At 54.9% G+C, this 115,501-nt stretch overlaps 29 protein-coding genes across 29 annotated transcripts; 18 read left to right on the top strand and 11 right to left on the bottom strand.

Moving 5' to 3' along the window:
* Positions 1-348: 348 nt before the first annotated feature.
* CGCA056_v011935 (Secondary metabolism regulator LAE1) lies at positions 349-1,851 on the top strand (the record flags this gene model as incomplete). Its single annotated transcript, XM_037327179.1, has 9 exons — positions 349-408; positions 462-491; positions 549-639; positions 698-739; positions 822-976; positions 1,032-1,066; positions 1,120-1,257; positions 1,316-1,735; positions 1,809-1,851. 9 exons carry the CDS (start codon positions 349-351, stop codon positions 1,849-1,851), a joined length of 1,014 nt encoding a protein of 337 aa, XP_037173881.1.
* Positions 1,852-2,805: 954 nt separating this feature from the next.
* CGCA056_v011934 (uncharacterized protein) lies at positions 2,806-4,150 on the top strand (the record flags this gene model as incomplete). The annotated part of the gene is made up of 2 exons (XM_037327178.1): positions 2,806-3,442; positions 3,519-4,150. 2 exons carry the CDS (start codon positions 2,806-2,808, stop codon positions 4,148-4,150), a joined length of 1,269 nt encoding a protein of 422 aa, XP_037173977.1.
* Positions 4,151-4,636: 486 nt separating this feature from the next.
* On the bottom strand, positions 4,637-6,754 carry CGCA056_v011933 (uncharacterized protein; the record flags this gene model as incomplete). Its single annotated transcript, XM_037327177.1, has 1 exon — positions 4,637-6,754. The coding sequence occupies one exon, from the start codon at positions 6,752-6,754 to the stop codon at positions 4,637-4,639; it is 2,118 nt and encodes a 705-aa protein (XP_037173879.1).
* A 5,133-nt stretch (positions 6,755-11,887) lies between these two features.
* IPI3 (Pre-rRNA-processing protein IPI3) lies at positions 11,888-13,296 on the top strand (the record flags this gene model as incomplete). Its single annotated transcript, XM_037327176.1, has 2 exons — positions 11,888-12,223; positions 12,304-13,296. 2 exons carry the CDS (start codon positions 11,888-11,890, stop codon positions 13,294-13,296), a joined length of 1,329 nt encoding a protein of 442 aa, XP_037173880.1.
* Positions 13,297-13,769: 473 nt separating this feature from the next.
* aorO (Aorsin) lies at positions 13,770-16,094 on the top strand (the record flags this gene model as incomplete). The annotated part of the gene is made up of 4 exons (XM_037327175.1): positions 13,770-13,873; positions 13,966-15,728; positions 15,782-15,983; positions 16,046-16,094. The coding sequence occupies 4 exons, from the start codon at positions 13,770-13,772 to the stop codon at positions 16,092-16,094; spliced, it is 2,118 nt and encodes a 705-aa protein (XP_037173877.1).
* Positions 16,095-16,803: 709 nt separating this feature from the next.
* Positions 16,804-17,474, top strand: LYRM4 (LYR motif-containing protein 4; the record flags this gene model as incomplete). Its single annotated transcript, XM_037327174.1, has 4 exons — positions 16,804-16,860; positions 16,989-17,153; positions 17,287-17,399; positions 17,465-17,474. 4 exons carry the CDS (start codon positions 16,804-16,806, stop codon positions 17,472-17,474), a joined length of 345 nt encoding a protein of 114 aa, XP_037173878.1.
* A 1,066-nt stretch (positions 17,475-18,540) lies between these two features.
* CGCA056_v011929 (uncharacterized protein) lies at positions 18,541-21,503 on the top strand (the record flags this gene model as incomplete). The annotated part of the gene is made up of 3 exons (XM_037327173.1): positions 18,541-18,552; positions 18,625-19,416; positions 19,467-21,503. 3 exons carry the CDS (start codon positions 18,541-18,543, stop codon positions 21,501-21,503), a joined length of 2,841 nt encoding a protein of 946 aa, XP_037174081.1.
* Positions 21,504-21,896: 393 nt separating this feature from the next.
* On the bottom strand, positions 21,897-23,705 carry rhiE-0 (Rhamnogalacturonate lyase; the record flags this gene model as incomplete). Its single annotated transcript, XM_037327172.1, has 2 exons — positions 21,897-23,416; positions 23,480-23,705. The coding sequence occupies 2 exons, from the start codon at positions 23,703-23,705 to the stop codon at positions 21,897-21,899; spliced, it is 1,746 nt and encodes a 581-aa protein (XP_037174548.1).
* A 4,154-nt stretch (positions 23,706-27,859) lies between these two features.
* Positions 27,860-30,907, top strand: CGCA056_v011927 (putative transcriptional regulatory protein; the record flags this gene model as incomplete). The annotated part of the gene is made up of 9 exons (XM_037327171.1): positions 27,860-28,023; positions 28,283-28,802; positions 28,855-28,977; positions 29,028-29,040; positions 29,093-29,487; positions 29,542-29,609; positions 29,662-29,873; positions 29,927-30,096; positions 30,152-30,907. The coding sequence occupies 9 exons, from the start codon at positions 27,860-27,862 to the stop codon at positions 30,905-30,907; spliced, it is 2,421 nt and encodes an 806-aa protein (XP_037174543.1).
* A 5,567-nt stretch (positions 30,908-36,474) lies between these two features.
* On the bottom strand, positions 36,475-37,414 carry CGCA056_v011926 (uncharacterized protein; the record flags this gene model as incomplete). Its single annotated transcript, XM_037327170.1, has 3 exons — positions 36,475-36,708; positions 36,766-37,184; positions 37,237-37,414. 3 exons carry the CDS (start codon positions 37,412-37,414, stop codon positions 36,475-36,477), a joined length of 831 nt encoding a protein of 276 aa, XP_037174542.1.
* Positions 37,415-39,293: 1,879 nt separating this feature from the next.
* Positions 39,294-46,193, top strand: CGCA056_v011925 (ABC transporter FUM19; the record flags this gene model as incomplete). The annotated part of the gene is made up of 7 exons (XM_037327169.1): positions 39,294-39,381; positions 39,470-39,595; positions 39,660-39,760; positions 41,736-44,707; positions 44,761-45,207; positions 45,269-45,400; positions 45,455-46,193. The coding sequence occupies 7 exons, from the start codon at positions 39,294-39,296 to the stop codon at positions 46,191-46,193; spliced, it is 4,605 nt and encodes a 1,534-aa protein (XP_037174078.1).
* A 617-nt stretch (positions 46,194-46,810) lies between these two features.
* On the bottom strand, positions 46,811-47,844 carry cctO-1 (Cyclochlorotine biosynthesis protein O; the record flags this gene model as incomplete). The annotated part of the gene is made up of 4 exons (XM_037327168.1): positions 46,811-47,080; positions 47,156-47,292; positions 47,352-47,474; positions 47,550-47,844. The coding sequence occupies 4 exons, from the start codon at positions 47,842-47,844 to the stop codon at positions 46,811-46,813; spliced, it is 825 nt and encodes a 274-aa protein (XP_037174544.1).
* Positions 47,845-49,151: 1,307 nt separating this feature from the next.
* Positions 49,152-49,424, top strand: CGCA056_v011923 (uncharacterized protein; the record flags this gene model as incomplete). The annotated part of the gene is made up of 1 exon (XM_037327167.1): positions 49,152-49,424. The coding sequence occupies one exon, from the start codon at positions 49,152-49,154 to the stop codon at positions 49,422-49,424; it is 273 nt and encodes a 90-aa protein (XP_037174079.1).
* Positions 49,425-50,288: 864 nt separating this feature from the next.
* ustT-2 (Efflux pump ustT) lies at positions 50,289-51,936 on the bottom strand (the record flags this gene model as incomplete). The annotated part of the gene is made up of 2 exons (XM_037327166.1): positions 50,289-51,183; positions 51,236-51,936. 2 exons carry the CDS (start codon positions 51,934-51,936, stop codon positions 50,289-50,291), a joined length of 1,596 nt encoding a protein of 531 aa, XP_037174545.1.
* Positions 51,937-52,606: 670 nt separating this feature from the next.
* Positions 52,607-54,967, top strand: CGCA056_v011921 (Subtilisin-like protease SBT1.7; the record flags this gene model as incomplete). The annotated part of the gene is made up of 1 exon (XM_037327165.1): positions 52,607-54,967. One exon carries the CDS (start codon positions 52,607-52,609, stop codon positions 54,965-54,967), a length of 2,361 nt encoding a protein of 786 aa, XP_037174547.1.
* A 3,151-nt stretch (positions 54,968-58,118) lies between these two features.
* On the top strand, positions 58,119-59,108 carry pol-0 (Gag-Pol polyprotein; the record flags this gene model as incomplete). The annotated part of the gene is made up of 2 exons (XM_037327164.1): positions 58,119-58,280; positions 58,833-59,108. 2 exons carry the CDS (start codon positions 58,119-58,121, stop codon positions 59,106-59,108), a joined length of 438 nt encoding a protein of 145 aa, XP_037174546.1.
* A 2,293-nt stretch (positions 59,109-61,401) lies between these two features.
* Positions 61,402-62,610, bottom strand: CGCA056_v011919 (uncharacterized protein; the record flags this gene model as incomplete). The annotated part of the gene is made up of 1 exon (XM_037327163.1): positions 61,402-62,610. The coding sequence occupies one exon, from the start codon at positions 62,608-62,610 to the stop codon at positions 61,402-61,404; it is 1,209 nt and encodes a 402-aa protein (XP_037173835.1).
* A 2,515-nt stretch (positions 62,611-65,125) lies between these two features.
* On the top strand, positions 65,126-67,774 carry nit-4-1 (Nitrogen assimilation transcription factor nit-4; the record flags this gene model as incomplete). Its single annotated transcript, XM_037327162.1, has 6 exons — positions 65,126-65,961; positions 66,027-66,235; positions 66,305-66,437; positions 66,496-66,714; positions 66,789-66,944; positions 67,018-67,774. 6 exons carry the CDS (start codon positions 65,126-65,128, stop codon positions 67,772-67,774), a joined length of 2,310 nt encoding a protein of 769 aa, XP_037173707.1.
* A 184-nt stretch (positions 67,775-67,958) lies between these two features.
* Positions 67,959-69,816, bottom strand: CGCA056_v011917 (uncharacterized protein; the record flags this gene model as incomplete). Its single annotated transcript, XM_037327161.1, has 2 exons — positions 67,959-69,300; positions 69,530-69,816. The coding sequence occupies 2 exons, from the start codon at positions 69,814-69,816 to the stop codon at positions 67,959-67,961; spliced, it is 1,629 nt and encodes a 542-aa protein (XP_037173836.1).
* A 1,920-nt stretch (positions 69,817-71,736) lies between these two features.
* CGCA056_v011916 (uncharacterized protein) lies at positions 71,737-72,612 on the bottom strand (the record flags this gene model as incomplete). Its single annotated transcript, XM_037327160.1, has 1 exon — positions 71,737-72,612. The coding sequence occupies one exon, from the start codon at positions 72,610-72,612 to the stop codon at positions 71,737-71,739; it is 876 nt and encodes a 291-aa protein (XP_037173708.1).
* Positions 72,613-73,174: 562 nt separating this feature from the next.
* Positions 73,175-75,300, bottom strand: ERF2 (Palmitoyltransferase ERF2; the record flags this gene model as incomplete). Its single annotated transcript, XM_037327159.1, has 2 exons — positions 73,175-73,951; positions 73,999-75,300. 2 exons carry the CDS (start codon positions 75,298-75,300, stop codon positions 73,175-73,177), a joined length of 2,079 nt encoding a protein of 692 aa, XP_037173837.1.
* A 2,751-nt stretch (positions 75,301-78,051) lies between these two features.
* On the top strand, positions 78,052-78,893 carry CGCA056_v011914 (Uncharacterized protein; the record flags this gene model as incomplete). The annotated part of the gene is made up of 4 exons (XM_037327158.1): positions 78,052-78,162; positions 78,408-78,459; positions 78,519-78,694; positions 78,849-78,893. The coding sequence occupies 4 exons, from the start codon at positions 78,052-78,054 to the stop codon at positions 78,891-78,893; spliced, it is 384 nt and encodes a 127-aa protein (XP_037173838.1).
* Positions 78,894-79,318: 425 nt separating this feature from the next.
* SER2 (Phosphoserine phosphatase) lies at positions 79,319-80,842 on the bottom strand (the record flags this gene model as incomplete). Its single annotated transcript, XM_037327157.1, has 1 exon — positions 79,319-80,842. One exon carries the CDS (start codon positions 80,840-80,842, stop codon positions 79,319-79,321), a length of 1,524 nt encoding a protein of 507 aa, XP_037173839.1.
* A 3,203-nt stretch (positions 80,843-84,045) lies between these two features.
* sA (Phosphoadenosine phosphosulfate reductase) lies at positions 84,046-85,092 on the top strand (the record flags this gene model as incomplete). Its single annotated transcript, XM_037327156.1, has 1 exon — positions 84,046-85,092. The coding sequence occupies one exon, from the start codon at positions 84,046-84,048 to the stop codon at positions 85,090-85,092; it is 1,047 nt and encodes a 348-aa protein (XP_037173840.1).
* Positions 85,093-87,347: 2,255 nt separating this feature from the next.
* tyw3 (tRNA wybutosine-synthesizing protein 3) lies at positions 87,348-88,516 on the top strand (the record flags this gene model as incomplete). The annotated part of the gene is made up of 2 exons (XM_037327155.1): positions 87,348-87,887; positions 87,980-88,516. 2 exons carry the CDS (start codon positions 87,348-87,350, stop codon positions 88,514-88,516), a joined length of 1,077 nt encoding a protein of 358 aa, XP_037173841.1.
* A 246-nt stretch (positions 88,517-88,762) lies between these two features.
* CGCA056_v011910 (MICOS complex subunit mic19) lies at positions 88,763-89,507 on the bottom strand (the record flags this gene model as incomplete). The annotated part of the gene is made up of 3 exons (XM_037327154.1): positions 88,763-89,143; positions 89,313-89,370; positions 89,452-89,507. 3 exons carry the CDS (start codon positions 89,505-89,507, stop codon positions 88,763-88,765), a joined length of 495 nt encoding a protein of 164 aa, XP_037173709.1.
* A 7,021-nt stretch (positions 89,508-96,528) lies between these two features.
* On the top strand, positions 96,529-98,412 carry FRE3-0 (Ferric reductase transmembrane component 3; the record flags this gene model as incomplete). The annotated part of the gene is made up of 1 exon (XM_037327153.1): positions 96,529-98,412. One exon carries the CDS (start codon positions 96,529-96,531, stop codon positions 98,410-98,412), a length of 1,884 nt encoding a protein of 627 aa, XP_037174460.1.
* A 2,975-nt stretch (positions 98,413-101,387) lies between these two features.
* LEU4-0 (2-isopropylmalate synthase) lies at positions 101,388-103,536 on the top strand (the record flags this gene model as incomplete). Its single annotated transcript, XM_037327152.1, has 4 exons — positions 101,388-101,395; positions 101,487-101,697; positions 101,750-103,327; positions 103,384-103,536. The coding sequence occupies 4 exons, from the start codon at positions 101,388-101,390 to the stop codon at positions 103,534-103,536; spliced, it is 1,950 nt and encodes a 649-aa protein (XP_037174459.1).
* Positions 103,537-106,548: 3,012 nt separating this feature from the next.
* On the top strand, positions 106,549-109,595 carry kap95 (Importin subunit beta-1; the record flags this gene model as incomplete). Its single annotated transcript, XM_037327151.1, has 5 exons — positions 106,549-106,597; positions 106,807-106,865; positions 106,965-107,771; positions 107,830-109,246; positions 109,297-109,595. The coding sequence occupies 5 exons, from the start codon at positions 106,549-106,551 to the stop codon at positions 109,593-109,595; spliced, it is 2,631 nt and encodes an 876-aa protein (XP_037174464.1).
* Positions 109,596-115,501: the final 5,906 nt, after the last annotated feature.

Raw genomic sequence — 115,501 nt, 5'->3', positions numbered from 1 at the left:
CTATGCACGAGGCGTTTACCTAAATCGTTACTACGCATTATCACCCATGCTGCCTTATCTGTTGAAGAAGGTGAGAGGGAACTGAAAACGCGACGCGAGATAGTGGAACCAATGGAGTGACGGGACAACCTTCTTCTGGATGGATCCAACAAACAACATGCATCTTTGCCACCAACGTGCATGGTTGTCTCCAGCCAAGGAGAGGGGTAAACAGGCTTGTCGGTGACCAGATACAAAAGCATGCTCTCCAGAGGTTCTCCTTTGTTTTTTCACACATAAAATTTTAGCATTGCATACCGCGTGCAATCCGGATTTCTGGCCTGCATACTTAGCCACAAGCAAACCGAAATGTGTACAACCAACAATGCAACCACCACGGAGGAAGAGCAAGTCGTAGCCGATGCGGAGGTTCGCAAACGATGTATGAAATTGGGAAATCAGCATTGCCTGACTTTTCATAGGTTGACGACTCAGCATCCGAGCTTGGGGGTGTGAGTTACAGCCTCACGGATGCTTAGCACACCGATTTCTCAACTGATCATTTGTAGAGCATTGCTTCCTCAAGTACCAGTTTGTCCGAGTCAATCTACCACTACCGACTCGAGAATGGACGCACCTATCACCGATACAAGGAAGGCAGTAAGACTTGTTCAGCGTCTCTGTATCGCCATAATCTTCACCCCGCTGATAGCGATAGAATACCAATTCCCCAATGACGAAAGAGAACTTGAGAGACTGGGTAAGAAATCCTGATTAGCGCATTTCGCAGTGAGTCTGTCCGTGCATCAATCTGACTGAGTGTTGCTTTGGTATCATTACAGACCTGCAGCATCACATGTTCGATCTCTGTCTTGACGGCAAGCTCGGTGTTGCACCACCCAACGACGAAGGCTCAGGTGTTCGTCGTGTCCTAGACGTCGGTACCGGAACCGGGTTGTGGGCTATTGAGTTTGGAGAAGCTCATCCTGAGTCTGAGGTTTGTCGGCAAATCAGCTGATGAACGCATTTGGACATGCTAACTTCTATCTTAGGTCCTTGGAGTGGACCTGTCGCCCCCTTTGGCAGAGTATGGCCCTTTTGTCAGAGTTCATTACTCAATCAATGCCTGACATTTGTTAGGGTCCCTCCCAACGTTACTTTTGAAGTGGACGACATTGAAGAGCCCTGGCTCTACAGCCGACCCTTTGACTACATCCACTCCCGAGTGATGAATTCTAGTATTAGAGACTGGAAGCAGTTTATCCAAAATTGCTATGAGTAAGTACTAGGTGGTAATGTTTTCACATGGATCCTGTTTTCTAAACTCGATGAACAGCCACCTCACGCCCGGCGGTTATCTCGAGTTAAAAGAGGTCGAACTCATGCCTGAATCCGATGATGGTACACTTCAACCGGACTCCGCCCTGGTTAAGACGTACACACTTCTTGGGGAGGCCCTCAGAATTTTCGGATGCGCATTCCAGGATGTACCCGCTATGGTCGACATGATGAAAGCGGTCGGGTTCGTCGACCTGTACGTCAAGAAATTCAAGTGGCCGACGAACACCTGGCCAAGGGATAGCCATTATAAAGAGATTGGGGAATGGGCAAATGTCAACTACTTAACGGGCATTGAGGCGTGGACCATGGCCCCATTCACGAGAGCCCTCGGCTGGAAGAAAGAAGAGGTCCAGATCTTGCTGATTGATGTTCGGAAAGAGTTCAATGATCGTAGCATTCACGCTTACTGCTCCTGGTAAGTCGCGCTCTTCGATTGGAGAACGATGTTTCCAGCGGCATCACGAGGAACTACTGACGTGATCATACAGGTACGCCATCTATGGAAGGAAGCCAGAAGAAGAGAAGGAGTAGTTGCAAAGCCGATTTTGACGTTCAAGTAGTCCTAATTCATGTTGGAGGAGTTTTAAATCATAGTAGGCGTCAGTAGAGAATATTTCAACTATTCTGATTAGATGATGCCCTTGCAATTTAAAAGTGCATTGATTCGTCATTTGAGAGACATCACCATCTACCATGTGCTACATGTGCAACCAGGCCGTCTATAACATCTATATGTCGGGCTATGCTTCTTCATCCCGACAAGTCGAATATCGGAACACAATGTCTCACCAACCCAATCACACACCCGGCGCCAGCCGCCAGTAACACAAACCTCCACCGGGAACTTCTCCAACGACGAAGTTTGGTGGTGGGCGTTTCTCCAACGCTCTTTAGCGCGAAATGCGCCAACCTCAATCTGTGTGGGGGGTAGCATCGGAACATTGCGACGGGACGCCGTTGGCGCCCCCCCTCCTCCCTCCATCTCCCCAAACCAGGCCAACCTTGGTTGCGACTTCACATGCACGTAATCGCGTGGGCAGAACGGCTTCTGCGGGTGGGCAAGATTGGTGTCAGCTTGCCAGCAGGATACACCCCTGTCGATAGGTCACCCGGACCGCCCCTGTCAAAGAAAAGATGCGAGACACGCGGGCGGCCATGTTCTAGCTGATCTAGATTTCGGGGACTTGTGTTTTTCCTTTTGTTTCTTCCTTCGTTTTTTACCTTCACACAGTTTTGGCGCATCTCGTGACGGTAGGTCTTAGAAAGCGAGGGCGGAAATCTAGAACACGTCATTGGAAGGGCGAGGTCCGTATTGCGCCGGTGTTCTTCTTCCACCACCCAGTTTGAAAGCGGTGGGTGTAGGAGGATGAGGCTAGTTGACCGCTTTATAGATAAGCTTGCCCCAAACGCCTCCCTCCAAGCTTCAAAGCTCCCAAGCTCTCGTCAACCTCGAAGCTGAGGCGAGATCCCTTTTTCTCAGCCGCCATGGTCTTCCCCATCCTCCCCAAAACACCGCTGCCCTCCCTCTCCCTCTCCGCCGCCGGTCTCGTCGCCCTCGCAGACCTCCAAACCATCGCCCACCGCACGGCGCTGACCGGTACCTCCTCCTGGTGGGACTCCCTCGTCCTCGCCCCGGGGCTGCATTACCAACAAGCCGCAGACGGCGTCGCGGGCTCTGACGGCAGCGGTATCAGCGCCGAAACCTCGCGCGCGTTCGACGGCGGGAACGCCAACAGCAGCAGCGGAAAGGGCGTGTTCGGGACGGAGGCGCTCCCCGGCGGCGGGTTCAAGAATGTGCGGGTGACGAATCCTGGGATGTTGCTGTTTCTGTCAAGGCTGGGTGTGCAGGACCAACGGGCGCGGGAGAAGGAGTTGAGGATGCGGAGGAAGGCGGCGGGCGCCGGAGGGGTGGAGGCCTTTGGGGCCGGGGCGGGGAAGGAGGATAAGATTATTGTGGTTGATATCGGCACGATGGGGACGGGGAGGAGGAGGAGGAGGAAGGGGAGTGCGTTTGAGGAGGGGGATGGGGAGTGGGAGTTTGAGAAGGGGAGTCATTTGCTTTACCTCGCGAGTCCACTGCTTACGGTTGGGGCGGTGACGGTGATGGTCTTGCTGGGAGATTGTGAGTTCCCCTTCTTCCAACATGCTCATATTCAGGTCTTGAAGACTTGAGACAGATACACTGACATCCTCACCAGGGTGGGGTCTCGCCGCCATCATAGCACTCATAACCTCCCGCCTCCTCAATATCTACATCATCAAGCAGCGCACACCGCCCTCCCCCTCCGCCCCCTCCTCCCCGTCCTCCTCCAAGCTCACAGAGTACCTCATCCCGCTCTCGCCCACGCTCTCCGTGCGCATGCGCGGCCGCGCCGCCGACCTCGCCGCGCTCACGACGGAAACCTACCTCCTCGCCAAGACGGCCGCGCAGGGCTACCTCGAGGCCACCGCCAAGCTGACCATCTACCTCGTCGCCGTCTTCAGCGGCAACGTCTCGCAGGCGGGCAACATGGCGCTGCTCGTGCTGCTGCTCGGCAGCGCGGGGCTGCTGGGGCTGAGCAACGGGTTCATGAAGGGGGTCAAGGGCAAGGGGCGCGTTGCGCGCGTGTGGAACGGCGATGGTGGTGAAGGTCCGAGGACTGCGACGGTGGGAAGTGGGGGAGGGACGGCGCTGCCGGGGAGGAGGCGGGACTTTGACGCGTTCGTGCAGGGGCAGAGGCCGCCGCGGAGGGAGACGGAGGATGCGGTTGAATGGGGGAGTCAGCAGAGCCAGGTTGGGACGGTGGTGCGGGATCCGTATCCTTTTGAGGGGAGTGTAGAGTACATCTGAGGAAGAGTGAATGGCATCATTATATAAGGCAGGAAGCATGGCACGAGGGGAGGCGTTGGGGGTTTTGAAGAAGGATATGGCCTCACTGCCATTTTCTGCTTGTTTTGGTTTTCTGTCTTTTCATAGACATTAAGTCAGGTAAACAAGCAAACACCGTCCACCCATCCCCCGTTTCCCAACCATCACCATGTTTTGTGTTTCCCTGCCTGACTGGCTCCCTCCCTTTGTCTACGATACTCCTACGCTCGAAACCAAAAACAAAAAAAACAGGGGAAAAGAAAACTCCCTGCCAACATCAAAGAGGGTATATATACCAAACAAAAAAACAATGCTTCCCCCCTTAAACATGAAACCTGTCTTTTTTCCCGCCATCTCACGGGAGATGATGATGTCTACATGGATGTGTGTGCGTGTAAATTGAACGCTTTAGAAGAGAGGTGATAGAAAACTTTTCCGACAAAGCAAAATGTGAAAGATGCTTGGTGTTTATAGAGTTCGGTCATTGGTCGACGACTCCTCGCAGCACTTGACAATCTCGCACAGCGACCGCATGATGAGCGGGTCGATCTCGTTGACCGACTCGCCCGCCAACGGCCCATCCGCACCCTCGGCGCGCAGCGTCGCCACGAGCCGCGCGATGCACCGCCGGATGCCGATCTGCAGGTCGCGCAGCGTCACATCCGCTGTCGGGACGGGGGTAACCGGCACCGGCGGCGCAGAGGACTGGCGCGACGAGCACGCCCGCAGGCCGAGGAACATGCTCGAGCGCTTGCGGAGGGGCCGCGGCGGCGGGGGTGTGGTCTCTTGCATGCCCTGGAGGCCGAGCAGGGTGGCGGCCTTCTTGGGGATGGACTCGTCTGTCGTGCCGGTGGTCTCGGGGGTTCCTGGCGTGGGCGGGCGGGCGGCGTGCTGGACGATGGGGGCGAGGTAGTTGTAGGCGACGATGTGGGCGTAGAGGGCGTCGCAGAGGTAGTCGGAGCCCGTGGGGAAGAGGTTGCGGATGCGGGACCACTGGGGCGCGGTGAGGGTTGCGGTGGAGGGGGCGAGGGAGGAGAGGTCGAGGTTGGAGGAGGACGCGGCGCCGCGGGAGGAGCAGCGGCGGACGGAGGAACTTGCGTTGTTGTTGCGGCGCGGCGCGAGCCATCGCCAGCGTTGCTTGGGGGAGGCGGGCGGCGTGTCTGGGCGGATTGGTTCGTGGACGGGGAGGCGCACTTTGCGGGAGTAGCTGCGGATGGTCTCGATGGACAGGCTGGAGCAGAGGAGCATGGTCTCGGGGAAGCAGGTTACGGAGATGCGGAGGGACTCGACGACGTTGGGCGGGAGGGGGATCCTGCGCGCTTCCTCGGAGGAGAGGGAGGGGATGTCGATTGGGTCGTCGAGCCATGTGTACGAGGCGCTCACTGAGGATGTCGGACGGGATCTGGTTTGGGCCTGGGATCTGGGCCGTGGCGTGACGACAGATCGCGAGGTTTCTGCTGAGCGGGACTTGGGACGAGGAGTGACAAGGAGAGGGGGCGCGAGGCCTTCCTCTTGCTCGTCCAGATAGCGGAACCACGGCTCGAGCTCCTCCTTGAGGTCGGCGATGATGGAGCTCCTGTTTGTCCCGGGCGCGGTGACGTGGTCGGAGCCGGTGCGGGTGGACGAGGCGTGCGAGCGAGCGCGCGACCGCGATGCAATGGTCTTGCGGGCGTCATCCGTGAAAGAGACGCGGTGCTTCAAAGACGAGCTGCGCGTAGGCACGGCGATCTCGATGGAGTGCAACGAGTGGACCGACAGGCGGTTCTGCTCCGTCTCCTTCTCCTTCAGCTTCTTCCTCTCCTTGCCGGCATTTGGGGTTGGCGTGGTCGGCATCGGCACCGGCGTCGGGTTGACGTGCAGGCTCCGCGCCCGGCTTGTGGGCCGTGTGTACCCTTCAAACGGGTTGGACAGCCGGCGGGTGGTAGTCGCGGCGTTGGCGCTCTTGATCCGCGGCGGCGACTGGGACTCGTTGATGGACTTATCCCCCAGCCGGGATAGCGGCCGAACTACTGGCTTGATGGGCGTCGTGACTGGTGATTGGTCCAGACTCTTGCCCAGCTCGGGGTGGTCGCCGGGCCCCTCCGGTTCTAGATCCATCCAGCTCACCGGCATGCCTTCTTCTTCTTCTTCTGACCCGTCGCAGAAGGAGACGAGTCGTTTGGAGGGTGCCGTTCCTGGTGCTGGTGCTGGTGGTTGACTGGAGGCGGAGATGGTGGTGTCTGTCGTGAGGACGGATTGCTGGCGGATCTGGGGCGACGCGGCAGCTTCGTCGTCGCCGTCTTCGGCCTCGCTGAATGACGCGCCGCTCGAGCTGGCGGCGTCAGAGTCGTTTTCGCTGGCGCCGCTGCTCTTCTCGTCGATGGCACCGAGGGGCTGGAACTGCGGAACGCCGTTGGGGTGGCACGGGGCGCCGAGAACGGTCGGGGGCTCTGCGGAGGGCCATTCGTCTTCGTCGGATGCAAGAGCGGGCGAGGGGGCGCCGGCAGTCATGTTCTTGGAGGCGAAGATCAGACTAGAGAACTCGAGGTCCTGGGCCAGGAGCTCCGGCAGATTGCAGTCCATGGTCGGTTCCGCGGCTTCGGCCATGGTGCCGGGATGGATGCATATATGGCCGGGAGGCTGGTACTCGTTGGAATGCTGCGGGTGGGCGTGTGTCTGGTGATGCTGCTGCTGCTGCTGGCGTTCCTGGTGGTGGTGTTGGTGGTGGTGAGGCCGGATTTGGATTTGGGACGACAACGGCTGGGTGGTCGGGGGCGGCGGTGACAGCGGCGTTGACGGCGGGATGCTTCGACTGCAGATCGATGTCGGCGGCTGCGGGTTGGAAGGCAGTGTCAGTGGCAGGAGATTTTTCATGCTCCGAACGGAGCGTCTTCGCTCCAGGGCCGGCGGACGGGATGTTTTAAAGGTTGTTGGAGAGATGTTCCTTGCAGGGAGGGCCTCGGTCGCGTGTGGGGCAGGGAAGGGAGCTGGAACGTCTAACGCGAACATGGGGTGCATGCCACATGGGTTGATGCTCATGCCATTGGGCGACGGAAGAGAAAAGGGGAGAACTGCTGCTGGCCAGGGGGGGAGGGATCATGAGGTCGAGGTGGCCACTGGGAGCTGCGAAGCCTTTAAGCTGTCCAGGGCTGACGACAGGGTCCTGGAGGCTTGCTGGACGAGGGAAGGGGTGTTCGTCTCTGCTGGGATTCATTTATTTCTCAGAGAGACAGAATCAATCTGCAGTCGCTTCTCCAGTCTGAGTGGATACGCCGGGCGGCTGCACATGTCCGTGGGTAGGATTGCTATGGAGGAGGACGGAGCAGTAGGGCAGAAGAAGACCTCGCTTGTAGGGATCGAGCTTCGATACGCTGGGCGAGAGGGTCCGAAAACAGGGACGCTGTGTTCGGATCCGGGAGAGAGACCCTTCCTCGTGCAGACTCGGGAGATGAGAAGGGCGGTTGGGACTGGATGAGACTTGGACTGGACGGCGAGAATGCAGGCAAGCTCTCGAGGCGAAGCTCCGAGGGGGCGAGGGAGGAGAGGAGAGGGGGGGCAAGACTAGATGGTGAGATTGAGAAAGATTGCTCAAGATTGCCCGAGGGGAAAGCTGCGTATGCCGTGCCACTCGAGGAGACGCACAACAAAAACACCACCAGAACAGCAGCAGTCCAGTCCGGTCCAGTCCAGTCGAGCATACATCTATGGATACATCCATCCCATACAACAACACCTTGCGTTGTGCGTGAAGAGGGGGGCCCGTTTTCTAGAGCTCTGGGCTCTGGGATTAGTTGCAAGACATTATTGACCGCGGTCCTTTGCCCTTGCATCGTCCCGTCCTCTGCTCTGCAGTAGCGCAATAGTCACAACCACTTTCATCCGTCCCCTGGGCTTGGACTGGCTTCATCGCGTCTTTTCTTCTGCAGGCCCTGGATCGTCCGCGGCCCTTTCATAGTTCGCAGATGAGCTCAGCGCCAGCATTTTGCCCAACGCAGCCAGCAGCACCTCACCTCACCAGCACCGAGGGAGCCAGTCGTGCGGGACTCCGGATCTTGCGGATGGGGAATGGCCCTGCTGGGGATAGGGCAGCCAGGTCAGGGGCGGCAGCAAGCAGCAGCTGGCGCAGTCAGTCGTCGTGGACTCGTGGCCGTGGTTCGACAGGTCTCCAACGACAAAAAAAGAGAAGAGCCCATTTCGAATCTCGACTCCGTTCTTCGGTCCACGCCAAAAAAGGGAAGACGATGAGGCCGAAAAAGCAATATGACGGGGGCGTGGGTAAGCCTTCAATAATACAACGTTGGCAGTGGGCTCAGAGTGCATATCTGCGCTGCATACGGCAGTTCGCTGCCATTCGCTTCCGAAAAGCAATGACTTATGACTGGTGTTCATTTGGCAATTAAGTCTGCTGGACGGTCGACTGTGCCATCGTCATCAAAACAAGCTCGGCGCTCATAAAAAATCTCTGAAGTTTCTTGGTTCGGTTCCGCTGCCATGACACAGGTCTGGTGCCCACTGCCCACTGCCCACTGTCTGTCCAGTTGGATATGTACGATGGAGGCTTAAACGGCGGTACGATGAGAGTCTAAAGGGTTCATTGCCCTCTCTGAGCAGCAAAGTCCGTTGACTCTATCCACCCACGTGCACTTGTGCCTGGAACAGCCCTCGATGTCAAAATGACAAGACGCCAGAGGAAGCAATCGATCATTCTCTCATCCAGCCTGGGGTCTCTCTGTTTTGGGGGTCCTTGAGAACAGACGCATCAAGATGCTGGACCCCCGGGTAAGCATGGAGCGTTCCATTGGCCCTTGGTGCAGGCTGAATGAACAGGCATTTGTCCCGCCTATTCCATATTAGTGCAACCACGTCTGTGTTGCTGCAGCACATCTGCATCCGCATCTTGCACCTTGCATCCATCCTCTTGCAAGCGCAGGCCAGCCTGATGCCTTCAGCCGTCTGTGTCTGTTCCAAGTGCAACTCATGAATGCTATGCATGCAGAGGGCAAGCAACAGCCGGTGACACAGGCCCGTGTAAATGGAAACCGGTTCATTGTCTCTCCTTCTCCAGCATCCACCCAGCCACGGCCTCCCGCCTCAGTTCCCAGAGCCGACCTGGGGAGATTGCCGGCGAGCACAAAGTTCCAAATGGCGAGCAAGATGCCGGGAGGTGGCAGCTGATCGTCTCGGCACTGGTCAAGTGGCGATTGGGGATCATCTTGATTGTCATTGTCTCTCGGCCCTCTGTCTGGCCTCTGGCCTGTTGTCCCCTTTGGGGTCTTGCTCCCCTGCCGAGATCAACAGGAGATTGAGGGGCGGCGCAGCAGAAAGCAGGTCGTGATAGGGTGATGAGAGGGTGATGGTCCCCTAGCAGCCACCAGTGCACCACCGCAGCCACCTGAGCCAACTGTCGATCCGGATCCCACGCCGCATATCTGCATTGGCATTGGGGAGGGGGGCATCTTGTTGTTTGCTCTGTGCGTGCGTTTCTGTGTCTTGTCTCGTCTCGAGTGCTGTAGGTTTCCTGTCCTGCGCAAAGCCTTTGTCGTGCAGCGGCATTGATGATGGCAGATGAGAGATGTCGCATCGCGTCGCAACCCAATTCATCTGCCGCTATTGCAGGTCGCATGCGTACGCGGACATGCACTATGCTGTAAGCGCGCAGCGGGAGTCTGCTGCTCCTCCGGCTCTCGCTCGAGCAGGCAAGGGCCCATCAGAGCATCATGGGATTAAAATGCGACGTCGATTCGTGGCCTCCACTGGCGGGCCAGGGCACTAGACATGGATTGCCTGCCTTAGACACGATGGATGAAAGCCAGGGGAGGGGGGGGTGTAAGCCAGCGGAGCTGTTCCTGGCAAAGCCGGGCGGGCAGCAAGATTTGATGAACCACAGAACCAACGACCGGGGGAGGGCGCTGGTTCTGCTCGAACCGTTGAGATCGCGACCACGCGTCTTGGAATGGAGCAATGGAGCCCATCGGGACTGGCGGCGCTTGGGTGGCTCGTTTGGGTTCATCGTCATCTGCCTGTCAACGGCGCAGAGTGACACTTTTGGCTTGCTGATATTATCTGACCCTGTCTCGGAGGCCACAGAAGGGGGCGTTGTCTCTGTATGGAGTAAGGTAAAGGCGGCAGGCATGTTGAATCAGTTATGCAGGACCGAGCACAGCGAAGGCGCTGGCTGCAGTGCAGACGAGACGGCAGCAGCTGAACTTCCGGCGAGATGAGGCACGAGAGAAGCTTCTCGCGTGAAGGGCTGCAGACGTGAGTGATGTCGGGGAGCTGCAGGCGAGATATGACCGTTGTTGTAGCTCGTCGCTTGTATGCAGCGCCGTCACGTCAGATGGAGGAAGCGAGCTTCACGTCTCCGCAGTCTGCTGTACGTGGGCAATCCGTGCAGACCGGATAAGATAGCGGTCGATCATTGAAGAAAAAGAAAGGTCTGGCCGGAGCGGTGAGCTGGTGCGGGAACCCGGAGCGCAGGACGGATGAGACATGGCGTCGACGGGCTGAGAGCGTTGCCGGACGTTCAAGTCCAACGACACTCCAAGGTTCCGAGGTTCGAGCCGGTGGTGGTGAGATGAACGGGAGAATGATTGACTCAGAATATTGGATATCAGAGGACGATGGATCGTTCTAGTGGCGTGGGCTACTGCCGGAGCAGAGGAAACATGTCTCGCTTCCAAGCACGGCGTGAACTTTGCGCCTTGTTTGTTGGAAAACCTGGCAGTGGAAGTTGGCGATGTAAGGAGTTGGTTGGTGGTGAGACTCTGAGAGATGACAGAGCTTCAACTGCACCACTCATAGAGCTTGCCGCTTGGCGTCCTTACCCGCACAGCTGCAGTGTTAGTGTTTCTAGGGCGGAAGAGCGGCGCATTTAGGGCCTTGGGCTGCGGTACTGAGTGAGTTAGTGGCTGATTTACAGGCACTCTACAGGCTGGACTCGCTGGAGTTCTTGTATGGCTGTCTCACTGCGATATTTCTTAGCGGTGCTCGTTTGTTAGCGGCCTTCTGAGGCAGCTTAGTTGAGCGTTGCAAGCCACCTCGCCTGGGAAGGAGGCACTTAGCGCTGCGGAGCGGGGCACCTTCCCTCTCCAGCTCTGGTTTCCACTTCGGGAGCGCTAAGGCGCCTTAGACGGGGCGACTTATCGATAACATTTTTCCAGAGTGGACTCGGAATTTTTTCACGATCTCGAACGTCAAGCAGCCTCACTCAACCTACCCGACGTTTCGACACATCAGCCTTTTCCAAGATTTTGCATCTGCTGTCTCAAAGCCACCAGCGCACCGGCGTGTCATCTAAGCCAAGAAGAAATTCTCCTGCTTTTCGTTACGAGATACCCGCGCACCGCTCTCGGCTCAACCGTCAGCCGGGCCCATCTGGATCAAAAGTCATCCAAAGCAAGCCATCCAACGTGGTCGCGAAGAAGACTCGACTCGGGACACTCGCCCTGATCACTCCCCACGGTTATCTCGCTTTCTTGTCTTTGCCTCTCGTGGCGCTGGATCATTCGTTCCCACGTTTTTGTCATCCTCGTGGCCGCTGCGATCCGATCCTCTCGCCTCGGACGCGGCTGAGGAGAAGCCGCGGGTTGCGCACTCTCTCACCCCTTACATCGGAGTCACGGCCGCTCTTGGACGAGCGTCGCAGCACAGAGATCCGTGGGAAACGCGCCTAGCCGGAATTCACCAATCCCCTACACCATCGGACTGCGCGCCTCGTTGCCACCACCAGACCATCCCACCATGTTGTCAGAGGAATTCTACTCCTGCATCTGCGGTCCGCCTATTGCGGCAAACACCGCCGTCTCCAAGGATGTTGGCATCTACGCCCACTCGCTCAGCCCCAGCTATTCTGTCAAGTCAATTCTGAAGAAAAGCAACACCCCGGCCAACTGCTTGGCTGTCAGTGACGCTCACGTCTTTGCCGCCCAGCATGAAAAGTCCCAGGTCCATGTCTACTCACGGGCCCGGGGCATCCAGGAGGCCGTCATCACCTTCCCGGAGAAAATCCGCAGCTTGGCGTTGATCGACGATATCTTGGCGTTAGGGACTGCTGAAGGCAGACTGATCTTGTGGGAAGTAAGTAAACAGATCCAGTCTTTGTTCCGAAGAGAAGAAACCAAACTCCGCTGTGTCGTGTGTGGCTAACGAAACAGTAGACTTGCACCGGTCGTCAGTTGACCACCCCACCCTGCCATGTTCAGGCTGTGTCGTGCCTCGCAGTCACGCCTCACCATCTGCTCACTGGCTCCGAAGATTCCAACATCCACGTCTGGACGTTGTCCCGTCTTCTCGAGCTAAACGCGTCTGTCGAAAACGAGCCGGACCGCACGCTGCCTAATCACCGCGCTGCAATTACGTCGCTCGCCATCAGCCGCAGTGTCAACCCGGAAACCAGCATCTGCGTGTCAGCCAGCAAGGACAAGACGTGCATCATCTGGAACTATCAAACGGGCGATGTTCTTCGCACCCTGCTCTTCCCCACGGCTCCGCTCTGCGTTTCCATGGATCCCTGTGCTCGTGCCGTCTTCGTTTCATCCGAGGACAGATCGCTGTACCTCGTCGAGCTGCTCGGAGACAAGCCGCTCATTGGTCCGCGCAGCCTTGAATCGTCCTCCACTGTCGTTCAGGTGAATTCGCCGATTGGAGTCGCGGATGAAGATGCTGGCCCGGCTTCGTGCTTGGCACCAAACCATGACGGCACGACGGTCCTGTCGGGTCACACCAGAGGCAAGATATTGCAATGGCAGTTGACCGAAAACGGACACCCGACAGAGCTGGCAGACCTCAATGCCTCTGTGACAAACCTCGCGTTCCCCCCGCTGCTGCAAGCTGCGCGGTCCACAAAACCTGCTGCAGTTATCAAGCCGAGCCAGGCCGAGCGTCAATACACATTCGCGTCTCAACTGAACACTGAGATGCAGCAAGAGACGAGGTTCCAAAATATGCTCAATGGCCACGGGTTGCCCAATGATGTTCTCGAAGCCGCCATTTTGTCGTTTCAAGAGCCTCCTGCGCAAGCTTCCGATGAGGCTGGCGATGCGGAAGTTCAGAGAGAAACGGACGAGTTATGGGAGATTATCAACGAGCAACGAGCGCTGCAGAGGCTGACAATGCAGCCGTACGTCAAGGCCAACTCGTCCCATTCCTGAGAGCGTTTCAGCTTCCTGGTCCGGATTCCAGATGGCGGCTCGAGCCTTCAATTGACCATATCCAAACTTTGCAAACTCTCCTGTCTCCTCCAGCGAGTCATTCTGGGATTCACATCGGAATCGCATCCATCTATAGCAGAAAAGTCGAAGGCCGGATCGTCCGTCTCGCATGACCAACACGAATCGGCCGCCATCCTCGTCCTCTTGGTTTTTTTTGGCAAGCGCCTAGAATTTTATTGTGGTCCAATTCCAACATGAGACGATTGTTTGAAGTACCTCGCCCTAAAGCTTAACCTTCGGCTATCGGCCTCTTGTTGATCAATCTGCCTCATGGCTTTCCGACATTTGTCCAGGCCGTAAGAACCGCGCTGTGGTTCTATCACGCAAGGGCTCGGAGCTGGAGAAACTGCTCATGTAAGAGGTGTTCCCTCCATGCCACAGGATCCTAGCGCACAGGCTGCCGTTCACCCAAAATGCTCGTTTTGGATGTCTACCACCAGACAAACAGCCCACAGGATCCCATTGAAACCGGTTTCGCATTCGTCGTGTCTGGAGCTGGTACCTTGCGTCAGTGGGGGTTCGTCATGACTGGACGACAGCTGCTAAATATCAACCAAAAGCCAACCTCGTCGCTCGACCTTTTCGCTAATCCTGTCCCCGTGTGTAAAGTGACGACGACGAAGACGAGCGGGAAGACACGATGAAGTTTAGTGCTGTTGCGACCCTTCTCACCGTCCTTGCGGCGGTGACCTCCGCCAACCCAGTGACACGGTCGCACAGGCACGTCGTGCACGAGGAGAGGCACCCTGCCCGACGGGAATGGGTCAAGAACCACCGGTTACACACCATGGCCAGGCTGCCAGTCCGGATTGGTCTAGCTCAGTCAAACCTTCATCGCGCAAACGAGTTCATGAATGATGTTGCGCATCCCGACTCCCCTAATTACGGCAAGCACTGGACTCATGACGAAATCGTCGAAATGTTCGCTCCGAGGCAGGAGTCGATAGCTTTGGTCATGCAATGGCTCGAAAGCGAAGGTATCCACCGGAGTCGCGTTGCGCTCTCCAAGGGGCGCAACTGGGTTCAGTTCAACGGCACCGCGGGCGAAGTCGAGAGACTCTTGAAAACGGAGTACCACGTCTACAAGCACGAGCAAGGCCACACCCACGTTGCTTGCGACAAGTACCGTCTGCCGGAGCACTTGGTCGATCACGTCGACATCATCACCCCCTCAGTCCACTTTGACCAGAAGCTGGGGCAGCAGCGCAAGAATACCAAGCACGAACTCACCGAGGAGCATGTTGAGGAGCTCAAGAGGCGACAGCTCAAGAAGCGTGAGCTCACCAAGCGGGGCATTAACGGCATCAAGAACCCCTCAATCGTGGGTAACCCGGACAGCGGAGCCGGGCCCAAGCAAGGTGCCGTCGTTCAGAACGCGCTCATGAGTCTCGAGCAATGCGACATGATGATCACCCCGGATTGCCTCAGAGCTCTCTACGCAACGCCGCCAGGATCGCTGAAGAACTCCAACAACACGCTCGGAATCGTGGAGTACACCCCGCAAGCCTTCCTCCAGAGTGACCTGGACATGTACTTCAAGGAGTTTGAGCCTCGTCTTGAGAAGACGCCCCCAATCGTCAACCTGGTTGGAAACGCCGTCGTCCAGACTCAGAATCAGAGCTTCCGCTTCAACGGAGAATCTGCTCTCGATCTCGAATTTGCCATGGCCATGATCTTCCCTCAAACGGCTACTCTTTACCAGGTTGGTGACATCAACCAAGGCGCAAGTTTCAACAACTTCCTGGACGCGATTGACGGCAGCTACTGCACCTTCCAAGGAGGCGGCTCCAAGGATCCGAACATTGACGGACAGTACAGCAACAAGGTCTGCGGCTCGGCGCCCATGGTGAACGTCATCTCCACAAGTTACGGCTTCAACGAGGCCGACCTCGGTCGCAAGTACGTTGAGCGCCAATGCGCCGAGTACATGAAGCTCGGCCTGCAGGGTGTCACGGTTTTGTACTCGTCTGGGGACTCAGGCGTCGCTGGAAACGGGAAGCAGTGTATCGACTCGCAGACTGGCGCCTACAACGAGGGTGCCAACGGCATCTTCAACCCCTCATTCCCCGGCGGATGCCCCTGGGTTACGTCCGTCGGCGCTACCCAGGTGTTGGAGGGCTCAACTGTTCACACCCCCGAGAGCGCTTGTCAGAAGGCCATCTTCTCCGGTGGCGGCTTCTCCAATTATTTCGCCATCCCCGATTACCAGAAGAAGATGGTCGGAGAGTACTATGCCAAGAACGCGCCGCCCTACGGCGGAGATCGCTACAACAACTCCAAGGTTGTGCGTGGCTTCCCGGACATTGCTGCCAACGGCGCCAACTACGTAACTGCTGTCAACGGCAAGTTTTCTCTGTCGTTTGGCACTTCGGGTAAGCATTTCAAAGCCACTTGTTCAGTCACTCCCGTACTAACATGCACACAGCATCCGCGCCAGTCGTCGGCTCCATCATCAACATGATTAATGAGAAGCGCATTGAGGCCAACAAGAAGCCCGTCGGTTTTATCAACCCTACCCTCTACGCTCATCCCGAGATCCTCAACGACGTGACCAACGGAGACAACCCGGGCTGCGGCACCAAGGGTTTCTCTGCCGTGCCAGGATGGGATCCTGTGACCGGCATGGGGTAAGCTTCGCGCCTGCATCGTTGACATCGTAGAAGACATCATCGCTGACCTATGATCTTAGCACACCTAATTACCCGGCGATGGAGAAGCTCTTCATGAGCCTGCCTTAATGGTGGGGGGGAGATACATTCGCATCACATAATCGCATCCATACACAGATGGGTTTGCAGAACATAAGGCATACAAATACATACACGGTGCCCCCTTTTGGCCGCGGACCGGTTAGCCGCAGGCCCTGTACAACAAAGGAATAGCATTGTAGATAATTAAGCATAATAGAGGTATTTACAGAGGCAATCGTTTCAGCATGAATGCGTCATCGACGTCTCGCAAAGCAGGATGATCATCGCGGCCCGGGTGAATGGAGAAGATCTAGTCACCCAAATGACTGGGTCGAAAGCGCCTTTTCGACTGCAAAGGAATCTTCCGAGTGAATGTGAGGCCCGGACATGAGCCCGGCGGCGTCAACTGCCAAATGCGGAACGCTGAATTTTCGGGCGCTCATCCGAATAGCCGTAGACATCTCGGTGACGAAAAACCAGAGGTTCCAGGTCCAGTTCCCGCGTTTCGCCGGCGGATTAGTAAAATGCCGGCGCCGAGAGACACCCCGACCCGACTGGGTAAGCTAAACGCCGAGAATTGGGGGGGAAGTTTACCACTGCGTTGCATCATAGGTGCAGCTCCCACCACCCACCCCCGGACCAGTGCCTCCCACCTGCGAAATATCATCAATCGTGCGCCGCGACGACGCTTTTTTTTGACAGCTCCCTCGTCTGTGTGATTTTCCCTCGACAACCCCCACAACGCGAAGCGCATACGATGGCGACGGCGATTCAAGCTTTGAAGGGCGATGCGCCGCAGCAGGTCCGGTCTTTGGTGCGTATTTTCTTTGTTTTTAGCTGGGGGGAAGAAATTTTGCTACCGGCTGCACGACTGCGATTTGTGATATTGGGGTTCAAATGGACAGAACAAGACGCTAACGAGTGATTTTTGGGGTCTTCTAGTACCGACAGATGCTGAGGACGGGCGACCAGTTTGCGGCGTACAATTTCCGCGAGTACGCGAAGCGCAGGACGAGGGATGCGTTCCGGGAGAACAAGAACGTGACGGACCAGCGGAGGGTGCAGGAGCTGATCCAGAAGGGGCTGAATGAGCTCACGGCTATGAAGGTGAGGCTTTTTTTTCTTTCTGCGGGAGATGGAGGATCTTTTCTCTGAGGGCGGTTTAGCCCCGGGGAGGGGTTCTCTGGTGGCGATGCTACGGCAGAGGGAGCATTTTTGAGCTAACGAGGTGACTGCGCAGAGGCAAACGGTCGTCAGCCAGTTCTTCCAGTTCGACCGTTTAGTGGTCGAGGGCGGTGCCGCGGGCAAGCAGAAGGGGGACAAGGGGGACATCGTCAGGCAAAAGGATCAGGGGTGAGTAATGTTTTGAGATGCGTCCGTTTTTGTCTGCTTGCAGTTGCTGATTTGTTGCATCACAGATGGGACTAAGAGTTTTCATATCACCGGGCCGCGACGGCAGATAATAATACTGAGGAAAAGAGATATCGGAGAGACTTGTACTATATCATGGACACCAGAGAGACAAACCGGGAGAGAGAGAAAGTGTGTACCACTACACGACATTTTTGCCGCAACGATTGAAAAGAGAGGGGTTCCGCTGGTTTCCATCATGACGAATACCTGACTTCTCGGGGAAATGTTACGAGCACGAGGGGAAAGGAGGAACGGCGGCGGCGGCGGATTCACCAGCAAAAAAAGCTCCACTCTTGGGAGTTTTGGTTTTCAAGGGCTTTTGGGCATAGACATGGCAATGGAGTTTCTATGAGTGCTGGGCCTTCAGCTTTTGCCCTTTTGCTTCTATACTCGAATGTTGGTGCTTCGTGATGAGACTCTTTTCTCCATAGGCGTTGGAGAGCTTGGTGATTGACAAGGATATAGCTTCATGATGGGCTTCAGTGAGTTCAGAGGATGGTGATGGAAGATTGTCCACCGGGATACTTATTGCACTGATGAATGAGGATAATCCTACAGTGTGGAGCATTGACAGTTAACAACATCAAAGGGCTGCGAGCCATTTCGACTCAGGAGAAGCGAAGAAGGTTGTACCTAGGTAGCTTTAGAAATCGATGATGCACGGTGCCTCTGCCGGTATCCCACTATGACACCGAGCCTCACCTCCCTTGACCGAAACCTGCACGTGACGTGCCCCGTGACTTCGGCGCGTTTTGGTTCGCGACGAGGCTGGGTCCCCCGGCGGAGCCAATCCCAGGCATGGCACGGCTGCAGTACAGCTTGTCTATCGACCATCCAAGCAACACCATTACGAGCGTCGCACTGCTTCGCTCAATTGAGGTCGCAGACCTGAGAGCATCTGTCGCGAGTATTCGCACTCAACGCATGCATCGCGAAGTCCCGGTGTCTCGACGCAGCTCGCCGGAAACCACGACCCGATCGGACGTCCTACGCGCATCGCGACAGTGTCAATTTGGGTAAACCGTGAAAAACGTCGCATAATCTTTGTTTTGTTATTTTGTTGTAAATTGTAGAGTTCAAAATGGCGCCTGGCGTAAGTTCCATCGTTTAGCCTACTTTCAAAGACTGCATGCACCCTTGCGTCTAACACAAGCATCTCCTGCAGACTCGACGCGCGAACCGCAGCGGCTACGCCGAACATGATGACTTCGAGGGCCTCCCCGTCCGCCAATGGCGCCAGGAGTGGGTAAACGTCCAGCCGCCCCAGCAGACCGAGACGACGCAAAAGAACGACATCTGGGACGTCGAGCTCCCGTGGGGCATGCCCAAGGACGCGGGTCTGCTGCCGCAACACAGCCAGGACCTGCTGCGCGCGGCGCGGTCTGGTGTTCTGTACAAGCGCCCTGCTCCGGCGGAGGAAGACGAGGAGAACGCGGACGCGGTGGCTGAGAAGCCCGAGAAGAAGGAGGACGAGACCGCGGACAAGGGTTTCCAGATCAAGGTGTGGAAGCAGATCAACCGTAACTCGGAGGGTACTACGGTCTCGCACCTCGCGAAGCGCAGGAAGGGCACCGTCACGATCTCGTCCAAGACGGTTGCCGCTACGCCTGTCGGCGCGACGGTAACTAGGGCTACCGTGCGAAAGATGGATGCGGCGGGCAACCCGTACACGCAGGAGATCACGCTGCAGGATGGGCAGCAGGTCGAGGGCGAGATCATTTCGACGACGGTGGTGCCTGTTGCGGCCCTCGATCCGGCGCAGCAGCAGCCCCAGCGCGTCAGACGGCCGCCCCCGCCCAAGAAGAAGAACAAGCCTGGTCCTGGGCGCGGGCGCAAGAAGAAGAATCTGCCTTTGCCTGCGCCGGTTCCTGGTGCACCTGCCGTTCCTAGCGCTGTGCCGCCTGTGGAGGGTGCTCCAGTCGTGCCCAAGGTGGAGGGAGCCGAAGGACCAGAGAACGTGCGTAGACAATCGCTCATATTTGCGAAATCGTTACTGACTGTGCCCAGGGTGTTATCAAGCAGGAGCGCGAAGATTCGAACAAACCAGACAGCGAGATGGCCGACAACGATGACGATGAGGAGGGTGACGATGATGGTGACGATGGAGATGACGGCGACGACAACGAGGAGGAGCATCGCGAGGGCGAAAACACAGACAGTCAAAGCCAAGACCACGAGATGACGGACGCATCACCATCCATTCCGACACCGACAGTGGTAGACGCATCGATTGTATCTACCGAACCCGAGTCGCCCTTGGCCAGCCGGTCTGGGCAACCTCCGAACCCCATCAACCTCGCACCACCTCTTCCCGCCATGCATTTGGCAAACTCCTCGCCAAGGGGAAGTCCTCTCAAGAACGTCGTCTTGCCCTCTCCCACCGAGGCGTCGCCACAAATCTCGCCCATTGCGGAGATCTTGGCCCCCTCTGCTGCTCCAGCACCCATCGCATCAGAGGCCCCTGCAGCTCCTGAGGCGCGCGCCGTCCCTGAAGCTGCTCCCGTCCCAGAGCCATCCCCAGTTCCAGTTCCTGCGCCAGTCGTCGAGTCTCAGCAGGAGGACGTGAACATGGCCGACCAGCCCGAGCCCGCTCCCGAGGCGCCAGCCGAACAGCCACCGGCTCCTGCGTCTGAGCAGCTCCCCCTGGATACGACTTCGGAGTCGGTCAACGAGACGTACATTCCGCCTGCTGAGAAGGTCGGTGACATCGTCTCTCCGATGGCAGAAACGAGATCCACCTTCTCTTTGGCAACCACGGCAGAGACAGAAGGCTCCGGGTCGAGGATAGAAAGCGCCGATCAGACCATTGCGTCGAATGATGCTCCTCAGGAGGATTCGATGGCTCTGGATATTCCTGAGATTCCTGAAGCCTCTCAAGGACCCGAGAATGCCTCTGTCCCCGAGGTCAATGAAGCTCAGCCGGTCGCCAAGTCACCATCAGCTCCGGCTGTCGAGGAGCAGCCGGCTCCCTTGGTCCAGGAGGACTCGGAGATGAAGGATGACAGCGCGCCAGCCCCGTCGGTTGCTACTGAGCAGCTTTCTTTCCCAGACCCTGTGGAAGAGAAGGGGACGAGCGAGCCTATGATTGAGGATGTCCCTGCTACTGTTGCGCCTACGGAACCTGAGCATCACCCTGAGCCCATCAAGTCGCCTATGAAGTCTCCTGTCAAGTCTCCGCTGAAGTCGCCTGAGCCTGTCGTTGCACCTATCGAGCCTTTACCGCCGATCGAGGCAGCGGCGGATGTCCCGAGCGATGCACTCACTCAAGCACTGGATCTGCCCCCCGTCGAGACACCTGCGGAGGTTCCAATTGAGGCGCCTGCACCAGCACCCATCGAACCCACGGTCGAGCCCGAAGCGCCTGCGGAAGAGCTCCCTGTTGACATCCCTGTTGATATCCCCGTCGACATTTCTGCCGATATTCCCATGGATACTTCAGTTGATGCTCCCATCGAGACAGCCGCAGAGCCCCAGGTGGACGCAGCCGTCAAAACCCCCAGCGAGGCTCCCGTCGAAGCTCCGACACAGCTGCCCGCTGATGCCCCACCAGCGCCCATTGAACCGCCAGTTCAGACAATCGTCGAACCCCCGACTGAGCTATCCGGCGAGAGTCCGACAGCGGAACCCGAGGCCAACCCGCCTGCCGCCGCGGAAGTGCCACTCGTCCCCGGTGTAGACGAAGGTCCCGATTTGTTGGCTGGTTTGGAGACGGAGCTGGACCGCCAGGCCGAGATGAGCAAGTCTCCTCTGCCCGAACCACCCGCAGCCCCGCACCCGGAGCCTGCCGAGCTGCCGCATGTAGAGAACCCGGTGCCTCTGCCTGAGGTCCCTCCCATCGAGCCGGAGAAGCCTGCTGAGGAACCACCGAAGGTGCCTACCCCTGAGCCCGCAGCTGCGCCTGTGCCTGAGCCTGCGCCGGAGACGGCTCCTGCTGCTGATCCGACACCGGCGGTTGACGCCCCTGCCTCCGGAGAGCCTGCTGCCACCGGCGACGACCCTGGGGAGAAGATGGAGACGAAGACGGATGAGCCTGCTGACCCTTAGTTGAAAAAGGCGGTCATTCCTTCTATCGTGAGCCGATGGGCGCCGAGGCGTTGGGTGTTTTGAGTGTGTTATTGTAAGCGCGGTATTGCCCCTGTATATGTATGTTCATGAGGAGAGGGTGTATAGACGTACAGTTTGAACACTGGTAAACAGCCGCCTTGGCATGGTGGTTTTCGCAATCCGAGTAAGAGTTCCAATTCGTGCCCCGCGATCAGCCCGCTAAGAAGCGGATACCTGCAATTTCGATGCTATTGACCTCACTTTTGAATTTTATTTTTCCGAAGGCCCTTAGCTCATGCGTTGAGGTACAAGTAATTCCGTATTTCATGTTCATGTAAAATATTTATATACAAAGCAATATCTACAGCTCAAATTTTAACGTCTAGACATCATTCACCACTCCAGGACGATGCTATCCCAGATGAAACCCCTCCACGTCGTGTTCCTCGTCAGATGGAACATAACCTCGTTATCCTCCCCCGTCTTCAACAGCGCCGCGGGCACGGGGAACTCGAAGAAGCGCCACTCGCCGCCCACCGTCGCGCTGCGGTACACGGAGGGGTCGTTCAGCAGGCCCGAGGTCGAGTCCGCGCCCACCGCGCCGCTCGTCAGGTTACCCACCTGCTGCCCGTTGACGAGCACCACGCTGCTGGCGCCGGTGGAGTAGCCGCCCAGCGAGACGATCAGGTTCGCCGTCTCGGACGCCTGTGCCTCGGAGACGGGGAAGCGGATCGTGTAGTTGCCCTGGTGCGTCTGCCCGTAGCACCAGTCACTCGGCGCGGACTTGCCGACTTCGTAGAGGATGTTGGCCGGGCAGGAGGCGATCACGGCGTGCGCGTAGGGCGGGTTGCCGCCGTGCGTGAAGCCGAGGGATGTGCGGTCGAAATCGCCGACTTGGAAGAGGCGCTGTCGGGCGGAGACGGCCCAGTGCAGCGTGCCGAGGTCGGTTGTCTTGGAGTCGGTGACGGAGACGTCGTTGAAGAGGATGTGCGTGGTTACGTCGGCGAGGGCGCCGCCGGCGGACCAGGCTTGCAGCGCGTAGCCGGCGTCGGCGACGCGCACGTGCGGGATCGAGAAGGAGCCGGAGGTGTCGGCGTGGGTCGTGTAGTAGTAGTCGCTGCCCATGTCGAGGGCGGTCTTGTTGGGGTGGTTGTCGCCGAGGAAGACGGCGGCGCCGGCGGCGGGGCGGCCGTCGGACAGGAGGAGCTTGCCGGTGACGGTGCCGCGGGCGTGGTAGGCCGCGTCGGCGAGCCAGGGGTACGGCCAGGCGGCGAACTCGGTCTTGGCGCGGGCCTCGGCGTCGGCGGGGGAGCCGTCGTTGAGGTACCATAACCAAGGCCCCCACATCTTGGCCGGAGGGAAGACGTCGACGGCGGAGACCTGGAAGTGCGTGCCGTGGACCATGTTGAGCTGGACAGCGTCGCCGGTGGCGCTCTCGCGGTGGACCATGAGCTCCTGCTTGAGGTGGTTGCCGTTGTAGTAGTCCTTGCCGGGGTTGATGTACCAGCTGCCGAACTCGGGCCCGTAGACGCCGTAGGCGGTCTGGTTGCGGATGAGGTCGGAGAAGTCGTACTTTGTGATGTAGCCGTCGCCCTGAGGGTTCAGCCAGGTCTCGTCCTGGACCTTGTTTTGGGGGAGGTAGTTGGCCAGGGCGGGCAGCGGCTTGTCGTGGAGGGCGGTCTTGCCGTTGGGGAAGGAGGCGTTGTCGAGGCGCCAGAGGGTGCGGAACTCGCCGAGGGTGGGCAGGGCGCGGTTGACGAAGTACTGGTAGGCGCCGGGCAGGCCTTGGAAGATGACCCAGTGGAAGTCGCCGTCGGTGGCGGTGAACTTGACGTCGATGAAGGGGGTGCCGTCGTGCGTGCCCTTGTTGGCGATGGAGGCGGAGGACCAGGCGATGTCGTTTGCCGCGCCGTCTGGGGGTGGTGTTAGTCGTTTTGTCGATATATGGGGTGGATTCAGGAGAGGGAGAAACGTACTGTAGCTCACGTAGTGCCCGACCGCGTCGCCGACGAGGTCGCGGTCCTTGTAGTACAGCTTCACGCCGTACTTGAGGCCCTGCGTCATGTTCCAGACGTCGTTGCCGATGATCCACGTCTGGTTGTTGACCTGCTTCAGGAAGGGCTCGGCCTTGGCGGCCGGCGCCGCGGACACGCCGGAGACGAGACCCGTCAGGGCCGTGGCGAGGAGTGCGGCGGTCCTCATCGTGTCGGTGAAGCGATCGTGAACGTGTTTGAGGTATGAGCTGGGCGACTAAAGACTTCTTCAGACGAAAGACACGCAGCCGTGGCGGGCGAGATCTCGGTATTTCAACCGCCCTCGCGACTCAAGACCCCGAGGTTCCAAGCTTTCATTACCCCGACTTTTCGACCCCGGATTGGCGTTCTTGCATGGCGAGCATGGTTCTGTTTCCCCAAACGAAGGGGTTGAGCCGCACAGCCGGCACGTTTGCTGCCGTTTACGGTTCGTGCTCCTCACCGGGACCCCTCACGATTGACTCGCTTGAGGGCAGGGCGACAGGAGAGCATGAGGGGGAGAAGCTAAAGCTTGGCCTAGCTCGTTGCCTCATTGCTCAATTGGGTGGTTGGACGACGTCAGCTGTCGACGAAGCAAGGTTGCTGGCCCCCCCGGTTCTCCGCATTGGAGAAGATGGGGTTTGAGCGGCGAGCCGTGATGGGTGGAAAATAGGATCTGTTTCCCTGAGTTATGCCCTTCGGGTGATTGGGAGATTGGAGAGGGCATCGAGGGTCCTGGGGTCAGCCAAGCCAACGGTGTGATGCGTCGATGTGGATTGTCCCGACTTCGGGGTACCAGCTGCCGAGATGGGTGCCTGAGCCGCGGACGCGATTTGGGGGCTTGGGAGGGGGGAGGTGTTGCCGGGCTTCCGGGGACGGATATACGAAATGACATCCGGAGAGATTGTTCTAAGAAGCTCTCGCGTCTTTCTAACCTGAAGCATTCTTAATCTTAGGAATGCAGAACAGAAGATGAAAGGATAGAGCGCCATGCTACCATGGTGATGGCAGACGTTCAATCAATTGACACTTGGGTTGTGTACGATTCTGCACAAAACGGCAACCTCGCACTTTTAGAGTTATCTTGACGCTGGGCCCCCAGCAGATATGCTGCATACGTTTGGCTTGGCACAGGCCCGGAGACAACTTACAAAAAGCGAAGTTCGACCCTCGTTCAATCCCTCGTTCGAATTGCCAATAGTGCAGAAAGCTTGTTTCCTCTACACGTACAACGGCGAGGTCGCATGCAGCAGGCTCGTACCGTACGTCCCGGAAGTCCCACTTTGAAACACTTGGTTTTCTGCCCAACGGCTTCTTGGTGGTAACGGGTCATGAGGTTGGGCAGAAGATACTACCGAGCGGAAGAGTTGTGTTAAATGAGCGTGTGTATCAAGCAGAAAGGTTGATTTGAGCAGGAGAGCCAAGGATAACCAGGTGAACACGCTCGGAGATTTGACGAAAAATGCACAGAGCTCCGGGGCAGGACTGGGATGGCCGATTACCTAAGGAGTGATTAGATCATCGTTGAAAGGCAAGCCTCAGGATGGGTGGCGCGTGGGGCACCAGCCACAGATACTGTTTTCGTTTAGCGGCTTTCGTTTTCGTATCTGCGATGGTTCAAAGGCTAGGTCCCGCCTTCTACGTTGACCATCTTTGTGCCTTCCGAGCTGGCAACGTTTTCAGATGGGAGGAGGTCTTTGAAGCCAACGATGTTGTCAAATCAACGCGCCGTTCTCCATGAGAATAGAAACGGAGCGATCCATTGTCCCAAGGCCACGGATAGTACCGCGCCGCGCCAACATCCAACGCCAGTGGCAACTTGATCAACACTTGGTCCCGTCCTATCGATCGCGCCGCGCACAGAGGGACCCCTTCCAGTCCCTCGGTCTAGCCCCTTCCCTACTCGAGTCTTGACCAAAAGCTCGCCAACTACAAGTCCTGATATCAGACGGAGGGGACAACCGCAGTGAAGGATTGAAATGCCAAGACGGCGACGGCGAACATTGGATCGTTCGCCCGTCCCCGTCTGATGGAATGCAAAGACGACACTCCGGCGCCCGGTCAGTGAAAGACACGGCCGATTCGACATCCGATGCAGCTCCCGTCCCCATTCATAAAAAGATCCCCATGTTTTCCTGGGAAACGTGGTGTGTGATGACAAGGGCCCCGCGGAGAAGCCATCAACGTATATTGTGGCTTACGCCCAATACGCCGTAGAGCAGGTAAATCGGTATCATCCGAAAGGAACCAGGATAATTAAAAAAAGAGTTGTGTTTTAGTGCAAAACAGCGTCGGTCCCTGCAGGGCAAGATCAACGCCGGCGTCCTCCGCACTCCTGGACTCGACTGGGCTGGGCAAGCCACCGCAACGGATCGCAACGCGAACGAACGCCCAAGCGTGTGGACCCAATTCGTATCCAGCATAATTCATCATCATCTCCCATTATCTATCTGGCCGTTGACCTGCATGTGTACATGTGTATATCTCATTGGAAGAAAGGGGTCAGGCGGGCACGCAGACCGGTGGACGAGGACCAGGGCAGCGGGCGTACTCCGTACATGTCCGGAATAAAGAAAACAGGGAGGAGAGGGGACGCAGAGAGATGAGATTGCGGGAAACAAAAAGGGCACATGGCTCAACTCAGTTCGGAGCGTTGAGAATGAAATCGTCGATCCGCCGATTTCTATACCCGTTTTGGCCCCCACCCAATAGTGCAGGTGCAAGCACGAATAGCAGCGTGCTGCTAAGTGTGTGCTCTCGGTGGATATCACCCTAATCCAATTTTTACGGCTCACGCAGTGGCCTACTTTCCTACAGACGGTCCCGCATGACGTTAATCATCCATCATCGCAACTAAACTGACTCGCCGACAGCTTGCAAGGGCAGCCTCCAACGATATCCAACGATGTCCGTACGAATACACACACACATGCAAGGTCCGTCGAGACAACACTATGCACCAGCCGCATCCCAGTCCATGCGCCCAGGAGAACGGCGGGCGGCCACGTCCACCACCACCGGGTCGCCGTCCCGTTGGAACTTCAGATGCTGTCCACAGTCCACCACCACCCCAGAAACCGTCATCCGCCAGTGTTCCACCGGGGCGGTCGAGACGCGGCTGTTGATTTTTTTTTATTTCTCCTCTGCCGTGGAATAGCGCCTCACTGCCGGTGCTGACGGAGGCACTTCCTAGTGCTCCAGAGTGGTAGCTACCAGAGAGACCCCTGCTCACGACCCCCAACTCTGAGGTCTGTGCCACACGCAGTTCCCTTGACCCAACGAAGGAGGCAGCTCGCATTGTCCACGTCTCCAAGCTTGGCATTTCTTCTCTCGGAGAGAGAGTGAGTCTCTCCTCAGTCTTGCAAGCACGTGTGGACCGTTCGCCGTCTTTTTTACCACCCGTCTCCGGTTCGTCGAGTCGCCCATCCCGGCTGGACAAACCCGCACCCCCTTACCTCCAGCTGGAGTTGGTTCGCTTCAGCTCGCTTCGTCCAATTCTTCAGTCAAAAGAGGACAAGTTCGTCCATCCAAGAGACGTAACGTTTCCTGCTGAGTGGCCCGCAGCCCGCTTGACGCCATCAAATTCGCGGCAGACTGCAGTGCCGATCTCTGACGCGCCTCCAACAGCGACCAGCCGGTAAACTCTAAAAACGCACGCTTGAACCCTTTCAGGCTCAGGGGGGGACAGGCACACCACGGCACATACATGCCTACTTAACTTACTAAGTTACTTATCTATTAGAGGGAGGGCTAGAGCCTAACAGTTTTGGGCTGCTCAAATCTCAGTCAAATCTTCGAAACCTGGCCGAGATCGACGTCCCGGTGGTGCTTTACTTCGCTCTGTCTGCTGCGGTGCTTTGCTTGATGGAGATACCCACTCTCGCGCCTCTCGCCCTCTTTGATTCTTCAACAATTGGAATGCCATCATCCAACACACCGCCACCATAACCACAACGCATCTCTCGCTCTCTTTCTCTCGCTTGCCACCCACCCCCTTCACCTATAATCCTGCCGTCTGCCCAACCAACCCCCACGCCCTGTCACACGTCAAGCCATCGTCCCGGGACGCGGAACAGCAGCAAGCTACTCTCTAGCTGCTGATTGCTCGCTCCTTACGCGACCGGCTCCGTTCTCCGCGAATCCTTCGTGCCAATCACTAGGAGATCCCGTTCCCACCGATCGAAAAGGCAGTTCCCACATCACATCCCCGCAGCTGGCTCTCCGTCCGTCCAACCTGCCTGCCTGCCTTGCCACCTGCCTCAGACACAGGCCACCTTCGCACGGCAGACGTCCATCGTCGTCCCAGGCCGCCAAAAACCTGAGCAACCGTCGGCCAGATGCGCAATGGACCTGGATGAAGACGCCAAGCCGAACCTGATGGCATTGGACATGAGCGCGAACGCGAGCGTCAGGAGCGACTCCCTCAACGCGTTCGACCACCCTGACATGCAGCAGCAGCAGGGGCCGAAAGCAGCCATCAAGCGCAGAGCCCCAATCGCCTGCCGAAGGTTTGTCACACTCGTTCCACGGGAGCAGCCTCGCCTCGCCTCGCTCCCCGAACCGCAGTTGGAATGAACGAGCTAAGAAACCCGTTCGCGCAGATGTCGACGAATGAGAAGCAAATGCATCCATGATAAAGCCCAACCCCCGTGCAAGTCCTGTGCCGAAGCAGGCTTGCAGGCGAGTGACTGGTACGGTACCGAGCAGCCGCCGCCGCCCTGAGAGCGACGATCCTGATGCGGCCACCCAGCTAACCCGCAACCACAGTGTCTTCCCGCAACGCGGCCAGCCAGACCTCGACCGCGAGTATCGGCACCCGCGTTTACGGGCCGAGAAGGCCGCCAAACGCGAAGCCGACAAGGCTCGTCGCAGCGCTGCCTCTGACGGCGTCCCCCGGGGCCCAGGCGCGCCGGCCGCCCGGAAGCCCGCGGACGAGTGGGCCCTGCTCCCGCCGCTCCCTGAGATCATCGACGCCGTCCACGTCTTCACGAGCAAGTACTTCCAGCTCGGCTTCATCCCGAAAGAGCTGCTGCCTCAGCAGCTGCACCGCGACCACCGCTCCGTCAGCGTGTTTCTCGTGCTCGGCATCCTCAGCGTCTCGGCGCGCTTCTCGCCCACGCTGACCGAGCGGTACGGAGGGGAGATGAAGGCCGTCGACTTCTTTATGGAACGGGCCAGCAGCCTGGCGTTGAATGAACTGTACCAGGAGCCGACGCTGGAGAGGTGCCAGGCATTCTATCTGCTCAGTCTGGCGCAGCAGGGCAGCGGATGGAGGAACCGGAGCTACGTACGTTTTGATGTCGCGGTTGATGGTGTGTTTCTGTGCTGATCTTCGGTAGATTAACATTGGGATTGCAACGAGAATGGCCGTTTTGATGCACTTGCATCGGGAAGAGTTCTACAAGATGAAGAATCCTACCAGGGAGATGATCATCAGGGCGGAGTCGGCAAGGAGAACTCTGGTGAGTTGAGACACCGTCTCAAGCGATGATAGATTGCTGACCGTGTGTAGTGGATGCTTCACAGTTCGTAGTCCAGCCATTTCAAACTCTGAACATCGACATTAACACTTCACAGGTCAGGATAACCTCCACTGCGGCGCCTTGTCGCCCGTCTCCCTCGCCGCCAACGACATCACCGCCCTCCTCCCCAGCAACGAGGACGACTTCGCCAACGGCCGCGAGCCGTACTCCCGCGCAGCTCTCGAGGACACGCCACCGGCGCGCGACAACCCGTCCCTGATCCACCAGCCCTCCCGATCTCTGTTTGCTAGCTTGATCCAGGCACACTATTACTGGGGCAAGGTTGCTAGGCGCGCAATGGCGACGATGAAGAGCGCCAACCCCTGGGACCCGACGAGCGAGTACGCGATCATGGCGAAGCAGCTAATGAACTGGGAACACCAGCTTCCTGCCGACCACCGATGGAGCATGGTGTTGCTGAAGGGACACAAGACTGTTGGCGAGGATTTGGTAGGTTTTGCGATTGACGACTACTGAAATGGAGGCTTTGGCTGACTTTAGTAGGCCTATTTGGGTGTCACGATGATTACGAAGCTGTGCAACATTGTTCTCAGGAGGGCGTACTTGGACAAGTAAGGGGTTCCTTCAGGGTTCTGATAGGAGAGCAAGCGCTGACTCGAGCAGTATCATCAAGACGGACGAAAAGGACACCCAACGCCGGAGCTTCTTCTCACAAATGTCTGACGACCTCTTCCGCAACGTCCGGGAGCTGTACGAGCAGGTTGACGCGCAGTTCAGCGTCAGGTCGTCGGAAGAGGGTGTCGGGGCCCAGATGGCTTCCTTCTGCGTTTACAGTTGCGGCTTGTTTTCGACGTACATGGTCAAGTACAAGAACAGTAGGTAGCGACAAGAAGGCGACCATGGGCATCATGCTAACTGACGTGTCTAGTCTGCTCCGACAAGTCCATCGTAGCACAAGCGCCGAACATGCTCCAGCGCTGCATGTCCATCCTGATCGAATCCAAGCAGACATGGCCGCTCGCGTCCCGCTGGCTGGAGTCCCTCGAGCGTTTCTCCCGCGATCCCAAGGCTGCCGCGTATAGTAGCATGGCAGACGGCGTACGTCACAACCCGCCACTCGTGATCCGCCAACTTGCACACTGACAGCTCACAGAATGACCGCACCCTCCGCCCATTACATCCCTCGCCCTCCACCTTCAACAAGCCCCGCGCAGAAACCCCGAAATACCAACTACCCGTCCCTCTCCCCGGTCCCCCGGCGACACCCCTCAACGAGAAGAAACCGCCGCCCCTCCGCCACAACAGCACCAGCAGCAACACCTCCAACATCCTCCCCCCGCCGAGCCCGTCGCCCAGCATCCAGCAACAACACCAGCCGCAGCAACAGAACGCCCCTTTCCCGCTGCCGCCCCTGAATACGCCTCAGTTGCTGCAGCAGCAGCCTCTCCAACACCAACAACACCTCTCTCCGCACCAACAACCACCACCGCAACAACACATGCACCAATTCCACCACCAACAACAACCGCCTCCTCCTCAAAGACACCACCAACCTCCACCTCCGCACCAGCACCAGATGCAACAGCAACAGCAACTACCCCCGGAGCTGCAGCAGCACTTCTCCCCGACAATGTACGCCCAGGCCCCGCCGCCATACAGCCCCAACAACGGCATGGGCATGCTCGTCCAGGCCGCCTTCGACACCACCAACCCCATCGGCTCACCGGGCTACGACCCGAATGTGGCGGTGTTCTACTCGTCCCCCGGCTCCGCGAGCATCACCCTCGGCCCCGGCACCGACGGCTTCGAGTGCGAGCTGCAGAGCTGGTTCGACGGCACCGCGCCCGTGCAGGCGACGAGCTGGATAGGGAATGGCGCCGCGGGGTTGGGGTGGTTTGGGTCGAACTAAACCGTCCCTTTACAAAAGGGGCTGGTAGATCACAACTTTCGACATTTTCCTTAACAGTTATAAGTAAGAGATAAGAGGGGGATGACATCAGGTCCCACGGGTTTACAAAAGATGAGGCAGGCGTCTTAGACTGGGTTCCGCAACGACATTGGATTTATCTAGAAGAGATACGGGTTGCGCTTTCTTCTTTCCTTTTTTTTTAATATGGTCCGGTTATATAAGGATTCGGGCGCGGCGCGAAAGAGAAAAGAAAATAAGGGTCCGCGATGGGGGAGGTTTATTATACCACACACCCCCCATTTGGTAGCGGCGGCGTTTTTCTTCTTCTTTTTGTTTAGGCAAGCGAAGCGAGGCAAGCGGCAAGCGGAACTGTCTTGTTTTGTCGGTTGCTTAGAGATGAGATACCAAAGTGAAATTCTACGCTTTTTTCCTTGACTTGGTCACGATGTGGTTCCTGGGAAGTAGTATGTGTGATGAGGTTGCTGTGTTATCTCACGGGGGTGTTCATGAGTCTGATCACCTGGGAGCCCTGCCGTTGTTATTGCCCCATAATGTATCTTCTTCGTGTTCACCTCAAGACACGTGGTGATCATGCCTTCAATGTTCGGCTCGTACAGCGATCAATATTCGCGGCCGTACTGCCAAAATATTCAAATTGCTCCAGGGATTGATGTTTGTGACAAAAATTGCGGGAAGGTAATGAGTTCTCGGTATTTTCTTTCATTCCGCCAAAGTCTGATGGACTATGGCCGTTCTTGGTCATCCCAGGTCGTACCGAGTTCTGATGTATATCCTGTATTCACAAGTCAGTAACAGATCATCTGGCGAGTATTCCCACCTGTACAAACCTATGTAGACGCCGATCGAGTATGTGTTGTATCAGAGTTATTGACAAAACAGGGCTTTCAGTTGGAAAGCAGGGTCAGTGTGGAATTTTGATGCGATACTGGCGTTCTGCTCGCTCCAGGAGAATCTTTCAATGTGCATTGCCGCCTGGTAATTAGAATAGAGAACTAACAAATCTTGAGATGGCTTTTTATACATGTACATGTACTGTGTGCTGTAGACACCATCAGGCCTGAACCTGTGATCTGCCGCAGCCCACCTCAGTATAAAAGCATACGTTAGAGTGGTGTAGTTCAGAAAGCAGGGAAATGGAAGCGAAATAGATATCAAGCTCGCCGTGTGTTCTTGGCACCATGTTTGTCTCTCGAGCCATACCCGCCAACCCGATCAACGATGCATGCGTTCAATCTTTGAGGTTTTTCGAGTCGGTACCCAGTGTCTGCCAGCGTCTTCGTTAAGTGGGTGTTGTGTACGAATAAAGGCCAAGAGGCGCACAGCTTTGAATGCAAATCTACTCCGATGTCTGTTCCTCAAGTTCCAAGCAGCGTTGTCGTCTGGATCACATCACTCAAGCCTTCATCGTGCTACAAGTGGCGACCATCACCAGTTCTATACCCGCATTGCGTCTTCGCTGCCTCCTAAGGATGTGGTTCACAAGTGTCTACTTATTCATAGTAGCTATCTCAGTAGCCGTATAACTCACTGCAGGTAGCAACGAATTCAGGGGCTGCTTCGGGCGTCACGAAAGTTTCGACAAGCTTTAGATTCGACCTGGAGACCTGATGTATAAAAGTTCCTCAAGCGACGCCTACTATCCTGCAACAAGAAAGCAAATAGCGAGTGACGAACAATGGCATCATCTGACATAGGAACAGAAAGACTTTTGAACAAACAAGATATCATATCGGGCATCAGGAGATGAGTCTTTCTTTTAACCATCATCCATCACCTGCAGTGTCTCGAGAGCATTCCACATTATCTCTTTGAATCGTCAGAGGGCAGAAGCTCAAACCACGCTTGTGGGACTGAATAACCGCTTCAGGGCCAAATTGGTGTTATTTATGCCTCGCCAGTGTTGTAGGAATGAGGAATGATGGCTTTGGCTACGCTCAATCACCCACCTTCGAGAGCTCAACACCTTTGCAGATGGAAATGGGATTCGGTGATGAGCTGTATTTAAAGATGAGCTGGCCGCTCTTCAAGCAAAATTTTCTTGGCACTGGGTAACGATTTCACACAAGGTGAACGAGTCGATAAGTTAAGAGTTCATTCACACCAGATGCATTACCTATAAGAGGCCCTCGGGTTACTGTACCTGTCCCGCAACAAGACGGCAAATGTCCTTGTCCACGGCGTTGGTTCTAAGCAAAAACCGACATAGCTGTTTCACTTGGGAAATTCTACTGTGACACGCATAAAAAGTTGCATATCTGATGGTACCGTTTTGATACATTAACGTCCCACACCCACTTCTGGGCACCCCCCACATTTGGGCACCCCATTTTTGATGCCCTCACCTTTATACACATCAACTTCAACCAATATTTATATGTATTATGATGCGACGACGATGCAACTTTCGCTATCACTAGGGTTTTCTGACTCGCTGGATTCATCTGTGCTACTTTCAAGTTCGCCCGCCTCGATTTGAGCCCTCCGAATAGCCTCAATATCGGCAAACTTCGAATTTGGGCTCATTTTGACCTTCTTCCGTTTCCTGGCCCTACTGGCATCAACCTCTGCCTGCAGTGCCTCAATCTTTCGCTGGGCTACTGCTAATTGGTATGCCTTCTCATCAAAGCCCTTCTGAACCTTCCGGAAAAGCAGGCGCTGCGTATGCTCATCGTTATCTAGCTTGCTGAACAGGCTGAACTGATCCTGAAGCTCATCCCTCTTCTTGGGGGTTGACCAAAGGACTGCTGATGTATCTGCCGCCCATTTTTCGCTTGCTTTGCCATCAGAGAGCCCTTTGCAGACCTGACCAGCTGGTTTGGCAGGGGTTGATGTGTTCTCAAGCAGCAGAGGGCTCATGAGGGGTCTAGCCATACTGACAGGCCACAAACCAGTCCATTTCCAGCCACTGATGATGTTCTTGCTTGTCAGGGCTGCCTTACGCGCCTTGCCATAGCATATAACGAAGTTTCTCTTGCCCACAACTGTACCAGCATCCCATTCAGCCAGTAATCCAAGCTCCTTCTTGTATGCTGCCTTGAGGGGCCCAAAAACCGACTGATCAAGTGGCTGAAGGACGTGTGACGTGTGTGCTGGCAAGAACAGCAAGTGTATCTTGTTCCTGAAGCATGTATACATAAAAGCAGTAGTCTCATGGCTTCCATGACCATCCAAAATCAATAATCTGACCTCTGAGGGGTCCCCTGGCTGGGTTGAAGGAATAAAGACCTCTGTTAACCACTTGACAGCTGTAGAGTCTGAAGTCCACCTATTTTCTGTAGCTGTGAACTTCCAGGATTCATATGGCGTCAGATCTAGAGGGAACCACTGCTGCTGGACACTCTTGCCCTTGTATATAACAAGTGAAGGCAGTGCCTTGCCAGTTGCAGAGATACACTCGATCAGAGATGTCCAAGCACGCGATCCAGGCTGTTTCTTGCGGATAGAACGAGTTTCTGATGATCCAAGGACAAGCCCATTTGATCCTCTGCCTTCTAGAATACCAGTCTCATCCATATTGTATCGATTGGAGGCCTTGATGGCCATGATCTCAGGTATGGCGAGGTGCTTGAACCATTGCCTGATTACATTAGTTGAAGCTCTATTGATACGCTGGGAATCGATTTCTCTGCTTCTTTGGACCCTTACAGATGGGTTTCTCTTAATAAAAGACTGCACCCAGTTCTTTCCAAGAGGCTGGGAGTCTCCATGGATCTGTAGGATGCGTTCAGCAAAATCCTTGAGTTGCTGATGGGTTGGAGGAAGGCCTAGGGCAGCCTGGATTCGAACCCATTCAGCCAGATGACTTTCCTGGGTTGGAGAAAGCCTTTGCAGATCAGAAAACGCTATATCTCGCGTCTGCACACCTCTGATCCGATTCTGTAGAGTTGAACGCGGCACACCATGCTCAAATGCAGCTTTTTTGACAGATGTACCGTTTGCGATAGCAGCAAGCGCCCGTAGGACGTCATCTTCGGAATATGAGGGCATCTGATGCTTATAAAGCTATATACCAAGAATGAAGTCAATTGGGTAAAGATTGATAAAGTTGTGTAGGTTTGAAGGTGGCGGGTATTCATGGCGGTGAGGCATTTTTGGGGTGCCCAAATGTGGGGGGGTGCCCAGAAGTGGGTGTGGGACGTTAGTGGACAACGTACGCTTTCATCATTTGTCGTCTGCCGCGGTTTGGAAGTATTCTGGATATATCCCTCATTATTATATTACAAAGGGACGAAAACACATCTCAACTCAACGTTACTTGCCTGAAGAGTATGATTGACACCACCACAGCGAAGTATTCCCAGCCCAACTTCATCAACGGATCTACGAACACAGCCGCCAGATCACACACGGGGATGAAAAGATTTCTCATGCTACTGCGGTTATCTCGCAACAGGATAGCCAACTTTTGGCTGAGATACAAACGCTTTTGACTTAGAGAAGACGGAGGATTGCAGCCTACGAGGAGCTACGTCTATTGTGATGGTCTGGAGGAGGTGAAACTTACCGCTATTGCTATTCGTCTTTGGCATCGTCGTGAAATTATTCGATATCACTCCTTGTAATAAACCGGAGCAAGATCCTAGGCCACAATGCCTAGGTTGGTTGGAAAAACCTCCGCGAGTCGATTTGGATGGATGATTGTGTCTCGCCAGCAAGACTCAAGGATGAGGCATGCTGTCTTTAGCAATGCTCAGTCACTTCCGACAGAGCGAACAAATTGTGCAGAACGAAATGGGACTCGCCGATGGGCTTTATTTGTAGCAGAGTCGGCCGATGCAGATTCTCACAGTCTGTTCAATCGCTGTTTTTTTTCTTTAAAACAACTGTTCAACAGTACCTGCTCACACTTACGTTCATCGCAGAAACGAGGCAGTGCTCTTGGTCACTTGCATCCAGTCTGAGTCATCTTTGGCACAATAGAGATCATTCAGTGCTTTATCTGTGTCACTCTCGACATTGCCCACGAGCCTAGATCTCTGAATACTTGACCAGGGGTCAAAAACACCAGCTCCAAAACAACTTATCGTCGTTTATCGTTTGCCGTGCGATGACTGCATTGTCTACGGAGGCTGCGGTATTTGAACACTTGAACACTGCACCACGAAACCCCTAGCAAACGAGTTTATCATTCTCTGCTTCGCTCATGGTCGCCCTGTGACACGAGGTATTCAGTTTAAATACCATTCATCATAACTGGAGTCAGACACTTTCTCGTCCGAATGACTGGATGTTGGCCAGGTCAGTGTCTGGACTTGTTGCACTTGTAGTTCCGATCATGAACGATTCATTCATTAATGCTCACTCGTTATGCGGTTGGACTGTGTCGGTGAGAAAGCGGTAGGATCCAACTGCTGCTTTGGCAGTCTTACTATTTACTATGCGAACCGAGGGCTCTATATGCCAGACTTATTTATAAGCTTGAGTTCTGTGGGCATTTCTTCTGACTTCAACCAGAGGTCCAGCCCTGGGGTTTTTGCTGTCAACCCGTGCGTGGAGGTAAAAGCTCGTTACAATGCGTTATTCGTATTCAATTCCTTGCAAGTCGTTCAATGCTGACGGTACCACTTCTCGCCAGATCCTTCGGGAATCTCCTCGCGGTCAAAGGTCCAGAAGTCGCTCGAAAACCTGCCCGCTCGCTCAAACCAAGCGTCCGGGAGGTCCTCAGGGCTCAGTTTCATGAGGCCGTTGTAATTATCGGCATCCTCGAAACCTTGAAAACGTTTCACGGCGAGGGAGTCAATGAGCCAGACAAATGAGCCAGCCCACAACTCATGTCGTGCCTTGTGGCGAATGTATCAGTATACAAGAGCAAACTTCCTACTAAAACAGAAACTTACGCGTCTCTCAGCACGAGACAAAATCTCCAACGACGGCGTCTCTTCAGGCAGCACGGCGAGGGTTCGAAGAGAGGCCTCATCAATGACTAAGAAGTCGCAAAATCTCGTGTTGTCGCGAGGATCGAAATTGATATCGCCAACCGCTTCTTTGCGCCAGCCCTCGAAAATTTGGGTCAGAGATTGAACGTCTTGTTGAGGAGTATCCACAGACAGATTGGGTAAGTTCAAGTCCTTGAGAGCTTTATTCTCAACAACTTCGAGAATAAACCGACGCGCAAGTTCCTTGTTAATTTCACCGTTGGGCTTATTTTTAATGAGTTGATTTAGGTGGATAATATACTGCGTTACCCATCGGTTGAACTTCTGTAAGGCGATAGGCCACAGTGTGTCAGACTCTTGGGTGTAGACGACGCGAAGCACTACAGGGCATGTGAGAAAAAACGGAAGAAGTCTGATATAGATGTGATGTACCAGTGTATCCCCATGATCCCTCCGCGTACGTGACGCCTGACTGCCTGCACCGGCCCATAGACCAGTAGAGCTCTTGAACCCATCTCATGGCCTGAGTGTCTTTGTCGCGGTTGCTTGCGTGACTGTGATATTTGTAAAACCTTGGGTCAGGCTCGGGGAATGTTCGTTGGATTGACATCGTGAGATTTGGGGGCTTATCGCGCTTGCAGTAGGACACGCATGAACACCGTCTTCCAGATTCACGCAAGATGTCGCGGTCCTTCCACAAAGGGCGCTGCCATTTGAGACGGTTGGTGAACTCGACCGGCATAACCAACCACTGTCCGAAGATGGTCCGGCGCTGCACCGGCGGGTCTCTCGGCCGCAAATGGCCCGGTTTGAAAAGAGGGGTCCCTCTTTCCCCTAGACTACGAGAAACTCGGTTTAGCTTCATGTGCGCTGTATGCACTAAACGAGTTCTCGTCGTACATCTGAAGCTTGTTAATAACTTGAACAGGTCATGAGACGGCATGAGAACATGCTTTCCCGTAAGCACAAGCTTTGCATTTTGGTAGGGCTGCACTTGGTTCCAAAGGCCGTCGGCACCAAGCCGACTCTTCAAGATTGACCTCGACTCCGAATCTCCGACTCCTGATCCAGCGCCCGCCGGGAGGCTACTCCAAATGGACCGCAAGTTAGACTTGCCCGGCCGGCATCGCGAACCCGACCGCTTAGACGACATAAGGCCACTTCAAAATACCCTGAACGGCGTCGTACTCGTCATTTAGCTCGCCCTCTGCATGCCATCAATGCATCATGCAGATCACCGGCAGTTGGTTCCAATCTGTTGTTACCAGGGCCAGAATCTTTGGCAAGAAAGTTTCGACAAAAGAGTCGAAGGGGAGTGCGAAGCGAAAATTCGCCGAACATCGCTTGCCTAGGTGTGAATAATGAATGGAGGTGAAACTGGGCGCTTTGCCTTTATGGGACGCGACCAACTCGCGCATATCCAACAGTTCACGGATGAAGCAACCGTCTTCCGCCTCGCCACTATGCCTCGGGAGAGTTTGGCCTTGCTTAGATCTCAGCTATAATCAAGGGCGAATTAAAGTTCCTCCCGGCGAAGCATTGAGTTCCTTCAACATGCCGGGAACTTGAATCGCTGACATGATGATCAGATGAGTTTGTAGTTACGACGCAGCCCCCCGGAAAAAGACTTCCGTAAATATACCCTATTCGCGGGCCCACTCTGGAAAGATTCTATGGGCACTTTGACCTGTGCTCTCTACCGGTTAAGGAAAAAGTACAGAAACCCCACACGTTCCTGCTGGCAAGCAAACTCTCTGAACATCAACATCACTTAGAAAGGTTCAACTGGGATCAGGCGAACATCTCCCAAGTTACCTTTTGTCCCGGAGGGACTTCTCCAAGACCAATTCTGTGGAAGACACAACCAACAAGCTTTCACTAGACTGCACGCCCATCTCCTTAAGCAATTAACCAAAGAAACTCTAGCGGAAGAGTTCTAGCTGACAGGGGGAAAAGTTCAAACTAATGGCAGGCCGCAGACCGTACTTGTACTCTTACTACTATCATTGGGCAACCGTGATAATACCACAATGGAACCGCAATGACTCAGTCGTATATGTATTGATAGCTAGGAGAGGCAGTCCTGGACTGCTGTTTTTCCTTTCAGCATTTGTTAGCGTTGAGTCTATCATAATGCTGCGTGCCCCCACAAGCCGAAGATGAACGAGGATCTCTTGTTGGGTTCGACAATTGGATATCCCGTTGTGAATCTCCTCGAACCCGGCCGTCATATCTATCTCTAGAATAGTGCAGCAACAAGAGAGAAGGATCCGAGCTGTCGATTTTCTCACATCGCCTCCTTATCGACGAAGCAGAATCCTCTCTATCTTTAAAACATGAAATGGCAGATGGGCTATTCTCGGCTGAACGCCGACAGCGAACTGGCATTGCCGCTTGAAGCTGAGAAGTCATCTGCTTCATTGAATCGTTGGATGTCAAGTTTTCGTTCGAACCCGGTTGAGTTTGTATGGCGCTTCACATGTTATTTCATGTTCTTCACCGGTGCTTTGATGATGGTGACAGCTCTGAGATCTGCCCCGTCAGACAAGTACTGTGCTGCGCAGCTCAGTATTTGGTGTAAGTGTGATGAGCTCCTTTTCTTTTCTTTTTCTTCCAAATTTCCCACTGCATTGCAAATATGGGCAGTCACTGATGAATCAACTAGCTCCTCTATTGGAAGCTGTCGAGTATGAGCAACGCGACTTTGAAAGTGGCCTCGGATTAGATAACTCAGGCTTCACCGGCCTTCCCACTGCAGAGATGGAGGCTAAGTGGGAAAGTCTTTCCCAAGGTATGAAGAGATATCTCACCAGACCAGTGAAGTACACGTATTGCTGACACTTGATCTTCTATAGTCCCTGGTATCATCATTCCACCTGATCGTGTTCCCTATCTCAACAGAAGCGTCGACCAAGGTTTTGTGACCGCGGTTCCCGACTCTCCTTCCTTAGGTTACGTGGGTGTAGTCGAGGTCTTTCATCATCTCCATTGCCTCAACATGCTACGGCAATACATATGGAAAGACTCATACCCTCAAGATATAACTCCCAGCCTCCTCAAGTCTAATTCGCCAGCCATTGCCCGGGATCACACAAGTCACTGTATTGATACGCTGCGTCAGGCACTCATGTGCACCGGCGACGTTACCCCATATTTGGTTTACAAGAAGAAAGATTCTGAGGCGTCAGACGCGCCTATCAGAGAAGACTTCCAGGCATCTCACAAATGCAGGAAGTTTCCCAAACTACTAGACTGGGTGAAAAGGAATGGTGTTACACTCTCGTTGAAGTCAGTAAGCCAGAACATGTAGTAAACTATTACTATCCTCTTGATGGTTATCTCAGTTTTGCCTACATTGCTTATCCTGTTTAAGAAGAGCTGCTAAGCTCGTTGGTTTTGCTTGGTCAGGATCGTGGTACTGCACGCGAAGCCCTTGCAGGAAAGCTCCAAGGGAACGTATGCTGTGGACAGCCATGTGCTCAGTCTCTCCGAGAAGAACCTCTCTCTGCACGTGGCGAACGAGGTCAATTAGGGATATTCTGCCGACTGATCGATTCTCCCGCAGTCAATCCGCTTCTCCTGACTTGATGTCAATATTTCTGCGGGGATCTTGCCTGTCAGCTCAGCCAAAGGCTTATTCTTGTATAATTATGTCCATGGCATGATGCAGTCAACAAACGGGGCGCCCCTTCAAGAGTTAATCTGTAAGATGCCGACGGATATGTGCCTTCATTGTAATTCGTCTCTGTCGTGACCGAGAGACTATCCCGCCCACCGGCTGCTCCGCCCGCCCGCTACTCCGCCCGCAGCTGCTTCTGGATTATGACACTACAGGCAGGGACAGAGGAGTGACATGTATGTCATGTACTGAGAGACGGTCCATGAGTTCGTCATCTAATGGATAGTGTGTGGGAGCAACTGGGTCAGTAACTTCGAAAAGGCCGAACCAACCGAAGTGTAAGTGATGTGGCGGTGGAGATGGTAGGGATGTCAGGAATCCTTTAGACCCTGAACAACTGCCCTGATGTATAAGGCCATCAGTCATCCCACGTTTCCACGTTTCCACTTCAGATCGGCCCGTTTATCATTGGACCTTATGTCCCTCGCACAAATAGGTATATCCCAGTAGCCTTTAGTCCCAATGGAGTGGATGAAATATGCCTTTTCTAGCTTTACTTAGTCTGAACCTTAGACTCCAAAGAATCACACGCAATAAAGGTAAAGCCATGAGAATGAACTGGATTGAACTGTACGATGGTTAAGCTGAAAAGATTCGAGTAAGGCACATGATGCCGACATAACTTTAGCTCAAGATGGCAGGGGAACACATTAAGTTCCAGCTGCTGAGAGGGCTAAGATGAGGTTGCGAGTCGGCATGTTGATGTCAGGTCAGTTTTTCCGGAAACGAGTTAAACAGCATTGGTTATCATGAGAACCGTGCGGAGCATCTGCAAGATTTGGGGGGTCAGTGGGTGTCACCTCCAAGAGAACGTAGGCGTGAAGTTATGGTGCAACGCCATCATTCAGCTGGACTGACGACTTTGGTACTGCGCCCACCCAAACAGTTTTGCTGGCCCAAACATCGCTGCTCGGTTCAATAATAGGGGAATAGGGAGTACAGCTCCAGTGCCGAACGAGACTCACCATACATGCCTTGACGCTAGCAGGATGAACTCCATGTCCTGTCCAAACGACGACTCAATTGGGCCGAGTGTCCAAGGCTGTCGTAATGACTTCGACTTCACGCTCAAGTTCGAGAGAATCTTCCTGTCAATCCTACCCGCTACCTTATTCGTCGCTCTGTCGATCCCAAGGATCATAATTTTGGTTCGCAGACCAAAGATAGTGGGCGGTGTAAGCTTTCAGTGCATCAAGCTCGTACGTGCCTCGTGAAATATGTGTCAACCACTCATGTTAACTCATCAGAATAGGCTGCAACTACAATCTACACAGTCTTACAACTGGTCAATCTCATTCTCATCAGTACAGTTACCGCCCGGGCAACGTTGATATCAACTGTTGCTGCTGCTATGAGCCTTATCGCAGCACTATGCATGCCGGTACTGAGCTTCTTCGAGCATTCTTGCTCACCGCGACCTTCCATCTTGCTCAACACATTCTTGATCTCAACTATTCTCTTGGATGCTGCACAAGTACGATCGCTATGGCTATCCGCCGTTACCTTCCGCGAAGTCACCATAGCGCGAATATTCACTGCTGCCGCCGTCTGGAAGATTGTCTTGGTTGTGTTGGAGTCTTGGCAAAAACTGCCGTGGATTCCCTGGAACCGCAAAGATCACAGCCCAGAGGAAACAAGCGGCGTATTTGGATTAGCGACCTTCTCATGGCTTAATCCGCTATTCATATGTGGTTATAAGAGAGTCTTGACTGTGCCAGATCTCTTTCCTCTCGACAAGAGTTTGTCAGTGAAGACTCTCCAGGACACTACCCGAAGACTAGAGCCTGAGCGCTTCCAGGGGCAGAGCCATGGCCTTGCCAGAGCGCTCGGGAAACGCCTGGTCGGTCCTTTATTACTGCCAGTTGCTCCCAGGATTATGCTCCTTGGCCTTGTTTTCTGTCAGCCATTTCTCTTGGAGGCTCTTCTGAACTTCCTAGAGGATCCGAAAACCAATCAATACGCCAATAGAGGTTACGGATTGATAGGCGCTACAATCATCGTCTACATGGGCATTCCGATCGCCAATGCTTTGTATTGGTATTTCCAGGAACGTCTCTTGTGTGCGATACGCGCCTATTTAGCTGCAGCAGTTTACAGGAAGACCCTTCAGGCCAAAATTTCAACTGCGGACAATTCGGCTGCCTTGACATTGATGAGCGCGGATATTGAGCGAGTCCGTATGGGGCTTATGGAATTCCACGAGTTTTGGGCCAATCCGATACAAGCCGGTCTGGCCTGTTGGCTGCTCGAAAAGAAACTCGGCGCCTCGTTCGCCGTACCCATCGTTCTTATTGTGCTGTGCATTGCCAGCTCTGCGATTCTTATGCGATATATCGGGCCACGGCAAATGGCTTGGATGGAGAGGATCCAAAAGCGCATCAGTCATACGGCGAACGTCTTTGGTAACATGAAGTCCCTGAAAATATCAGGATTGGAAGTTCCCTTTGAAGACACCATCAATTCGCTACGCCTGGACGAACTCAAGGTCGGAGGCAGATTCCGGTGGTTTCTGGTCATCTCGGTGGGCATCGGATTCACACCTGTTCTGTTGGCTCCTGTTTTCACCTTGGCTTTCACAGCCCGGGATCTCGACGTCACGACCATCTTCACCTCCATTTCGTATTTACTCCTGCTATCAGAACCGCTTTCGTCCCTCTTCCAGCTGGTTCCTCAGTTGATTGCCGCTTTTACATGCCTGCAAAGGGTGCAGTCTTTTCTGCAGGAAGAATCGCGGCACGACTTTCGAGACCACGAGGTTCTCATTGATCCTGAGGTTTCGGGTTCGCACAGCGCAGCATCACCAGTTGCCAAAATAATCAGCGGAAGTTTTGGCTGGACCGAGGATTCTTTCGTCCTGAAAAACATCAACGTTGTGATTCCTCCCGGTCTGACCATGGTGATCGGCCCAGTTGCTTCTGGCAAATCCATGTTCTGCAAAGCTTTACTCGGCGAAATCCCCTTTGCGGAAGGCCAAACTATCATGAACATCAACTGCCGTACTGTTGGGTACTGCGAACAAGTTCCATTTCTATGGAACGCGTCTATAAGGGACAACATAGTTGGTTTCTTCACGGCCGTGGATGAGTCGAGATACGCAGCCGCCATTGAGGCCACTATGCTTTCCCAAGACTTCCGTCTTCTTGCCCAGGGCGACCTAACCGTGGTCGGCAGCAATGGAATCAGTCTGAGTGGAGGACAGAAACAGAGAGTGTCTATTGCGAGAGCTCTGTATAGGCACTGCGACCTCCTCGTTTTCGATGACGTCTTAAGCTCTCTTGATGCAGATACACAGGAGCACGTCTTCCGCCGTGTATTCGGTCCCAGCGGGGTGCTAAAGAAAAGAACTGCGAACGCTGTTCTCTGTACCAACTTTTCGCAGCATCTCCAGGCAGCTGACTATGTCATCGCACTAGCCGCCAACGGCACTATTGCAGAAAAGGGTAGCTTTGATCATGTCATTGCCAGCGGACAAGAAGCCATTCATACTTTAGTAGGGTCAACTGGTGCGAACAATGGATTTGATACGGAGAAATCAACGACATCAGCATCAATCACAGATATTGATATTCCAACACCTCCCAACGGAGATACATCATCCGAGGACCAACGGGATACCAGAAATGGTGCACGCGTTATGGGCGATGCGTCGGTGTTTCGGTTTTACTGCCGGAAAATCGGAACAGTTCCGATGCTGGCATTCGCTGGTTTCGGCATTATGTTTGGCTTTACTTACAATTGCCCGACTATTTGGCTTAAGTTTTGGGGCGAGGATGCGGTCTCAACGAACCCGGCACATTTGACATCGTTCTACGTTGGCCTTTACGCCCTATTCCAGTGCTTAGCACTGGGTTCTCTCATTGCGGAGGCGATTCTTGGCCTACTCGTCATCATTAGGCTTTCCGGAGCAAACTTGCACAAAGACACCCTCCGAGCCGTCTTTGCCGCGCCCCTGCGTTACTTTACGACGACAGATACAGGGGTCCTGACGAACCTATTCTCTCAAGACATGACTCTCATAGACGGGGAGCTTCCGCAGGCCCTCACCAACACATCGCTCCAAGTATGGGTTGGACTGGGATCAGCTGCTGTGATTGCGACCTCGTCTCCCTTTGTGATGATCTCGTATCCCTTCATTGCGGCAATCATCTATGGTATTCAAAGGTTCTACCTGCGTACTTCTCGTCAGCTGCGCCTGTTGGATTTGGAGGCAAAAGCTCCTCTCTAGTAAGTCTCAACTCCATCTGTCATGGGTTCGACGCTTTACTTATCTGTCTCAGCACCAATTTCATTGACACCATCAGAGGTGTGGTCACCTTTCGTGCTTTTGGCTGGACGGATGAAGCCACTCGTCTCAACAGCTCGCTGGTGGACACCTCGCAGAGGCCTGAATATCTCTTAAGTATGGTACAGCGCTGGTTGTCATTTGTCCTGGGCATTGTGGTCGCCCTGATAGCTATGCTTGTGGTGACTCTTTCTACACAACTACGCTCTAACGCAGGCTTTGCCGGCGCTAGTATGGTGTCTATCATGTCATTTGGGAGAACACTGGCGAACCTGGTTGAGAAGTATACGTTATTGGAGACCTCTGTTGGTGCTGTGTTGAGGCTCAAATCGTTTTCCGAAAACACCCCTCGTGAAAAATTGGAAGGAGAGGTCGTTGTTCCGCCTACTTCGTGGCCGGAAAAGGCATTGGTCGAAATCAGAGGAGTATCTGCGTCTTACACGTAAGTATAGACCTGATCAAGACAACGTTGATTCTATGAAAAAATGCTGACCGACTTGAAGATACCATCACGATTTGACTTTGAATGAGAATAGATCGAACATAGCTTCAGACTACGCCAATCTTGCTCTTCAGAACCTCACGCTTACCATTGAGCCGGGGCAAAAGGTGGCAGTTTGCGGACGTACCGGCAGGTGAGTACTGCCCTCAAAACATGATTCGTGGTTATTCACTTACACCATGAATAGTGGTAAATCATCACTCGCCCTACTTCTTCTACGGCTCCTGGACCCTCTTGCATCCTGTTTCGGTGATATTTTCATTGATGGTCTCTCCCTCTACACCATCGACCGCGCCACATTACGCCGACGTGTGATTGCGGTTCCCCAAGACCCAGTGTTCTTTCCAGATGGCGTGTCTTTCAGAATAAACCTCGACCCCTTTACAATTGCGACCGATGAAGAGTGCCAAGCGGTGCTGGAGACTGTGCGGCTCTGGGGATTGGTCAGTGACCAAGGCGGGCTCGAGGCTTCGATGAACGCGGACGCTCTTAGTATTGGACAGAAACAGCTTTTCAGCCTGGCGAGGGCGGTCTTACGGAAACGCGTGCGTATGCGTGAATTCTTCGCAAGTGCTGGGAGTGAGTATGTGGACACTGCTCGATCCCTAGTTGGCAAAGATGACATAGAACTGAGGCCAACATCTGACGCTCTTCGAGAAAGCAACTTTGGCGGGCTACTTATCTTGGATGAGTTCAGTAGCAGCGTCGACGTGGAGACGGAAAAGCAAATGCAGCAGATTCTATGGAGCGAGTTCAAAAGCTATTCTATCTTGATGATAAGCCACCGACTCGACATGGTAATGAACTTCGACAGAATCGTGGTGCTCGACTCTGGAAAGGTGGTTGAGCAGGGCATTCCGCAAGAGCTGGTTCAGAAAGAGGGCAGCTGGTTCAAACATCTATGGACAATCGGTGGAGAGCGATGAGAAAAGATACGCAGGGCATCGACCAAGAGGCTCGTAGAAACCAGATTGTCACTGAGTTGAGAGGTATCTTCTGAGATTTATTTTAGTTCTTAGAGTGAAGTTCACAAAATGGAAAGGTTTTAGGTGTTCGGCAGATGTAATAAGATGCCAGAACGTAGTTGACAAATGATTGTAACACCCGACTGTGACCATTCCACGAATATCAACATTTTCAACTGTCAATACATGCGGATCTAAGAACTGCACTATAGCACTATCACTGCATGACCTATCCCAGTGCTGTCTCACGGAGAAGTTCAGCGCGAAGTCAGAAATCAAAATGCTCAAGACGGCATGTTCTATAGATGCGAACTTGGCGAAACGGAACGATACACACGAACAGCAAGCCCTCTTAAGCCACAGGCTTAAGTTGAAATATAGGTTGGAGCCTGCTCACTCAAGTGGCCAGATATATAGGTACAGACACATATTGTATTCAACTGTCTTAGATGTGCATCTCTCTAATTTTCATATCTCATCGTTCAATTCATCCTCAGCGCATTGTAACGAATGACAAGGGCACTGCATCCCTTGAGACTCGGGTTATGACAGCCTTAGACGCACCAAATGTGAAAGTCTTATCTAACGGTCCAGTTTTCATCAATCCAGTCTGAAATCTTATCAAAATTGCGACACTTGTGGTGCGTGTTGAAGTCCGCACGCGCACCCGCCGGTCCGCCTATGCGAACCATGAGGGGGGTGACGTCGGCGAAGCACATGAGTGAGATGCGTAGGGCTTCCAGGCAGTGATCAACATGTATGCGGTTCTTTAGGGGGTCGTTCGACAGCCCAACCGGGATCTTGTCATACTTGCCCACCTGCCACCAGGTATAAACCCGTATCATGTTCTATCCAGAAAGCGAGCGTATCAGCAAACCTATTTCGGCGGGATTTGGGGAGCGAAACTGGTCATGTGGGCTTACTAGGCAATGGAGTTGATGGAAGACCTCAAGCAGTGCGACATAACCGTCGCCTACATCTTCAGGCACATGCTTCAGGTGATCTTCTTCAGATCGGTTGAGACCTGCAAGCCTTTCAGGCGGGATTTCGACCGCATGCTCTGGTTTTTGGTCAGCTGGCGAAGGCTGGGGTATGGGTGAGACGTAGTAGCAAACTTACTATACGTGAGGTCAAACCAGGCTTGCTCTCTCTCTGGAGTTGGAAGCCCACGGTAAATGCTTGTTGAGTTAAAGGCGTCATTGAAATCCATTTGGACATATTCAACGGCCTCAAGTGCAGGAGCTGTATGAGTTAGAACGCGTCTGTGTTTTGGCTTACTGCCCAGCTTCGCCAGGAGAGTTGAGGGGCAAGACTTACACCACATAGACAGTTGACGAGCACAATCCTGATCAGTCGGAGCTCGCAAGAAAGAAAATACGAAACCGAAAGCCATGCTGAGAACCAGTATACTTAGAGGAATGAGGGAGCTCTCAAGTAAACCAGTAATCCGTGATGGAGCTCGTTGGTTCCATTCTATCCAGCGGAAGCGCTGCGCAATACTCTTCTCGCCGGCGTGGCAGTCGCCAAAGTCTTCAACAGACTCAGAGTCACGACTGTCGCCCGACATGAGAGGCTTGTAGGATGGGCTCTTCACTTCCGTTGTGGACAGCATTGTGGTTGGGCTGGGTGCGAGGGCGAATACAGAATGAAGAAGGGTTAGACAAGTAGGAGACAAGGTGCCTGACGCGTAGTCTGGCGATAGCGGAAAAAAGGAGTCTCTGAATGATATATGATCGTATTTCCGCTAATCGCTTGCTCGGGTGAATACGAATGCTTCCCTTACTCAAGTAAATAGAGTATAGCCGACGGAGTGGCGGAGGATGCGAGAGGTTTAATTTTCCAGATGTCAATTTCGGTGCGGCAAAATACTTTAACTTCCTCTTTACTGGGAGAGTTCCAAGAAGGTCAAGAAATCCCTTCTAGAATATACTGATTCCATCGTCAGAAGAACATCGTGCATATGGATCAGTCTAGCGAAGTCTTTTCGCTAGCTCGTTTCATCGTGTTAATGGACCATGTTGAAGGGTTAGTACTGTGAAGCAGAATTGGCGGAGTTTTTGCTTCCTCTGTTGTTTGCAAGGAAACGGCATTATTGAGGCTAGGTTGTGATGCTTGCCAACATTCCACATCAGGAAAAGGCCAAAACTAAGATCGATAAGGGTTGCAAGCAGTATTTAATGAAGATACAAAGAAGGTACAAGTCGTAGGGTTGCCTAGGATATGTTGCGAATGGAAGTTGAAGGCATACGGACGGAAACTATCGTGTAACTAGCGTGAGGGGGTTCCGCGGAGACAACGTCGGGGCCGGGCTTCCTTCTAAGAAGAGAAGTCAGCCAACGCGAACCAGTTCCCATCAACGAGCGGATACGCACCCAAGAGACGTTTGGGGCACTCCCTGATTTGGCTTTGATGATGCATCTATTGAATGAGTCGGACCAAGCGCGCACCCGAAGTTAACATGTTACTAAGTGCCCATCTATTGAATGAGTCAGTGGAACTGTTGGGGTAAGGTTAGCCGCTAGTGCATTTTGACAACGTATTCCTATAGACCCTTAGAACAAACGGATAGACTCATATTCGAGCCGAAGTGCTGAGTCGTGCGATGATGTTGAATGCAATGGAGGCATAGTGTGAGGCCTCGATGTCTAGAGCGAGAGGCCGACTGGAGAGAGGAGTTATGCGAGAGGCGCATCGCGTTCCCAAGGCGAAAAGTCCCGAAGGCTCAGACGTACGCAGACGAATTGCTTCCTTCCAGGTTGGCCTTATACGTTTCCATTTGAATATAAGTATAGAGACTTCCCGCCCTTCAATCACTTCTTTGTCTCTCATCATCAAAGCCTCAACGATCAACACAACACAACAACAACACATTCTTCTCAAGTCCTGACTTGGATACCATCCCCTTTTTTAAGAATCAAAATGAAGTCTGCCACTCTTGCCATCATTGTCACCCTCGCGGCTTCCGTTGCCGCCTCGCCCATCTCTGAGCGCGCCATTGGCAGTATCACCGTGAAGCGCTCTACCCTCATGAACACCCCCTCCAAGCGCGATAAGGCTGCTGATAAGGTCACCGAGGAGAACATTTCGGACAGCGTCAACTACATCCTGAAGTTGTTCGTTGACGGAGACAAGCACCCCGACGCCTACCAGGATGAGATCGACGCTGCTGATCCCAAGCAAGTCCTCGGATAGGGGGATTCCATAAGAACCAAAACCACAGTCTCTGCGGTAAGTTTCTGAACAAATCTGTTGCAGTTTCACAGCACCGATTACTAATGTATTCATTGCATCACTAGGCGAGATGTCTTATTTTCAGGTGGAATCTACACCGCAGACCAGAATGACTGCGTTGGACACTGGCGGCTCTGAGCGGCGGACTCGCGATATGGGTGTACTGTACTCTGCCCATTGTAAATGGTGGCAATCTCATGTTTGTTAGTCACATAGTCCTGGCGTGGGGATTAACCTAACCAAATGAGACCAACGGATTACACCGCACAAAGCTAGGGACAATACGCCTTGGTGGTCGAATGATGTTAACATGCTAACTAGTTAACTACCAAGTTAAGTCGTTGACATCTTGTAATGCTTATCTCCTTACATGTGTATCATGCAGTATCGTAGAAGTCGTGAGGTCTAGCCACCTGCAGCCTGTACCAGGCGTGTATTCAGGGATCATGCCTGCTGCCTGCAGCAGTTCGTCTTGTAGTTGCCAAAAAGGAAGACGAACCGTTCTGTTAAAGTCACGGACCAAGGACAGCCATTTGTATGGACCGTGTTCTTCAGTCTGGCGTTATCTGCAATGTCAGTAATACACAACAGCATTGTCTACTTTTAAATGTCTAATAGAGATATCGCATCTGGAAAGATGGCTCTGTGGACTAGATAGCTTGGGGTAAAATGCCTCTTGCTTAGGAATAATTATCCGCGTTGTGGGAAAGAGGCCAGCATAACGGCAGTGTTTGTATAAGATACCATGTGTGAAAGAGTTGTTATGTTCTAAAGAAAACGTCATCAGGGTCGAAGAAGAAAACAATTAAGTATCTAAGCATGATTTCATCCGCCTCGTAGCGCCGGAAGCCTCACCAAGAGCAACAGTCCCAACGCAGCAACGCAAAAGCAAGCGCAACCTAGATATGGCAATCCGATCCAGAAGCCGCCAAGTTCCATGCCCAAACTGAAGAGACCAGCAAGCACAGGCTGTGCAAATATCATCCCGGCTGTCTCGACGAGCGACATAATTGAATAGAGCTGCGTCCTGTGCGCGCTGTCCACGTATAACGCACAAAGACTGCGCGCATAGCTGCCCCAGCCTGAAGCAAGTGACAAGAGCGCGAGCCCGCCGGTAAAGGCGTTCAAAGTCGGCGAAACAGCCATACATAGGCTGCCAAGTAAGAACATGGCGCAAGATGCCCGGGCGAGAAAGAGATCGCGCTTGTTGCTGTCAGTAAAGCGCATGATTTTTGGTGCCCGGGGTGAGACGAGAAACTTTGAAAAGTTTGGTAAGACGGCGGTAATGACGATGAAGACACTGAAGCCGTAAAAGAATGAGAGAAAACCCGTTTGAGACGTTGGAATCTGGTAGCGCCTAGAGGCGAAGATGATCATAAACTGGAAGATAGACAGCGTAATGGGGAATAAGGCAAGCATTGCCAATATGAGGATGACCAGAGACGGCATCAAAAAAAGACTTGAGATTTTCCTCAAGTGGTGAGATAAGCGCTGAAAAACGTTGATGGTAGGCCAATCCATAGAAACATCTCTCGGAGCCCGGGCTGCCGGTCGTGTCTCCGGGATGAGGCGGATGGCATAGCCAACGGTTGCGAAACCAAACAGCGACAGCCACATGACTGGCCACGGTCCGGTCTTGTCCATCATCCACCCGGCGATCAAAGGAGAGCCGAGGTTTCCAATCATGGATGACAGATGGGCAGTCATAAACTTTTTAGCTCTGTGAGCATGGTGAGCAGAAGCCATCACGAAACGGGGCATATTATACTAACCTATTTTCAGGAGTGGTGATATCGGTGAGCATTGAGAATATCACAGCAGACACAACAGGATTGCCTCCGCCGATAACCAGTAGGGACGAGCCAACCCACATCGTGTTGAGTGGAATTGCCGGGGTAAACGCGCAAACCGCAAGGAACCATAGCTGATCGAGCATCGTACCCAGCACAGCTAACCGGAAAACTATCTTCCTCCCTACTCGGTCTGCAACAATGCCCCAGGGTAATGCAGCCACCGCAGCTATGGCGGCCTGGAGAGAGCCGTAGATGGCGAATACCATAGCGACCTTGCTTTGAATGGAATCCTCCTTGCACTGGTTCTCGCCGATAGGCTTCAGCACGCCGTAGTGCTGCCGGCATACGATATCCTCGACTTGGCGGGTGGTGGGAATGGTCCACAACCCGGCTGAGCTAGCGAAGAGGAGGATGACGGCGTATAAGACGGTATCAGTGCTGTCAACTCTATGATTCTTGGGCTCATGGACGGTGGCGGTGATATTGGTGGATATGTCGACATCACTGCGGTGAGCTGCGGCTTTCTGAGGCTGGACCAGTGGTTGGAAGTCATCGGAGAGTAATGGACTTGATTCTGAGATTGTGTATGAATTTTCCGATACTAGACACGGCTTCGTGTCATCGTCGCTAGGTGAAGGGTTTGCATGAGGAGACATCTGGCTGCGTGCAGTGTGCTGCATTGTCGTTCAATTCGCCGTGGTGTAATTGCGTACTTTGGTCCAAAGAATATGGAAACGCACCCGGGCCAGAAAAAGGATTGGGCGTGTGCAAGACTGTGCGGATTTCTAGAATACATGACTCAAAGGATACCTTTGAGGGGTAAATGGGAAAGCCGGCCGGTACTTTTTGGTCATAGCTTGGTTCCAACGAGAAGAATTACTTTTCTACGCCTTTTTTTTACTTTTCTATGGCAGGACCCAAGAGACACGACGGCCCAATTTGTCCGACTCCTTGGCAAGTAGTCTGAGCTTATTCTTACACTGCATGCGAATGGAATATTGATATAGAGTAGTTAAGAAGGAATCGGGAACCACGAAGGAGCTTATATGCCTGACTGGATAATACCCGAAAGTTCCCAGGAATATCATTGGGAGATGGTCGCAGACGCTCAGGTTCGTTACTTACAAGCGCCATCCCATCATCCTTGAGGGAGCCTTTCTGGATGGCGCTTCGGCACCCGAACAAAGTTCTGACAATCTCTCGCCGGCTCTTGAGGCTTCACATTATCTTAATCGGGGTAAAATCCATGCAAACTGCCTCTTGCTTAGCTTTTCAACACTTCTTATCCAGAGAATATACTGTTCTTGTATAGCTGTCTATAGTCGCACGTCCCGAGTTACTTCCAGTACCATGGCGAAATACATCTGGGGGCTCCTTTTGAGTGCACTTTTCATAGAAGCGGTTTTCGCGGCAGAAGAACAGAAGAAAACGTACATCGTTCACATGGAGCAGGCAGAGAGCGTGAGTGGCGCGCGTCGGAGGTCCTTGCAACAAGCCTCTCTCGACGCAATTGATGCGGATCCTGCCTCTGTTCTCTACACCTACTCCAGTGTCATGAATGGATACGCTGCTCAGCTTACCGATGCACAAGCCGAAGCGTTGCGCGCCTACGGAGGTGTGTTGTCGGTGAGGCCTGAAAGGATGTTTCAACTCCACACCACCAGGACCCCTCAGTTTCTCGGCCTCGCCAGCAACGAAGACCTATACGGGCAGTCCTCTTTAAGCCAGAGCGCTTATCTTGAGGAGAGAAATGAAACAGACGTCAAAGAAGCCGAGTCGAATGTTATCATCGGCCTGCTTGACACCGGAGCTTGGCCCGAGAACCCAGGTTACAGCGACGAGGGGATGGGCCCCATTCCGGGGAAATGGAGAGGACAATGTGAGGAAGGAGAACAGTGGACGGCTAAAACCTGCAATAAGAAGCTGATCGGAGCGCGATTCTATTATAAGGGATACACTGCCACGAGGTCAAATGCGACTAACCTATTCAACTGGACTGGAGAGTATAAATCCCCTAGGGATAGCATCGGCCACGGCACGCATACTTCCACTACCGCGGCCGGTTCCGAGGTTCGAAATGCAGGCTTTAATGGCCTCGCAAAAGGCACCGCCCGCGGTATCGCTAAATACGCCCGTATAGCTATGTATAAGGTCTGCTGGAAGGAAGACTGCGCAGAGTCCGACATCGCCGCTGCCATAGACCAAGCCATTTTGGACGGCGTCAATGTCTTGTCGTTGTCCCTGGGCCCTAACGAAACCGTATTTCACGATCACGACGCGATTGTCGTGGGAAGCTACGCCGCCATGGAAAAGGGCATCTTCGTCTCCTTATCCGCCGGCAACGACGGGCCCGAACCCGGCACGGTGAAGAATATTCCACCATGGGCGATGACTGTCGCCGCCAGCACGCTGGATCGCGACTTTCCTGCCGACCTCAATCTGGGAAGCAACAAAATTGCAACTGGCGCCAGTTTGTACAGAGATAGTACCGAAGGGGAAAAGAACCAATCAGCAGCGGATTCCCGGATGCTCCGTCTCGTTCTCGGCGCCGACGTCAGCAGGGGTAACGCTTCTACCGCATCTTTCTGCCTGAAAAACAGCCTTGACCCGAAGAAAGTGACCGGAAAGGCTGTCATTTGTCGCTTGGGAAGGGGTTCTCTGAGAGCAAAGGGACAGGTCGTCAAAGAAGCCGGCGGTCGTGGAATTATCATTGTCAGCCCGGCCATGCTGGGTGATGAGACGTACGCATCCTCTTACGTCCTGCCAGGGATACACTTGAGCTACAAGCAAAGCATTGAAGTGGAGGCTTATGCAAAAATGCCGAATGCCACAGTTACCTTTCAGTTTCGTGACGGCAGAGTCGGCATACCCGCACCGGTCATTGCCGGCTTCAGCGGTAAAGGCCCAAACATGGCGGCGCCTAACCTGCTCAAGCCCGACATCACCGGTCCGGGTGTAGACATTCTAGCCGGCTGGACAAACGACAACTCAAGCACTAATAAGGGTGATTTCGCCATCATCTCTGGAACTTCCATGTCCGCCCCCCATCTGGCTGGCATCGCGGCCTCCATCATGGCACGACGTCCAAAGTGGAGCGCCGCCGAGGTCCGGTCCGCGATCATGACTACCGCATATACCACACTCAAAGGCACCTCATCGCCGATATTAGAAAAGCCGAATAACACTATTGCGAACCCTCTCAATTACGGAAACGGCCACGTGGACCCGATAGCTGCCTTAGACCCGGGTCTCGTCTATGATATCTCCCCGGACGAGTACCGCGACTCTCTTTGCGCTTTTAACACTACGGTCGAGTTCACGAGAGGAATCACACGCAGCAACTTTACCTGCGCTCCTGGGGTGAAACGCAGCGTCTACGACCTCAACTATCCTTCCTTCGCCGCGTTCTACAACGTCTCAACGACGAACGGGACGTACACGGCTATGTTCTCGCGTACTGTTAAGAATGTAGGCGGTGCCGGAACTTACAACGTTCACGTCTTGGTAGATAACCCGGACATGGTCACTGTTAGCGTGAAGCCCGCTGCGCTTGAGTTTAAATCTGAGGGGGAAAAGCGAACTTATGTAGTAGCAGCGAAGATGCAACCATCTCGTGTTGCTAATGCCACGGCCTTTGGCAGACTGGAATGGTCGGATGGAAAGCACGTAGTGGGCAGTTCGATGGCTTTTGTATGGGGGTTTTCGCATTGAATTGTCGTACAACTCCTTCAGCCTCTCAAAATCATTAACAGGCGTAGGAATCTTGGAGTTTGTGAAAATGAAGTGTAGAGAAAAATGGGGAAACGAGTTGGAACTTAGTTACTTGTTCTTGTCAGAACAGCTTGAAAGTTTCTGATTACACGTGCCACAATAGCCACTCGCGCAGCTGGGTCTCGGTAATACGATGACATTTAGCCATTGATGGAGTTTTCACGCTGGAGAAGGTTCAGGGCCCTGAATAATGCTTGCTGTTCCTGGACACTGAAGCCATTGCGGGAGGGCCCGAGAAGAAAAGAGGCAAAAAGTGTCCTTGTTACTGGTAATGTGTCTTCACTTCGGCAAAATTTCGATTCATATTGTTCATGTACAGGAGCAGAATGAATACCGTGAAACCGCCCGTTGTTCCTAAACTAAAGCATTATCTCAAGGACAGAGAAGGGGAGAGAGCAAGCCACATTGATGTTGCGGGGCCTAACCCCTCAAGGACATCTATTTACTGGACAATTTGTTGCAAAAACCTATCAAGGCCCTATCCGTATCAAGGCAAGATAATTAGCGGCTTCAGTGTCTAAGATAGGTCAGTCTAGGCATGCACCTTGAAGTAGGAAGCGCACCTCTCCCCTCCAATTTTACAAGGTATAAATATAATGCTATTTCCTGGAAGGCTCCTATTCCAGTCTAATCACAACGCTTCTTTATCTCTGGTAAAGCTACTGAAGTCGCAGCCAGTCCTCGGGATTAGCAAATGCCACGCCACCTTACTCCTATTTATGACATTAATCTATAGGCCGAACGAGATGTATGGTATCGTGTCCCTTCCTTCACTACTTATTTGAACTATAATATCTGTAACGGGCTAGAGCCCGGCCGAGATCTCCGGCTTTGCCGGAGCAGCTACCGAGATCCGGCTCCGCTGGATCCACTATTCTGCTGTAGCACACCGCCTAGCCCCGGTCTGCATCACTGCTGCTAGGCGCCTATCCCTGTAAAGTCCTTTCCTCCTTCTTCAGCTTAGAATAGTTAATCGACGGCACCTCTATGTTGAACAAGCCTAGGGGCCAGCCCCTTACATATTCTAAGCTCAACAAAAGAAGACGCTATACGAAACCTCACGAGAGCGATACGACGATTTGCTGAGGGTAGCGTAACGAGAAGACGCTATATGAAACCTCACGAGAGCGACACGACGATTCGCTGAGGGTAGCGTAACGAGAAGACGCTATATAGAACCTCATGAGAGCGGCATGATGGATCCGCCAGAGGGTAGCGCAAACGACGTAATGAACGCTGAGATTGATCGCTGGATCAACGAAGCGGTTAACGCAACTATACGTCCTCTTCAGGACCAGATGATGCAGCTCTTGACAGCTCTGAACGGGCTTATGTTAACGGATAGAGCAACCCTTATGCTGATTGCGAGCAGCGTACCTACCCTGTCTACAGCTGATACGACTACATAGGCAATAAGCGACGGTATTGCAATAATAGTGGCTGAGCCCTATAAACCAACCTCAACTAGACGACTGAGGCTAACGCTTCCTGACCCCCTAAAGTTCGATAGCATAAGATGATGGTTTCCACAGTAGGCTCTAGAGATAAACTTGAAGCTACAGATCGACGCTGAAGCTATAGACGGAGAAGAGAGCGCGTTTGCATATATCTACGCCAGGCTGGAGGGAACCGCCTAAGCGACATCCTCCGCCTTCTTCGCTGATGGAGTAGCCTGAGGAGACACCTCCTCAGCTCGATTTATAGACTATCTCGAAAGAACGTATAGGGACCTAAACGCTGAAGCCTAAGCCTTGGATAAGTTACACACTATGCGGCAACGAGAGGAAGAGAGTTTTACTTCCTTCTTTCCTAAGTTTGAGAAGGAGCTTGCAGCAAGTGTGGGAGGATCTTAGCAAGATAAGATCAAGATCAACTACTTAGAGGGCGTACTGAATTCCTAGTTAAGCAACCTATTAATAGGGGTACCAGAAGCGCCAAAGGACTACCACTAGTTTATAAAACTGCTTCTCACTATAGGATCCTGCTTAGATAGCAGGAAGCTTAGGGAACGCTACCTCAGTTACACTTCTCAGAAAGTGCTGCAACCTAACCGCTAATAAGACGCAGATGGAGATATACTGATGTCTGGCGTCAGCCGCGCTAAGGGCAAGGAGAAGACAAAGTCATGTCGCTAACAAAGCAGCTCCTCATCTGAAGACCTGCTGCAGCTCGTGAGAGACACCTGTAAGTGCTTCAACTGCAACCAGATCGGCTATATTGCTATATGGTGTCCTAAGCCGAAGCGTTCCTATCCTGCGAAGGTTAAGAAAGCTAAGAAGCGAGAAGAGAGCAGCGATAAGAGTCTTATAGAGGAGTTGGGAAGCTCTGAGGCTGAAGAGAGCTTAGGAAAAGAGTAACTCCACCGCAAAGTTGGGCGTTAGAGGCTGAACTTAGTGATATCACAAAATGGAAGCAGTTTAAGCATCGCATGAGCAGCAAGTCAGCAGTGATTACTACCTGCATATATAAGGGCACTTAAGCAGACGCCGTGATAGATATAGGGTGCGACTTATACGCCCTTGTCGACCACGACCTGGCCTGCAAGCTCCGCCTGCCAGTAGTGGACCGCTCTGAGCGAGTACTAGGCAGCTTCAGCGACGCTACAGGCGCTACAAAAGCAACAGGTGTGGTTGTCTTTAACCTCAAGCTGTGCGGTTATGATGAGAAGATCTTCGCGTATACCATACGTAGCCTTAGCGACGATCTGTTCTTAGGGAAACCCTGGATGGAGAGGAACCGTATATTATATGATGCTGCTGCCTAGCGTATACAGCATAGGAGGGGTGGTGTAGACTTACGTCTGAAAGGCGAGGAAGAGCCAGAGCGAGTGCGCTGGATCAGGGCTGCCCGCCTCCTCCCAGGAGCCCCTTTTGCAACGCTCTATAAGAGGGCACGATAACGAACCAAAGGAACTGCAGGATATGAAGTTCAAGCGATCAGCTTAGCAGATATATAGAAGGCTCTTATGAGGAAGACTGAGAAGGCAGACCTAAAGGCCCTCCTTCCACCAGCTGTACTAGCTGAGTTCTAAGAGCTATTCCAACCTGACGAAGCTGCTAACCTTCCTCTGCATCGCCCTGGAGTCGACTATATGATCCCTATCAAACAGGAGAGCGACAGCAACGAGGCCGTACTACCATGGGGGCCGCTCTACAGCATGTCACGAGAAGAGCTTCTCGTCCTCCGTAAGACCCTGAGAGACCTACTAGATAAGGGCTTTATCTGCGCTAGTAGCTCAGAAGCATCAGCCCTGGTACTGTTTATATGCAAACCAGGTGGAGGGATATGTTTTTATGTTGACTACTGCGCCCTTAACGAACTTATAAGGCGCAACTGATACCCTCTCCCTCTGATTCGAGAGACGCTATAGACTGTCAGCGCTGCTAAGTGGTTCACTAAGCTAGACGTAGTAGCAGCGTTCCATAAGATCTGAATCACAGAGGGAGAGGAGTATAAGACAGCCTTCCAAACAAGATATAGGCTATTTGAGTGGCTTGTCGTCCCCTTTAGGCTCACGGGAGCCCCTGCTACGTTTTAACGATATATCAATAGAGTGCTTTGAGAGTACCTAGACGATTTCGCTACAGCATATATGGACGACGTACTGATCTACTCAAATAGCTCATAGCAAGACCACGAAGCAAAGGTTAAGCTAGTACTACGGAAGCTTGCTCTTATAGGGCTCCAGCTAGACCCTCATAAGTGTGCGTTCTCTGTGAAGACAGCTAAGTACCTAAGGTTTATTATCACTACAGGAGTAGGCATCTCCTGCGATCCTGAGAAGCTGAAGGCAATCAAGGAATAGGCTGCGCCAAAGACGGTTAAGGGAGTTAGAAGCTTCTTAGGGTTTGCAAACTACTATTGGATCTTCATCCCAGCATACTCAGAGATTGCTGGACCCCTTATATCTCTTATAAAGAAGGGCGTCCTATTCCACTGGGGTAAAGAGCAGGAAGTAGCATTCCAGGAGCTTAAGAGGATCTTTGCAGCTAAGCCTATCCTATATCAACTAGACCCTGAGCGTACAACCTATGTTGAGGCTGACTGCTCAGGCTTCGCCCTTAGAGGAGTACTGTCATAAGAAGATGAGCATAGGAGACGTCACGCAATAGCATACCACTTACAGCGGCTGAATGCCGCCCAGTTCAACTACCTAATCCACGATAAGGAGATGCTAGCTATTATTAGCTGCCTATAAGCATGGAGAGCGGAACTGCAGAGCGTCAATAAGTTTAAGGTTCTATCTGATCATAAGAACCTGAAGTACTTCATAACAAAGCAGAGGCTCACAGAACGATAAAGCTGATAGGCAGAGGAACTATCTCAGTATAACTTCGAGATATAGTACCAGCCAGGAAGTGAAGCAGTAGTGCCAGACGCACTCTCTAGATGCAAATAAGACGTACCTATGTCTCTAGAGGACGAGCGCGAATAAGGCTGGATTCTCCAGCTTCTTCCCGAAGTAGCCCTTACCTTAACGAGTACACAACGCGTAGATGCAGCCCCATCAGTGCTTATGTTCACTAACGATAAGGAACTATAGCGACTCTGGGACCAGACCTAAGGGTAAGACTAAGTCTACCAGCAGGCATATAATGCTGTGAAATAACGAGAAAGAAGCTTCCCTCCTAGCCTCAAGCTAAAGGTCCAGATTGCTGAGTGTGAGATCGATAATAGCAACCGACTACTATTCAGAGACTAGATCTAGGTACCAGGTAGTGAAGACCTAGATAGCGAGGCGAACACACTACGTACTTATATCGTTCAAAGCAGCCATAATTCAGTACTTAGTGGCCACCCTGGTAGAGATAATACCTTTGCGTTAGTCAGTAGGCGCTTCTACTGGCCTGGCCAGTCACAGCTAGTATGACGCTTCTGCTGCAATTGCGATAGCTGCAGGCGAAGCCACATCTGGAGAGAGCATCGAAAAGGACTTCTGAAACCTCTACTAATACCGCAGCGTATACGAAGCAACCTCGCTATGGATTTTATTACCAACCTTCCCCTTATGGATAAGGGTGAGGGATACCTTTGGGTAATTATCGACCGGCTAGGAAAAGGCGTAACCCTTGAAGCTATGGAAAGTATGGAAGCTGAAGCCTGCGCTGAACGATTCCTGAGTTGCCACTTCCGCTTCCACGGCGTCCCTACCTCAATTATGAGCGACAGAGGAAGCAACTGGACGAGCCGCTTCTGGCGGCAATTCTGCAAGCTTTTAGGAATAGAACAGCAGCTCAGTACTGCCTATCACCCACAGACTGATGGAGGCCCAGAAAGGATGAACCAAGAGATCCAGGCCTACCTATGCAATTATATTACCTACTTGCAGAAGGATTAGGCGAATAACCTCCCAGCAGCTCAACTAGCGCTCTGCAGCTGCGATAGCAGCGCTATAGGCATGAGCAGCTTCTTCTTAGAACACAGATACCACCCAGAGCCTGTCTGGGTTTAAGAGGCAGACCCAGAAGACCATGAGGGCCCTCGCGAGGACCTGGCACGCAAGTTGGTAACAAGGCTCCAGGATGTGATGGATATGGCATAGTCGACCCTTGCCTCAACGCAGCAACGCTATGAGGAGCTGGCTAACAGGAAGCGCCAGCCTACGGAGAGACTAGAAGCAGGCGACAAAGTCTGGCTTCACATAGGCCACTACAGGTCCCCTAGGCTATGCAAGAAACTGGATTGGTTGCACCATAAGTATACCGTTACGAAGGTTATCTCACTATATATAGTAGAGCTTAACGTGCTAACAGCTATATACCTACGCTTCCACGTGGATACCCTGAAGCGTGCAGGTAACAACCCTTTACCTGGGCAAACGCTGGACGACAAGCAGCCGCCCCCAATTATAGATGACGAAGGCGAGGAGACCTGGAATGTAGAGAGTATCGACGCCGCCGCCTGGAAGCGTCGAGGGCGTGGGAGACGCCGTGAAGTGCTGGTTAAGTGGGAAGGATATGCAGAGAGAACCTGGGAGCCTATCGAGACGCTCCAGGGGACGGAAGCGATAGAGGCTTACGAACAACGTTACGGCCCCGCGATGAAGCACGATGGAGACCTAGCTCTAGCGCCACGGACGCGCCGCCGGAGGGGAGCGGGGAGGTAATGTAACGGGCTAGAGCCCGGCCGAGATCTCCGGCTTTGCCGGAGCAGCTACCGAGATCCGGCTCCGCCGGATCCACTATTCTGCTGTAGCACACCGCCTAGCCCCGGTCTGCATCACTGCTGCTAGGCGCCTATCCCTGTAAAGTCCTTTCCTCCTTCTTCAGCTTAGAATAGTCAATCGACGGCACCTCTACGTTGAACAAGCCTAGGGGCCAGCCCCTTACAATATCGCTGTGTTTCATATGAGCAATCCAAGTCTTGGTTTCTATCTATGTCCTTGACCTAGTGACAAAGCTCCTCAACGCATCTACCGCCTCCTCCCCGCTCTTTTTGCCTACAAGACTGCTGGTGATATTGTCTTGCTCCGACTCTGGGGCCATGCCCTCATTTCTCGGCGGGTTGTTGTCAAGATTTGTTGGGAAAGGATATCCGTTGCCGACGGCAGCTATGAAAGACTTGACCTCCTCACTCATCCCTTGCTCCTCGTATAATTTCACCAAGTGGTCCCAAGTCTTCTCCACCAACGGAACAGCATCGACAAACTCCATGGGCTTGCCAAAGGCACTGCTGATCTGCAGCAAATTCGCCATCCGGTACACATCGGCTGACAGGTTCTCCCCCGCCGCGTGGAAGAGTGCAGGGTTGAAGAAAAGCCCGTCGCCCACCTCCAACGGCAACGCCACGTAGTTCTTCAAGAAGAACTCGTTGAACTCGGGCCGTCGGTACGCCACATACCCAGGCTCAAAGGTCTGGCTAAAAGGCAGCAACCTCGTCGGCCCGCTCTCGATGGGGACCTCGGAGTGAGCCACAGCACCCTGCAGCGTCAAAATCTGGCTGGCAACCTGCATCGCGCGGGGGAACTGCGCCGACGCCGCGGCGGTCTGGAAGCCGACGTGGTAGTCGCGGTGGCAGACCTGCGGCGCGGCGCCGGGCTTGGTGTTGTTCACCTGTGCGGTGATACGGTACCCGGGCCCCAGCCACGCGCTGGAGATGAGGCCGAGGTAGGGGTTCGCGTAGTACTTGACGAACGACGCCGGGTCCGCGAGGCCGTGCTTGCTGAAGGAGTTCCAGATGCGGTCGTTCTTGCCGGCGCTGGCGAAGTGGTCGCCCTTTGCGACGCCTGATTTCTTCTCCTCCTCGATTATGGACGCGAACGCGGCGTTGGCCGCTTCGATTAGGGACCTGTCGCGGTAGAGGCCTTTGGTGACGAAGACGCCTGGGCCGGAAATGAGGACGCGGTACCACTCGTCCTGGAGGGCCGCGCGCTGGTCTTGGTCGAGGCTGGCGTACGGCGGGAGGTCGTAGATGGGGATGTTCTTCTCGATCGAGGCGGCTAAGGGGTAGTCTTCCGGTGTTGCTGACTGGGAGCAGAGGGATGCGAATGAATCTATTGCGGAGGTTTCAGAAGGCGAGAAGAGACGTGTGGATGAGGTGCTGGAGGGTCGAGCCCCGTTCGTCTGGCCGTTGCGGATGGTCATGTTTCCTTTCGTGTGAGATGTCGTGACAACGAAAGTGGTGAGCAGAGTATTCTCTTAATGCTTTGAAGAAGTCAATTGTCGTAGATGTGGAGGGGAAGCGCGGGGTATTTAAGACCGTGACCTGGTGGGTTTTCTCTCCACAGTGTTTTCGCTTGGTTCATTCAAAGAGGTTTGATACGTCATGCGCCGTTAACTGGTGTATAACGCGTTCCTTTCTCTGAGAAGTTCTGGAAAGGGAATTATTCAACGATTCTGGGGAAATGCCCGGCTGCTTCTCCATCGGCCAGAATTGCCCGTTTCAGCCCCGGATGGGGCCGGTTCTCGGCGGGCCCACCCCCCGGATCGCTCCGTGAGGGTACTCTGCCAGCACCGGCGTCTGAGCCGAAGAAGCCACCTTAATCTATACGTTTAAACGCGGCGATTCTTGTAGCTTTTGGTCTAGATTGTTTGGAAATATCTTCATGCGTAGTTGAATCCCCAGGTCTCGTGAAGTGGAGATCTCGGGATATGGTTTCCGATCACCCTATGAGATCTCGCCGTGCCCTCAGATCTAACATTTCATCGGACCGTAGTTCCGGGAGGCTCATCGAGCGGCCCCATATGCTAGACTCATTAGTTAATGACGGCGTCGGCGGGGAGAACTGGCCGATGCCATCCGATCACGGGGCGTGCCAAAGGATGATGGTCTGGCGTCATTCAAGATCATTTCCCTGGGGAGGAAGAAGGCTGTTCGTCTACCCCTCAAACAACAAGGCTTGGAATATTCTCTTCCTGTTCAATACGCAGCTTGCGAAGCGCACTGATGTTGTTCGGAACTGGCCGAGCGGCCAAGGAGTAACCTTGCCACGTCTAGGTTGATTCTCTAGCAAAAGCATAAAGCTTACATCGAGAGGCCCTACTGAATAGGTCATGACCTATGTATGGCAATACTAGCTCTTCTAGCAACCCATAAAACTGAGCTTGTTACATGCCTTCCAAGCAGTCAAGGTTATGATGTATCCAGACTCGGTGTTGGCGACGAATAGTCTCCGAATCGTTACGAGCCATGATCGGGGTTCGGCGCCTACGAGCTCCGCGAAACACGCCGGATTGGTTGCAAGCTGATAAATTGCTGTAATCTTTATTGATTCATATTCCATCATCCCCGAAGTTGGTCGCTACGAGACTTTACAGCAGTATCTCAGTGTCTTTTATTACTGTATTTGTCTCGAAAAGCGAGGTCGTCAACATAGGACTCAATCGCAATTCGGACTCTGCAACGTGATTCGGACTCTTTACGAGTGCGGGGAGGCTTCCCGCTGTAGAAGTGTCTTTACTTTACGACTCATCAAATAGGACCGGCTTTACGCTTTATTTCTTGTAAACTCTGAACCTTCAGAGAGTTCAGCACGGCCCTATGTCCTTCGACATTCGGTACTGTTCGGCCGACTCGCGATGCCTCGGTATGACTACAGGTTCGTACGGATAAGCTTATTTTGGTTACGCGGGGAGTTACACGACAGACATTGTGTGAATAAATACGAGGCCATGGCGGCTTGGGATATTTATCATCATCCATCTCTTGACTTCAGGCTCAACCAATGTTGGCTGTGATCCGAGGTATGAGTTTCCGAGACCGATATGACTATGGCCTTCTTGACAGTCCCTTTCTAGGATCCCACCGCCAGAAACAGCAGAAAAAGCGAAACTGAGTCAACATTCGAGTCAAATTCCACTCGCCATGCACCATTCGGTCGGATGAACCGAGATACCGACTCATCGACCGGCGTGGTGGTTATGGGGAGCACGACTATGGCTGACCTTTGACCATTAGAAACTTCTACCAAGCCTTAGCAGCCTATCATAGCGGTGTAGTTTGCCGTAGCGCCCAGCAGGTTCCCTGCACGCAGCAGGCCCGGCGTCCACGCGCCCCGCGGTTCAAGGCTTAATTCCACCTAAGCCACCCCCGACATTGGGTACTCTCCGCCCGGAGTACTTGGATACACGTTGCGTTGCGACGAGGTGCGTGAGTGGGGCCTCCGGACCGGCCAAGAAGCTGCCACCGACCCGCACCACATCGTGCGCACGCATGAGACCCTGCCTGCCTTAATTAGCCAAGTTCAACCTCCACTCCTTCAACCACGATCCAAGGCTGATCCGGGGCCAAGGGGGCAGCATGCCTCAATCATCGAAGCCCGATTCCAAGAGGAGACATGTCACGACTGCATGCATCTCCTGCAGGGAGAGCAAGATCAAGGTTACCTCATCTCCGCAACATCGGTTGAATCGCACAGGCTAACGATCCACAGTGTGACGGTGCAACGCCGACATGTTCCAACTGCAAGAACAAACGCAGGGACTGTAGATACCAAGCCGGAGAGGACAAACGCAAGTGAGTTTCGTATTGTTTATGAGGGTCGTCGGAAGTGACCTTACCGGGAATAGGCTTTCATTGCGCGTTGCTGTAGAGTTGCTTTCGAGCAGGGTCGACCAGCTTTGTCATTTCATCAGTCAAAATGGGCTTCAACCGCCCGCGATGGCTTCAGAGGAGGGCAAGAGCCTCAACCGGATCCTGGAGACTTTGGGTCTCTCCAAAGTCCAAGTCACGCTGGAGAAACCCACGCCGCCATCCATGAACTCGGCACTACCGATCGACCCGGCACTGTCACTTGGTCAGTATCCGCTTGCACCGGCTCTTCCTGTTGTGCACCCCATGGCGCCACCGGGCCAGCTGCCCCCCGACTTTGGCCTGTCCTTCGACGCAGCCGCTTTTGGGTTCGACGCCGTCCGTCACGGCCACACGCCAGCGGCATGGGCTCAACCGAGGGATGCTGCGTCAAAGGTCGTTGCGGACTGGGACTGGAGCCCCCCAGAAAACGGAGACATCATCGCTCCCGGCTTCGACGTCGCAAGCGTGCGCGCACCCAGTCATCCTCTACTCAGCTCTCACTCGGGAGAGGGCGGCGGTGTGCTGAGCGACAACGAGAATGACGACAGCGCATCGGGGACGACGGAGGAAGACCTCGTCAACCAACTGTCAGATCGGCTGGGATCTCTACACATCGGGCCCAACGGGCAGATTTCCTACTACGGACCGACGTCGAATTTTAGTCTTGTTGAGATGCCCGCGGGAAGCGACACGTTGGCAGTCGATCGAACTGTGCGGAACGACGGGCAGGAGCATCTGGACATGATGGGCTACGGCAAGACGATACCACCAGATCTGGAAGAGCACCTGATCAACCTTTACTTTGCGTGGCAGGACCCCTTTTCGCATATTGTCGATCGCACTTTGTACGAGGACGCCAAGTACAAGTGGCTAGAACGGGAGGAAGACACGCCGTATTATTCTGAGGCTCTCAGAAACGCAATGTTGGTTGCTCCGGTCCCCCAACGGAAAATAGGCATTGCAAGAGCATGTTTCTAACGCGATCCAGGTGTTCTCTCGGCGCTGCCTTCGAGTCCCGGTACCATCCGAACTTTGTCACGTTTCCCAAGTCTCTGCCCGACTTCTTTGCCGCCCGCGCCAAGACTCTGTTGGAGATTGAGCTGGACTCGCCCTCGGTGTCGACCGTCCAAGCGATGGTCGTCCTCAGCAGCCACGAAATCGGAGCGAATAGAGACTCCAGGGGCTGGCTGTACAGCGGTACTGTATCATTGACGCCGTTCCATGAGGGAAGCTGGGGACATCACGGCTAACAGAACATCCTTAAAGGAATGGCCATCCGCCTCGCCTTCGACTTGGCTCTTCACAAGGACATGACTCCCTACGTTACAAAGGGCATCCTGACGCCCGCGGAAGCTGACCTGCGTCGGAACGTCTTTTGGGGGACGTATGTTGTGGATCAGTAAGTGAAGCACACGCAGACTTTCTTGTTCTCAAGTCCTAATGTCGTCTCCTGAAAGAACTCTAGGTTACTATCGAGGCCGGCCGTTCCGCGTCAGCCTCGACGATATAACAGTGCAAAAGCCGGTCGCTGGCGCTTCAGGGGCTGCAGTTTGGTCGCCTTACACGTCGCCGCGCAGCAATGGCTCTCCTCTAGCAGCAATGACGTATCACATCGAGGATGTAAGCCTCCAAAGAATTGAGTTGTGCGAGATCATGGCTCCTTTAGGGCATACGTTGTAAGTGTGGTTGACTCTCAAGACTCCAAGCTACCTCCCGCATGCGAATAAGACGACTAACAATGCTCTATAAGATACGGCAACTCCAAGATTCCAAGAAACGTTCTCCAAGAGAAAAACGAGCAGATTGTCTCCCTGCTCTTCGTCTGGAAAGAGAACCTCCCCGAAGCTCTCCAAGTCGACCTCGAGGACACCGAAGGAGCATACCTGCCACACGTCCTTCTCCTCCAGTCAGTAGCCCCCCTTTCCCCCATATTCCAAATCTCGCCACCACTTAGACACCATCTAACTTCACATAAACAGCATGCAATACTACCAAAACGTAATCCACGCCCACCGCCCCTGGATGTCCTCCTCCTACCTCCAGCCGCAGCCGCCGCAGGGCCCGGGCTACATGCACGCGCAGCGCATGTGCATCGAGTCCGCCGCCGCCGTCGCCAAGCTGATCCTGCTCTACGAGCGCCGCTACTCCCTGCGCCGCGTCAACATCCAGGGCGTCGCCGTCATCTTCTCCGCCGCCATCATCCTCATCTTCGCGTCCATGTCGCGCCGCCGCCGCCGCCGCGCCAAGACCGCCAAGACCGCCACGCACCTGAGCGTCTGCTTCCGCGCGCTTGAGGAGCTGTCCGCCTCGTGGGAGTGCGCCAAGCGCTCGCGCGACTTTCTGCTCATGCTGCAGCGCAAGTGGGAGCTGAAGTCGCGGCGGCTGAGCGGAGCCGGGGCGGCGGCGGCGAGACGGCCGGGGTTGGGGCCGACGTCGGGTGGTGGGGGGTTGGTGAGGGCGGCGTCTGCAGGGAACCAGTCGCGCAAGAGGGCGAGGACGGACAGCCCTGCGGGATCAAGAAGCGTCGGCAGCTTTCAGAGCATATCGCCGTCGCAGCAGCCGGGGGATCCGGGTGTGGTGGATGAGAGGGGGGAGGTCGACCACGAGGGGATTGATATGGATATGCGGCTTGACCTCGACTGGGTCTTTACCGCGGGAGGACAGGCCATGCCGGGAAGTTGGGATGGTTTGCTGCCTCCTGACGCGCTGTACTTCAACCACGACGGCCCGGAATAGGCCAGTCATTCTACATAATGACATCAAAAACACACCAACGGAAGACGACTGTGACAGGACATGATGTCGAACGCCGGCCATGCTAACCTTGAATTACTTTTGATATGGTATCGCTACTAAAAGTACAGGAATTGCTTCTCCACTCGTGAACAATCTCCCTCTTTCCCCTCAACGCCTGTCTCCCTCACGCCGCCTCCTGCATATACGGCCACGACCCCCTCCACGACAACATCGTCATCAACGCCTGTGGACTACTCCTCCCAAACTGCGCCCTCGCCATCGCCAGGCTCTCGCCGTACTTACTCGCCCTCTCGACCGTGTAATTCAGCTGCCCCATCTCGCCGTACTGCCACACCCGCATCGTCGTCGGCGTCCGCCCCTCCGCGCGCTCCACGGCCACAATATTGTCGTCCGCCCGCTCCAGCGTCAGCCGCGCCTGCTCAAACTCCTGCGCCGTGAGCTGCAAGCCCGCCAGCGCGAACAGGCACTTGCACGCCTCCCGCAGCCGCCCCTGCGCCATGTACGCCGCCGACGTGCTCGCGTACAGCGCCGTCATCTCCGCGAAGTCGCTGCCGCCCGTCTCGCCTAGCCGCGCGAGCAGCTGGCCCTGCAGCCCGTGGATGTAGTGAATAGTGATGTTGAGCAGGCCGAGCCGCTTCTCCAGGTCCTTGGCGCCGTACTTTACTAGGGAATGCAGGATGCGCACGCGCTCTCTGTGGTCGACGCGCCGGATTCGCGCCCAGATCAGCGTCAGCGGGTGCCGTGGGCCGTGGACCTGCTCGTGCAGGGTGCAGATGTGCGGAAGCAGCCACTCTGAGATGTCGCGCGGCTGGCTGAGCACGGAGTAGCACAGGAAGAAGGCCAGCTCCGGGTCCTGGTCCTTGATGATCCAGCGGAGGACGTCGAGCTGCGCACACAAGGCCGCGTGAGCGCCGCGGAAGTCGCCGCGGCGGCCGACGATGTGGCGGTGCGTGTCGCTCATGAAGTCGCCCCAGCGGTTGGGGCGGTCGCGGGACGGCGCGCGCTGGCCGGCGGCGCAGAGCGTGTCGTCGACCATGGTCCACATGCGGCCCTGGAACGCGCCGTCGAAGAAGCCCTTCATGAGGCGCAGGATCTCGTCCGGGATGCGCAGGTCGGCGGCCGGGTCGATGACGCGCGGCATCGGCGGCGGCGAGGGCGTGCGGCAGCGGATGCCGTAGCGGGCGACGGCCTCGTAGTCTTCTTCGTCCACCCCGGCGCCGGCAGGGCCAAGGCCGGGCTCGCCCTTGAGCAGCCGCACGAGCTCGCGCTGCGCGTCCTGGTCCTGGTCCGGGGAGGCGTGGCGCGGGTCGCGCTGCAGGTCGGGGCGGCGCTTGAGGTAGTGGGCGATGCGCTCCCACTCGACCTCCTGGTTGCGGACGGTGAAGCGGGTCTTTTTGCCGGCGGCGTCGCGCTTGGTCTTGACCTGGAGCATGGCCAGGACCTCGGCTTCTTTGAACTTCTTGTCGAGGCCCCAGCGCTTGATACGGGTCTTGAACATCCTCTCCCTAGAGCGCGGGTAACGTTCGTGTCAGTCCCCATTTTTATTGTTACTTCACACCACGAATCTCTTTCTTGGCCTTTTCGAAAGAGGGGATGGAGAGAATGTTTAACATTGTGTGTGGAACTTTGGGAAATTCTTTCGGGGAGGGGTTTTAAGAGGAGCAAGGGTGGGAAAGAGTGTGAACTAGCTTTGGACGGATGTATGGATGGGTTGGGCAAGGTGGGCTTTCTTACGTTGCATGAAAGTAGTAAGTCTCCTCCATTATCTGCTTGACCTCCTTCAACGTCTTGTTCTCGTCCCGGTACAGCCTTGTGATGATCCCCCTGTGGCACGTCCAATGGTCCTCTGTGGCGTACACCTTGCTCTTGGTAACTATTGGCAGCGCCACAGGGGCGGAGACGGGGACGTCAACAGGCGAGACAGGAACGGATAGAGCAGCAGCAGCAGGAACAGCAACAGCAGAAGCACCCTCGAGGCACGGGGAGAGCTGCTGCTGCTGCTGCTGCTGCGGAGACTCCATGGTGGTGGTGGTGGTGGTGGTGGTGGTCGGGCGCAGCGCGACGGCGGCGGCGGGGGGCTGGGCTTGCGGTTGGCGTGGAGTTCCAAGGTTTTCCCAAGGTCCAGATCCAGTACAATCCAGTCTGGCTATTCCGTCTCCTCTTCGCCCGATCGAGTAGTCGTCGGTCAGCAAATAGGTGGTTCCTTTGCCGCGCGAGGCTCGAGGCTGCGGACAAGCAGATTTGGGGACAGCCCAAGCCAACCCCCGTTCAGCCAAACAAACCGCACAGCAACCCAGACGAGGACGGAAAAAAGAGGGGAATCCCCCAGGCTGGGGGGGACGGGAGGAGGAGCAGAGAGCTGAAGTCCGAGGGAAGGGAGATATGGAGAGATTGGGGGGCTCCGCCGTCAGCAAGATCGGGCGAAGGCGCCTTTCCTGGGATTTCCTGGTTCAGTAACAAGTTCGGTGTAAGAGCGAGGAAGCTTCAGCTTGGGGGGGTTGGTTGGCGAATCCTTCCTCCGTTCTGCTGGTCCAAAAACTGTGAAGGGCGGGAAGAGTGAATGTGATAGGTGTAGAGCAATTCCCCTTTCCAGGAGTTGCGCCCGAATCCTTCTTTTTGGGGGCCGGGAACTGCAGACCGAGCAAGATAATTGTGGGAAAGGTGCGGCGCACGCACAGAAACAGAGCAAGTTCGGTCTTATGTTGGAAGGGCGTCCTTGGAAGCCTGAAGGAGGCGGGAGAAGGCGAAGGGGGGGGAGAGGATGTGAGGACCAACAGCACGCAACGAGGGGGGGAGGACGGAGGCCGGCGGGCGGTGGTATGTGACTTTGGTGACGTTGGACCCCCCGACTCGAGCAGCATCCGTGATTGGCCCAGGTCAAAAGGACTTCGCAGCTTTAGCGAGATTTCCCGTGCAGGGTCGGCTTTTGGTGGGCATCGGCGGGAGCTGCGCGGATGCGGCGCGTGCCGGAGGAGGTGATTGGTCGTGTCTGGCGTGAAAGGAACATCAAGCAAAAAAGGCGATGAGGCTTGTGTTGTTTTCGGGATTTGGAGGTGGTTTGATGGTGATGGGATCAAAACGGGCTTGAGCGAGATAGATGCGGGTCAGTCCAGTCTTCTTAGTCTATTTGGCGGAGGGGCGAAGTGGCGCATGCAACCTTGATTCAACAACTTCAAGAGCCTCGATGGGTGAGTGGTGGTGATGGTGGGTGGTACGAGGGGTAACCTGATTGCTGTTCCGTGATGTTTGCTCTCCGGTGTTCGTCTCGAATGGCAGTGAAATGTCGACCGGCGATCCGGCCTCGAAACGGGGGTGGTCGAGAACAAAGGACGGGAACTCAAAAGGCCCCCGCGTCTTGCCAGCACAACACAGCACACTGCACATCCACAAACCTCTCCTCCACTGCTCACCACACCTCGGCAGAACAACTCCTTAAATGCACCCAGACAAGCCCATCCCCTCCCCCTTCTGCCCTTATTCAGCCTTCATGAAGCTGCAATTACAATTATCTCGCTGCCCCCTTTCCCCTCAATTAACGGAGATGCTGACCACGCAGCAACCTTCCCCGGTCCCTCTCCCGGCCCATCCTATCAAGCAAGCATGGAACGCGGCAGGCTGGATGAACACCTCGAGTAACACGCAAGAGAGTGCCGATGGGCATGGGTGATTTGGAATGAAATCGCACATCATGTCTGGTTTGTTGTCTTATAGCCCCCTCCCCGAGCGCTCCCGGCCCATGATCAGGCCACGCAGCGATGCACTCACGAAACACAAATCCCGAATGTCACCACGACGCAAGAGAGACTGTTGCACTGGATTTCGCTACGGATACATCTGCCGAGCTGCAACTACCGATCCCCACCCGCGTGTTGTAGAACACACTCGCACACTCTCCCTCACTCACTCACTCACTCACTCACTGCCACCCAGCCAGCCAATATCTACCAATCCGTATACCACCGATCAAACAAATCAGCAGGCGGCGGGCCGGACGCGTACCCGTTGATGCTCGGGCCCTCGAACCGCGCCCGGAACATGTTATCGAACTCGTCCCGCGTCATCCCCGCGCCTCCCCGCCGGTCGTGCTCGTTCTGCTCATCGGCTCCCCTGTTGTACCCCGGACCTCGTCCTCCACCGTAACCCCCACCGGCACCGGGGGAGGAGCCCTCGCCGAAGCCAGGCGGCGGCCCGAACATCTCCTCAAAGCTGACCCCCACACCACCACCACCGGAGCCGTAACCGTAGCCCCCGGCCTCCGGGCCAAAGCGCCCGCCGAAACCCCCGCCGCCAAAGACCCCGCTTAGAAACTCCTCAAATCCCATCTCCCGCTCCGCTCCGTATCCGCGCGGCTCATACCCTCCTGCTCCTCCTCCTCCTGCGTACCCCTCCCTCTCGTCCATGCCCATCCTGCCGCCGCCACCACCACTACCACCACCTCCTCCATCTGCGCCGGCTCTCCTCCGAAAAGCCTCCATAAACACCCGCCCCCACTCCTCCTCGCTCCTCCCCCTGCCTCCCGTGTCCATGTACTCAAACGCAGCAGACCGATACGGCGACGCGCCAAACGTCCGCTGCTGCTGCTGCTGGCCGCGCTCGCGTTCACGCTCGCGCCGCTCGCTCTCAAAGTTCTCGCGCGCAAAGCGGCCCGTTCCGCGGTAGAAGCCGTTGGGGTACTGGTTGTCCTCCTCGCGGCCGCGGTCGCTGTTGTTGTGATCTTGCCGCTGGTCCCGGTTCTGTCCACCGCCTTGCGCACGCGGGGCGGCGGCCCGGCCCGGCGAGTTGCTGGCCTCGGAGTAGCCGTCGAATTCGTAGTGCATTGTGAGAGTTGTCTGTCTGTCTTGTAACAACTGGGGATTCTCGTGAGGAAGTGCAGGTTATTACTTTATGCCACGTCTGCTCCTGGGCAGATCCTTCTGCGCAGGATGTGGAGGGTATTTATGGGGTGTTTGCTGGTTATGGTGGCACAGTGACTAACTCCCAAGCAGTTGCGATTTCGCCAGTGATGAAGTGAAAGCATGTCGCGGCTGAGGTAGGACGCTGGCTGGAAACAGAACATCGGCAGTGATTCACTTTGCAACGTACATCACTTCACTGCGGCGTATAGACTTGATTGTTGGGTATTCGCTAAGATTTGTTTTTGCAAGCGCAGTGAGTAGCGCCAATTGTCTATGTACAAGCTCCAGGTATGAAGCGGTTCGCCCCAGCCTCATGTCTTAGCTTGTCATCTCCCATGCTGAAGATAACAAGCGCTGTCTGTCCACCTGGCATGCAGGCAGAGGCGGATATAATAGAAAACATACATTACAGGTATCCAGGGTCCAGTAGACGCATGATCGCTCCCACGGATAACGCCGAGCACCAAACAAGTAAGAAAAAGAATTATGTCGTAGCAGTGTTTGCTTCGTTGCGTAAAGAAACGGGGCCTTGGAACCCGGACGCTGGCTTCACGCTGTGCATCTCCATGCCCTGGGAGTCGCCCTTGGGTTGCTCCCTGTAGGCACCGAGACGCTGGTCGCCAGAATTGTACCGCTTCTTGAATTGGTAGTAGGTAGGTGGCCGAGGTCGGCAGAGGACAACGATACAGTTCTTGGGCATGCTGCCTTGGGTGAAGGCCCGGAAGCGCTCCTTCTTGATGAACTTGTGGGAGTTGATGTACTCTCTAGTCGTCTCGCCTCGCGCCATCAAGAAGATGTGGTAGCCCATTAGGGCGGCCGGGTACAGGAAAGAAATGAAACCGTAGATAACCATCGCAAACGGGACGCGGAAGTCGTCGATGGATTGGCCAAAGGAAATGCCGGAAAGGTTCATGTGGATGAGGATTTGGGCCAGAGAGGCACCCATAAGGTAGAGCGAGAGGAATGTGGCGGATGACACGAAGGCAAAGAAATATCGGTAGTTACGTCGGCCAACGCAGTTGTTGAGCCAGACGCAGTGGTGGTCGTGGGTCTCGATGCAGTTGTCGCAGAGACGGCAGTGATGAGCGCGAGGAGGTCGCCAGATGTTGCACGTTCGGCAGTGCTTGACGGGAACCTCCATGGCTGCGGTGGAGGACTCGGCGGACTTGATGAGAGTCCAGTCGTTTGTCGGAGGGCCTAGTCGGAGGGGGTCTTCGGTGGGTTCCAGGGGAGGGAAAACGTGAAGATTACGAGGAAGAATCTGAGGCATGTCAGCAGTTTCACTCACTTTTGGAGGGTCGAACTTACACCAGGGTCAGAAACAGACGCATGGAGGAAGGAGGAGATGCAGATGTAGAAGAGGTATGCAAACGTTATGGGTATGGCAGGGCTAATGTTATGCCATATCCATGGTGCAGAGAAGATGAAGAAGAGCACAGCAGGGATGATGATGAACAGTCCCGTGGCGACGTTCACTGGCCGATGCTTGGTGTTCTGGAAACGACCACCGAGACAGAAGACGGTGTTTCCTTCAAAATATTCAAAGACGTAGCCAAGGTTGGTTTTCGACTTCCTCAAGTTGTTCTTGTCTGCGGGTCTCGAGGAGTCCACCGGGTTCAGTCGCGGGGTCGAGGCATTCGACGAAAGCTTCTCGGCGCCCGGCAGGCTTCGGTTGGACTTGTTCTGCTCGCCGTCGCTTCTCCCTGGCAGCAAGAAGCTTGAGCGGAAGGATCGCGGCGACTTGGCGGGGCTCTGGTTGCCTCGATCCCTGAACCGTCTGTCCACATTCACGCTTAGGTTCCGGCTGTTGCGCTGTTGGCGGTATATCGGGGTGACGCTTTCAGACATGCTGCCTGCTGGGTAATGGCCGTGTGTCGGGCTGGTGTTGGCGGTTATTCTGTCGTAGGTTCCCTGGTCGGTGTATTCAGTTCCTCGGGATGGAGGTGGCCTTCCTTCACCATCACCGCTGAGCTGCCTCTGAAGGCGAGCAACGGGGTTCGAAACCGGGTTTGAGATAACGCTGTGCCGAGCATTCGGTCCGCCACTGGCCACAGCAGCCGCAGCCGCAGGACTCGGTTCCGCAGGCTCGGCATCCTCCAGAGTCGGTTGTTGTCGGTTTTGGGTTGAGGGGCGAGATGCGCCGCCGCGCTGGGCCTGCAGTTTCTGGGAACTCATGGGACGAAAAAAGGCCGAAGATGTGAGAGATGGGACATGGCTGCGGCTGGCGGCGCTGGGCGGCCGAGTGTTGACGGAGCCGGCAGTACTGCCCCCGCCAATACTCCCCCTCTTCTCGTGCAGACTCGTAATGTAGTTCAGTCGCGGAGGGGGCCCTCGTCGCCAGCCTTCTCTGGATCCAGACATGCCTGTCTTTGCCGTTCCTGGCCGCGACACAGTCTCGGAGGCCATGCCGCTTTTCCTGCGCGGGTTCTCGGAAAGAGTCTGCTGGGTGGCGGCTTCCCCGCCGTCGTCGGACGCGATATCGGTCATACGCGAAGAGATGATGCTCGGGGGGCCTGGCCTGTCGGAGCGCCCGGGGAACTGAGGTTTCGGGAAGCCGTCGTCGTCGGCGGGAGGTTTGTTGGGGCCGGAGCCCTGGTCTTTGGAGGCCATGATCAGCGCTGCGATCGGTAAACCGCTGTCGGCGCAAAGTTATTCGGGTATTCGTATCGGTTCTCCACTATAACATGTCGCTCTCTAGGCGGGGATCAATATCGTGAGGTTGGTGAAGGCTCGGATGAAGACCTATCGAGGAGGGAGATGATCGGTCGGCAGTGGGCGTCGGGGGTAGAAATCGGCGCTTTGGCGGACGTGACGATTTCGTGCGTGGGCGCGCGATAGGACCGGTAGACTCGGCGTAATGCAGGGCGGAAGGTTCGAAAAAGGTGGGAGCGCAGAGTGTGCGGCGGGAAATGGGTATTAAAAAAAGGTCGTGCGAAGAGTAGAAGACGGGAAAAAGGCCCGTGAATTAAGGTAAGGTCGGTATGGTACGGTCGGTAGGTCGAGTAGGTGAATGAGGGAGTGTGTGGGTTTGTAGGTATTCGTGTCGTCGTATCGTTGGGACGTCGGAGCGTCGAAGATGGGTCTAAGGTGGTGAGAGAGTGACGGAGTGGGAGAGAAAAGAAAAAGGATTGGCGGATAGGCCGTGACAATGAGCGAAGCAGCGGAAAAGAGACGACCAGAGATGGAGTTTCTTGTCTTGCCTGGAGTTCCTTTTTTCGAGACGGACCACCAGGACAGGCGAAAAAGCAACCTCCACTGACTAGAGGTTGGCGAGGCCAGGCCAGGCCAGGGAAGGGAAGCCGGGTGGGAAAAGCATAAGGCAGAGCCGGGGGGGGGGGCACCTCACAACACTGAAGGACGCAGTAAGGGGGGCGATGGATGTGCCTGGGTATATCCGTGCTTTGTGCATGCACAACCACCCAGACGGGACTAGCGGTGCTGCCTCGACAAGTAGCTGCCGCCTGTCATCACTAACAGGACTCTGCGTGGCTGACAATATATTAATGATAGCAGCTGCGCTCAGGCCCACTCTGAAACGGCAATGGCCGCCTGTTTATGCACAGCGGCTGCTGTTGTGCCAGCCAATTTTGATTGCAATTGCCGCATTGGGGGCCCCAGGTTTAAATTGCTACAGCAGCACAGCAGCCAACGGGACGCCGCGCCCGTGACGGCTGCAATGCCGGGGTGACGAGATTTCTGGGACGATGGAACCGTTCAGGCACCATTGCGACCTTCAACTGTCTGCGCGCGAGCGACGAGCGACCTGAGCGCTGCGACGCCAAACCTGCACCTGAGAATTGAGATTGGGATGCCCCGCACGGGCCAGTCTTCTTCTAGCCTCGAAGTATGTCGATGGCGTTCGTTCGTTCTTTGACATGTTCTTCGCGGTCCTCGGAATGAAGGCTGTTTTGTTTTGGTCGATGTTGACATTGAATCACATGGCTCAAGACGCGTCTTGCCCCTCTTTGGAGAGCCGCTGAGGCTGCTGCAACGTCGTCGAGGGTCCGCCGCGATCTACCCGGAATCCCGGGTTAGACCTCGCTCATAAGACGCTGCCAACAACCCGTGTAACAGGGAAATGCTTGAACCACTCTTTCCAGACGCAATCACTCGATTTGCTGACAGATACACGCGGGAAACACTGAGACTCTGCATTGCCGCTTCTGCGACGTCGATGAAATCCATTCATGCCGAAATTGCTTAACGCTAAACCACCGCGAATTTCGTCTGGTATTTACACATCTTGCATCGCTGTCGAAACATGGGTCATCCCATCAGCGAAAACACTTGCATATGCCATCTCCCGATGCCGACACGAACCGCACGTCTCGACATCTGAACCAGGCTTACAAGTCCCAAAGCATAGACAGAAGGTTGCGAACACGGGATGTTCCTGAATGTAACACCGTTAGCCGGTCTCTCTATTGGCTGCCTCAGATCGCATCCATCACGGCAATCTTTCGTCTGAAGGAGTACGTGTGATTGATATGAGAGCTTACTGGTCGCGCGCAGTTTTGGGACCTTGGTCTCACATTCATTGCTGGATTCAACCATCTTCATCTCGTAGGCGTAACTCCACCTGTCGGTCTGCTTCGTAAACTCCCTCAAGAGACGCCGCCACCAAAGACAATACTGGCGTAATGATGATCATGATGACTTCGCCGAGCGATACGGGCTCCACATCGTTAAGAGCCGCAACGGCACAAAGCGTGTTTGCCAGGCCGAAGAGAAACTCAACTGCTCGACATACACCAGGTTGCAGTAGATATGGCTGATATGCCATTTTGTCGCTGGATCTCCATGATGGAAATCTTAGGCGGTCTATCGTGACTTTTAACAAGAGTGATTCCAAAGACTTCAACAACTTCGGAGGTCAGCATTCAGCCATGTATACGAATAAGTCCGGGATGGCCAATGGTATGTAGCTTTGCTGACCACGGCCACCAGCACTGCCAGCCAGTTGTTACTGCTGTGCGTTTGCCACGTTTTCAAAGGCGTCTCTGGCAATACAATATCACTTGACGAGACCGCGAGGATTGAATCGTGAATCTCGAGTATTCACCGGTTTCGACTCGGAGCATGGGTGATGATGATAATCGAAGTCTGGCTTAGTAGAGTATCCTTCTTAGACCACAGGACCTCTTTACTCGCATACCATGCACCAAAGCCACACAGAATGAGGTAATGCCCACCTCACCCACCATTGGCCAATCACCTCCCTCCCTTCACCCGGCCAATCGTTTCTCCCGAATTTCAACATTGGAATCCCGTCTCGAAGCTCCGAAATCATACGACAGCCGAACCTCACCTCTCACAACCACACCCAATCCCACCACCAAACGCCCGCGCAACACCGCAACAATGGCCTCCTTCGTCGCCCGCCGCACCTTCTCTACCTCCCTCCGCCGCTTCGCCGACGACCACGCCAAGCAGCAGCTCACCCAGGAGTCCAAGCGCAACCCCGAGCTCTACGTGCGTGATATCTCCCACCCAGCCCCAAAAAGACCCAGTTTCTCCAAATCCCGAAATAAAGCCTTACATCACGATGCCTCCCTCTCCGCGACCACAACCGCAACGCCGCCCGCCGAACACCCATAGTTCATTATTTCGCCCTTCAGATTGCGGAGACGGACATGATATGGCATTTTGGGTCGATTGGCGTGCGGGGGACGGGGAAAACGACGTAAAATGGAAGCTAATCGAATTTTCTACGACAGATCCTCGGTGCTGTCATGGCTGCCGCGCTCGGCGGTGCTGGTCTCTACTTCGGTAACCTCACCCCAACCCATTTCGCAATTTTCCGCAATCCCGCTGACCCTCGACCGCAGGCCGCACCCCCACCACCTCCACCTCCGAGAGCGCCGTCCTGAAGGCCGGTATGCCCTGGGAGACCGACTCCGAGGGCAAGTACAAGTACCATCCCGGCGGCAACCCCAACAACGAGCCCAAGGACGCTCCCAGCGCCGTCAACACCGTCATCATCCCCGACGTCACTCTCCCCAAGGTACGTTTTTCCATGCTGGCGAGGAATTAATGAATCCCGTGAGGAGGATGGTCATTTGTCGTGCGGAGGCAGGCTGCAAGATCGGCCCCGCGGATGACGGATACTTCGAGATTCGAATCAAGGACATCTCCAGGCTGACTCTTGTTTTCTACAGGAGTTGCACGACAAGTACAACAAGTGGGGCAAGGACGGTTACTAAAGAATTTAATGATACCGGCAGCGTAGACGAAGAAGACACGGGCATTCGCGCAAGCTGTGCAACGGACGGAAGGTGTGGTTTTCATGTGTAGATAGGGAGAATTCAGAATTTTTGCTACAATTTTCTTGTTTACCCTACAGAATGGCTTTACGTTCACTCTCAACTACGCAGTTTCTCTCTCATCTAAACATGAGTCAAGACTCAAATGACTGTCCTGGAAATCTCCCGCCCTCACTCGAAGAAATTGGTATCAGATTTTCAACAGCATGCAATTAAGTCAGGTGGCATGTATTGATACTCCCACGAACAAGCCCCTCCAGAGGTGATGCTCCAACTCCCCAAAACACCTCACATCACAGCCTACGCCTACGCCAAGTCCTTGACGACTCCCCCATTTTACACCACACCCGCCCGCCCCGCTCTCTCTACGAAGCAAGCTGCTCAATCTCATCACCAGTGAACCCGAACAGATACAGCAGATCCAACAGGCTCTCGCTGTTCAGCCGCGTGTCGGCCTCCATCTGCACCATCGGCTTCGCGTTCCACGCCACGCCGAGCCCCGCCGCGCCCATCATCAGCAGGTCGTTCGCCCCGTCGCCGACCGCCACGACCTGCGACAGATCAATCCCCTCCTTACCCGCAATCTCCACGAGGAGGTCGCGCTTGCGCTCCTTCCCGACAATCAGCCCCTTCACCTCGCCCGTCAGCGCGCCCGTCGCCTCGTCCACGACAACCTCGTTCGCGTGCGCGTGGTCGATGCCGAGCTCTCCCGCAAGCCAGGCCGTCAGCGGCAGAAATCCGCCCGAGAGGACCGCGGTCTTGACGCCGAGACGCTTCAGCGCCTTGATCAGCGCGGGCACGCCGCGGGTGACGTCCAACACAGGGCGCAGGGTCTCGAAGAAGGAGGCGGGCACGCCCTTGAGAAGCTGCACGCGCTCGCGGAAGGCGGCGTCGAACTCGAGCTCGCCGAGCATGGCGCGGTGGGTGATGTCGGCGACCTTCTCGGCGATGCCGTCGGCGGGCGCGTGGGCGGCGAGCAGGTCGATGACCTCCTGGGTGATGAGGGTGGAGTCCATGTCGAAGACGACGAGGCGCGGGTGGCGGCGCCAGAGGGAGTCGGGCTGGAGGGCGACGTCGACGCCCCACTCGCGCTCGAAGCGGTAGATGAGCTCGTGGCGGCGCAGGTCGGTGAGGGAGAGGTAGCTGCGGCAGGGGGCCGGGTCGAGGGTGAGCTCGACAACGCGCGGGGTCGGCTGGGTGTCGAGGCAGCGGTGGGAGGAGGTGTAGTCGGAGCCGTCGTGGCCGGCGGGCAGCGGGAAGGTGGACATGAGGTGCAGGAAGGAGGAGACGCACATGGGCGAGATGTAGGAGCCGTAGAGGTGGTCGAGCTTCTCGGGCTCCGAGGCGGGCGGCTCGAGGGGGAAGGAGTCCGGGTTCTGGGTGGGCGCGAAGTTGGCCGGGATGGACTCCTTGGTGCTGCCGGCGTCGGAGGATGAGGCCGGAGCGGCGGCGGCGGCGGCGGCGGGCGGGGCGGATGCTGCGGCTGCTGCTGCTACGCCGGCGCCGGTGGGAGAGGCATGCTTGCCGTTCGGTTTATAGAACAGGGTCGCAATGAGGCGGTCGGAGCGCGGCTTGCCGGCGGCGGGGGCGCAGTTGGGGTGGGAGTAGGTGTGGTTCAGGCCGCTGTCGACGATGGTCGGGGGGTTCTCCTCGGAGGGGACGCCATTGAAGGCTACGAAATTCTTGCCGGGGGAGTGGCTGTGCCTGGGCGGCGAGGCGAGGGAGGTGTTGCTCAGGTCCTCGACGACGGTGTCGATGCCGAAGCGGCTTTCCGGGTGCTGGGGCGGCCGGTACTGCTGGTGCTCGCGCAGGAAGGAGCTGCTCCTCATGGACGAGGTGAGCTGCGGTCGGGGTGAGGTTGTGGACTTGGCGGGGCTTGCGTCGGCCATGGCGGAGACGATTTTGTCCTTTTTTTCCTTTTTTTTTCCCGTCGTCTTGTAAAAAAAAAACCACCACACGCCGGAAGGCGGGGTTGGTGATGGAGGGGTTTGGGGAGTCGGGAGGGAAAAAAAGGCGATGCAACGGGCGACCAACCAAGCTGCAGCGATAAGAGCTGAGCAGCAACGGACGAGCTTGAGGTGAAGAGGGAGGGAGGGAAGGAGGATGAGAGGAGGGGAATGGGACGGCGGCGCGGGGGGGAGAGAGAGAGAGAGAAAGAGGGAAGCTCGGAGGGGGAGCTGAGCTGGGCTGAGCTGGGCGTTGCTCGTGAAAGAGGCAGAAAGCTAGAATGAAATTCACAGCGAACCGCGTCGACTCATGTTTCGAAGGTAAAACAGAGACCACCGCGTGGTTGGACGACAGGACGGGACAGAGAGCAAACCAACAATAGCAGTAATTAACAGTGGCAGCAGCAGCAGCAGCAGCAGTAACAGTCACAGCCGCCGCGTGGGAGAGACCTAGAGAGGAGAAGGCTGGCTGGCAGACAAGGCACACACACACTGTGAGGATGAACTGTGTGTGTTCAGCCCCCGCCTCTCCGTCACTGGTCCGGAGCCGAAGCTGGGATCCGCCAACGCCGTGCGCCGTGGTCATCCCCGGCGTCTCATTGGCCGAGGCAGCGCCCGTGGATGATGTGCGTTGGCGCGACGGTGGACTCTGCGCATCACGTGGTGGCCCCGACGAAATTTTTGACACGGCCGGGAGAGGGCTAACGTCAGGTACGGATGGCACGGTGAGAGGCCGCATTACATCACCTCCGGCCAGGGGTGGTGGTGGTGGTTCCGTCAATCTTTTCTCTCCCCTATCCGTTGCGGGTGGTGGGTGCGCAAGGACACTAACGGTGAGTGCGAGTTGAGTGAAAGTTGTCGGTGAGTGTCAGTTCAAGGTGAGGCGACTTCTCTTTTTGCAACGGTCGACGGAGGTAAGGCCCCGGTGACACTCGTCCGCTGTCAGCCTGGGATCAGCGCTGCGGTGCACCTCGATGCCCTCCCATGCTTTAGCCTCGTCCGAATGTGCCGGCGCCAGTCGTCATTCGTCAACATCATTCAGTCGTCAGTGGATGGATGATTCCCTGGTGGCAGCCCTATCGCCTGCTTTATCGCCCCCTAGTACATACGGAACCGCGTACGGAACCTAGCTGGGCTGTCACCGTCACTTGGGCTCGGGCCAGCTTACCTCAGACACTCTTGCTAGTGGTCTGTGGTCTTGTTTAGTCAGACGCTTCCAACTTGTAAGTTGTTTGTCATCCCGTCACCGCAGGAGCCGATGACTGATCATGGCTGAGCAGCGACAGGCGGACACCGCAACAGCCCAGGAGGCTTGGAGACAACGGTCTCCGCTGATAGCGGACGGAGTCAAGCGGGAATAAGACGCACGATCGAGGAGTACAGCCATCCGTTGTAGATGACTGATTACGATATGTCCTGCGCTGCTGATGGGGGGTTTTGTTCTCCTCTTCGCCGCATCCGCCATCGGCCTTTGACTCTCGGAAGTTTGATGTTGGTGATGGGGCTCTGCCAGATTGATGAGCTGGCAGTGGCGCCTGAGAGTCTGAGAGTCTGACTGGTGATGATGGATCAAACTCAGCCCTGCAGGAGTTGGCCAAGTGGCCTACGGGCTTTGCTCTCATTCTCACAATGGAGATGGTTCAGCTCCTCCAAGAAGGATACATCAACTCGTTCCCAAGCGGGAGCTTAAATCATCCGAGTAAACCCCCTGAAGGAGGAGTCTTCTTGCTCGCCGCCATAACCGCCCATACAGCCCGCCATCTCCTTTTAAAGGCCGTGGCCTCAAGCGGTGAGCATCCTCGGACGAAGTCGGCACCGCGAAGGAAGCCCTCGGAGCGGTGATAAAACGAAACGAATCTCACGTCGAAACCCGATTGTGGATATGCCAGGCATTTTTTTCAACGGGCGGGTTCAGGTTGCCATGGATAATAGCCCCTGGGCATCGGGGCGTTGGCAGGTGGGATGCAATGTGATGGATGGACCATGATCATGGGGGAGGTTTGTTGGCAATGGATTGCGTGCGCGCGCCCAAAGTCCGGCGCGGGATGGATGAATGGGCCTCAGACGCCGGATCACCATGTCACAGTCCCACCGACGGCCGGCCGACTGCCGTGCCGCCCCGAGACTAGAAACAATGGAAACGAAGCCTCAAGCCACCGAGTGCCGTAACACCCACTAGTGGCCAAGCCGACTAGTGGCCCGCGCGGAATCACGTCTTCTCGCATCATCATGGCGAATCCGCACCGGTGTCTCTCGTGGAACGAAGGCCCCCGTTTCGTTTTTGGTCGCTGAACCTCCAGGCAGTCCCAGATCATCGTCGAATTTCGGGGCTTCTTCTCACAAATACAAGCAGACCGGACACGGCCCCAATGTTATACTCACCCAAATTGCGGCTTCCGGCTGCCGGGAACCGGGCCAGAGGCAAATCTTTTGCAAAGAAAATCTACTCCGGCACCCGGGGCGATGGCGCAATTGCGGGATGTCCACGGTACGGAGGATCCCCTGCCTCGCGCGGCCAATCACGTCTCGCCGCCCTCATCACGAAAGGTTTAGCGTCGATGTCGTGATTGCTCCCAGACCACGCCTCGTCGTAGGAGAGTTGCAAAATATTCCTCAAGCGCCTGGCTCTCAATGCAAGCTTCCACTTGCCAGCTATTGCGCAATACCTGGGCAGGCTCCAGCGTGCGGGTGCCCATCTGCACTCCTCTATCGGCCTTTGGTTCGTTCGATCGTGCTAGAAGGGCGTACTTGGTGAAAAATCAAATTAGTAATGTTGCTTGATGATGCCCTGTGCCCGGAAAATGATGCTCCTCCCGCCCCCTTCCCGCCGTGTAAGTCTCCCTCCTGGTCCTCCGAGCCCGTTCCTCATAAAACAGTCTCTCGCCTTCCTTCTTTCTCTCTGATCCAAATCTGATCTCACTTCACCCCAGACTAGCATCTTGCGTCATTTGCTTTTCGGTTCATCTCTTTCATCTCTTTCGACAAGAGCCGTCCTCAGCGAATATACCCCGGGTTTTCAACAACACACCCTCCTCACACAGCAACACTCACCATATAACCCCGGGCTCTCATCACCTCAGCAGCAGGAACCCCTCCTCCTCACCCAACCCTTCTGCCCTCTTTCACATCCAAACAGCACCTTCAACATGTCGTCCGCTGTTGAAGCTGCCACCGCGACGTCCTCCGTGGCGTCGTCCCCCAGACTCAACGCCGTCGAGGCCGCCAAGCTGGACCAGCAGGAGGTCGAGTCCGGGTACGGCTCCGCCACCGACGCCTCGTCGACGTCGTCCTCCATCGCAGCCATGCCGCTCATCTCCCTCACCCAGCCCCACCTCAAGCACCTCAACGACCAGCTCGAGGACATGCACCCCATCGACATCCTGCGCTTCTGCCGCGTCATGTTCCCCAACCTCTTCCAGTCCACCGCCTTCGGCCTCACCGGCCTCGTCACCCTCGACATGCTCTCCAAGATCCAGAAGGAGAACCCCGCCGCCGCCAACGTCGACCTCATCTTCCTCGACACCCTCTACCACTTCTCCGAGACCCACGCCCTCGTCGACCGCATCCAGCAGCGCTACCCCAACGTCAAGCTGCACGTCTTCAAGCCCTTCGGCGTCGACACCACCGCCCAGTTCGAGGCCATGTACGGCGCCCGCCTCTACGAGACCGAGGCCGAGATGTACGACTGGATCGCCAAGGTCGAGCCCCTGCAGCGCGCGTACCAGGAGCTCGGCGTCGCCGCCGTGCTGACCGGCCGCCGCCGCTCCCAGGGCGGCGCGCGCGACAAGATCCCCATCATCGAGGTCGACGACGAGCGCGGCGTCGTCAAGATCAACCCGCTCGTCAAGTGGTCCTTCAAGCAGGTCCAGGACTACATCAAGACGCACAACGTGCCGTACAACGACCTGCTCGACCGCGGGTACAAGTCCGTCGGCGACTGGCATTCGACGGTGCCCGTCAAGGAGGGCGAGGACGAGCGCGCCGGCCGCTGGAAGGGCCAGCAGAAGACCGAGTGCGGCATCCACAACAAGAAGTCGCGCTACGCGCAGTACCTCGAGGAGATGGAGCGCAAGGCCGTCGAGGCCAAGAAGGCGGCGCCGTCGTCGTCGGCCGAGGCTGAGAAGGCGGGTCAAGCTGCCATCGCGCCTGTTGTCAAGGCGGAGAAGGAGGAGCAGGCCGTCGCGTCGCTGTGAGCGTCATGTCTTTTGACGTGAGCGATTTTCTTTTAACTTATAATGACCTGTACATATGATGGCATGACGGCGTTGAGATTTCGGGAGCATAACTAAAAAGGGAAACGGCACGGGACAGCATGCGGGCGTTCCGGATGATGGGGGTTTTCAAAGTCATAGAACCATGATTGTATCTCGCGCGTATCGCGGATACCACCCCAGATCCTATCAGATTAGATGGGAAAATATGAAATAAGATAAAGAATCCATGAAGACGCCTTGTTGCTCTGAACGTGAAAGTGAAGTGTGAGATGTGTGGGTGTGATGTGCGGCTCCTCCATCCTGCGTCCCGCTGAGACCCCGCATCCGGGACAAAAGTGGGCACGGGTGACCACGGCTCATAAGATGCTAACAGTCTTGCTCGTAAAACACACCAAAGCATGTTAGTTCACTGACGTCCCTTGCCAAAAAGCTTATTTCGGCATCCACGCAAACCTGCTCGTGACCTCCTTCCTAATCTTGCAGTGTCATTGGATGCGAGTGCGGAAGGATCCATCGTTGCACAAGATATCCATCCATCCTCCTAAGACCTTGGAATGAGGTGGTTTGCAGATTGAACCGGTGTCGATCGGGTATCACGAATCATTGGTAGTTTGACCTTTGAAGCGGTTGGTCAACGCAGCTGCATATGTTAGTTGGCTTCCAACGGTCTATTGTTGAATATTAAGGTTGATTGGAACGTTTTCATCGGCGCAATCTTGTCTGTGGCTGCTCGTCAGCCATATAGCCACGCGAAAGTCTGCCCGTGAGAAGCCCGTTGAGAAAGATAACGCAATACATACTAGTTGAGAGGTTAGAATAAGCCGGGTTCTTGAGCAGGATATAACATCAGGACTTGCGTTTGGGGTCTCCTTGTCTAATGGAATCGTGTTGAAGGCAAATATTCCTAACATGAGGGCGATGGGAACAATAAATACTGCAATGAGCAGCTGTTGCGACTTTGTCAATGGCCGTTGGAGGTAATCAGGCGAGTGATTGGTATCGAAGTTATTCCCTTTTCAACAGGTTTGAAACCTACTCGGTCCGGGCATAGCGCATCGCGCATCGCTAAGCCTTCTGCCAGATGAGCAATAAAGTCACCCAGCGAACTTAATGGGCCGACAAGCTCTTGTCTCTGATATTCAGATTGATACTGTACCAGCTATCACACAACACACCGCAACTTGTTATATCATGGCTGTCACGTCATAATAATACTTTTCTACTAGTGTTGCTGCCACCGGGTACGGCGAAGCTCTCATGCAAGGGTCCATCATGACTTGACAGCCGTGTGTCCCGGCGATCCGCGGGCCTCAAACCCGTCCAAAGCAGGATTAGAGCCTCTGAACCTGTGCTCATGATGCCAGTGTAAGTGCAGCATGATTTGTCGTGGGAACGTTGTTGATGTTATGACTTTTGAATGATGGTGTTGTTTCAGACAGGCTTTGATCGAATTGTGGTCGAAAATTCACAACACCTCACAAAGCTGTTGTAGAGTGAAACGGAAGTTCTTTTCGACCGTATCTTGCATCAAAATAGGCGACCAGACTCAAAAATTATTCGCTCGACATCGTGGACTGCCATCCGCTACCGTTTCTGGCTCGAAGCATGTGTAAGCTCACAGTCAGCCTCGGATGATTCAAGTCGCGTTCTCATTCCAGTTCAAAAGCAAACGTATAACAAATTAACAACTCAATCTATATGAATTGAATTAAACCGCTCATACTAAAGAATCCCGGCTGCTCGGTGCCTCAAAACTAATCAAGCACAGCTTCATATCCAAATAACCAGGTCACGACCCCTGGGAGAGTAAGACTTTATATTAAAGCCGCAACACATGCACCGCGAGATAGCCTGATTTCTCCAAGCTATCGTCTGCTCTATCGGTTCCCGGGATGTAACATCGGGGGGTAGCACAGCGCGTTGAAAAGAGGCTTGGTGCCGGCTCGCAAGCCGACAGGGGGCCGTGTATCCATTCACCGACTCACACGGTGCATGTACCTTCCGCAAACCACCACACACAATTTTCGCCAGTCTCCAGGAACCTCACTTACACGGCCGAAAACAAGGTACGACGCCCAACAACAACCCAGAATCCAGCGATTTGACAGGAACAAGTCTCCCGTCCACCCAAATTAGACCGTCCGGGTGCTGTCCCCGTGACTGCCGCACCCCGCATAGACAAACACACACACGCATACAGTCACAACCACTCACTACCACGGCAGGCACAAATAATGGCACCACAGCAGCAGGCTCAACTACCCTCTCCGCCCGCGGCCTTCACGGCGCGCAAGCACAAGATCCTGCAGCAGCTGAGCGTTCCCGACGCGGAGTACACCGACGCCTCGCCCAAGGGGTCCGTGGACGTGGGCATCCGCGAGCTGATTGGCGAGCTCAACGCCCTGAATGGCTTTGTTACGACGAGCAGCTGCGCGGGGCGGGTGAGTGTCTTCCTCGAGGGGAAGAGGAAGGAGTCTTCGTCTGCACAGGTGCTCAATGGTGAAGGTGGTGATGCCAAGGAGGATGAGCACGACGACGCTGCTGGTGCTGCGCTGGCGACGATAGCTGGGCCCGGCGGGAAGGGCGGCGGTGGCACGTGGTTGTATGTATCGCATGATCCGCTCCCTGGGCCGCATGATGAGGACGACAGGCTGCTGAGGCTGCTTGGTCTCGTGGTTGAAGCCGAAGGGAGGAGGGTTGGAGCCGGAGAGGCGGGAAGCACTCAGTCTGGGCGAAGGAGACGGCGGCTTATACACTTCAAGTTTGAGCCTATGGTATGTTTGACACCATTCACTCGCATGCACCCTCATACAGCTCCCAATGCTTCAATACTACCTGCTTGCAGCTGGACTAACCACCCCTTCAGATCCTCCACGTCCTCACAGCATCCCCATCCCACGCCCAGCTCCTCCTCAAATGCGCCCTCGCAGCCGGCTTCCGCGAGAGCGGCGCCCTAAACCTGCTGCCCGCCGCGCCATCCGTCGACGACCAGCAGCCCTCGGTGACCCCCATCGTGGGCGTCCGGACAATGGGTCTCGGCCTCGAGTCCCTCGTCGGCTACGTCGACGACTCCAACGACACCCGCCACTGCACCGTCTCGGCGGACTACCTCCGCACGCTCGTGGACATCGCCAACGAGCGCTTCGTCGAGAACGCGGCGCGGATCGCGAGGTTCCGCGCCGCGCTGCAGGACGCCGCGGCGGGACCGCCCGCGAGGCTGGGCGAGGGCGGCGCCGAGTGGGAGGATGCGGCCGTCAGGAGGGAGCGCAAGAGGGCGGAGGGGTTGAGGCGGAAGGAGGAGAAGATGCTCGCTGCTAGGGAGAAGGAGACGCAGCAGGCCTCTGAGAGTGTGGTAGAGGAGGATGTTGTAGATCTGCCGGAATACCAACTTCATGGGCTGTGATGATGTGACCACGAATTCATTTCGCCATCTATAAACTCTCTCTTTTTTATCTTTGCCGTCGCAAAATGTGTTGTACACCTCACCATCTGCCTGCCTCCTCCCATCTACTGGCGTCTTCCTTCCCCGATCCATCACAGAAAAACTGAAAACGCAAGATACAAAGATGGATTATCAGGGATAGGACAGACCACCCACCACCACCGTCACCAGTCCCTTATAGCATAAAAACCGCCTCTCCTTTTTTTTTTACGAGATGACCTTCTCAACCCAGCCCTTCTCCAACCTCTTCACCTCCTCCTTGAACGCCTCCACCTCCTTCCAGCAGTCGAGCGGCCGGCGGTCGTTCTCGCGCAGACACCGCACCACCTCGCCGCGCGCCTTCTCCACGCCCTCGGGCAGCGCGCGCACCTGCTTGCGCTCCGTCAGCTTCGCGCGCAGCGCCTCGACCTCCTGCTTCACGCTGTCGTGGCTGCGCTGACCCTCGGGCGCCGCGGCGGTCTCTTCCGAGGCGATCTTGTCGTGCGCGAGGCGGAGCGCCTCGGACTCCTTGGCCCGCAGGCGCTTCAGCTCCTCGGCGACGCGGCGCTGGATCTGGAGCTCCGTGAGCTGGGCGCGGGAGACATCGGTCTGTGGATTGGGTGTTCAGGTTAGCTTGGAAGTGCTGAGGGGGGTGTTTGGAGGGGCTTTTTTGAAATCGCGCAGGGAAGAGTGTTGAGGCGGCCGGCATAGAAACGGAGCTCGGAGGAGAGATGTTTGGTGTCCTGGCAGGTGACGGGAGTAGTAGAAGTTGACTTACCTCTGGGCTGGACTGCAGCTGCTCGACGAGGTCGTGCGAGATGCCCGAGGGCGCTGGGCTGCGGGCGCGGGTTAGCTGGGTTTGTTTCCTTGCACCGACGAGCAGATCGGTTCGGGCAATGGATTGGGAGGGCACTTACGCCTTCCACAGGTGTGGCGGCGTGTTGGAGGACGGCTTGGACTCGCTGGCACCCATGATTGCGGCCTCAATGGCTTGGGGGAGGTGACTTTGATATTGTTTGGCGGGCCGTGATGGTATGGAAATTTCCGGAGCCGTGAGCAAAGCGCCCAGGCCAGGTCCCGTCGTCGAGCTGGCACAGCTCCGATGGGCCGGCGGTTGTTTGGCGCACGTGACGGCTGCGGCAATGGTGGCCTTAATCAGCATGACTTATGTCATCAGACGTGCCAGGGCTTAGTCATTTTGAGTACCTGAGGAAGACAGCTGGCAGAGCACGTCACCTGCCAGCTGGCTAGGATCTGCCCTCCACAGCTTCTGAACAACCTTCTGGAAGCCTTTTTTGATAGCGAGCACTAATAATTCTCAGACTTGCTGCCCGCTCAGAAGGGTCCCACGTCCGTCGGTGACCCCCGCGCACTCCCACCACCCGCCTCTTATTCAACGCACTTCATCACCCTCATCTTGTTTCAAGGATCGCGGGCGACTTGAGAATTGGCGGAGATATGGGAGGGTCTCTATACATCGCAACTCGCAAGGTCTACGCGGTCTGCCTCGGCTGTGCCAGATTTTGACAGGACGGTTATCTCGGTGAGACTGATTTTTCACGAAGAGAACCTGGGAAGGATTGCACTTGCACCAAGCGAGAGGTTCGCACCGAGATGTATTCTTCGGGCCTCTCCAAGCGAACTGTCTCAATAAACACCCATTTCTCCCCGAAGGAAGGCCAAGCATCAGCATGGGATGTTGCCAAGAAGACGACAATATCGAAAAACAAGATGGCGGCTCAGCAAGGTCTTAAACCCAGCCAGTCGCAAGACACCCAAGAGGCGGCAGAGAAATGAACAGACCCCCAATGCTTAAACAGAGGACTCGGCGGGAAATCTCACGAAGAGGCCGCATATCTCGGCTTCATCTGCACGTGTTTGGCAGGCAGGACAGCCCGCTGGACCTGGACGGCGAGATAGATGGTGCTAATGCATGCCATGCCACGCCCGCCTACGCTCACCTGAAGCGGACGGGGCACCAGCAATATCATTGAAACGGCTGGCCACCGAACAAGCAAATGACTTCATGGATCGCGCACGCTGCAGCACGCCCACCTTTTCGCCCGCCCAGGCTGGCCCCGGCCAGGACCCAGGGCGGCTCGCTTCTGGCCCTCTCTGTCTTTCTCGGTCCCAGGCGTTGTGGTTGCCGCGGCCACTATGGACGACCCAGCCAGGCGGTTTGCGAACTTGCAAAGGGAAGAAGGGCCCCACGATGGCCCGCGATGGGAAGGGCAGAAAAGGCTCTTTTCGGAACTCGTCTCCGAGGACTGCGGGCAGGGAGGGCCGGGTTGGGCTCATTTGTTTGCGACGGCGCTTGACGAGGGACTCCCCCGCTGGGAAGAAGCACAGGGCCCCTCGTCGGGGCGCACGGCTGCACCGTCACATCCCGCAATTTGTCTGCGGCCGAGGCCAGCAGCACTTTCGCTCAAAGAGGGCTGTTCTGTCCGCTGCGAAAAGTCAAGTACAGTTCGCGGGCAGGTGGTCACGATATGAAGGAACGGCCATCAGCCGCGGTGGTAGGGAACGACCCTTGTCGGCAGACCGCTCCGCCCTTGGTGGTGGTGGGGGCCGGATCTCTCACTTCTCTGGGTTTTTGCGAATCGTGTCCCTTTTCAGATGCGGGTTCCTCAATTTTGGCGTTATCTTCAGTATTGCGACCGTTCGGAGTGTTGCGAGGACAGGGGTTCGATCTGATATCGATGGGGTTGTTGGTGTTCTAACCCAGACAGCAGCTTTGACTTTTGACAGATCAGACAGGCCACACGGACGTCTGCGAACTGCAAGAGTGGCAGGTGCTGCACTTGCAAAAAGTTACCCATTAGTTGCGAGTTTAAAATTCGCCCAGGGGCAGCGGGCGGCTCGACACCAACAGGATGATCTGTAGATTGTTCGATTCTGATCCCTCGGCGGCAGGGAAGGCGCGTCAGCGTTAGCGATGGTGATGGGAAATGCCCAGATGCGGTATATGAAAGACGCCGAGTGAGCAGAGATGAGATGAGTGGGCGGCATTGACCGACGGGATGTCGTCAGATGGCGTCAAATGAATGCCACGGCTCAATCGGCCGAGAAGCATGGCACAGCATTATGGCTGAGACGGGTCCGTTGATTGAATTGTGAGGGGCTGCTTCACATGCTGCGGGAGTCTGACGGACGACTGGTTCTCCCAACTGTCAAAGAATTTTCGTCATCCCCCCTCCCCCAAGGGTTACCGTATCCCTCGGAGCTGTCACTTGAGCCCATCTTAATGACACCTTGGAACCGAACGTCAGTTGCCGTGTTTTCCAGCTTGCTGTTCCACGGATGGGAAGGATCGAGCAAAAGATGGGTACGCAGCGATATCTGCGCATCTTATGGCGCCCCGTAAGGAATGCGGTGCACGACGTCCGTGTCACCGGTTCCCACACGCACCACCGGAATTCGGGAGCCCTTCTTCTTCCAGACGGGAAACAGGACCGCACTACGCAGGATCGAGCGTAGTGTCGTCTCGTGTACGCGTTGCAGCCGGAGTGCGACTGGGTACGGATATCTTGGTCGGATCTTAGGGCACGCAACGTTGGGCCTCGTGGCGCCCGGCGCAACGGTTTCCTTCTGTCTCTGGACGGGGGGCGGACGAATGATGGAAACAATCGAACGACCCTACCCCGAGATCTTTCCCTTTCACCCCCAAAAGGGGACTCGGGCGAGAAACGGATGGACTGAGAAGCCAACTGGTCTGTGATGTCTCTCGCTTCGGAATAATCGGCTGTCTAGACTGGCCGATTCAAGTGGTCATGGGCCAACAATGGGGTTTCGAATGACTGCACGGGGTGAACAAACGCAACGGTCTGGACGGGTGCCGCCCAGCCAATTGTTGGCATGCCGCTCCAGTCATTTGGGCGTGCTCCAGGGCGGCTGGGCAGTGGATGAGAGGCCCAGAGAGGCCCAGAAAATCGACCGAGAAAAAAACCAGCAAGTCCTCGGTGACCCCTTGAGGTTGTGCAAGTTGGTCATCATTTCCATGCCATGTGCAGAAAGAAGCATGGCATGTCGGGTTCAGGTTCAGGATCACCCATCCCCACCGAACGAACAGAGGTGCGAGCAAAGGATTGGCTACTCGTCTTGGCTTTCTTGGTGTTCTCGGGTTGGCACCTGGCCATTGGCTCTGCGCGACCGAAGCGACCGCTCCCCCGTCCCTGTTCATCCGGTCTTTCCCCCTGTCATTTGCTGGCAGGCCGCAGTCCCCCTGGGTGAACCCGCCAGACAGCGCTGTCAGTTGTCAAGCCCTCTCGCCTTTGGCTCGCCCGTGGTCCAGTCAGCGCGCCGCACACCGCGAGCTGACGCAGGGGACGGAGTCAGGAACGGCGCAGTTCTGACCAGTCGAAGGCCCCAGGGGCCAAGACGATGGCGAACAGCCCGGCAAACACTGGACCATTCAGACTGCGCGTTTGGCCAGGGAACGCGGCCAGGTGAAATCGGCCAGCAGCAAGCCACAGATGCAGTCCGCCAGAGCCAGTCAACCCGAGAAATGCCAACCAGTCAGCTGTTTCGTGTTCCTGATTTTCGCCAAGCACGCAGTGGTTCTCGTGCATCCTGCAGTGCTTGCTCAGGATGCCAATTCATCTTCGGTTTCCTTCCCAGTTGTGGACGACTGCTGACGGGAAGGGGCCCTGTCTCTGATCATCCGATTGAGCCGTGCCGGCGCGAGACCATTCGTCACGGAGGATTCAACGGCGCAGAATAGAGACATCCGATCCCTTCTTCATTCCAGCCAGTCGTCCGATTTGGCAAACAGTCAGCACTCAGACATCCGGTTAGAGTTTGTCCTACTTTGCAAGATACGACGACGACACAGCGGCCTTCGCTTCCCGGAAGAACAATTAAGGTGTAGAGAGGCGAGGGAAGCGAATGAAAATCATGGTAATCAGCAAACCCAAGCAGCCAGGGGAGACCCCTCCACAGCCTCAGCGAACGGTGACATTGGATCTTGGTGATTGGCAACAAGGGATCGCCGCTCGCTGTGTACCTGCCCATGGATTTTCATAGTACAACCCATACACCTAATAATGAAGAGGTACAGGATGTACGTATCCCCTGTCAGTGCCATCCCTGCCTGTCCGGCCCTACCCTGTTGGCAACCCCTCCTTTCCTCGCCCACTCGGGTCTTGGGCAAAGTGCTGGGCCTCCCACTTTGGCGGTTGCTCGTTGGACCGCGGACTTGCTTTGCTTGACCTGGCTCTGGGTTTTCTCTTTTCTTGCTTGCCTGCTCCATCTCATATCTCCGCCAGGGGCATCTGTTGGCACTGGCGTGAGCAGGAGCCGATGCGTGGGCCGATGAGCAAGGCGCAGTGATTCCATTCCAGCTCACTGAGGCGCGGGATTGGGTTAGACTGACGGCGAGATGGGCAGATGTTCTCGCGGCATCCCTGGGAGGAGCGTCCTTTTCGGGCTGTTGGCAGCCAGAAAGACAGGCGCGTCTGAATATGCATGCTACAGGTGAACACGCCTCAGTGTCATTGGGCTTGTTCGTATCTGGAAGTAGCACAGGAAGTACAAGCTGGAATAGCCGCGCCGAGGACGAATAGGGGTACATGGCTGGCGCGCCGCGTATGTACGGCAACGCAGGTACCTAGCGGCGCTGCCAATGCCCTGCCAATGCCCTGCCTAGCCTTATCTTTGCGTAGCGCAGACCGAAGACGTGCTGCTTCTTGACGACGGGATGGAAGGATGGGAAGAGAAAGGTGGACGGATACTTGCCGAGCCAGCTGAGCCAGGCAGGGCACCGATGTATCTTTCTCCCGGAGACGCCTGTCAAGAACAATTCGTAGGCTGCGAATAGATGGCCCAGGCGATCCAGTCATTCCCGTTCGTCCCTTGCACGCCACCCATCAGGGGGAATGCACCCTGCCCTCACCCTTGACGGCCCTCCCAGCTAGCCAGCAGCAGCATGCAGTCCAGGCCCCCAAAAGAGCAGACCCAGTGAGGGTCCCTCGAAGGAGACTTGCAGAGGAACTAAGAGGAGCCTCTCGGCGGCGCTACCGTGGGCCCCCCGGCCTCCTCACGGCACGTACATGGCATACCTAGAGAGATAGAGAGAGAGAAAGATGTGAAGGGAAACGCCTCTCATAAAAGTACCACGGCAGCCTCTCTCCACGGCCCGGCGTGGACCACATCCCAACCACTCTCTGTTTCTCTTTTTCCCTTCCCTCGAGGATCGTCACTGCTGACCTATTTTTTTGTGAGACCCCGTTTGCTGGAATTCGACTATTCTTTCTTATTCGAACACTTCTTTGAAAGAAAAGAGGCTGGACAGTTTTATTGCTTGCGAGAAAGAGACGGTTTCTGGAGACCATATCTTGTTTTTGAGGAGACGCCACTGCAACGAAGAACAACGCACACAACCACACACGCCCGGGGCATCGAGAAGAAAAACAAGGCCTGGACTGGACTGGACTTGACTGGCAGATACATTCATACGGATTGGCACTGCTTGTGTTGATTCACCTTGCGGTCATTTGCACTATTCGTAGTGTACCAAGAAAAACACAGCCCTCTCCGCCCTCCCGTCGGCCCTTCCACAGGTCGCTCAGGTTCCTTCCCCCCTTTAAAAATACGGAAACAACGGCCGTGGCCCCGACCGACCCTGCCTCGACCGCCGACCCCCCGACCTCGCCCAGGAACTTACACACCACTGCCACTGGGCGCACCCGCACCCGCACCGCCGCCAATCGCGCCTTCCTTCACCACCTCCCGTCAACCTCGTCTCTCTGTCTTTTTTCCGCAACCCACGCCCGGTTCGACCACTTTCGCGATATTTTCGCTTCGCTCATTTCAACCGTCTCGTGAGATTCACTAGCTGAATCCACCACGCGACACTTCTGAACCAGCTTGTTCTCGGGTTTTTCATCTCGAGATCCACAGCTCGTTCCTTCCCTTCGCTAGCAACAGCTCCGTCAGAGGCGGTCTACACTCGTTTTCTTCCCACTCACTCCCTCTTCAAGACATCACCAACGCCACAACACCAGTCTGAAAAAGAAAATCAAACGGTCCAACGGCTCGCCTTGTTCCAGTCCATTCGTCATCCCGCAAATCGAAAAAAAGGGCTTTGTCATTTTTTTTTTTTTTCTGATTCCCATAGGAGAAGGATACCCTCATTCCTTCCCTCTCATTCACTCACCTTGTCTGTGTGGTTCCCCACATCACAACACACACGAGGATACCGGCTTCTAGATCCCGAAAAGGACGCGGCACGAGACCCTGCGAAGCAAGTCAGCCAAGAGACGCACAAATATATTGACGTCGCTTCCGTTCCTTCCCCCAATACGTCAATCGCCAAAGCCACTGAGCCCATCATCAGCTCAGTCAGTCAAAGCTCGCCTTCCGCCTCCTTGCTCGGCCAGATTCAGATCGTCCTAGCCTTGTTGGGATCGCCATCACTCCCACCGCAGCCAACCTTCCAGCGTGGAGTGAAGGAAAACAGATCAGCACGAGGATCTCAAGCCTAGCTGCAGCTCTCTATCGCCCGACCCAAAATCCCGACAGAGACGTGCCCAGCACGACCACCTACGCACTCACCACCATCGCATCCTCTCACTCCGGGGTTGGTCGTATTCCTTGGTCACCCCAAACGACACCTGCGCCGACTCACTGCACGTCATATTCGACACACTGTGCCGGTACTTTCAAAGGCCTCACTGCTTTGGAACAGGCTTGCTGTCATCCCGGTCCACCCTTTGTCACTGGGTTGTATCACCACCACACAATGACATTGTGCCTCGACCTCAACCCCCAATAACAGTACGCCGCCTTCTCTCTCTTTAGAGCTTTGCCGGACGGTTCTAGCAAACCTGCCTTTTTCCTACGTTGCGGCAACCTTGCAACAGAAAAGCCTGGACCTGGACTTTGACAGCCATCCCTGACCGATCCAGCCCACTCTATTCGGGAACGACGACAAATACCCCTTCTCTTAACCACATTGACTTTGAGAGTCATCAGCAAACGACAGAAAATCAGATCAAATGGATATGCACCGGCGCAGGATCGCCGGCTTGGTGGCGGATATGATCCCCACAGCGGCACTCGTCGAGCGCTCCGGCTCGACGGAGAGCACCGATGCGGCTGAGGCTTCCTCAACCATCTCCCCCTACCACTCTAACCTCGCTGGTGTCAACCAGCCCGTCAACATGCTGTTCAAGGACACGCTCTGGCTGACATTTGGCGGCATGGCCGTCATCGTCCTCGTCATCACGATCAGCCGCATCCTTTGGGCTCAGCTCCGTCACGTCAACGCCATGAACGTCGACGGTGACAGACAACACTACTGGAAGACGACCCAATGGAGCTGGATGCCCAGCATGAAGAAGCATCTCATGTACGCCCCTCTCTGGAACAAGCGTCACAACAAGGAGATCAAGCTGTCCACCATCGGCATCGGAACCCTGCCCTCGCGCATGCACGCCTTCATCCTCTTCATCTACATCGCCAGCAACATGGTCTACATGTTCTTCCTTAACTGGGAGAACAAGAATATGTACTCCTTCTGCGCCGAGCTCCGTGGTCGTTCCGGAACCCTCTCCGTCGTCAACATGGTCCCGCTAATCATCCTCGCCGGCCGCAACAACCCTTTGATCGGCATGCTGCACGTCAGCTTCGACACTTACAACCTTCTCCACCGATGGGTTGGCCGCATGTCCGTCATCGAGGCCATTCTCCACACCATCTCCTGGATGATTGTCCAGGTTGCCGACAGCGGATGGGAGGGCGTTTGGTATAGAATGTCGAATGAGCTCTTCATCGGATCCGGTATGGCTGGCACTATCGCCCTGACGGTCATCATGATCCTCTCAATCTCTCCGGTCCGCCACGCCTTCTACGAGATCTTCCTCAACGTTCACATCATCCTCGCCTTCTTCATCTTCCTGATGACCTACATCCACTGCGCCGTCGCCGGTCTTCCTGGTGGCCTCCCCCAGCTCCCCTGGATGATTGCCATCTTCATCCTCTGGTTCCTCGAGCGCATGGCCCGTATCGTCCGCGTCGCCTACATGAACTGGTCCGACCGCGGTGTTTCCGACGCCATCGTCGAGCCCTGCCCCGGAGAGACCACCCGCGTCACCATCAACCTCCCTCGCTACGTTGACGTCAAGCCCGGCACCCACTGCTACCTGCGCTTCAAGGACATCCGCCCCTGGGACTGCCACCCCTTCTCCGTCGCCTGGGTCGAGCACATTCCCGACCGCAATTCCCTTCACCTCGACGAGGAGAAGGCCTGCCTCACCCATATCGACAAGAAGCGCCACACGACCTCCGTCTCCTTCATCATCGGCGCCCACAGTGGTTTCACCCGCGACCTGTACAACGTCGCCAGCCAGAGCGGCCAGACCGCCATCCGTATGAGAGCCTGCCTCGAGGGCCCCTACGCAGGCCACCACTCCCTGAACTCATACGGCCACGCCGTCCTCTTCGCTGGCGCCACGGGCATCACCCACCAGATGTCCTACCTGAAGCCCCTCATCGACGGCTACAACAACGGCAGCGTCGCCACCCGCCGCATCACCCTCGTCTGGATCGTCCGCGACTACGAGGCCCTCGAGTGGGTCCGCCCCTGGATGGACACCGTCCTCCGCCTTCCCAACCGCAAGGACATCCTGCGCATCCACCTCTACATCACCCGCCCTCAGAACCCGCAGCAGATTGTCTCCGCCTCGACGACGGTCCAGATGTTCCCCGGCCGCCCCAACATCCCCCAAATCATGGAGCGCGAGGTTAGGGAGCAGATGGGCGCCATGTGCGTGACCATCTGCGGCCCGGGTGCGCTCGCTGACGATGTGCGCTCCGCGGTAAGAGGGGTCCAGGACCACGGCACGGTGGTCGATTTCGTCGAGGAGAGCTTCACGTGGTAATACACTCTCCATCCATCTCCGAGCAGAAACGAATTCATCTTTGGGCGTCAACGGTACCAAGCGACTTCATTTTATTCCACGCAAAGGAAAGGGACGAACGACAAAAAAGCGGCGGGGATTCTTCTTTTGAATGTTTGGTGGTTTTCTTGCGACTTCTGTTTTTCCGACATGGGTGACGATGGTTACACCTCACGGCCGCTGCGTCTCTTGTCATAATGGGCTCGTCTCCTAAACTTCTTGTGTTGTACATATTTCTCATACCAACGCTTTTTCCTGGCATCGGGGTTGGTTATCCTCTCGGGATGGGTTGGATGAGTGGAGGATTTTGGTCTCTCTCGGACTTGGAAACTTCCACGCATCTCGTTTCTCGATGATGGGCCTTTCCCCGCATCTCTCTCTTGTTTCTGGCTTTCCCCTCCCTTCGTGGAGAGGTAAAAGCCTAGTTGTCTAATTGTTGGAACGTATATATCCCCCCCACTACAGCAGACACCAGCATCAAAAAGTACATCTCGTCCACATCGGGCATCTTTGAGATGTAATGTGCTTGGTTGTACATAGCACCTGCTCAAGAAGATAGAGTATAGACTAAACGTCTAAAAATCGGATTTCAAACAAACCTCTTTTAGTACTTCTCTTGCTGGTGATACATGTGATGTTTGTGCTTCCAATTGCTTGTGATGTTTGGTTATATGTGATGGCTGGCCCCCGGACTGGGTTGGATGACTCTTAAAGCGTCGAATTGTTGAGATATGGCTGGCGGATGTGGGTATGAGGGACGGGCCAAGGCTGAGACATGTGGGAGTGACTCATTTCCTCCGGGTCAACGGCGGTGGTTGCTTGCGGCGGCTTAGATGGAGAAGGTGATGAGTGTCTGTCTCTCTTCTGGTGATCGTCTCGCCGGGGGTATATGCACAGGAGCCGAGGTAAGGGGAGGATGATCTTGGAGTGTGGGGTGATAGAAGGGGAGGGTATAGAGAGTGGCATGCGAGGCTGAAGACGGCGGAGGGATGGTGGGTGAGTCACTGCTGAGATGCCCCCCGGATGGAGCTCAGGGGTTCTAGATGTCGCGGCAGTTCCCCTGTTAGCTTGACCGTGGTTAGCTACAGCTTGAGGTGACTCTTGCTCGATGCCGAAAGGAATTGCAGTCCATGTTTTGAAGAGAACCGGAGGAAGGCCCGTTGGTCGAGGAGACGGGCTTTCCCAGGGCCGTATAGAGAACGGAGGGACGGGTCTCATTCAGGGCATTGGCACGTTGAATCGACAAAGGTCAAATCCTAGCTCGCATCAAGTCGGCTTAACGACGAGCATGTCGTCAAAATTGAGCTCCACGAGACGGCAATCGACCGGAGTCACACTCAAGGCTCTCCTGCCGGGGTAGACATGCAAGGGCTCGACATGAGCGGTTCAAATACGCCCTTTGCGATTGGAAGAAGAAACGACACGGAGCATGCTGATCAGCCTCCAAGTATCATCCATCGTGGGGAAAACCGCGGTGAAGCAGCGTGGCTTGGAGGCAGACCGATGGATGACTGACGTCTGTCGTCCGCAACAGAGGCCCCACGACGTAGCGAAGCTATCCGGCCGGTCATCGGGGCTTGGAGCAGGGATGGCGGGGTCCACCGCCGACGGTTCCGGGCTGCTGATAAGTCGGCCGTGGGGTGGTTGATACCGGAAAAGTTCGACGGGCCCACGAGCCGATGTTCGGACGCCCATCGGACGGGTATTGTCGGCATATTGGCAGATGTCTGGCCCATGGTCGTGCTCCATTGTCGACGTTGACGATGAGAATGGCTTCGTTTGCTGGGAGTGGACTGCGAAGGGAGTTCATGTGACTAAGCTGTTCACAATGTTCTCGAGCCAACGCAAGGCGGTCGAGTCAGTTTGGGATATGCAGCTCTGTACGGCTACATCAGACGGGGAAGTCAGCCGGCAAATGTCGAGGTGAAGCTGAGGCCTGACCGACCAGTTAACCGCTGCCTCGCGTCATTGGCTTTTGGGGGAACGGGCAGCAATCAGGTCGATGAATGGCGGTTTGAGGACTGAAGGGAAGACCCCGTCAGTTGCGCCCTCGTGCAGTCCGTCTTCACAGGAAAAAGCAAGGCGAGAGAGAGACGGGGCTGTTGGTGTGGTGCAATTGCGGACTGGTGCAACCCCGCCATCCGCAGCCGGCCAATGCTGCAATTTAGACCAATGAGAATGGCCGCATGTCGGACCTACAGGACGCGGGGACTCGGAACTGAGCCCCACTCCAATGACATTGATTTGGAGAAGAACAGAAAAAAAAGTTGAAAATTTTCGAATCGATCAGAGGTCCAATCCGATGCCAATGCGCCCTTGCACCCTGCGTACGACTTGACGGGAGCGATCGCGGGGGAGGAATACACACACTGGTCACCCGTCCTGCCGTCCCGTCCAGCGTCTAGCTGCGTGTATCGTTTGATCGTTTCCCCCGGCCGGCATACAATGCAGCCCGGAGCCATTGGAAGTGCTCGAATAAACCGGGACCGTTGCTGCGGGATTCCGTTTTATTGCCTTCTGAGATGCAAGCTTGCAGCGAGTAGCGCGGGTTAGGTATCAGTAGGGGCGAATCGAATAGCATTCAGTGACAAGTAAATTGTAAGGAACTTGGGTCGGCAGTGTACGTACTGCGCAACCGTTTTTGGTGGTGGAGGGGGGGAAAAAAATAAAAAAAAATCCAAGGGTGGGCTGCCTGTCATTGAGCAGCAGGTAGGTGCTCCTCCGTCTTCGTAGCCCGACTCTTTGCGACCGCGAACCTTGTGACTCAATCTTTCCCTCTCCTTTCTCCCCTTTTATGACTGCGATCTTTCTCTCTGTTGACGACTTTGCTACAAATACCCTTTCTCCTGCTTGAGAGCCTCCAATTCTAGCAGGACACTCTCTCTTCTCTCCCAGCACACGGAACCGATCCGTCCTTACTTACACCCCCGCGAAATCTGCCCCGCACCCAGCCCAAGATGCCGATGTAGGTGACTCAATGGACGAACCCCCAAAATCACACAACATGACGTTCTTGGAAAAACTTGAGACGCTGATAATCTGCTTCTCGCGTGCAGGCTCAAGGATCCGTCGACGAAATACAAGCCCTTCCCTCCCCTCAAGCTCAAGGACCGCCAATGGCCTGACAAGACCATCACAAAAGCCCCGCGATGGCTGTCGACGGATTTGCGTGATGGCAACCAGAGCTTGGTCGACCCAATGGCATGTCACTCCCTCCCCTCCAATGATTTACACGACGAAGACCAAGGATTCGCGGTCTCGGCCAGTGTCAGTAGTCCAAAGTACCACCAGCGCTAACGGTTGTTGTCTCGAAACACAGAACGGCGACGAGAAGTGGCGCTACTTCAAGATGCTGTGCGAGCTCGGCTACAAGGAGATCGAGGTCTCCTTCCCCTCCGCCTCCCAGACCGACTTCGACTTCACCCGCCGCCTGATCGAGACCCCCGGCGCCGTCCCCGACGACGTATACCTCCAGGTCCTCTCCCCCTGCCGCGAGGACCTCATCAAGAGGACGGTCGAGTCCCTCAAGGGCGCCAAGAACGCCATCGTCCACATCTACCTCGCCACGAGCGAGTGCTTCCGCCGCGTCATCTTTGGCTTCACCGAGGACGAGAGCGTCGAGCTCGCCGTCCGCTGCGCCAAGCTCGTCCGCTCCCTCACCAAGGACGACCCCGCCCAGGCCGGCACGAACTGGCAGTTCGAGTTCTCCCCAGAGACCTTCTCCGACACCTCGCCCGAGTTTGTCGTCCGCATCTGCGAGGCCGTCAAGGCGGCGTGGGAGCCCTCTGTTGAGGTTCCCATCATTTTCAACCTGCCCGCCACCGTCGAGATGGCCACGCCTAATATCTACGCTGACCAGATCGAGTACTTCTGCCGCAACGTCACTGAGCGCGAGAAGATTGCAGTATCGTTGCATCCCCACAATGATCGCGGCACAAGTGTAGCGGCAGCTGAATTAGCCGTGATGGCCGGCGCCGACAGAGTCGAGGGATGTCTGTTTGGCAATGGTGAGCGTACTGGTAACGTCGACCTTGTCACTCTCGCCCTCAACCTTTACACCCAAGGCATTTGGCCAAACGTGGACCTGTCCGATATCAACCGTGTAATCGACATGGTTGAAACTTGCAATAAGATTCCAGTGCACCCCCGCGCGCCGTATGGCGGATCTCTGGTTGTCTGCGCCTTCTCAGGATCTCACCAGGACGCCATCAAGAAGGGTTTCCAGATGCGCGAGAAGGAGGGCGCAAAGAACGAGGACCGCTGGCAAATTCCTTATCTCCCCCTCGACCCTGCCGATATTGGACGCACGTACGAGGCCATCATCCGTGTCAACTCCCAGAGCGGCAAGGGTGGCGCGGCATGGATTATTCTGCGCAAGCTGCAGCTCGACCTGCCCCGTGGGCTGCAGGTTGCGTTTTCCAAGGTCGTGCAGGATAAGACAGATTCCCTTGGCCGGGAACTGTTGTCAGAAGAGATCACGGATCTGTTCGAGCAGACTTACTACCTCCGCGAGAACCCAAGATTCACGATCGTAGACTACAGCATTACCCCCGATCGTTCGCAGAGCCCCGCGCCGCCTGCGCCTGGCAAGACGCAAGACACCAAGAACCTGAAGAGAGTATTCGAGGGCGTGGTTTCGATCGACGGAAAGGAGTACCAGTTGCGCGGACGCGGAAACGGTCCCATCTCCAGTTTGGCGAACGCCTTGAAGAGCGTTGGCATCAACCTGGACGTCGAGGATTACAAGGAGCACGCTATTGGTGCCGGTCGCGATGTCAAGGCTGCTACGTACATCGAGTGCACCGCCACGGGCACCAAGCAGAAGTACTGGGGTATCGGTATTCACGAGGATGTGGTCCAGAGTTCTCTGATTGCCCTCCTGAGTGCCGCCAGCAACGTGAGTGCCATCGTAACATAAGATGATGAGTCCCGTGCTAACAAAGACTTTTGCAGTTTGTCGGCAGCCGCCCCGGTAGCCCTATCCTGGCCAAGCCCATCCCGACCAGGTCTCTGAGCCAAGAGCTGGACCTCGAGCCTACGAACGGTACCAACGGGCAGACGCCGAACATTGTTGCGGCTCTGGAGGAGAAGGCGAACGGCATGTAAAGGGGGTGTTAGCATCCAGTTGGTGAGGCATATGGACGAGGCAAAAGTTTTGGTTGAGATGCATTTTCGGTGACATCAAAAATGGGACACGAGGAAGATGTTGCTCGCATGGCCATGTAAGCCCTCGCTTTGGACTTGATGGCCGATTTTTACTTGTATGAAAGGGTTGTTTTGTTTGATTCCAACGAACGAATGAAAGGCATTTGAATTGGGCATGAGTCATCTGGATCAGTGCTTCACACAAAGTCAACCTTATGCAGCCGGTGAAGGGAAATAATAATGATAGGGGTGAATGGGAGGTGGTGGCCCGGGCCAAGATCGTATTTCCTAATTGCCAGCGGGAAACGAAAAAGGGCCACGCTCGGATCCGGCTGCCTGGAAACCTGATGAGCAGGATGACGTCTGACTCGGGGGCTCGGATGGGCTGTCACCCAACCACAAAACCAGTGGCAGCAAGGAAAACGCGGGCGGGTAGCCTTACGCATTGCTCTCTGGGTAGGGTGAGCAAAAATCGGCAATGACATTGACCACGGACAGGGCAAGGTCAGGCAGCGGCAGCGGCAGGCGGCTCGTCTCAATCTTGTTTAGCTTATCTTGCTTTCTTGTTCCCCTTTCCCGGACGTCACGGTTTCTGCTGTGCGTGTGGTCTGAAAAAGGAGGGGGAATGGATCAGTTGGCGCTTTGAGATGACTGCTTTTCTGGTCCCCCCCCCCCGGCAAACCGAGACTGCGTACGAAACGAGGGGCAATATTTTTTTTAAGATGTTGGTTTCTTGTCACTTGACCTGCAGGCTTGGTTTGCTGCCGTCTGGCTGCTCTCTTTTGTTCCTCCTCCTCCGCAGCAGGTTGTTTCGGACCACCCACCCACACACACCCACCCACACACACACACACTCTTTCTCACACAGTCAGTCAGTCAGTCACACACCACACACCGTATCTTCTTTTTGGCTTTTTCTGCATCCTGCACGAGATGAGCAACCGCGCAGCGGCAGCCCCGGCAACCAAGGACATGCAGATGCAGCCCTGGATGGGATAATTGGGAGATACTGTCCAGTGGTAGGAAGACTCAGTCTCGAGTGAGTGAGGCTTGGTTGACTCTAGCAGTTCTGGAACCCCTCCTCCTCCTCCCCTTTTGCAGGTGTGGGGTTCTGGTCGTACCTGTTGGGGGGGTTTAGCCTCACTGTTTGGTTGGTGAGATGGGATGTGGTGGGGGCTTGACACTTGATCAGGCTTAGAGGTGCATCGTGAGGTACAGGAGGGCGCTGCAGAGGACAGGTGGCGAGAGAGGTAGTGGATGATGGAGACGTAGCGGGGAATGGGTGTCTTTTTTCTCTCAGGCAGAGAGGACGGGTACGTAGCGCCTGGTCTGAGCTTTTTTATTTTGTGCACTGTGCCCGAGAGATGGCCGCAATAGGAAAGGAAAAAACAAATGTCCCGCATCCAGTTTGTTTTGTTTTTTTCTGCGCGACTGTCGTCAGCGCCTTTTTGATGGACTTACATGGTGTAGATAAGATTTGGGATAGCAAAGAGAATGAGACTCAAGTGACTGAGTACTCATTTTCTTCCTGCCTGCCTCCGGAGTATCAGGTCCCAGTCGGGCAGCCTTTTGCAGAACAGGAGTCGCATCAAAAAGGAGTGCAGGCTAGAAGCAGAGAGAAACAACCCCTCCTCGGTTTTTTGCATCAGAAGCTCTTCTCCTTCCCCACACTCATTTAACGCCATCTCGTGCCGCCCACTTTTTCGACCTAAGCTTGAAGTACCTTACCCAGCGAGCAGCGGCTCCCGGCTACATTCAGCCAGCCAAAGGACGCACTGTATTGCATAGGCCGGTTGGTTGGGCCAGAATACCTGGGCCTTTCGCTGCCCGTACCCAGAGGGACAGGTAATTAATTACCTTCGCGACTGGACTGGGACTGGACTGGACTCCCGTCCTCTGGTGCCAAAGAAAGAAACCGCTACCCGGGACGGTACGGCACCTTCCTTCCCTGCCTTGTTGTGCACCTGCTGCCGCCTGGAGAAGCAGCGATACCTTCCATTCTTACCGGGCAGGCAGGCAATCAGGTACCTACCTGGGACGTCCAGTCTGCTAAGAAACTTGCCTGCATGCCATCCGCCGCTAAATACATTGCACTGATCGATCCCCTGCTGCCCCTCCTGCCGCGCTGCTGCTGTCTCTCCCGCAGACACAGCAGAGCACCTGCTGGAAGCCCAGCAAAAGGAGGAGGAACGAACCAGTCACACTGAAAGGCAACCGGGCAGCTCCCCTCCCCCGTCCTCTGATCGTCAACAACCTCGCCTGCCCAGAGGTCCCGCTCCCTATTATTTTTTTCTCCTCCCTCCTGCTGCTTTTCGTCCAAAAAGAGAGAGAGACCCAAGAAAAAAAAAACCTGACATTACTCACAACTTTTCCCTCTCGTCTGTTGTGTTATTGTTGCGACCAACTTATTTTTTCCTTTAACCGGTACGCATCTAATTCCTTTGCAAAAAAAAAAAAAGCCATCATCCATCCTCCGTCGTGTCCCCGAAAGTCACTTTTCGACAAGACTCGTTATTTTAATACGGATACCACAGAGCAGCGAAATTCTCTCCCTCTCGCTATCTCTCACTCACCACAACAAACTCTCTCACACTCTCACTCTCTCCGCGCCGTTGTTCGGTCTCTTCTTCTTCTCCTTTCTCTGCCGCTCTCTCGTCTTTCTACAACCAAACAGAGTACCGCCGCCCACCCCCGGACCGTACCTTTCTGCGCCCGCCTTGCCGCGCGAACTCTGAACCTTCCTCTCGCCTAGGCTGCTGCCGGCTCCCAGACCGCAAAAAAAAAAAAAACCACCCCCGCGTCTCCCGTGCTGCTGCTGACCCTGAGGTGCGGTGCCTTGAACCCTTCCTCTCCCACCTCCTGACACGTGCAACCTGTCAACGAGCCCCCCCTCCGAACCTGACCTGCTACCTCTCAACACTGGCACTGGCTCGGCCTTTCACTTCCTGCTACACACCACATTGAGCCGCAATCATGTCGAGCTCAGAGATCAACCAGGTTTTGGCCAATTCGCTGTCGCCTGGTAAGTTTTACATCCTCGCTGTCCCTTCTCCTACGTCGCTGCACTTCTCTCTTTCCCTCCCGAGTTGCCTCGTCGCCGTTGCCATCCATCGAACCCACCCTGGTCGCTACGGCGATGAGACAGATCCTGCCCTTCTCTTGGCTCCTCACCCCCCAACGCGCATCACGAACGACCTACAGACGATGACGAGGCTGACATGTCATGACCAGACGCGAACTTGCGCAACGCTGCCGAGCAGCAACTCACATCAGCCGCCGAGAACAACTTCGTACGTGCTCACCCACTTTCGGGTCCCCGAGTCCCTCCCCTTTGCCTCCCCCCACCGCGTCGATCAAGTTTTTGCTAACCTCGCTCGCCTTCCCAACAGCCCCTATACCTCGCAACCCTCGTTCAAGAGCTTGCAAACGAGAGCGCGGATGGTTCCATCCGTGCTGCCGCCGGTCTCGCCCTCAAGAACGCCTTCACCGCCCGTGACTTCAACCGCCATCAAGAACTTCAGACAAAATGGCTCCAGCAGACAGACGACGAGACGAAGACGCAGGTCAAGAACTTGACCCTGCAAACACTGGCCTCCTCCAACAGCCAGGCTGGCCAGGCCGCCGCCCAGGTCATCTCCTCCATCGCCGGCCTCGAGCTCCCCAGGAACCAGTGGCAGGACCTGATGAGCATTCTGGTTAAGAACGTCAGCGAGGGCGCCGAGCACCAGAAGCAGGCCTCCCTCACCACGATCGGTTACATCTGCGAAAGCCAAGATGCCGATCTGCGCACCGCCCTTATTGCCCACTCCAACGCCATCTTGACCGCCGTCGTCCAGGGTGCCCGCAAGGAGGAGACGAGCCTCGAGGTCCGCCTGGCCGCCATCACCGCCCTCGGCGACTCGCTTGAGTTTGTCGGCAACAACTTCAAGCACGAGGGCGAGCGCAACTACATCATGCAGGTCGTCTGCGAGGCCACTCAGGCCGATGACTCCAGAATACAGCAGGGCGCCTTTGGCTGCCTGAACCGTATCATGGGTCTCTACTACGACAACATGCGCTTCTACATGGAGAAGGCGCTGTTCGGCCTCACCATTCTGGGCATGAAGTCTTCAGACGAGGACGTCGCTAAGTTGGCCGTGGAGTTCTGGAGCACTGTGTGCGAGGAGGAGATCCAGATCGAGGATGACAACGCCCAGGTAAGGCTGAACCGAATTGTTGCTTTGGAATGACCCACACTGACGATTGCCTCTTTAGGTCGAGAGCGCCGACCAGATGCGACCCTTCTACAACTTCGCTCGCGTAGCTGCCAACGAGGTTGTTCCCGTCCTCCTTATGCTTCTGACCAAGCAGGACGAGGATGCCGCCGATGACGAGTACAACTTGGCCCGTGCCGCCTATCAGTGTCTCGCGCTCTACTCCCAGGCTATCGGTGCCGCCATCATCACCCCCGTCCTTCAATTCGTCGAGGGCAACCTCCGTGCCGAGGACTGGCACCACCGTGATGCCGCCGTTTCTGCTTTCGGCGCCATTATGGACGGCCCCGACGAGAAGGTCCTCGACCCCATCGTTAAGCAGGCTCTTCCTATCCTCATCGGCATGATGGACGACAGCTCCCTCCATGTCAAGGACTCTACCGCCTACGCCCTCGGCCGCATCACCGAGAGCGTCTCGGAGAGCATCGACCCCAACCAGCACCTCGACCCCCTCATCCGCTCTCTGTTCAACGGCCTCATGAGCAACGCCAAGATAGCATCTTCCTGCTGCTGGGCTCTGATGAACCTGGCGGAGCGCTTCTCTGGCGACTTCGGTGCCGTCCAGAACCCGCTCACCCCCCACTTCAACCAGAGCGTCACCAACCTACTTGGTCTGACCGCCCGCCCCGACTGCGATTCCTACGTCCGCACCGCCGCCTACGAGGTCCTCAACGTCTTTGTCCAGAACGCCGCCTCCGAGAGCATGCAGCCCATTGCTTCGCTGTCCGGCGTCATCATCGAGCGTCTCGAGGGCACCGTCCCCATGCAGAGCCAGGTCGTTAGCGTCGAGGATAAGATCATGCTTGAGGAGATGCAGACCAGCTTGTGCACGGTTCTGCAGGCCATCATCACTAGGTTGGAGAAGGAGATCATTCCCCAAGGCGACCGCATCATGCAGACCCTGCTCTCCATCCTCCAGACCATTGGCGGTAAGTCCAGCGTTCCCGACGCCGTCTTCGCCACCATCAGCGCGCTCGCCAACGCCATGGAGGAGGACTTCAACAAGTACATGCAGGCCTTCACGCCCTTCCTCTACAACGCCCTCGGCAACCAGGAGGAGCCCAGCTTGTGCGCCATGGCTATCGGACTCGTCAGCGATCTCACCCGTAGCTTGGGTGAACAGAGCCAGCCGTACTGCGACAACTTCATGAACCACCTGCTGAACAACCTGAAGAGCCCCAGTCTCAGCAACCAGTTCAAGCCTGCGATCCTGCAGTGCTTCGGCGATATTGCCGGTGCCATTGGCGGACACTTTGAGACATACCTGTCCGTCATTGCTGGGGTTCTTCAACAGGCCGCGACTGTCAACGCTGGCCCTGAGGGCCCCTACGAGATGTACGACTACGTCATTTCTCTGCGCGAGGGAATCATGGACGCCTGGGGTGGCATTATTGGTGCCATGAGAGCCAGCAACAAGAGTAAGTCACTATCCCAATGCCTAATGATGTACACTGCTAACAGAACCCAGCCACCGTTCTCCAGCCCTACGTTCCTTCGATCTTCCAGCTTCTCAACCAGATTGCTAGCGACATGAACCGCAGCGAGGCTCTCATGAGGGCAGCAATGGGTGTCATTGGTGACCTCGCCGAGGCCTACCCTAACGGGGAGCTCGTCGAGATCTTCCGCCAGGACTGGCTTACCGCCCTGATCAAGGAGACCAAGACCAACCGCGAGTTCCAGGCTAGGACCATTGAGACCGCGCGCTGGGCTAGGGAACAGGTCAAGCGCCAGCTTGGCGGCTCTTCCAGCGTCATGGCCCAGACCTGAGCTGACCCTCGATATCCAATTACAACTTCTTACCTGTTTGATTATCCACACCCATTCCCCGAGCCCGGCGCGTACCCTGGAGCAGCCGGTTTCCACTCGTCGAAGCCCGGATCTGCGTCAAACTAGGAGACAGCACAGCCCTCATATTGTCACTACACAGCATCGAACACGGAGATCACTCACGTGTATATAGACACCTTACACATTCCCCAAAGACTAATTTCACCAACCAATACCCTTTGCCAGCACACTTCACCAATTGACACTACACATCACCCCTTACCCCTTGGCTGTATCTTCTGGACTTTGATTTTCGCAACGGATGGCTGGATTAGAGAGGAGGCGGGAGTCCTCATTGTCATGTACGCCTCGCATAGAATCGCGCTGGCGACCTAAAAGTCATGTAGAATGAGTTTCCCTCAGACGGAACCGGGAGTTTGTTATTTTCATTTTCCGACGGGGAAACGAGAGCAATGAGAGACGGGGAAACGAACGACGTCAACACACAATTCGGAGTCGGCCGCGTCCTTCCTCGGGAGAGAGAGCCCTATCAAGTGATTGGGGTTTACCGTGGGAAGGGGGAGTACTTGTTTCTCGCAAGAGGCGCATACGCTCTAGGCCATAACCTGTTTGCAATTGAGTCGGGATATCTTTCATTGAAAAGGTACTCGCGAGGTGGTTGGGGTTGAACGCACAACAAGATGCCTCATGAAATGGGCTAGAAAGGAGAGTGTAGGGGCACGCGAGGAAAAGACGAGAAGAGTCCTGCAGTGGAGGAAACGGACGGCGCGCAAACAGTTCCAAGTACGCTGCTGGGTCAAGTGGCCCCATGTCGCAATGCTTTGGTAGTCAGGAGAAAGTTCAATGAGTTTTGCCCCCTTCAAGTGCATTGGATGTGAGGTTTTGCGTGATGTGTGACATGAGTTGATGAAGTCTTGTCGTGAAGTCCTTGGACGACGTCTGATGAAATATGTGGCATTGACAGAGTGATCTGTTCCCGTACGTTGGCCTCTACCCCTAATCGTTGAAGGATGGATGGAGCTTGATCGAGCACTGAACACCATGGGTGGTGCATGGGTATTAAAGAGGCATTCAGGATGTTCTAGGAAGGCTCAGGGCCACCGCCAATTGCACAGACGACACGACTTGGACACTTGAGCAATAGAATCGTATGGAGTCACCCCTCAAGCAATGAAGCCACAATTGATTTCTGTTGACAAACAAACCAGAGTCAGGTTTCTCGGGAGCATCAGCAATAATATAGCGGGGACGATGACGGACGGGGAGGAGGCTACTGTGGTCGGAAGGTCAAGATTTGATCAGTAGGCTGCGAAAGCAAGCATTGGAGGCGGGTATGAAAGGTTTCGGTTTAGTGCCTGAGATACGAAGTCTGGTGAAGGCCAGAATTGTGTGTTGGAATGGATGCTCATGCTTGCGGGGCTCGATTTATATAGAGGATGGTTTGTCTGGAACTTGGCCGCCGGTCTGAAGCTTTGGGTGTTGGAGGGTGAGGTTGCTTGTGGATGAGGGTTTGATGGAGGGGATTGCGGTCCCTCGGACATGTAGAGAGAGCACTTGGGGTGCTGAGTTGGATTGACGGGCCAAATTAGGTCCGTGTATGGCTTTTGATCACCATTGAATGCCTCGAGACTCTGTACGTGCGGGTTTTGATGGCCCTGAGTTCGTGTTAGTCGGTGCTGATGAGAAAGAGGCGCAGAGTAGGATTTTATGTTGAGGGGAGAACAATCACGAGCTTGTGGCGGACGACAGGGAGGGCAAAGAATGGGATGTAGTTGGGGAGTTGAGGTCTTGATTCAGGGCGGACGTGAAGGCTTGGTTGTTAGGTTGATGGCGTTATATGGACGCGTCTCTCCTGGACATCGCCGTCTACAAGACAACGAGATAATTTGGCGTTCGATTTGTATAGGTACATGCTGGCGTTTTATAAGGAGACGGAGGCTAAGTTGATGGATCATTTCAGCCGGCTTGGGGGGTATAAGATGGTGTTAGTGCTGATGGGCATGTGGTCGAGAGCAACCACCCCGACAAATATGGCGTTTGCAGTTGATGGCTGCATCTGAGGTTGGTGCCGCTTATCGTTGCTCTGACTGACGTCCAGGAGGGACGGTGTGAGTAACCTGTAGATGCGGGGACAGTTGCGTATTAAGGGGGGATAAGAGAGGGAGTATTAGAGATGGTGAAGGATGACACTGAAGATAGAGTCTGTGTGGCTTTGGACGTGGTATGAGGTCTAGTTCTGAACTGGAGGGTGGTGAAAACACTTTTAAATGGATGATGTCCGTGGCACCATGCCCATTGAGTGGTAGATAGTTTGACAACCGAGACATTGCTGGATCCAAGGAAACGGGCAGAAAAGGCACGGTTTTATTGGTATGCGTGTCTGAGATCGGAAGCTCTGTGACACTGTGATGGAAGGTGAACGAGGGCGGTATATATGCGCAGTATCTGCGGGGAGAATGCAGGTAAACCGCAACAACGAATGCGTTTCGTTGCGGTGCGATGTTGTTGACATTTCCACCTGGTCTGAGATTCGCGTCAGCCTTGGGAGAAACCCGCATCTATAATTGCGGTGTGGACGTTGACCCGGTCGAAGAATAAGACGAGGGGTTTGGGATGGATAAGCTGCGATTGTCGGTGATCACGGATGGGGACGAAGGTGTGTGCGTGTATGTTGCGAGGCGTAATTTAAAGAGAAGCGGAGCTACGCGAGGACTTTTCGCGATTCACCTGTACATTTTCTAGTTCATCGTGCAGACTCAAAGCAATGAGTAACACTATTGAGCTTGATTCTGCTTGACATCCGAGGCTCTGAAGCGCCTGGTCGGTAATTTTATATGCCCGAGGCAGGCGGAACATGCAGCGCTGGTACTTTGGGGGATCCTGATATTGCCAGGAAATTAGTAGAATATAAAAATATGTGAGGTTCCTGTCATTGTGACTTCGACAGGCAAAATGAAGTGCGGTCATTGAGGTGAGTTCATCCCGTGAGACTGCCACTTCTCCTGACAATCTGTCTCACGCTGCTCACGTTCTTTTTCAATGCCATAAGGGTCTTGTATGCAGTCACGGACACGTCCCCATATTGAAAGAGCTAGGGGGTGGAATAAGCGGCGGAGGATGACGAGCGATGCGGAACACATCGCTTAGCTATAGATCGCCTCTTAGACATTTTCATCAGGACTCAGGTAGCCCCGTGCTCGCTGAGCCCGAAGATTGCTTGCTACTGCGTTGGCTTTCAAAGATAGGTTTACGCTGTTTACATTGCGGTGGGCTTGGAAGAACAGAGTTGCGGGAGATGTGGTTCAATTTATACCTATTGAGGATAAACCAAGGAGGAAGAGATGTGATTCGTAGCTCGAGGTCCATGATTGTACTGATTCAGGAATTGAAGCCGACTATATTTCGGCTGTGAAGGGAATAGGGCGGGGATGGGCTTGTGTCAAGGTTCGTGTCGGGGTCTACTGGCCGGTATTATAAAAAGGAGAACTTTGCAGCTGTATTTTATGAATCTTCAATACTAGTTGACGAAGGATAACATCTCTGCTTGAATTGCGGTTTAAAACACGTTCATGACAAGTATCTCTTGCGAGAATTCAGCGGACAATGTTTTTTGATGCAGGCGACGTGGCAAGATTCGGAAATCGAGATGAATAAATATGAGATAGAGATGACGTGTAATAGAACGAAAGGACGCGTTCAGTCATGATTCTGCTGACCTTGTGTAAAACTCTCATGTTGGATGGATAGTGGAGAGGGCATCGCTGTGGTAACGACTCAGGGGATGTTGGCAAAGCATTGTCTTATCTCAAATTCAACGACAGCTCATTGTCTTGTCCGAGATGTAAAGCCTCTCGGTGCCGTCTCCCTTTTGTAATTGAATCTCCACCCAGTTTGAGTGGCTTGTGACAGCACCGTGGGTTACTGTTGAGATGGTATGTCTACGTCAGCTTGAGAGGAAGTGAGGTGTTCAAGCAGAAGTATCTGCAAATGAAAGATTCCATCAAACCGCGCTTGACACACTGGGCTCCGCTATAGCTGGATTTCAGCTGTGCATCTCTAGGAATCTGGCACTACCTTAAACAGAGACTTTAGCAAGAAGTGACAATATAGTCTGATGAATAGATGGAAAGAATTGTTGACGGGAGACAAGGGCGGGAAACGAACAATTAAGTCAGAGGATTAGGGCTCATTCGCGTGTGAGAGCAGAGGATAGTTTCTGAGGACGTGGGGGATCTTGTAAGAAACCTACTCCCACCGGACAGCATTGCTTCTGCATAGTGCACCGGCGCTGAGAATCAACTTTTGTAGTAAACGTGAAGGTGTCCTGGCGGACCTTTTGATTTACAGGAAGATGATAGATCATCCATCGGTACGACTGAGTGGTTTACTTTGTCGGGGGAGCATGTCTGAGATGAGTTTCCTTTTGGGGTATAACATAGCATCATAGATGAGCTCAGCTTGGGGTTTTGCAAAGGAAATGTTTTGATCCACTCGGGTTGGGCGTAAAGCATTTAACTTCTTAGCGATATATTGACATCTTGTCCTGTCTAAAGTTGTCTTTAGAGGGTGTCTACAGCCTTGAAGAACGGAAGTAAGGGACAATAGTACAAGAACAACCTGCGGGCGATGGAAAATGAGGACGAGGTTTGTAGCCTTCAAGTGAATACGCTCACAGGCACGTCGCTGAGCTATTGGTTCTCACAAGGCACGCCAGATCAAACCAAGACATTTTGACCAATTATTCTTCCCGAAAACTCTCAAAAAGCTCTCTGCTATTGCTTAAAAAAAACAATCTCATCTGCAGGCTGTAATGTAATATATATCAGCACCGAATACTAGACAGTACAGCCTTCAGTAGCAACGTTCGTGTCATGTGCAGCCTTGAGCCAACAGAAAGCATGACTCTAAAACCAGTGAAAAAGAGTGCTGTGAGTGTCGCATGGGCAACAACAGAGAATCTCGTATGGTGTTTGCAGTTTGGGGCAACAAAAGAGGTTTATTGACATAACCGCGGACATGAGGGATTTTGGCAGACATCAGTCGATTATCGTATTGTTGGTGCCGCAGGTGAGGATTATTCCATGCAGTTGATTGATGTCTGAGTCGTTGTAGCTGTGAAACACCAGACCAGACCACTGAACACTTGTGAGTGTGTCATACGGAACTCCCCTGCGTCAAGTCCTGGTCAACCCAAGAGAATTACTCTCCATATTCTGGATAGTAAGAAGACTATTGAAGACTTGGTCTGGTAGACAGAGCCGTGCTCTGACAAGATGACAAATTTGGTAAAACTGCCCAGCCAGCCACAACGGGCGGCATGCAGCGGGCATATGCATCGGCGAAGTATAGGAATGAAGGTGAGAGCTTATTTGAATAAACACAAGATAGCGGCTGGTGTGGATGAGGCTCGAGTCTCGGAGACTACCAAATAAACAGCGCATCACGCGTTCTTTAGGACCCCCTTGCAGACCACACCGGTTCTCGAGCTACGTTATTTCTCGACAATCCCTCGACTGATTGTGGTAAATATCTTGGCCACATATTGAGAATTTCTTTTGTAAGATAAATGCCATTAACAGAGTATCACGAGCCACCGCATTACAAATTGGTATATTAGCATGAGGTCGAGTCCGTCGAATCATTCACGGGAATGAAAGTGATAAGCACAGCTTTATGCTACGTCAAGAAAATTTGTCTCTCATACTTTTGCCGGAAAAGGGGGCTCCTGCATTTGACTGAGAAAACCAGGATTGCTCAGAACACAGCGATGACCTGCTTGAGGAATCAGAGAGTGTACGCGAATGACTAAGATCACTATTAAGAAGATCATCGCTGGCCTCACTGATTCAAATGCAGTCGATGGAGCCTCACCTGATCAACCTCTC

This window comes from Colletotrichum aenigma (assembly GCF_013390185.1).
Source record: "Colletotrichum aenigma strain Cg56 chromosome Unknown KSG_Cg56_contig08, whole genome shotgun sequence".
NCBI classification, from domain to species: Eukaryota; Fungi; Ascomycota; class Sordariomycetes; order Glomerellales; family Glomerellaceae; genus Colletotrichum; species Colletotrichum aenigma.
This window is presented reverse-complemented; position numbering and strand designations above follow the sequence as displayed.